General features: G+C 41.1%; 7 protein-coding genes and 1 pseudogene across 13 annotated transcripts; 6 read left to right on the top strand and 2 right to left on the bottom strand.

The window, feature by feature from the left end:
• Positions 1 to 3,198: 3,198 nt before the first annotated feature.
• On the top strand, positions 3,199 to 12,445 carry LOC146974752 (lathosterol oxidase-like). 3 transcript variants are annotated; one of them, XM_085798369.1, is made up of 5 exons: positions 3,199 to 3,221; positions 9,179 to 9,396; positions 9,958 to 10,090; positions 10,189 to 10,289; positions 10,944 to 12,445. In XM_085798369.1, exons 1-5 carry the CDS (start codon positions 3,206 to 3,208, stop codon positions 11,406 to 11,408), a joined length of 933 nt encoding a protein of 310 aa, XP_085654495.1. In that variant the 5' UTR covers positions 3,199 to 3,205; the 3' UTR covers positions 11,409 to 12,445. The 3 variants fall into 3 exon arrangements, with proteins under 3 accessions (XP_085654495.1, XP_085654496.1, XP_085654497.1); XM_085798370.1 differs by lacking the exon at positions 3,199 to 3,221 and adding an exon at positions 8,206 to 8,298 and having other exon boundaries at positions 10,944 to 12,442; XM_085798371.1 differs by lacking the exon at positions 3,199 to 3,221 and adding an exon at positions 8,281 to 8,303.
• Positions 12,446 to 12,871: 426 nt separating this feature from the next.
• On the bottom strand, positions 12,872 to 26,813 carry plekhb1 (pleckstrin homology domain containing B1). The gene is made up of 6 exons (XM_085798368.1): positions 26,584 to 26,813; positions 16,217 to 16,369; positions 16,008 to 16,110; positions 15,885 to 15,924; positions 15,707 to 15,797; positions 12,872 to 13,393 (listed from the first exon to the last, which is right to left on the bottom strand). Exons 1-6 carry the CDS (start codon positions 26,621 to 26,623, stop codon positions 13,260 to 13,262), a joined length of 561 nt encoding a protein of 186 aa, XP_085654494.1. The 5' UTR covers positions 26,624 to 26,813; the 3' UTR covers positions 12,872 to 13,259.
• Positions 17,158 to 18,069, top strand: LOC146974751 (uncharacterized). The gene has a single exon (XM_085798883.1). It carries the CDS (start codon positions 17,161 to 17,163, stop codon positions 18,067 to 18,069), a length of 909 nt encoding a protein of 302 aa, XP_085655009.1. The 5' UTR covers positions 17,158 to 17,160.
• On the top strand, positions 24,573 to 25,217 carry LOC146974750 (uncharacterized). Its single transcript, XM_085798882.1, has one exon. It carries the CDS (start codon positions 24,573 to 24,575, stop codon positions 25,215 to 25,217), a length of 645 nt encoding a protein of 214 aa, XP_085655008.1.
• A 3,430-nt stretch (positions 26,814 to 30,243) lies between the features above and the next one.
• Positions 30,244 to 33,539, bottom strand: LOC146974748 (serine/threonine-protein kinase pim-1-like; annotated as a pseudogene).
• Positions 33,540 to 34,999: 1,460 nt separating this feature from the next.
• LOC146974747 (tubulin-specific chaperone cofactor E-like protein) lies at positions 35,000 to 50,232 on the top strand. Of its 4 annotated transcripts, none has more exons than XM_085798366.1 (9): positions 35,000 to 35,091; positions 36,231 to 36,292; positions 38,691 to 38,851; positions 39,087 to 39,226; positions 41,436 to 41,617; positions 42,316 to 42,572; positions 42,659 to 42,785; positions 42,929 to 43,045; positions 47,183 to 50,232. In XM_085798366.1, the coding sequence occupies exons 3-9, from the start codon at positions 38,713 to 38,715 to the stop codon at positions 47,526 to 47,528; spliced, it is 1,308 nt and encodes a 435-aa protein (XP_085654492.1). In that variant the 5' UTR covers positions 35,000 to 35,091; positions 36,231 to 36,292; positions 38,691 to 38,712; the 3' UTR covers positions 47,529 to 50,232. The 4 variants fall into 4 exon arrangements, with proteins under 4 accessions (XP_085654492.1, XP_085654490.1, XP_085654493.1 ...); XM_085798364.1 differs by having other exon boundaries at positions 39,072 to 39,226; XM_085798367.1 differs by having other exon boundaries at positions 35,026 to 35,091; positions 38,703 to 38,851.
• Positions 50,233 to 58,558: 8,326 nt separating this feature from the next.
• On the top strand, positions 58,559 to 82,150 carry tecta (tectorin alpha). Its single transcript, XM_085798362.1, has 23 exons — positions 58,559 to 58,947; positions 59,049 to 59,188; positions 59,271 to 59,558; positions 60,280 to 60,417; positions 60,545 to 60,710; positions 60,856 to 61,268; positions 61,494 to 62,064; positions 62,405 to 63,015; positions 63,365 to 63,935; positions 64,949 to 65,577; positions 66,501 to 67,158; positions 67,907 to 68,106; positions 68,639 to 69,019; positions 71,917 to 72,203; positions 73,354 to 73,634; positions 73,872 to 73,982; positions 74,644 to 74,846; positions 77,543 to 77,706; positions 77,816 to 78,064; positions 78,396 to 78,558; positions 78,651 to 78,735; positions 78,897 to 79,016; positions 81,321 to 82,150. Exons 1-23 carry the CDS (start codon positions 58,884 to 58,886, stop codon positions 81,422 to 81,424), a joined length of 6,597 nt encoding a protein of 2,198 aa, XP_085654488.1. The 5' UTR covers positions 58,559 to 58,883; the 3' UTR covers positions 81,425 to 82,150.
• Positions 82,151 to 95,255: 13,105 nt separating this feature from the next.
• LOC146974745 (ubiquitin carboxyl-terminal hydrolase 2-like) lies at positions 95,256 to 104,419 on the top strand. Of its 2 annotated transcripts, none has more exons than XM_085798361.1 (12): positions 95,256 to 95,615; positions 99,957 to 100,004; positions 100,112 to 100,235; positions 101,208 to 101,319; positions 101,409 to 101,519; positions 101,683 to 101,747; positions 101,852 to 101,955; positions 102,082 to 102,162; positions 102,253 to 102,331; positions 102,876 to 102,983; positions 103,076 to 103,196; positions 103,545 to 104,419. In XM_085798361.1, exons 1-12 carry the CDS (start codon positions 95,457 to 95,459, stop codon positions 103,648 to 103,650), a joined length of 1,218 nt encoding a protein of 405 aa, XP_085654487.1. In that variant the 5' UTR covers positions 95,256 to 95,456; the 3' UTR covers positions 103,651 to 104,419. The 2 variants fall into 2 exon arrangements, with proteins under 2 accessions (XP_085654487.1, XP_085654486.1); XM_085798360.1 differs by having other exon boundaries at positions 99,954 to 100,004.
• The last annotated feature ends 12,894 nt before the right edge of the window (positions 104,420 to 117,313 follow it).

Genomic DNA, 117,313 nt, shown 5'->3' with positions numbered 1-117,313 from the left:
GTACTGGTCTCGACAAAGCTTTACAGTATAAATTCAGCAACAAACTTAATTTCTTTCCACATTGAGACCTCTATCAATGGGCTCTATGCACAGCTCCACCACTTCCTGGATTTAAGGCAGGTCCTTCATTTCCTGTCTTACATTATTGGACAAACTGATTAATCCAGGTGTGTCTGACCATTGTGACTACTCAGACACACCTGGATTAATCAGTGTGTCCAATAATGTAAGACAGGAAATGAAGGACCTGCCTTAAATCCAGGAAGTGGTGGAGCTGTGCATAGAGCCCATTGAAAGGGCACCAGTTATCATGACTTTTCTGAGGCCAGCCCAGGAAGCTTGTCATCCAAAAGCGACACAATGAGCTTCCAAGCACTCGTAGCAATACATTGCAGGGGCTGAATAAACTATTCTTGTTAAAGAGACAAATACGTTTTCTCTGACTTGCTGCTACTGTAGCAGGTAGAGCTGATGGTCTACTAGTCAGGTTTTGGTCACCTGACAAAACCTTCAGCCACCACCGCGTTTAAGGACAAAGGGTTGTGATATGGGTATTGAGCAGCGCTGTGTCTTCAGGTCGGGGTCATTCCTATGTTCCCACAGCCCTATGTTCCCACAGCCTTATGTTCCCACATTTCTAACTTTTGTTGTCACTAAAAATTAGGCACTATGTTCCCACAGCCCTTTGGTCCCACCATTGGTTGAGTTTAGGCAATGAAGAAAAGAGTTGGTTAAGTTTAGTAAAAAGACCAGGTAGAGGCTAGACAGGCCAGATAGATAGATAGATATAGGTAGAGAGAGTCCAGTGGGAACATAGGGCCTAATTTTGAGAAAAATCTTAGAACTGTGGGAACATAAGGCTGTGGGAACATAGGGCTGTGGGAACATAAGGCTGTGGGAACATAGGCATGGACCCGCTGAATTCACAAAACCACTTAGGCTACTGACATTTTTTTAACTGTTATGTTGAACAACACAGTACAGTAATTTAGAGTTAACATTTCAGTCCATAACACACACACGGCCTAAATTACATTTAGAAATGCAACATAAGGGAAGCAACCAATAGAAAAGCCAAACAAAGTAAATTGTATTTAAACTATGTAGAAAACATTTTTTTAAAAATGCCTCAAATGACTCATATCACAAGCTGAGAGGATTCCTCATGTCACATACATGCTTTTTTCATCTACATACCACCCAGTAGTTGCTTGTTGTTTCATTTCGGAGACAGCTGTGATCCAGAAGGCAGATGTTGTCCATTAAAGGCATTGAATTACTGTTTTGAGTACACTTGGAGTGACTACTTAATTTAATTACTCTTTGGTTGTTTGCCATTTGGATGCATTTAGAATATGATTGTTAAAAATAAAGAAGAGGGAAAGAGAGAGAGAGAGAGAGATGTCAATCACTCAGGTCAGGCAGTGGTGCCTGAAGTGTGTGGAGAAAATCTGCTCAGAATTGGTGTACAGTGTGGATTGGGACACAGCTAATGAGTTTGCAGCCTCACCAGCAGCTTTGTTAGGCTGCTCTTAGGCACAGCAAGTGGTGCTTTGAGCTAAATTCTTAAAAAAAAAAAAAAAAAAGGAAACCTAAAGGATTATAACTTTACTGCCCTAGTCCTAGTTTTCAAATTGAATGCAGATAATAAAAGAAAGTGTGAGAATTACTTTAGCGGACCTTAATCTTTGATAACATACCGACCTTGTGTCAGCTGAGACCACAAAAGGTGGTTTTTATTTTCTATGAAAGCATTGTTCTTTCCGGTACCATTTAAATTTCTATTTGAAAGCAAATCTGAAAAGCAATAAAATCCTGAGGTCTGAAGCACCTTTCTTGACAAAAGGAAGGGAGAGAAAAAACAGGTTTTTATTGCCTTTTTTAAATTTATTTATTACCTTGGATTGAAAATAATAGCCAGCATGTTTTGGCCGCGTTCTGGCCTTCAACACTGGGGGAACACTAAACCAAGTGAACAAAGCATTTCAAAAGCGTGAGAGAACCACCTCCAAAAAGGCATTTTCTTTTGCCCCTCTGTGAGGAAGAATTACATCAGACTGTACCTGTCAGGATGAGCAGGATCTACAAACAGACGGCTTCAAAGGGATGGAGGTGCCACCTGTGTCATGAATGAACTTTAATCATCAGAGTGGAATGGGTGGAGCATGTTGTGCCCAGAAGGCAATTTGCATTTTAATATGGTTTAAGTTGTTTGATTTAGCAGTGTGTGGATGTTTTTGACCGGCCAAATCTCATCACTGCAAATAATGGCTCACCGAGGAGCTCACTAACTAAAGGCAGTGTAGAAAATATTCAACAATACTGATGAGGGTCAGATGAATTGTGGGGGACCATGAAAAGAGGCCTTTTCTGAATAATTACTCTTGTTGTGAAACCTTTTCTTGTTTCCTTGCATGACACTGCAATACAGGAAACCTGAAACCATTCACTGTTTCTGAAAAGGGAACAAGGCAATGTCCATCTTGATCGTCAGTCACCTAGCAACAGTGATCGTACAACTTGAACTGCTTGAATACCAAGCATATTGTGCTCTTGACTTCTCATGTTGAAAACACAAGCACACAAGTTTCATTTGAAGGCAGCATTATTCATGTAGGGAGCATGTTACACCAGTAATATAGTTTGTTATTGCTGCCTGTAAGAAAATGAACAGTCTCACTCTTTTCTTTATTGAAGGATGAATGCCAATTTATCTCTTTCTTAATTGTCATGAATAGTTACCTTGTTGAATTTATTCATTTTTGTAGCTGTAGATGTGTTGGAGTAAAAGTATTCTTGCTTGTAATTGAAAGACATTTCTTTTTCATCATTCAGTATCTTTCTGTGTAACTACTGGTGTTGCTCTGTTCACAGTGGGTCAGGTCGGGATTCTTGAAAGGAGGCAGGAAGATGAGATGTGAAGTCAAAAGTAAGTCCAAGCTTTTGTCATTGTGTCAAGTGTTTTGAGTCCCAGAGAGGTGAATCTTGAGAGCTGTAGTTGGTGTAGTAGATTTTAGAGAAATAAAGTGTTCCTAAAGTTTGTATTTATTACTTTATTTGAATTAACTTTTGTAACATTTAAATTAAAGCTGTGTGAAGTAAAGTCACAATTCTAACTGGGGTTGCTTTTTCCATTTCCACATTTCCTTATCTCACTAGTTTGCTGTTCTCAAGCACCACTGGGTATTGAATCAACATTCAACAGATGGACAGAGGGGGCTGTGAGTAGAAGTAGAAATTACATATTTTGCTTTTTCTTTTTCTTTTCTTTTTTTTTTGTTCTGTTGTGTTCAATCGTTTAGTGCCACTTTTTATGTGGGCTTAGTTCATGTTTTTTTCTAAGCTATGCACCACGTTTGTTACAGTGCCTTTCGACTATCCTCAGTTCTCAGCCCTCAGGTTGATACATGGGCACAGTTTTGGTCTCAGTATTTGGAGGGACACAACAAAACCACCTTTAATGCTATTAAATGACAGGTTTACTACCAACATATCACTTACTGTGCATTTGAACACAAACTTTAGACAAGATGCAAACAATTGAAACTGTGTAAACTTCCAGAAATGACTTACTGGAAGGATAAGAGAAATCAGTTGTGCAGTTCCCTTATTAACCTTGATGTCACATTTAAAACCACCATAACCAGCTACAAGCTCCATTGCATCCCCACCCTTTCACCTTGTCTTGGAAACACAGCCTTAAAGAGGGCACATCAGATCCATCAACATCACTCCAAATTTAGCGCAGACATGTCAGAAACATGTTTATAGTACAACAAACATTTTTGGTCTCCATGATTTAGATCTTGCTACTGAAGTGAGGGCGTGGCCAGTTTTAGTAAGTCGCTGCTAAAGTGCCAATAGAGGAGCAGCCTACTCTGAGCTTCAAAACCACTCTTCAGATGGTATAACGGAGGTCCTGGTCTATAATCAAGACTCTTTACAGGCTGAGTTTGTTAATGCAGCTTAAAGGGACAACGAGGAGTTTTGGACAAGCGAAGCGTTTTCACACTACATTTATGAGCCTCTGCGCGTACCGTAGAATTATTCGACCGGCGCAAGACGGACTCATGTTTTCATTCATCAAGAATTAAAGTCAGAGGTTCAAAGAGGTTCACATACCGTCGTAGTTCCGACGTTATTCCGGCGTTATTCTCATGAGCGTCCGCAAAACCGAAAGTAAGGAAACGCTGGTCAGCTCGCCCAGCATCTCCACCATTAATTAAAATAACAAAATAACGATAGAGACAAAACGATATATTTATCGAAAATGGAGCCATTAACAAGTGTGGGTAGCGTAGATTCATCCACATTAACGTGAGACTTTTTTATAACCAATTAGAAACTCCTCGTTGTCCCTTTAACACAGCTCTGAATTAGAGTTATTTGCTATCATACAGTGATAGCCTACCTGAACTTTGCGCATGTGGCAGAAAGTGGGGGTGCAGTTCGTGCTTTTGTCACATTAATCCATTCATAGCGGAGGGAAATTATGTTTGCAGTATTCATACAACATAATCTGCATTTCAGAATTAATTCTCATTTCATGAAATTTTATGAGACTGTGTTATTTATGAGCAGATGCAGCCCCAGCCCCAAACAGACTAAACAGCAGCAGCTGTGGCCTGCACCATTCAAATCCAAAGAGGAGGTGAAGTGGTTTTCATGGCTGGTTGGACAGTTTATATGCAGGTTACTCAGATCCAGCCGATCCTTTGACCGGGATGACCAAGATCCTCCCCAATTTCATCAATGAATACTGGATTGTGTATCATCTTGTTAACAAGTCTTGCCATTTTTGTCAATGAAATGAGAGCTCTGTGTGTGTGGCTGAATCTAAGACTCTGTTGGAGAGAAAGTGTGGCTCTATGTGTCAATATGAAGTATGTGGACAGGTGTGCACATCCAACACTATCATTATATAAGCTTTGATGTTATGTTAGTAAACTGGCCGTCAGTTCAGTTTGCTGTCATGAAAAAAAGAGAAACAGAGAGTTCATATTCTTCATTCTTAGTCACGTCAACTCTGTGACAAGATAATCAAATATGTGACGGTTTAAAAAGTTGAACAGTCACTGTGTGTCTGCAGTGGCCGCGAGTTTCTCCAGTTTTTGATTACATTTCCCAAAGTGACACATCCACCGCCGTTGCCTACTGAGGAGATGATGAGCAGCAGGTTATCTGGGGCTCAGCGTGGGGGTTGCCTCTCTACAGATATATCCTGATTGGTTTGTGTGTGTCGGCACACGGAGGGTGGTGCCTTCCCAACCTCCAAGGTAGCTCCAGCTCTATTAGTCAAGCTTGCACAAACAAATTTTCTGTAAGAAAAAAAAAACTGTTTCCCTATTTGTATCTACAGGATACTTAACTTTTGCATCCAGCATGTGAATAGAACCATGTTCTCAATATTGTAATCAGCCCAAACAGGCAACTCCTACTGACAGACAAATGCATGTTATTACATACGGTTTCATCATTGGCTATTCTGCTTCAAATGTCTCTTTTAAAATGCATGAAGGTGGATTGCACTGGGTTTGGAATAACACAGTGGTTTCCATTTGTTTGTTTTTTTGCATCATACAATAGATTTCTCTTGTTTTACGACTTAATTTGCAAGGATAAAATTTCATAGCGAAGTCATTTTCTTACTTTTATGTCACTTTTTAACTCGACACATTAAGAAACCGAATGCTAGACATATGCTTGAACAGAGTGAGCCGTCTTTATGATGTGATTTACGATAAGGCAGCCTATCAGATTTGTATCAGTAAACACAAAGTGTAGCCATCTGCTGTCCTCCCAGCATCGTGAGCAGAGCGGCGGAGGAGAGAGTGATGCTAAAAGGGCAGCAACTGTGCTGTATGTCATACTAATAATGGAGGGAAATCTACAGTGAGCTAACATGTCTCAAAGTACTGTATGTGTAGGGGCAGCTGACTTCGACACCAGAGCTTGCAGCTGGCCACGAAACAGCTGACAATAAACTCAACCTTTAGCGCAGCAACTTGGGGAAAATGGCCACGATTTATCATAATACAACGTTATGGAGGATGTGCTGAACTCTTCGGTGACCCTAAACGGCTTTTCTGCTCTGTGCTATGAGTGTCTATTTTTGAAGAAGCTTTGGATACTGTGACTTCAGAAAACATGAGTCTGTGACAATACTGCATAATACTCTGAGACAGAACTAAAATGGCAGCCACTAAAAATCCACCATCCTTTGTGGACCATGTAAACTCTCAAACTCTACTCAGGCTGTCACAGAGGAGACAGATGATGGTGGTGTAATGTTTGCAGCAGCGCCAACTAATCTGGATTCTCTTTCATGTTACTGTGGTGGCAGTACAATTTTCAAAGGTGGATATCTCCAAACCTCTGCACATTAAACCAAAGGTATCCACATGGCTTGACATGATGTCAACGATGATTGTAATTTGGCTTAATTGACCTCTTAAATATCGTAAATAAAGACATATTGGAAGATGATCAACATCAGCGGGATAGTTTTCAGCCTTTGCAGGTGACGTACATACTGTGATCTCCTTCTATCCTGTAATAAACGATGAGCATAAATCTGCCCCAATGTCTAAAGGTGCTTTTTTTTTTTTTTTTTTGAAAAATTGGGAATAATTGCTAAGATGACGGTGGCTCCTGACATTCCCCAATCTCTTAACCATTGCACATCTTTTCAAAGTGAATGAAAAATCATTGCTTTTTATTGTTTTTTAACAGGGCTTAAAGTTCATCTAGGTGCTACTTGTGGCAATTTAGGTTTTACGGCTGGAAAAGAAGATTCATTTAAAATGTTTGGCAGTCCCTGGTGGTAATATAAACATCATAATGAAAATTGATCAGAAACAAAATTGGCAATGGCTTCTATTTAAAAGTATGGAATAAAAACGATCAAAAAAAAAACAGAATGAAAAAGAAAAACAGGAGCCTTTTTTTCTTTAACAATAAGTAAATCGCCTCCTATAGAAAAGTCAGCTTATTTAAAAGTTTGTTCATTTAGTGGCTTAAGAAATGCAGTACCGAGCGCAGAGCGTATATACCTTCTAAATAATGAGAAAAACCAATGAATATCCTTATAATGGAGCTGAGCTAAAGTTACATGGTTCATCCCAGTTATACTGTGCGGAGGTTTATCACCCTTCCTCAGCTGTAGGCCTAGTATTTCTTTGGCATTATATGAACTTATACTGTGTCTAATATTAAATTCATTTTTGTCATACCCAGTGGTACCACTATATTTTCCCTATATAACTACAGTGCCTATAGTCAGGCTGAGGCGACTCTCTCTTACCCTGGAGTAATACCGACCCCTTGTGGCCGGGTGGCAGTTTTACAGCAGAATGGATTCCGTTTGCCACCTGTGCCATTTAAAACGAATCAATAAAATATTTTATTCTGATCGCACAGTTTGAAATTAGATATCCCCCTGAGATCAGCAGTATACTGACAGGAAGAACAATGTGTGCTTTAAAGCACTGTGATGATCAAAAAGAAAAAGTGGTTTATGGTCCACAGTTATAACTGTAAAGATCTGATGTTACAGCCAGATGCAATTAACAGTTCTGCTGTTTGACAAATTTCATTCAAAAATCTTGCAATTTAAATTACTTTTTTAGTTATAAAATACACAACTAACATGACTCATTTTAAGGATTCTGTCCAGACAAGTTTGCGTTTGATTATAAAGAGCTGATTGATTTCATTCACACAAAGCTATTTTATGAGTAGCTAATAATGTAGAAGCAGGGCAGGAAGTCTCTATTTTTTAAAAAGAAAAAATATTGATTGATATATTAGAGAATAATGCCGAATTGAAGAGTGGCTTCTAAAGCCTAATGTGATATATCAAGCTTTTCTTAACCTTGCCCTAGTATGTTTTAAAGTCTGATATCATTTCAAATGTGCTAGTTCTTAAACGAGGTTTGGTGCTGTGAGTGTGATGGTAGGCTATGGAGCGGTACTTGGTCGGTTGGTTCCGGTGCAGATGTGCAGCGTTAGGCAGTGGGACATTTGCGTAACAGTCTTAAGGCAGACTGACTCCTTTTCCTTTTCCAGATGTTGCCGGACCTTTAAGTGCAATAGCGTTGTTGCTGTAACACCATGATCAGATACAACAATTGGCCAATCGGGGATCAAAACAAACCTGCCGTGATGAGGAACTGCGCGCTCATTGGATGCCGTTTTCATGATGTAATGGGCAACCCGTCACCGATTGGTTGCTCGTCCACCTTTAGTTTAGCACTCATCCCTCCGCTGTTGTTCCGGAATACGAGCAACCTACACAAGGTACAGTACCTACTGTTTCCAAGTATTTACCCAACTTTATATGAACAATATGTCAGTGCAGCTCGTATATTCACTTATTTTACCCAGTTACGCTGCTTTTAGTGTCAGAGTATTTATCTTGATGTGCAGTTTGCTCACGTAACGGTCAGATCAGGTTGTTGCATAAATATCTGACATCTGTTCTTTTGTTTTCATGGACTTTAATCTAATTGCAGCTTTTACAAAATCTCCAGATTCACCTCATATTCTTTGGGCAACTATAAAACTATAAATTTGTGAATTTGCTATTCTCAAATCCCCACTGTTATTCATATTTGCAGTAATATGTGAATACTTTAAGTGTGAACCTTTATGACATATCTATTCTGGTTTGAATTTATCATTATGTGTATTATTTGCTTTGGGATTACTCATTATTCATAAAGTGGCAGATAAATTCTGTTAACTGTAGTGGTAATAGTTTTAGGTCATCTGTCAACAGCCATCAGCTTAAAGGGGGAATTGATGCTTTAAGACCACTAATGAAAAAACTGATGGCAATGACAGATGGTGGAAAAACTAAAAGGCATCTCTAACCTGGTTTATGAGTACGTAATCAATCATTTATAACACAGCTGTTGTCATATTTAATAAGAAGCCTAGTCATTTGCTGTAAACAGTGAACACAATAGATTTATAACCCAATGTAAATGTATTGAAATATGAAGACATTTTGAGCCATCAGCAGCAGGTGGAGTTTTAATTGCTTATTTGATCATATATTTTATATTCTTCAATCATGAATTATTCGTCAATAGTTGTACATTTGATTTTTATGGTGTGTTTAAACCATTTAATGATTGTTTACACATTTTTGTAACTGCTGTCATGTACTTTACAGATTTAACCATGGATCTTGTGCTAAACGTTGCCGACTACTACGTCCTCACCCCGTACGTCTACCCTGCATCGTGGCCTGAGGACTGGGCCCTGCGGCAGATTCTCAGCCTGCTGGTGGTCACAAACCTGGGAGCCGCGGCCCTGTACCTGGGCCTGGGGGCCATCAGCTACTACTTCATCTTCGACCACACTCTGATGAAACACCCACACTTCTTAGAGGTATAAAGCCTCTATCTCATCTATGATTCATGCAGCGATAAACCCAGCGTTGGCACCGCTGAACGCCATGCATCTGAACTTTGTGTCTCCCAGGGGTGGATGAATTTATAGGATTACTTGAGAAGCATTATAGTGCATATTTGGCTCTCGGAGAGTTCTACTTGCATCTCTTGACTGTTTTTGATCTCTAGATTTGATGAATCGCACAAAAGGGGCAATCTTTCACATGGTTTTATAGACAGTCTAAAAATGACCTGAATGGTGCTGAGGCCTCGTTGTTAATGATTTAACAATTTTGAATATTCAAAATTTGTAATTGAATGAAAGATTTTTAGCGATTTCTTTAAGGGACTAAAAGACAAGAGCAAAGACTTCAGCAGATCAGATGCCGACATTACAGATGAATGTAGTCTCCAAATAAATAACAGTCAAGTACAATGTCCACACAAATATCAAGATTGAACTTTGAGATTTAATAGTGTTGATACTAAGGGTGTGAATTTTACCTTTTTATATCATCTGCCTGTGTTAATGTATTTCCTGTTTCATTTTGACTATTAGAATCAGGTTCAGAGAGAGATCAAATATGCGATGACCTCTCTTCCCTGGATCAGTATCCCCACCGTGGCTTTGTTTTTCGCTGAAGTTCGAGGTTACAGCAAACTGTACGACAACGTCACTGACTCTCCGCTGGGTGAGTTGAAGACCCCTTCTGCTCCGTAATCCTCAATGTTTCCAGTGCATTTGTCGTCAGCAGGGTTCTTGGTGGTGATGTGGTCTGTGGTTTTTCAGGTTGGCCTGGGCTCTTCCTGAGTATGATGTCCTTCCTGTTCTTCACTGACATGTGTATCTACTGGATTCATCGCTTCCTGCATCATAAGCTTATCTATAAGGTGAGAAGAATTTCATCTTAACTAACTTTGGTTTTACTTATTCAGGTTTAACAAACTCATATCTGAAATACAACATGTACTGTATCAATTCTAGTCTCCACTATTTAGCCCTTATGTTTTCATGACATTGGTTTTACCCTTTCTGGCCCAGTTCTTGTATGCTTACAAATAATTATGTCTGCAGAATCAACCATTTGAAAGTATTTCTCATTTTCTCATTTTATCTTGAAATCTAAGTCCTTAAGTCCACATATAAATTAGCGACTGTGCCATATAGCCTGTGATATTTACGATTCAGAGTTAAATTACAGAGAAGCACAGCCAGTCCATTTCTTGTACCAGCACCAATTACCTTGCATGTACTGTGTTACCTCTTATCTCCAGTGTTTACACAGTTTTCAGTTTAGCTCTCTTATGTGGGTTTTTGATTGCTCACGATATGAAATACAAAGGACCTGATTGAAAATACAAGATAATGTGAAAAACAAACAAATGTTGCGACACAACTCTGGCTCTCTGCTCTGACAAGAACGAAACCACATACACCTAGTGTATTTGTCATGGTCGCTGCTTGCCATTTAAAATCAGATTGTTGTGTCGTTTTAGATGAATCATGGTTAAACATCTCTGATCTCTTTGCTTTCTGATCCTCAGCTCTTTCACAAACCTCACCACTTATGGAAGATCCCCAGTCCTTTTGCTAGCCACGCCTTTCACCCAGTTGACGGCTTCATGCAGGGGCTGCCGTACCACATCTACCCCTTCCTTTTCCCACTCCACAAGGTGCTCTACTTGGCCCTCTACGTGTTCGTCAACATCTGGACCATCTCTATCCACGACGGCGACTACCGCGTCCCCGGGGGCTTGATCAGCGTCATCAATGGCTCCGCTCACCACACCGACCACCACCTCTTCTTCGACTACAACTACGGCCAATACTTCACACTGTGGGACCGCCTGGGAGGCTCCTACAGACACCCGTCGGCTCTGATGGGGAAAGGTCCCCACGATTTGATCCGCAAACTTCAAGCAGAGGGAAAGTTGGGAGATGACAAAGTGAAGGCTAAAGGTCACGTGAACGGACATGCGCAGAGAGGAGTCGCATGTAAGGAGGAGTAACGGCAGGGGAAATCACAGCAATCACTTTTTTTGTAAAGACAACATGCTGCACCCATACTCAGCTGGAAAACAAGGGGGATTCATCAGAGTGAGTTGGACTTGCCAAATGAGATTTTGACTTCTAATGGACATGGTGCATGTAAGACGGCTGCATCTGGACTGACATCATCAGACACAGGCTTTGGGAGGCAAACTTTTGAAAACAGGCAAGGATAGATTCTCATGGAGAGCCAGAGTCATCGACTTTGTTTTCGAATCAAAGGAAATGATAAAATGACTTTTACGAAACCACAAAAGAGTTTAGCATAGAAATATTTTAATACATCAGACTTGAGCATGGAAACACTGGAGATTCATGACGCAACAGGAGTTTGACTTCATGATTGAGGTTCAACTTCAAGCTGTAACTCAAGACTCAACATGAATTTCAGGGAACACTGTGCATTTCCCATTCTGACTAGTGGTTCATCCTAAATTGTACTCTGTCATGTGACTGACCCCACTCTAACCCTAATCATGAATCATCTTTAAAGCAAGCCTCCTGCATCAGCTACTGTAGCTCACTGCACAAAGATTTACTTGCCGAGTAGCCTGCTGACTAATACCCAGGTGGAAAAATATTGGATTTTCCCTTTTTAAGGCTAAATTCTTATTATATTCTTATATACGACACTAGACAGGGTTGATAATGTTGATATATTTTGTTTTCAAGTTTTCATGTCAGTTACTGTCCTTCCAGTGTTAGCAAGTGCACGGTTACACACTGGAGGAACCTGGATGCTAACAATGTAAGATGATACGATTTTGATTGCACATAACATACACATACAGTTCATGTCTTCTCTCTGTCTGTTGAGGTGATTGCATCATAGTTTGTATGAGAATAAACCAATATTCCCCCTTTTATTGTGTCGACAAACTGAGTAGAAATGTGTTTGTTTCTTTTTTGACATTTTGGTAAGAAACAAAAATATGATTAATAAATACAAAAAATGCAATTTATTCCAACATTTTTCCTCTTGGTGGTCAAAAAAATTTCACCCGACATGCAGTTTGCTCAGTTGTTGAGAGATAAATTGAGATAAATCTTTGAAGCTCATTAATTTTGATTCAAATTATTTTGATAATTTCACAACACACACATTGCCTCAAATCGTATAACTAATTTAGTTTGTCAGCCTAATGTAATCGGACCAAACAATCTCGACTCAAGCTTTTTCCTGAGCTTTCAAACATGTCAGTCTTCCTCCACCGATAATTTGTTTTTATCAAGCCCACATGTCCTCTAACGTGCTATGAATGAAATCTCAATACCTCATTTCCATATGAGCTTGATACTGTAGCTCTGGAAAATGATAGTAAGTGTATCTTGAGTTCAGATTCCTTTGATGAAACTAAAAAAATACATATCAAAATGCACATTTATGGCTAATTGTATGCAACCAAACATGCAGCACGTACAACCATCATCCTTAATTATCTTTTAATACATTGATTTATTTTCTTCTAAAAGCTTCACACTTTGTTAAGCTCGTAAGATTAAGATTGTACGATTCAAGCAGCAGATAAAAGAACATTGAGATACAAAATTGACTTCCTGTTTTGCAAAGGTTCATGAGTAGAGAACATGATTACACAGCGTCGTCTTCAGGATAATATTCATATGCGAAAGTGCACACGAGAAAAGAAAACAAAAACGTAAGCAGCTGTTTGTTACAGCAGCTATGATCTGAAAACAGATCATATAAAAGATGAAGTAAAAGCCTCTCTACAGATGCTGACGACAGGCTGTCGGTCCGTGGGGACAGGCGGGCCTCGTGCTGTGTTGTCGTGTCAGAAACAGAGATCTTCTCAGCAGAAAAAGAAGGGCATCCAGAAGAAGGATCGCATGGCTGCTCCAGCTGCTAGGCCTGCCAGTATTCCCAGCGCTAGGTCCGCTGCCACGTCATCATACGGGTCCCTCTGAACAATCATTTGGTGGGTGCCTTGGAGAAAAGACGTGAAAGAAGACTCTTTTAATGTTGAGTTGCTGGCTGAACCAGAGGAGAGAGTTCTGGCACTATATGGATGGAGTCTGAAGATGTGACAATCCCGACAACACCTTGTAGTACAAAGAACAGTCAGGGCTACATGTGTTGCCTTGTGTCCTTCCTAAGGGTAATTAATCAAGTCGTTGGCCAATCCATGTTTTGAAATCACAGAGGGCAGAGAACAAAAGCTTGTTTGGCTCCTGCTATAAACAGTCTGAACCTTTGAGTCTGACATCAACTACAAGTGATTGATTGGTCCTGTTCACAAAAAGGATCCTGTATCATAAAGACGCTTTAATTCATTTGTTATTTCAGCAGATGCTGCACTTGAATTATCCATATTCCAAATTAAATTTGGAAAAAATTTTCAGCACTTTAGTATTGGATGGCTTTTGGATTTCAGTGCAGTATGTGTGCATGACGTTACTGTATATCAAATTAAAGGCAGCTGGATGCATGTAAAATGCACAGAAAGTTAAAGGAACCACTGAACCAGGGGGTTGACTTTTACTTTACTTTACTAAACTAAACTACTAAAGACGGACCTGGCACTTCCTAAAGTTTTTGCAGTTGAGCTAAATAAATACTTGTGCACACATTTATACCCAGTTAAATCCTTAGATGAGATCTCTGGGACACTGCCTCGTATGAAGTTGTGAATTCAGGAGCTTTTAGCCAGATACAGTAAATCAAACATGAAATATGTAGGGTGGAAGTTTGGACCCGCACATACAGAAATGCTTTCTTCTGTCAATTTGCACACATCACACATTTGCAGGTTTTGCAGAGCAGACGTCTCTGCCTGGTTCCTGCATCATGTGGACCAATGTGCATCACACCATGTAATACTTATACACAATATTGCTGTAATTATTATTAGTATTGTGGTATGGGATAGTTAGTGCACCGCCTGTGGCACAAATGAAACACTCCAACAATTACGGTGAATTAGGCTATGAGTCCAGAGCAGGCGCCTGCAGGTACAACTAGGAGAAGGAAACTTAATGAGCATCAGACAACCCTTCGGTGCTTTTTAAACAGGCATAAAAGGAGTAATTCACTGGATTTTCTCGTTCTACAGTACAGGCTGGCTGTATAAAAACCCATGGAGTGTGTTATTCTTTAGCAAATTCAATGTTTTGTTAGATTAACATGATATGCCTTCATGGTTGATCATTGTGTCTTTCGTTTTTGCACTTCTCAGATGAAATCCTCTAAAACCACAGAGAGAGATATTTGTTGTTCTCAGGTTGTCTGTTATTGTTCACAAGCCTCTTATAATGGAAGTGCTGCCATTAGACAAACATAGAAAACCTGCAGTAAATTCTCATTTGAATGACTAAAGTGCAGCACTCACCACCAGAGCTGGAGGAAGGACTTTAGTAGCCATGATTTCTCGTATTTTATTTGTTCAGTTAACTGAAGCTTTGTTTACATTTTCTCTGACATGAAGCTTTAAATGCTGCTTTCAAGTCCTCCACTCCCAATAATTAGATTCTGTGGGAAAATAGCTATCAGACTTTGTCTATTTATTTCTTATTGTCCCAGAGGTAGTCAAAATTAAATATGTTGAGTCCACAAATAATAGAATTGGCTTGAAATATTCATGATGTGTTTGACTGTAACTCCTCAGATGATTGAAACCTACATACACTACTAAGTACATTTATTCAAGCATTGTACTTGTGAATAATTTTGAGGGACTTGTTCTGTACTTTTGCATTTTTATTTAATGTTTCTTTATGCTCCCACTAACACTCCACTTATCTGACAGCTTAAGTTACTAGTTACTTTAAAGATTAAGAATTTACACAGGGGATGATATAACAAAGTTTTAAAATACAGCACATTGCTAAAGGTCACAAAAGTGGTTGACAACTTTTTTTTTTCACCTTTAATCGATAGTATATTCAAGAGAAAGACAGGAAATGGGAGGCAGAGAGAGGGGGGACATGCAGCAAAGGGCCACCTGAATCGGGATTCGATACAGTGCTGGCTGCAGCGAGGACTATAGCCTCTGTATAGCCTTTGCATATGGCAAATTTCCACCAACTGAGCTAAACAACGCCCCTGGCAACCTTTTATCCCGCAGAAAGAAATCCAACAATACTTTAGTGTCTTTGGCCTTGCTTTATACTACTCCTACCTACTGGTTTTAATTATTAAAGCAATAATCATAATAAGTAAAGGCAAAACAACAGACAGACAGTTCATGTTGAGGACTCGCACACAGCCTACTGTGTTTTCTGGGTATCTGTGGTAACATACCTGGTCCTGCTCCAGGTGTGATGTAGACAGTGCGGTAGTTGTTGAGGGGGATGGCCTGGTAGGAGTCATCATATGGGTCATAAGTGAATACCTAAAAACACAGAAAAAGCAGCATTTTTAGCACGGGAGTGAAAACAGGATCATGTTTCTGTCATAACCACGAACACGGCTCACTCACCGGGTTCCTTCTGGTCTCCATCAGGGTCAGTTTCCATGCTCTGTAAAAATGAGATAAAAAGGAATGAAGGAGCGATTGTAAAGGAGGAGGCTGGACAGAGGAGAGTGTGTTGAGAGCACTTACATAGATTCATCCTCATTGTTGGCACACAGGTTGACTGTTGAGCCGTCCTTGAGCTGGACCACGATGAGATTCTCCCTGGGATTACTCTCTGGAGGAGTCACATCTGCAGCCAAGTTAAGAGAGCATCTTGTCAGTCTCTATAACAGGCATTGCATTAGGTTCGGTACTTTAGTGTATTTGGCACTACAATCATGGTCTGTAACCAGTACCTCCACACTCCAGACCAGATCGCACATCTACACATCTGATCTTGAGGCTGACGCGGTGCTCCAGCTCCCGTCTGCTGTCAGTCTTGTAGAAACAAAGGCTCCCATCAATCCAAAGGTCGCACCAATTTAACTTCCAGCGCTTTAGGATAGAAGCTGTAAGACAAGTCACAGTGTTACATTGTTGTTTGTCTTTCAGGAGCATGTTAAGTAAGTGTGTAGGGTAAGAAAATATCTTAGATTGGCGTTTGAGTAATTGCCGAGTCAGTGGTATGATCAATTAACCCATAGGAAGAGCAGGTACTGCACATGACCCCAGGAGAGGATTAACAATTATGTCCCTGTGTTGTTTAACACAAACAAAATCCACCTGATCATAATCACTCAATGTTCTTTAGTACAGTGCAGCCTATACATTATGTAAGGTTTATGTCAGGTTTGTGTTGTGCTGTTTTTTCTTGTCAAATTGAACCTTGTGAAATAGAATTACATATAAAGTTATACGTGTAAAACACATGTTTTATATTTAAAGCGTTATGGACATTTCTATAGGCCCATCTTCCAAACATCATAAGGAAACCACATGAAGATCAGGGAAGTCAGTGTATTGGGTATTTACTGTATTCTGCAATATTCAAATCATCTTGGCAACAGCACATTTTAGTCCATGCCAATAACTCAATTGGGTTAAATTTTGTTTTACATTTTGTAGTTTTCAGCTGATCATTGATAAAAAGAGAGTTCTGTCCGACCTGTCAATCATCTTGGGATTAGCCTTTGCAGGCTATTTACATTTGAAACATGAGATTCTGAATGTAAACACAAACAGGGGGAAAAATTAGAAGAGAACATTTCAAACAGCACTGACACTCCTGTTCAGTGTTCACAGTGTGACTTTTACAGACCAGTGTGACTGTTACAGACGAACCACCCCTACTGCCCAAATCATGGAAGAACAACAAAACTGGATGTTCCAACTTTCCCAGGAGTTGGAGTGGACCAAACAGGAGCTGGCCAAGCAGAAGTCTCTTAAGAAAATGTTCATCAACAGAGAGAAGGAGACGAGAAGAACACTGGAGAAGCTCCAGAAGTACAGCAACACAGAAACCCTAAGCACGGCAAAGATCGCCACCCAGGTTCAGAATAACATCAAGCAGAAGAAAAAAAAACTACTGCAAAAAGACTATGAGGAGCTACAGGTGGCGTATCTTCTGAGCCAGGAGAAGTTCACAGCTGAGCTCCAGAAGGAGAAGACGACCAACGCTGCCCTCCAAGAAAAACTGGAGAAACTCAGGACTTCACACAGAGAAATCAGCCTGAGGTATGAAGATGAAATACTCACTATTAGGCAGCAGGCTGACAACCTTCAGCGTGAGCTCGAGAAAGAAGTGACGGCTCGTGCTGACAGGGTGTCAGAGGACCACATGGTGGAGAGAAACCTGAGGGCAGAGATGGTCGTCCTCTGTCGAAAGATGGCAGAGATCAGCCCCACAGAGCCGGCTCTGCAAAGAGACACTCAGATAATGACTCAACTCAGTGTTCAGCTCTCACTCAACTGTGAGTTCACAGCGGAGCTGGAGGATGAGGAGGGACAGAGGAACCAGCCTTCCCAAGAGACCACCAGCCCAGAGAGCCAGGAGGAGAAGCCTGGGGTTCAGCCCAGCAAAGAACTAGAGGAACCAGAGGAGCCGCTCCTTCTTCCTGATCCTCAACCCAACGCTGTGGCAACTGGGGTGTCGACAGAGATCCTGAACACCAAACCAAACAAGTCAGTCTGGAAAAGAGCCTGCCACTTTCTGGGGCTAAGTGAACCACAGACGAGGATTAACACCAGGGATGAAGACTTATCCAACTAAGAAATCTTTTCTTTGCTTTTTCTTAATTTTAATCTCTTCAGTTATTTAATTGGATGGAGTAATAAACACCACAACAAATAACGTTCTAAAGATGTGTTTCCTGTATATATTAGGCTACTGCATTACTTGTAATTGTCAGGTCAAGACCTTTGTCAACTGTAGGACCTTCTCCCCCTTTCAGTGTCGGGCTCAGATATAGATATGCAGCTGTTCTTACTTGAGACATTTTATATCTCATTTCATTTCAGTTTGAATATAAATTGTGTGCTGTTTTTTTAAAGATAGCATTTTAAACTGAGAGACAGGTTTGTAATAACACCTGATGGTAACTTAGCAACAGGTTTGAATTGAGCATATCCTAATGGTGCGTTCCAGGCAGAACCCGTAAGTCACGACTTCCAGTCACCAGTTACGAGTTTGTAGCGTTCCAGGCAAGTTACGAGTTACTAACTGGGAACTGGGAGTAGATCGATCTAGTACGAGTTCACAGGTGGGAAGTTACGAGTTTGACTGTGCGTTCTAACGGGTAACCATAGGAACAGGTCGGAAAAACACGAGTTACGGGTTGCCTGGAACGCACCATAACTTTCATGACTGACATGCAAATGTAAAGGCAAAGCAAGTTTATTTAGCCCATTTTTACAAACAGTTTGTCTCAGAAGGCTTTAAATAGTATCATATCTCTGCCCTCTCATCCTCACATCAACTTTTCTTTTTGAAAAATAAATTGTATGAGTGTGTGGAGGGGTCCTAATCCCAGACAAAGAACAGACCGATTGAAAGTAAACTGATAAGATGAAATGGATTCATACAATAGCCTACCAATGTTAGCTCATCACAGCCGATATCTGGCCTAAATAGGAAATTGCAATAAAGGAATCCTAATGGTCTGTTTGATCTAGTTATTCATTAATTGATTTTAAAAGAATGAATCAGCAGCCAATGTATTGTAAATGAGAGTTTTTAAAATCCTCATATATTGTTATCAGTCAGTCAGTGGTTCCGTAAGATTAATGCCCCGTCCCATTTCTCCCCCTTAAAACTTCCACTTGGTTTAACCTGTAAGAAGAGTAGGTAGGCCACTGTACATGACCCCAGGAAAGGATTAACATTATGTCCCTGTGCATCCCTGTCCATCTGACCTGATCATAACATGGCCACAGAGATGGACTGTATGTTCTTTATTACAGTGGAACCTGTACATTACAGTATGTAAAGTTTGTGTTGTGTTTTTATTTTGTTAAATTGAGCCTTGTCATAATATTGTATATTAAGGTAAAATACATTGTTCTTTTTTTTAATACTTTATTGCAAGGTTTCTCACCTTCACAAACATAGTCATAATCATTTCATTTCAATTAATTGTACCTTGCATTTTTTTTTCAAGTATATATTCCAAAGTAAATAACAAACAATAAAATAAACAAACAATAAGATAAACAAACATATATCCAAACTGATGCTTCCCAAATGAGGATCTCAAAAATAGAAAACAAACAAACAAAAAAAGATAAATCAGTAAGTTAATAATAATATAGTAGAATAAACTAACATCAACTAATGAAAAAATAAGCGGTGGTGCATGTGTGCGTGTTCATGTGTCTGTGTGTGTGTATGCATGTGAGCATCAGTGTTGGGGTGGGGACCATTTAGTTCATCTCCTTAATTTGATTGAATATTTCCACTGTTTTTATCAGCCTTTCTTTACAGTATAACTTATTCCAAATATGTATTTGTTCCCTATTTATAAAAGTTAATCTTTCCATCTCTAGACATTGTTCCGTTGTTGCTACCCATGCTCTTAATTTTGGTGTATTTGATTGTTTCCATGCTTTGGTCACCTGCTTCATGGCAGTTACTCTTAATATATTGAAAAAATAAATGTCCTTTGCTCTTATCTTTCCTTTTAAATAAATACCTAACCAATGATGTACCTGCAAAGGCTCTTTAAGCTCAAAAATGTACGTTAGGCTTTCCTTAACTCCTTCCCAGTATGTTGTTAATACTGGGCATGTAAAAAACATATGCATATAATTCGCCTCCTGTTCTCCACATCTTCGCCAACATCCATTATCTAATCCGGGGAAACATTTCTTGAGATTTGCAGGTGTGATAAAGAATCTCATACACACTTTCCATGAAAACTCCCTCCAGTATTTGGATTGTGAGATTCTGAAATTTTCACCTAATATTCTTCTCCACTCTTCTGTTGTTATGTTAATTTTCAAATCCTTTTCCCACTTCTCTTTTATGTTACTCTCTACCTTGTTATACTTTTGCAAAATCTTATAAATTTTTGACAAATTTCCTTTATTTGAATTCCTATTTTGCGTCATATATTTAATCAGTTCATGCTCTGATGTCCCCTCATCTAGAAATCTACTCACGTAGCTTCTGACCTGCAGGTACTTAAAGAAGTGTTTCGATTCTAATTCATATTTGCTAGATATAATATATGAATTTATTGTGTAGTTTGTAATTAACTGTGAATATTTTATCAGTCCCTTTTTAGCCCAACCTTCCAAAATTTTATCAGTTCTATTAGGGATAAAGTCTGGGTCCTCTGCCATTTCTCTAACTAATACACATTCATTATCCATTTTTAATGTTTTACAAACCCGTTTCCAATTAGCCAATGTGTTGTCAATGCAGTAGTTCTGCCCTGTATAATTTTTCCATTGCGTTCTTCCAATAAAGGGCAATGACCCAATAGATACTCTTGCCATTTCTTTTTCTATATTAATCCATTTGGTTTCTGTTTCCCTTTCTGTCCATTTCATTATTGTGAGAACCCTGTAAATTTGGGAGCCCTAACCCACCTTCCTCTTTTGGTTGGCATAAAGTCTTAAATTTAATTCTCTGCTTTTTGTTGTTCTAGATAAAATTTGAAATAATTCTGTTACAGTTTTTAAAGTATTTCTCTGGTACTACAATAGGCAGTGTTTGAAACAGAAATAAAAATTGCGGAAGAACCATCATTTTAATCGTTTCTACTCTGTTAAGGAAACTATGTGGCATTAATCCCCATCTACTCAAATCTTGCCTTATTTTAGTAATCAACGCACAGTGGTTGTTCTCATACAATTCCTCTAAGTGTTTACTAATATTAATCCCTAAGTATTTTACCTTCTTATTCTCCCATTTAAAGCTATAGCGCTCTTTCAATGCCTGGCTAGGTTGTCTCCCTATTATTAAGGATTCACATTTACTCCTATTTAGTGTGTACCCAGAGACTTTACCATATTCAGCAATTATTTTCATTAATTCATGTATTGATTCCTCTGGGGATGTCAAGTATACAATAATATCATCGGCATAAAGTGCCAGCTTGTGCGTTTCTTTTCCAATCTGTATTCCTTTTATCTCAGTATTCTGTCTCGCTGCGGCTGCTAATATTTCGATATATATAGCAAAGATAAGGGGGGAGAGAGGATCTCCCTGCCTAGTACCTCTTTGTATTCGAATTCTTCTTGACAAAGTGCCATTAGTTTTAATTCTTGAGGTTGGGTTACTATATATTGCTTGTATCCATGAACAAAATTTATTATCTACCCCCAAACTATCTAGCATCTCAAACATAAAGGGCCAGCTCACTAAATCAAACGCCTTTTGAGCATCTAATGTTAATAATACCACGTCAATATTTTATTTTGAGCATAATCGATTAAATTAATTGTTCTCCTAATATTGTCTGCCAAATACCTTCCAGGAATGAATCCACATTGATCTGCATTAATAACATCAGTAATTATCGTCTTTAATCTTTTTGCTAATATTCCTGATATTATTTTATGGTCAGTGTTTAGCAATGATATAGGCCGATATGATGAGCATTTTGTAGCGTCCTTCCCCTCTTTTGGAATTAATGTTAAAATTGAAGATTACCATGTTTGAGCCCATTTTCCTGTTTCTAACGCATAATTATATGCTTTCTTAAGTAATGGCGCTATTTGTATTTTAAATTTTTTATAAAACTCATTCGTGAATCCATCATCACCCGGTGATTTTCCTCTTTTCAATCCTTGTATTTGTTGATTAATTTCTTCTATAGTGATTGCTTTAGTCAAATCCCTATTTTTTTCCTGGGGTACCTTTGATAACTGAAGCTCCTTTAAAAAAAATTTTATCTGAGTATTATCGATTTTAAATTCATCTTTGTACAGGGTTTCGTAATATTTGGCAAATTCCTCTGCTATTTCTTCTTTATCTGTTATTATTTCACCTTGTTCTGCTTTTAATTTTGTAATATAAGCTTTTTTTATTTGACTTTTAAGTTTATAGGCCAGGATCTTCATAGAGTTTGGTCCTCCATCATAAGTTTCCTGTTGTGTGAATCTCATTAATCTATCAATCTCAAATATCCGCAGATTATCTAAATCAGTCCGTTTTTCCTTTAATTTCTTCCAGTCCTCATCACTTTTTGTCTCCCTGTGTCTATCCTCTAATTGTTTTATTTGTTCTGAAAGTCGTTTTTGCTGTGCTTCTCTATTTCTTTTTTTTGCCGATGCGTATGCAATGATATGTCCCCTTATAACTGCTTTAGCTCCTTCCCATATAATTGGGTCTATTTCTTCAGTGTCATTTATTTTTACGTATTCAGTTATTATATTTTGCATTCTTTCTACAAAACTTCTGTCTTGCAGGAGAGAGTTGTTTAATCTCCAAATTGATGTTCTTTTTGTATTTTTTAGTTTAACTGTAAGTGAGACTGCAGCATGGTCTGCTATATTTATGGAGCTAATTGTACAGTTTTGAACCAGTGATACATCTTTTTTAAACATAAAAAAGTAGTCTAGTCTGTTGTAAACCGAATGTCTTCCTGAATAAAACGTAAATTCTTTCCTGTACGGATGGAGTGTTCTCCAGTGTCCACTAGGCCTATCTCTATACATGTTTTCGTTAGAATACTTGCCTTTTTCTCTGCTCTATGTTTATTAGCATTAGATGTATCTAATTTTGGGTTTAATACCAAATTGAAATCCCCCCCTATTATAACAGTCCCCTTACATTTTGTGGTCATTAACTCTATTAATTCTAGCATGAAATCTGGTCCTATCTGGTGGGTAATAAACATTAAGAAATTATATTTCCATGCTGTCTATTTTTCCAACTGCTAACACAAATCTCCCCTCTTTGTCTTTAATACACCTTTCTTTCTCAAAACCTATTTTGGACTTAATAATTGTCGCCACTCCTCTACTGGCAGAAGTATATGTGCTATAGTATATCTGACTATTAAATTCTTTCTTTAACTTTTCATGCTCCTGTCTCCTCAAGTGTGTTTCTTGCAGGAATATTACATCTGCTTTATCTCTCTCCATCTGGAGTAAAATCTAATTCCTTTTTGCTGCATTGTTCAGTCCATTAGCATTCAATGATATTATCTTCAAATCACTCATTTAACAGGTGACAAAAGCATGGGTCTATCTGGCCCCTCCCCCTTGTTGGTAAACATGAGATTATCAGTGATGGAGTCGTGAAAAGAGAAAAAAAAAAAAGAGAGAAAAAAAAAATACAAAAACAAATCAAAACATAATCTCTAAAAAATGTCAGTTCCGGAAAATAAATGTATTATATAAAATACATTGTTCTTGTGTATGTAGTTACAGATATTTCTATATTTAATTTCTGTTTTCAAACAAAAATACAGTTGAAGATCAGGGAAGTCAATGTATAATTACGTTTTGTCCAGCTGATCTTTGTAAAAACAAAACAAAAAAAGCAGTGCTTGTCGCTACCCGATCTGCGACGCTACCGGATCCGTGACAAAACTGGTCTGCGCATGCGCAGACCAGCCGCCATCTTGGACAGCTGCCTACGGCAACTCCACTTGGACAAACTTCATTTGGGCACTGCCCGATTTGCGTACATGCTTTAAGTTCTGTGAAATTAAAATACGGTACTGTGAAAATGATTAAAAAAATAAAATAAAATAAAATAAAAACCGCGTAGGTCCGTCATAAGACAGCCGCGGCAGACTCGTTTATTCAGTGAGTGTTGTGGTAGTTGTAATTGTTTGTGGTTGTCATGGTGATGAGGCCGGCGAGAAAAGAGGACAGTAAACATTAAAAGTCTGTGTTCCTGTTTTCTGAGCATCAAGATCCAGACCACCACAACCAACCCTCAATTTACATTACTAATAAAGTATTTAAAAAAATAAATAAAAAGATAAACCGTCTGTGGCGACGCACATAGGGCAGTGATCCTAAGTCAATTCGACTAAGTTTGTCCAAGTGGAGTTGCCGTACGTGGCTGTCACGGATCCGGTAGCGTCGCGGATCGGGTAGCGACAGTGCTCATCTTCAAGAGAATGATTCCATTGTGACATCATAATAGTATCAGTCAGATATAGAAGTGTGAGGAAGAGAACATTTCACTCTACAACAGAAACAGCATAGACATAGCGTCCAGTCAACGTTCACAGCGTGACTTTACAATCAAGTCTTTGACAAAACCTTCAACCTCAACCAATGGCAACTTGCAGCTTAAACGCACAAAATGGGATGACCACCTGCCTCCCCACTGATGAGGGCCAGGCACAAAAGATGGTGACCATGGAGCCTCGACATGAAATCTTTAACCTCAATGTCTCCTTGGGGAAGAAGAGAGCCAACTGTGAAGAACAGCAAAACCGGATGTTGCAACTTTCCCAGGAGTTGGAGTGGACCAAACAGGAGCTGGCCCGGCAGAAGTCTCTTAAGGAAATGTTCATTATCAGAGAGATGGAGACAAGAAGAAAACTGAAGAGGTTCCAGAATAACAGCGACGCAGAAACCCTAAGCACGGCAAAGATCGCCATCCAGATTCAGAATAACATCAAGCAGAAGAAGAAAAAACTCCTGCATAAGGACTATGAGGAGTTGAAAGTGGCGTGGCTTAAGAGCCAGGAGAAGTTCACAACTGAACTCCAGAAGGAGAAGACGACCAACGCTGCCCTCCAAGAAGAACTGGAGAAACTCAGGACTTCACACAGAGAAATCAGCCTGAGGTATGAAGCTGAAATCCTCACTATCAGGCAGCAGGCTGACAACCTTCAGCGAGAGCTTGACAAAGAAGTGACGGCTCGTGCTGACAGGGTGTCAGAGGACCACATGGTGGAGAGAGACCTGAGGGCAGAGATGGTAACTCAACCCAGTGTTCAGCTCTAACTCAACCACAAGTAAACCACAGAGCTGGAGGCTGAGGGACCAGCTTCCCCAAGAGACCACCAGCCCAGAAAGCCAGGACGAGAAGCACCTACTGAAACCACTTAACCTTTTTCATCTCTTTTTTCTCTTGTTGTTTCCTGTCATTCTTTTAATTTCTTGGTTTTTTTTTTGTTATTTTCTTCTTCAAGCGAATGTATAATAAACAGAAAGAAGAGACGTGTTTCCTGTATGCAACATGCTGCAAGCACTTATTTTATCGATTGATGTTGTTGTGTGCAGTGTTTTTCCAGCACTTACATACCAACTGCCTAACCATGATAAGCCACTTTAAGACATGACCAAGGACAATAAATAGGATTATAAATTACAAAGAGTTTCATAACAGGTGAACTTGTCACTCTCCAGAAAATGCTCCAGTAGACCTGTTTAAAATGCAGCCTGTGTTCATACTGAATGATGAACTTCAGGTGATGTTTTTAACGTATAATGTACAGTACCGGTATGTGTGGGAAATTCAAATCACATACAACAGCACACACAATCAAAACAGCACTGATCAAAAGTGAACTGATGAGATGAAATGGATTTATACAGATGTTAGCCCATCACAGCCGATATTTGGCCTAAATAAATAATAAGAAATCCCATTTCTCCCCCTAATAAGAGATTGCCATAAAGGAACCCTAATAGTATGTTTGATCTAGTTATTCATTTATTGTTTTTAAAAGAATAAATCAGCAGCCAATATAGTGTATATATTTTTAAGACCATTAAATGATTGATTGCAGCCTCAAACATTTATTTTCCATTTCATCTGTGAAATTTATAATCTTAATAATTTAGTGGTTAAACCTATGACCAGAAGATCAACATATTTCTACTCTACTGAGTTTATATATTGAAATTTAAAGTATAAGTTCCTTTTCAAAGAGAAAGAGAGATACACATAATTTATTATTGATCTATTAGCTCATCAGAGGTATCATCTGATTGCAAAGAGAGAAGCTGTGCTTTCATATTTTCAATATTTGAACCGTAGCTACTGTTGAGATCAGAGTAAATTTTTCTCTTTTTAGTCAAATTACTAAATTTGTTTTTGGTCTTAGCTTAAAAATAAAGTATCTGCTCGGCTGTTTGCACTGTAATAAACGCCATGTTTTGTATCAGTTCATATTGAAGTTCATACAGATAAATGTCCTCAGCAAGTTGTCAGAACCAGAGAACCTGTTATGTGCCAAAATATTATTTTGTCTAACATCTTACTCAGTTAGTTTTTAGTTTGTATTTAATTAAAATAATTATTATGGGTGAAATAAATAAGTTCTTCCCTCCTTGATGTCTGTGAAAACAACCCGTGTCCACTCACTCTGTCTCCACAGCCAGCCTGACCTCAGGAGGAGTGCCATTTTTAGCCGCAGCAGTTATGATGACGATGGTGGTGATGCTGATGATGATTGTAATCCAGTATGAGCGGAATGAGGAATTGAGATTTTAGTGTTTACAAGTCTAAATGATCCAGCATGTGGTTTTTGGCCTCTTCTGCCTCGGTTTATATTCCCTCCGTCCACGGGCAGTGAGGTAGATTATTCTTTCCTGGCCGGGACAGAGTGTGACTCACAGGATCATGGAGGATTAGTGAGTGTGGCCACGCCCTCTCATCTCCTCTCATCTTCCTCCTTCTTTCTAGAATGACTCTTTCTTCCTCTCCCTCACACCATGAGTCATACCTTGTTTATATAGTTGAATCCTCTTTATGCTCACAAACTAAACTCACGTGAGCTCTGTGCCATTCATTTCTGTGCACATCTCTAGCGTGCTTTTACAAATTAATCCCGGCACTGAAATAACAACATGGGGATTAGCCTGATTGTTACAGTCCCCAGGTCAGTTATGAGAGTCTTCCCAGGATTTCTGGGATATGCTGATGACATAATTTCCTTAGCCTGTAAAGAAAATGCTGGACTCTCCTGTGTCACCTGAGTCACTTGACTGTGTTCTCTTACATTTCTGGTCATTCTCCTCACCCGGTCTAAAAGCCTCTTTTGTTTTCCTCCATGAAGCCAGAGGGCAGTGGGGCTGTTTTATTGTGGTAAATATATCAGACAAGTGTAACAGCTTGGCCACCTACTGTGTATCTGTAGCTCCTCCAGGAGAGATTGCTTTTGTTTTTGGGAATCACAGAGTTTGTTCTTGTGGTTTAAACACCTGGACCAGCGCCTACTGCTGCAGTCATCTCCTTTCAGTGACTAGTGGTAGTTGTCTGCATATACCTACCAACATTTAAGTTTCAAAACAGACATTTTTCCAGAGGTGAAAGCATTTAATTTTATTTAATTTTATTCAGGTCGAGGTTGAGAGTAAATAAATAAATAATATTTATATCATACATATTAAATAAAGGAATAAGTTTAATTTGATTTCTTTAATCAAATACATCACATGGCAGTTAATATGTATTATTAGTTGACCATAAAATTTGTTAATTGAACAACAAGTAATTAATTCTGTTTTCAAATGTCCTGCCAGAGAGCAGCTGCACAAACTTGAATTGGGTGCAGGTTGCCAAGTTGTGGTAACAGATGGGTTGAAATTGTATGTACAAATATGTGTGGATTGTGTGCCCAGCTTGTGTTTTATACACAATCTGCCACCTTGGATAAGATCAGACATATTGTCCATACCAAGACCATGGGTCTGTGCATGATGATTATTTATGATGGAGGCTGAGAGCCATGCAAATTACTGGGGTTTCCCAGGAGAAACAACAAATCGGGAGGATGTCTGGAGATTACCTTGGAATACAAGAGACTCCTGGGGTGTTGGCACATATGTGTTTGTGATCTGCATCCATCATCTTCCTCCAGAGTCCTTCAAACAGACGGCTGTAGAAAGCATTTAATTTGACATAATACAATCGTATCAAACCTCATGGGCATGTTGGGCATCGGCCAAAACTGACAGATTCACATTTAATATTTACATATGTTCTGCTTTACCCCATTCATTTGCTGCAGTGTGCATAGCATGATGTAGTATAAGACACTGGTGTTATCAATTACTGCATGTAATTCTAAGGAAGCTATTTTGCAACGAAGCCTATATAATGTAATAATGTGCATTGTTTTACTGCAGTGTATTAGGGGAGACCGGGGACAGTTGCAACACTTTTTGCATTTGGCTCTCTTACTCAGAGACGGTTTGGATTAGACAAACTAAATTTTTATACAATAAACTTACATTTGTCTGTTAATAGTCAACACAATTAAAAGATGATTACAGAATCCACATTCTTCACAATTTGCATTTGAGTGTAAGGAGTCAGATGTTGCAACTGACCCCGGGCCCGGGGACAGTTGCAACATGTTACAAATACAATATATTTCATGTCTAGTAAAAGGATTATTATCAAAAATGTAAGTTCTATAGTGTTATTTATTCATCAGCTTTGATCAGATGGCAATTACAGTATAGATTTGTCTAGATTAGGAGGCCTTATTGTATGTGCAGATGTCAAATATTCAAATTGAAAAAAAAAGACTTTCAGTGACATAGGATGACAATTTGTGAGGGAATAACTTTTATATTGCCATTGTCATTTTTTTCTCTCATCACTTTGATATTAGCAATACAACAGTAAAAAAAAAAAAAAAAAAAGTCAAAATACTGTTTTGTGGTCTGTTTAACTGTCCCCGTCCGGTCAGCCATGATGATTGATACATGCTAATCATATCATCTTAAAGTTAAAGGGATAGTAGCATTTTTTTAAAGTGGGGTTGTATGATCTACAAATAACCCCTAAGTACTTTAATTGTAGTAGAAGACTCTCTGCACTCCTCCCGTTAGCAACGCCAGCCCATAGCCCTGCCCAGAGATTTACAACATACTACATTGCTGTGAATGGACCCAAAGAAACGGCCTATTTTCACGGCCTAAAAGAGGTTTTACGTGAAAAGAAATACACAGTTGTTCGCTATAATATAATTTTTTCCAGCCCTTCAAAGTGCAGGAAAAACGCAGTTTTTATTTGGACCTAACCAACTGCTGATCAGCGGCCGGTAACCCTGGGCGGAGGGATACGTGAGTTGGTTAGGTCCAAATAAAAACTGTGTTTTTCCTGCACTTTGAAGGGCTGGAAAAAATTATATTATAGCGAACAATGGAACTGTGTATTTTTTTTCACGTAAAACCTCTTTTAGGCCGCAAAAATAGGCCATTTCTTTGGGTCCATTCACAACAATGTATGTTGTAAATCTCTGGGCAGGGCTATGGGCTGGCGTTGCTAACGGGAGGAGTGTAGAGAGTCTGCTACTGCAATTAAAGTACTTTTGTAGATCATACAACCCCACTTTAAAAAAAATGCTACTATCCCTTTAACATATAACTCCTTTAAACCATATAAGTTTGAGCAGAATCACAAAAAGAGTGACAACAGTTTTAACAAAAGCAAAGCTCAAGAAAAAAATACTTTCATACCTCAAAACTAACAACTAAGCACGTGCAGTGTGAGTATCATCACTCTAGCTTGTTCCTGATTGGAGAAAAATTACATGTTGCAACCATCCCCTGTTGCTACTGTCCCCGGTCTCCCCTACCATTATGTTTAACAAAGTTTGATTAAAGACAGAAAACAACCAGTAGCTTTATATCATATTAATGATCAAACGTTTATTAAGCATGTAAATATGGCTATACACATATACACAATAGCCCCCCCAATTAACTTATTTTTTTTGTATGTGGCTTCTTAAAGCAACTCTCGTGGCTCTTCCAGGAATCACATGCAGGAAAATGTTAGTAAAGTTCAGGCTATTTCAACTGCTTGTTATTAGTTCGACAGTTGGTTAAATTAAACAGGCTTTGTTTGCTGTTTGAAATATGAGAGAGACACATGATCATTTTCCTTTAAAAAAGAAAAAAGGATCTACTGTTTTTAATGTGCTGCCTCAGGAGAGACAGTTCAGTTACTGTTAGGTAAACTCGGTTTTGGATTGTGATGTTAACCCGGTGGTCGAGATGAGCAGCTGTATTATTGGAGCCATGGGTGGTGCTGTAGCTGCTCCAGAGTGGGACGCAGCTTTGGGACTTTAGACACACATAACCTCGACAACTGCTGACAATCTGGACAGAGAACAAGAGCCAGGCTGTCATCCTGTAGCAAGTTGACAGGTTGTAGGCTACATAAGGTTGTAGCTTATCTTGAGGTTCAGATATTTTCCCCAAGAAAAAAAATTGAACTTGAACAGTGTCCCTGAACTGTGCAAATGACTTTTGGCACAGCTAAAAGGTAAAAAAATAAAAAATAAAAAAACTTCTTTAAACAGATGGGATTCTAATTGAGTCTGCTGAAACAATATATGAATACACATGATAGATCATGTGTAACTCAAACTGAGTGTGTGTGCATTGCTTACCAGCTCACTGTTGATGGAGAGTTTGTTGCAGAGGAACCTCAGGGTGTCAAATGATGGGTGTCCTTTCAGCATCCCATAGAGCACCACTCCCAGCTGCCACACGGTGGTAGGACGAGCCTTATTTTGCCTATGCATGAACCACTCAGGAGGGCCGTACTGAGGGGTCTAGGTCAAAGACAGACACAGACAGCTTTTCTCCATGTTCAACACTTTCAACCAGAGATCATTAACTCAGCTGAACATTGCACCTGAGGAGAGGCGATAATGTCCTCTCGATTATACGAACACATGGGACATCAGATCCTGTTTGTACTATTATGTTGTCATGGTGACGCTCATGGCTGCTTCAGCTGCCACATCACGATCTGACTCAGGAAAAGAGAAGTGATAGAGGGATATCAGATCCACAGCATAAAGGCACCATTACCATAAGATGCTGTACACCCACAAAAACCCATTCTGTGACATATACAGTATGTCCCTATATCAACAGTGATGTTGCCATAGGCCTCTGCAGTACTTCACATATGGGGATGATCATGATTATCATATCTTCTGGATCTATGAAGCTATAAATGTATTATATATGAATTATCATAATAAAATAAGCCTAGTGTTAAGTACATTTTAAAATTCTTTTGCCAAGGAGTCGGATGGATTATCAATGTGCAGATTAAAATCACCAGATATAATGATAAAATCGTAAGTGGCATGAATTATAGATAAAAATTCACTGATAAAAGCAGCATCATGCTTTGGTGGTCTGTAGACAGTGATGCACAGAGTACTGTACTGACTGACGTCCACACAGGGGTCTCTTCAGAACCAGGATCAACTCCTGGTCAAGATGGTACCAGTCCAGGAGGGACATTGCTGCAGAGCCCCCTGCTAACTGTGGTCCCCCTGTTGACTTTAATGTAAGAACCACTTCTATAGGGACTTACCTCCCCATTTACTATGAAGGCACATGGACAAGTGAGACAATCATGAGTGTCCTGAACAGGCTGATCAGTAAAATTCATTATAGGAAGGACAGTAAGGTTAGTGATTGAGTTAAATGGAAAAACAAGGCCTTGGGGAATGTGTTTGATAGCCACCTTCAAGATAGAGACACAAATAATTTTCTGTGTGTGCAAGTCTTACAGGTAACTCGTCTGATATCTGAAAGCCAACAAAAAACTGAACCAAAACTTCCCTGTCCAAGTAGCTCCAGCTCCTCATATTTGGTGTCAGAATCAACAGTGTCTGTGATTAGGCTAGTCTTACTTCCTGAGATAATCCTAATTTCAAGCCAGCCTTGAGTAATGCTCTGAATTAGACATGCAAAGGCTACTGTTGCCCTTGACACAGCCTTAGCCCTGTTTTCACATTATGAACTCACTGATGCTGTTTCCTGATGGTGTGACATTGCTATGAAGGGTGCATGTGATAAGGCTGGCCAGAGTGAAGGGTTGTGGGAGGCAGACTCATGAAGCAGGGTTCAAGTATCAAAAATATATACTTATTTTTACAAAAAGTGCCACCAAAAATGCACAGTGAACCAAAACAACAAAAAGATATTTACAAAAAGTATCAAAGAAATAACAGTTAACTCAGCTTAACTGAAAAGAACTCAACTCAACTCTAAAGTGAAACAAACACTGCACTGCACTCTCCTGCACACCTGATGTCCTCTCTCTCTGACACCACACACTCAACTGATTTCCCCTGCATGCTGGGAGTCCAAGACAGCAGTCCACCTGGACTCAACCAAGCAGCAGGGATGACTCCTATTTCCTGCAACAGGTAAGCATACATAGCTAGGCACTATTAATCTTCACTTCATCACACAATGGGACTTAATATAATCTTCTCTCTCTCACACACATACACACACATCTGTGCTCCAAAGATATCAAAACCATAAACATTTTACACTCACACACATACATCCCCCATAGATGGTTTACCTGATGACCTCACTAATGATGTCATCCAGGATATAAAAGCAGGAAGTACTGAACCTTTCCTCCTTTTGCCACTGAACCACATGGTGAGTATGAAACCAAAACCAGCAAAACAATGTATCTGTAAAAGTTACTTAATTGCACATAAACTGAATCAAACCAATAAACTTATATTTAACTTAACATTACTTGTCCGTGTTTGATTTATCTGGACATGTTGATGTAAATGACCTGTAGTACTTAAATATATAATGCAAACTCAAACCAAACCCAGGATTGAACAAAGATGGAATAAACAAATTACACAAGCATGTTAACTCAAATAGAAATGAAATATAATGAAATGTAAAGGGATAAATGGTGTGGCCTCACCCACTTTGTCACAGATCTTCTCCCACTTTTAGGTGAATGGTCCTTGAAGCTGTGACTGATGTCCTTTGAGTGACAGAGTGCAGGGCTATTTGACCTTTAACCTTCTTTGGCTGCTGGTCTCCCCAGGCTCCTCACTGTCACAGCTGCCTTTTCTCTTGCTCCTCTTTTTCCTGGCCCCATCCTGGGAGACTCTGCTTTTGCAGAGCTGTCACCGACTGTGGAGTAAAGTGCAGATAGTTAGTAACCATGAAAGTTTAAAATGGCTTCTGTTCAGTCAGAGATCCCCGATCATAAAAAAACAGGCCTCTTCACAGAGGATATTTTGACATGTTACAACAGGAAATTCACCTCGTAAATAATTGAAATTAGAATTAATAATGGCTGAAATGAACTAAATTAAGAAGTACAAGCTCTGCTGTATGTGTGCTTTCTTTTGGACTACATTTCTAAGGAAGGAACTAAGTAACACCTGGCGACACATCAAGTTTGACCTGATAACAGTGAATCATAGCAGGTTTTTGTCAGCGCTTACCCAGGTGTTTCACAGAGGCTGAGGAAAGAACAGCATTTAACCCACTTGACATGGAGGCCATTGCAATAATATGCAATTGTGTTAGTATGAGGGAACATCAGGGAAACAGGGCGATGTGTGACATAGGCCTACCTGTTCTAAATATACTGAGGGGATAATCAATCTGAATGATGATAAAATTATTACACTATTACACAAGCAACTGTTGCTACTGTAGGCTACTGAGTGCAATTTCAAGGCACTGGTGAGCAAAATTTCAGGCTAGGTTACATTTCACTACATTATAATCTACTTATTGCTTTTACCCAGGGGGCAAAGCAAAAAAACGGACACGGAGCGTTGTAAAAGGTTTGACACCAGAAATGATATGTAGGAACTTCAAGGAGTAAAACCTGGGTGGACAACCCGGTCAACTAGCTGCTGGAAAGCTACATGAGATGTAAATGCAAATATTTAGGTAGCCTACTACAATGGCATTTATAGTCATACAACTATAAAAATTTGGCAGAGAGTATTGACACATAGGGGGAGGCATGTAAAAAATGGGGTTTGTTGCAACTCGATTTTAAGATATCACCCTCAACATCCCAAAAAAGACCAAAACTGTTCGCCTGACAAATTCTCATGAAAATTATTATTTTTCAGCACTTTATGGAGAATATCTATGCTTAACATGTATATAGAAAATTTCCTTAATTCATAAGCTTCCATTTGAGTCCAAGATAGCCTTTCTATCTCAAAAGCCCCACTTGCTGTGGCCAACGGTCTTCTCTATCTATCTGTTCACTTTGGGGAGACCAGAAATAGAATGTTTTCTGATCATGTCAGTTAACATGTAGTTTTTCACAATAGGTGTTGCATTGTTTGGAGACAGCCTGTAGCTTTCCAGTAGCTAGTAGAAAGGCTATCTTGGACTCAAATGGAAGCTTATGAATGTTGAGTTACACCACGTTTATTTGAACCATAACATATACGTTACTGCCACCTGGTGGCATCATACGGTATGTCTCTCCTGCTCCATTAAAACTACATACAGCCTACACTACAGCATCTAGCTACTTCTCATCGCTTTTCATATCTTCCAACTTAAAGAAAAACATTGGACAAGTAAAATAGATCGATTAAAATCACTTTCAGACAAACATTATTTTGATCAAATGATTAATTGTTATCCCGCCTCTCCCCATCTCACTATAACTGGTTGCATGAAAGGCACAAAGTTCTCCTGCTGAATGGCCTGCTCATTTGTCTACTGTAGCCTATTTAAGTAGTTTACTGGAACATTTTCATTAAGACATTAATAATTATCAACAGTGAAAGCCAAAAAGGTTTCCTGCTTCATCATAAAATTCATCATTATTATGTCGGAAATCACCCTATATTTATGTGCCATTTTTCAAAATAAGTAAAACGTATTTGAATTGCTTCATTTTCAGAGTCCCCATTAGAAAAAAAACAAAACAAAACGTAATGTACAGTAAGCAAACGAAAGGAGGAAAAAAAAACAGACATTTAAATTACGTCAGTTCCGGTCGAGTAGGCGTGTCTTAAACTGTCAACTAACCCAAGAACAACAAAAACAAACACAGCACCAACGGGGGTTCCGGGGAATGGTGAGTGCAACTGTTTCAAAATATACACTATCAGTCACAAAAAAAACACCAATAACAGATGAATGTGGTGGTAAAGGGAGGTCACGACGATGACTCGGCTTCAGCAGCCACCAAGTGTTATTACCATTACCTCTGTGTGAAGGTAAAGTTAGCAACACCGCTGCACAACCTGCCTTTTCTGTACGTTGCACCCGTCGAGGTTAACGGACCGTCGCCTGCTTTTCTGCCTGTGGCTGTGATATGAATAATTTTCTCTCTCTGCTGCTGTCACTATGTCGAGGCCCAGCTTGTTGTTTTTCTACACTGTCTCCTGCACGGAGACAGTGCCTCGGTCCAGGCCTCGGTCTTGAACAGCCCCTCAAACGTGCCGTGCTCGGTCGGTGAAAGAATGTGTGGCCGAGCCCCGTTGAAAAACCGGTTTGTTTAAAACGGTTTTGCTCGTTACCAAATGTTTACAACAGATATAGTGAGAACTTTTGAGCTTTTCTGAATCAATTAAGGCGAAGCTTGAATACGGCATTACTAATTACTATTGCTAGTCGTTATTTTGTGGAAAAAGTGTAACTCTTTAAACCAATTTGTCATGTGGTGGAAGGCGACCGAGGGGGGCAGTAGAGAGCAGTTGTAAACACAAAAACTTAGCCTACAGTATTTATAAAATTATTTGTCACAAATTGAATAAAGGTTCAAACATTTCCCATGAAAATGTAGCTACATCACTTAGAAACCGAGGCTGATCACTGATGATGTAGCCAAATGACTGTCAGTGGTAACAAAGGTAATGCAATATGGGCAGGTTTTTAAATGGACTGACATGTGTTTATCAGGCTTCTCTGAAAGTTGGGCTGGACTGAACCCCACCTACCATATCGTGAGTTGTTTACTCTGCTTTATCAGGACCCCAGCTGTCACTGTACCTTTGCTTTGTCAGCCACACGTTTCTGTACCTTTGATGTGGGGTCGAGGCTGTCTTCCTGTGCAGTTTTTCCACAATTCATATTCACAGCGGTGTCAAAGACGTTTCACATTTACATCCTGCATGTACATGAATATTTCACTGGCTCTCAAATTCAGTTTATCTTGTTTTTGTGCTCTTCTGCTTCATCATCAAAGTTCTCATCAACATTTTCTCTCACCAGGGGAGGAGGCATGTGATGTGATGTGTTGCTGAAAACATCCTTTGGTCTCTGCTACATCAGAGGTAAGAAACAGCCGTGATCTGTGTAATGAGAAACTATCTATGACAGAAACATCAGGCAGAGTCCGGACATAACGCTCAGTCTCTTGGCAAACACACAACCTCAGGTGGGCTGATTTTAAGATGATCAGACCCAGTTGTCTGAAACTGATAGGACTGATCGGAGTTGTGAGTCCAGGGCACGGTTAGTGTGTGTCTGTGTGTGTGAACAGTATGTTCTGAGGTAATCCCAAAATCTCAATTTTATTGTGCATTATTAATACACTAATGTTGTCACATTAGTGTATTAAAGCAGGAAAATGAGTGACAGAAAGGTTTACTTACAGTTAGAATGAGTAAACTGTAGTCTGGGGCTTTTATGGGCCATAAAAAGTCAGTGTGCACACCAAAAGTAGTTAAAGTTAAATTCTATCAAAATTATAGTCAGATTTTCTCTGTTTGGGTATGTTCCTGCAGAATTTGATATTTACCAATCAATAATAATTTGCTTAAAGCAGAAGTAAGTGATATATTTGTGTTAATATAAGTTTTAAATAGTTATATCTTCCGACAGCAATCACTTACATAGAGTGTTTGGACCGAAACACGGGTCTGTCAGTCACTCTGCTCTGAGCCGAGGAGAAAACATTTCTCGTATCCTACAGTTTTTATCCAATGAGGAGAGAGAACGGCATGCAGGGCTGTGTGTGCAGCCAAGGCACGCCGTGAATGTGGTGACGTAGGGACGAGGACTGTTATGGTGCGTTCAAGGCAACTCGTAACTCGTGTTTTTCCGACCTGTGAAGTCGTCCCAATTCGATCTGGTACGAGTTCACGGGTCGGAAGTTACGAGTGGCCGCTATAGTGACTTTCACAGGTAAAACAGGTCGGAAAAACACGAGTGGGTTGCCTGAAACGCTACAAAGTCGTTGTGACTTGAAGCTGTAATTTACGGTTCCAAAAGCCTGCCTCGAACGCAGCATTACCCAAAACGACCGGATCGCTTACTTCTGCTTTAACTGTTAAATATGAAAACACAGAAAAATGCACATTACAGCTTCCCAGTGTCCAAATCATCTTACAATGGTAGAATAGATAGGATATAGAAGACCAGCTTATCAAGAACTAGGAAAAGTTAATTTTTGCTATGTTTTCCCATGAGATTGATTGATTAGTGAAATTGCTCCTGATTCATTTTGCAGTCACTTTGTCGAGTAATTGTTTCAGCTCTTGAGAAAATGACTTTCAGTAGGAACAGGTGGCTTAGCTTCACCAGGAAGTGCATTATTAGTGTCAGCTGTGCACCTGCTCTTGTCAATGCTGCTTTGCCTCTCACGTTTCTGCTGCTGTGACTGGTTACACTGTGGTGATGATGATGATGATGATGATGATGGGGTATTTTTAGATGCTTTTATCCAACACATGGAGAGAAAAGAACCAAATACAGAAGAAAACTTACAGGGCCCAGTGAAATGGTTTGAAGTGGATGATTGTAGCTGATTGACAGGGGGCAAGCGTGTACAGACAAACCCCCACTTAAACACAATCTGCATCCCTATATCTGTGAACAGCTGTGAACAGGCTAATTTTACCTCAGGTGTTAAACAAACACCACTGCTATTACTCCTACTGTTATATTATTGGGGCATGCTATTGCTAATGTAATCACTTTCAGTGGTATTACCAATCAATCTCTACTGGGAATACAGGGTTTATATTCCTTATCTGGGTTGACTTTATTCTTTATCAGGGAATGTTTTTGAACAGACAACCTAGGCACTTTAGAAAATGTATGTAGAGCTGTCTAATTAATTAGCTTTGAATGAAGAAATATTTGTAGCTATATGGGAAGTGCCATGGAGGGTAGAAGTAACAGATAAGATTCAGCTGTATTCGGTTTTATTTATTTGTCACAAAATACCTCGAAAAGACTATGATTTAATGGTTCATTGACAGAAGCCTAAGACAAATACATTCTGTCATGTTGTTTTGATCAGTACATCCTCTCACCTTACTGTCACAAAACACCTTTATCTTGATGTTGTTTAAATAACCTGTAATGTTATTTGATATTGAGCTGCGGCACTGTATTAGATAGCATGTCTCTTCAACTCCATGAGCACATCAACTGTAGTTTATTTTGGACTTGATCTCACGTGTCACTATAAATACTCACTGGAGTAACATGGCCACCGCTAAAAATAGTCCTCTAGAAGTACATTACTTCCTGCTAGAGGTATGTGTACTAGAAACTACAGTGTCACACTGTTTCATATGTATACATTTACAAATATGCTTTGAGGGATAAATTCACAGACAAAATGTTAAACTGAGCAACGCATAACTGATCCAGACCAAGGCCTGGGCCTGGTGTAACTGTGATAGTGACTGTACTGGGTGACTGTGCCCTTTCCATTCTCAGAAACCTGCTCAGGGTTGGAACCATGGAGTCTTCTTCTGATGAAGAGGAGGTGCGCACCTTCGTCCAGGTCATCAGTGAGAAGTACAACCCCGAGAATTTCCCCTATGGCCAAGGTGTGGGAATAGTGATCCTGCCCAGCCCTCCGGGATCCCCTGTGAAGGGTGAGAGATGATGCAGAAGAAGTAGAAGTAGAAGAAGTAGCCTTCAATAACACTTAATGTGAAGCCTCTTTGAGTGCCTTAGAAAAGCAAATATACAAATACAAATACAAATCTACAGTAATGTATTGTTATTATCATCATACATCATCATATTATTATGTCTTTGAATAAATCAGAACATTAGATCTCCTGAATGTTTTACAATCTGATCTGACATCAGTTCCCCTGTTTGCAGATCGCCTGTTTCTGCCTAGTGTGTTGGTTCTGAATTACTGTGGAATCAGTAAAGCTGGTGACAAGTCCGACATCGCAACTTTCTGCGCCCATGTGGTGGAGTTGGACCTGTCTTACAATCAGCTTAATGACTGGGGAGAGGTGGGTATCCTTCATAGATATGGAAATCAAGAAGATTGGAGTTTGACTTGTGTATAATGCTTCTTAAAAGCAGAGGTAGGCTTTAGACAGAAATTATCTTTTTCATTTGTCTGCCCTGGCCTGTCCTGTCCTGGCTCTTAACTCCAACTTTTATTTGAGTGGTTACTGTAAGTTTCTAATAACATAATTCAATACTCAGTAGTATTTCATTATCAGTTGATATCAGATGCACTGTGTCTTGTGACTCTCTTTTGTTAATGGGAGAGACAAATAAGCCCATGTGATGTGTAACTGCCAAAAAAGTAGGGCAGTAATAAATCTGTGCAAGGAGGCGTGTTAGTTGTACTATGAGGGATGCTGACTAGTTAAGTGTGTGGTATCTTTAGCTGCTGCGGCTAGATTTCAGTAATGAAGAAGAAGAAGAAAAATACTTAATTCATCCCCTGGAGGGAAATTCAAATTGTCCAGCAGCTTACATAACCTAAAATGATATGATAAATGTGTATAGCCTAACAAATGGCATTATGCATTTTGATGGCAGCAGGAATGAATGATTTCCTGAATCTTTCTGTTCTGCAGGTCAGGGAGATGAGCCTGTTCCTGTGGCTGCTCCTCTGACCTGTCAAGTCAAGTCAAGTCAAGTCAGCATTTATTTGTATAGCACGTTTAAAACGACAGCAGTCGACCAAAGTGCTGCACATAGGAGGGTAGACAGTTAGATAAAACAACAATAATAAGTTAGTGCAGCAGCAACAATAATAAGTTAGTAACATCAGTAGCAGCTAATACAATAGATGTAAAACAAAGTACGACAAAGTAAACAGTGCAGGTAATCATGAGGCAGATAAAAAGATAAAAGGGAGAGAAAAACCCACGGGGTAAACATAAAATCAGGCTGAATGATACGCCAGGTGGAAAAGGTCAGAGTCTTGTGTAGACTAGAGGGTGTTGGGGGTCACCCAGGGTGGCCTTCAGCTTACACCCCATCCTCCACTTAACCACAGCCTCCACCAGCTCCGCTCCCTCCCCCATCACAGAGCTACATTTCTTGATGAGCTTGTCTAGTCTGTTCCTGTCCCTTACCCTGATGTTGTTACCCCAGCAGACAATAGCAAAGAATGTAACACTTGCAATGATGGACTGATAAAACATACGCAGCATTACATTACAGATGTCAAAGGACCTGAGTCTTCTCAAAAAGAAGAGCCTGCTTTGTGTCTTTTTGTACAAGGTAGTTTTATGACTGAACCCACTCCATGTCCACCCCATCCACAGTCACAGGCCGTAAGGATCTCTTGGACCTGCCAAAGTCAATAATCATTTCTTTGGTCTTTGAAGTATTAATAAGCAACAAGTTGTTGTTGCACCGGTCCGTGAACACCCCCACCAGGTCCCTGTATTCATCTTCCTGTCCCTTCTTCACACATGCCACGATGGCCGTAACGTCAGAGTACTTCTGAACATGGCAAGATTCAGATTTAGATGTAAAATCCGCAGTGAACAGTGTGAAGAGGTAAGGTGAAAGCACACAGTACCCTGTGGTACTCCCACGCTGCTCACCACTGTGTCTGATTTGAAGTTCCCCAGCCTCACATACTGTGGCCGCTCTGTAAAATAGTTATAGGCCCACAAGATGATGGTTGGATGGATCTACACCCATCTTCTCCAGCTTGCCTCTCAGAATTCTGGGTTACATTGTGTTGAAGGCACTGGAGAAGTCAAGAAACAGCAGTCTCACATATCGCCCAGGCTCATAATGGGACTGTCGCTGAGGCTGGTATTGTGCTTCAAAGAAAATTGACTAATGGCGCTCTGATCCATTGAAGTGCCTGAGTAACTAATGCCTGTGAATCAGCATGCACAGTATCAGTGCCTGGGAAATGGATCAGAGCCAGTAATAATGTTATTAATTTCACATTTGACATGCCTAAATGTGCAGTCTGCAGTGAAAAAGGCTTGGATAATGAATGATGCTGAACAGGTGTTAATAATAATGTAATTTGGAAAGCCCAGGTGACGGTGTGACAGTGAGACAGCATGCGTAATACCAGGAGTTTGACACTGAATTATCATTATTGCATTATCTACTTCATCCTTTACTCTTGTGATTTCACTACAGTACAACTGTGCTAGGATGCAGTTCATACACTTCATGTTTTTACAGATGTTTCTTTTGTGTTCTGTATTTTCTATTAACATGGGTTGCCAGATCTGCACAATTGTGTCCAATATCCCCCACCTGGACTTCCTCAACCTGAGCATGAACCCTTTGAACGGCGTGGAGCTGGAGCCCAGCATGGCTGACATTTTCTCCAGGGTCCGACGACTCGTCCTGATTAACACACACGTCAGCTGGGACACCGTGCACACGCTCACACAGCATACACCGGAGTAAGTGACGAAACGTGGTCTAGTTCACTGTAAGCATGGAAAGGCCACCATACGGTGCAAATGTGTTTGTATGTTCTGTGCCTTTTTTTCTTTTTTTTTTACCACTGTGACCATGCCAAAGATGATAATATATACACTGCCTGGAGGCAACGGAAAAAGTAGGACACTGTCAACAGCAATCTGCAAAATATGTTTTGATGCTAGGAGCAGATTAGCCTCAGTTAGGTTATGTGTCTTAAAAAGAATGAAGACTATGTGTCAATCCACAGCTGAAAATAGTTTCAAGCAAATGCACAGTGTAGCTGGATACATTTACTAGACACCACAGTTTCCAGTTGATTTAGGAGATTATTCAAACATTTTTCATAAAAACAGAATAAACACTATAAATTTGCAGGATGTGTTAGAGATTAACATTTCATAGTCAAGGCAAATGATCTCAGAGATGAGGTGGGATCATCAGAGGATATCAAGAAATGAACTTGCACCCTGTTTGTTTTGATGTTTTTATTGGATTTGTTTCCCGTTAATAGTATGACCTTCATCAACCATAAATACAGAGGGCTTAATGTATAGAGCCAGGGGAAAAAAATGTAAACTGAAAATGCAGATTTGGTCCCATAGATGGTCCCATAGGTTTTGTTGTACCTACTGAACATTTCTCAAACTTGAACAATTCACTGTACCTCACAATCCAGGCTGGAGGAGCTCTTCCTGTGCCTGAACGGCTACAAGACTGTGTCCGAGTCCAAGGCGCCCTGTCCGTCGCTACGCCTGCTGCAGATCACAGACAACCAGCTGCAGCAGTGGACAGAGGTGAGGAAGTTTGGTGAGATGTACCCGTGTCTGAGCACCCTCGTGCTGGCAAATAACAGCGTGGACTCGGTGGGGGACACTCAGGAAACGCTGCCGCGCCTCTTCCCCAACCTGCGCAGCATCAATCTCAACAACTCAGGTCAGAGAGAGATACTGAAGTGCTCAGTTCACATGTTAAGTGCATGGTGAAAACAAATATTCACTGTGTGATGTTTTGTCATTCAGGGCTTAGTAAATGGGAGGACATTCAACGGCTGAATTTCTTCCCCAAGCTGGAGGAAGTCAAAGCGATGGGGATACCTTTACTGCAGCCTTACACCACACATGAGAGACGTAGCCTCCTTCTAGCACAGTGAGTCTGAACCTTAACACATGAACATCAATTCCCCATTGCCATATACACATGAGAAAGTTTGCTACCCTATTTAGTGTCTAATCATCATCACTCTCAGATATAAATATGCATAATGTTTGGGCCGCTGCTCCTGCCTGCAGGCTGCCATCTGTGGTGGTGCTGAATGGAGGCGCAGTGTCAGATGGAGAGAGAGAGGATGCTGAGAGGTTCTTCATTAGGTACTACCAGGACCGCCCAGAACAGGAGCCTCCTGAGAGGTACTCACACAAACATTTCTCACTTTACACCTAATTTTAAAGGAGGGTGTGTTCAGTGATGGATCATAAGCTTTTAATTCATTATAAATGCTCAGAGGGTACTTATTTACAGTCTAAGCTACGCAATCTGTGCTCATACGTACTAATATTGATTTCATATCTATTTGTTTCATTTCGTGTGTTAAGGCCTTACATCCTTACATTTTTTTTTGACACTAGTACAGTAAGTGATACTTAACCATAAATAGAAAGTGTCTCCTCCATGTAGCAGAGCAGAACTACATCACAGGACAGTGGAGTCTCGACACATGACAAAAGAGCTGGTTGACAAGACAGTGGTGGAGCAAAAATCAAAAGCACCTTTTTGGCAATATTTTGGATTTAAACCCAAAGCCAAAAGGGAACCTGATAAGAGAATAAGGGAATAGGTAAGCTGTCTGATGTCACCGTGGATTTGGAATCTAACAGTACTTCTCAACTGGGACAGTTGTCAGATTTGTAGGAACTGGGGTTTGATTGATCACTGAAAGTAAAGCCTGGTGAGTTGATGATGATTTTTATTAATAAAATTGTTTAATCTTTAAATTTAAAATCCTTTTTTTTTTTTAGTTTTTTTCCTGTCTAGTGCAAAAAAAAAGAAAAAGCCGAGAAAAGCAGAAACTCATCACATCAGAGAATATGTTTGTCATCTTCACCTGACCAAACAGTTGAAAGAGTCAGCTATCAAGATGGATGTCAGTTAATTGTCTGTCACGTCAGTTAATGGACTAATAGCACTAAAACTCACTGTTTTTCATCAATATTTCTTGTATCACAATTGTTTCAGTGTCTCAGACCCATAAATACTGCTGTGAGGCTCCATGAACCTGAATTGGGAAGAATGTACACCACCAAGTGTTAACACTTGCTTACATTGAAATGGCTCAGGTCTCTGTGAACACCTGTGCAGTTGTAACAATAGCAACAACCAGCACTTTGTCCTCAGCGCCTTGACAGTACGTGATATAATTTTCGGAAAGCGCCGCCCTCCTCTGGGGGCTCGACAGCGGTCAAAAAATTGCCCACGCTCTTCGGCGACTGCGTTCCACTTAACCTGCACAGAATGTTGGGGAGGGATTTGTGAAGGAAGGTGTAGTCCCTGAGTGGGGGAAACTAACCTTTGGGAGACAATGCCACCAGTCTCTCCGTGCTCAATGAGTCCTTTGTGCCGGGAATTCTCTGATTGGAAAAGTGATACATGAAGGAGCAGGTTGATTTTTTTCGTTTCTATTTTTTTTAAATATATTCCGTCTGAAAATTGTAAACTGAGAGATTGATTTGTTGTCTGATGTAACATAGAGCGGGACTATGATGGAGACAAAGTTGTCTTTTGCATGCTTCACTGCGAGTATCCACACAAAGGCCTTTGGACATGTTCATCATATTAAATGAACGTTCAACCCCACATTTAGACTTCCTGCTGGTAAATGCTGTGCTCACTGTCTTGGTTCAGAGCCAGATTCTCAGTGTAGGTCCAAGGTTAGGGGATTGCCATGAGTGCATGTGTGAGGGGTGTCGGACACGCTCGGTAAGCAGTGAACACACCACTATCCGCTTTCCCTTCAGATTGGGCTGTGGCCCTGCTAGCCTGAGAGATCAGAGCACTGCGGGGTAGGTCACAGCCTCTCAGGTGAACACATATGACTCTAGCTCTGAGTCAACAGTTCAAAACATAAAACCTATATCAGACTGAGGCAGGCTGATACACCACAATGAACACAACTGTACGGAATCCGGGAAAAGGAGATAGCAGTTGTGGGAACAGGAAACAGAAACATAAAGAATGAAATGTGTTTGCTGGACAGGAAGGATTAGTTGCAAGAAAAGGGAGAAAGAGAAGGACCGGTTTGAAAAAAGAAATTTGAGAGTCGTGTTTCCAGTGGTCTAAGTAGAGAGGGACTGAAAAGGGGACTAGGAACTGGAACTGGGGATATTAAGAGGGGAAATCAGCATTTTAACTTTTTAATCAGGTCGTCTTTCAACTGGAGATCTGGAGAAATGAGACGAGGTGGAAGTATGACTGAGTCAGCTAAGATCTGAGCTGGATAGCCTCTGAGTTTAGCTCCAATTCATGTTGTTTTTGCTGCTACTTTACTGTCCATTATCGAAGAATGCTGGAAAAGACAACTTGGAATGCTGGCTTGTTATCACCTGCAGCATTATTTGCCCCCATTATACCATGCTTACCACCTTTTAAATGAAGCCTTTTAGCTAAATGGCTTTTCCTAGAATGGCACTTTGTGCATGGTGGCTCTAGAGGAGAATTCCCAGGGTGGACCACAAGTTTTGGCCAGAAACCCCAGGCCAGGGGACCGGCTTTGTGGAGGAGGTTTGGGGAGGGAAGGGAAATTGCTTTGATTGGCCCAGCTGTTACAGTACCTTTGAAAGCGCTGGTCTTTTCTCCTGGATTTTATTTAATCGTTCCTGGGTCCTTATCTCAAACACGCATTCCCTTGAGGTGGCTGAGAGCTTTCTCACGGCGAGCCAGAGGCAGAGGCAGTGTTTCTCTGCCTCTGAAGCACACACAAGGAACATTTCCATCCACCTGTTTGAGCACCAATTTTTTATTTACTCACAAAAAAAATGAGTTTGCAGAAAACGTTTGCAGAAAAACCTGAAATGTCACCAAAAAATGTTTTTGTTTTCATTGAATTTGGCAAATCCAAAATGGAATATGCAGCAAAGGCAAATAGAAACAGATTTTTCAAATAGACCTCAACATTGTTTGTGCCTTTTCTATGGTAGGTAAAACAAATCATGCTTCCTTTCACTGTTCAATGCACCATGTCCATCACAAAGAGTGAAATAAGAAAGAATAAGTGAATAACCACAACGTCCATGGGTTAATCTTGACAGGTCTGTGTTGTATGTTGCCTCTTTATTGCCAAAAACTGAGTCGCATGGATCAAAAGAGAGGATGCTATCTATAATATATGTCAAGTTCTTTATATATATATATATATATATTTAGGCTTTTTGCCTTTATTCGATAGCACACAGTAGAGATAGACAGGAAAGGGGGAGGCAGAGAGGGGGAATGACATGCAGGAAAGGTCTGCCCGACGCTGGATTCGAACAGAGGCCGTCTGCGGTGAGGACTGTAGCCTCTACATGGGGCGGCCACTTTACCCACTGCGCCACGCACCGCCCCATGTCAAGTCCTTTTTGAGATATCCAGAGAAGGAAAGTAATGGAAACGGCCTCAAGTTAAATATGTTTGGGGCTGAAATTTCAAAGAATAGGTCAACATTTTGGAAAACAATTCAATTTTTTTCAGTTCTACTGTAAAACTACCCGTAATAACTCATACTGTTTAATGACATTTCTCCAATGTCTCTAGCTACAGTATAGATTTATAGATGTATGCATTTAATGGCACAACCAAATGTACCAAAGGCAAAGAAATCAGAACACAACCCCCCAAAAAACCAATGGCTGGATTCATTTGTCCATCTTGACCCATACAGATATAGGTAACACTTTTGTGAGCTGTAACATGTCTTACAAGGACTCCAGTTGTTTTTGCCAAACTCTAAAATGATTCTGTTGCTCCACAGGGCCAGGTTGACCTGGCTGGCACCCACCTTAAGTTAGCATTCATTCCCCTGTTTATCCTAAAAACATATCTCAAATACTTCAACCAGACCATTGTGTTGTTTTCACTTAGTTACCACTGACACAAACACAGAAATTCCACCACAAAATCTCCCTTCGAGGCCAAAAGTGTTGTGTGCAACATGTGCATGGTGGGTTACCTGGTGGCTTCTAGATATTACATTTTGTAAAGAGCCGAGTTATCTGATTCCAATCTTCTTCCTGTCTTCATGCTACTGTAAGCGAGGCTATTTGCCTCTCAGCCTTATCAGAGATTGACATTAGTCTTCTCCTTACACTTTAGGAAAGAAAGCAAATAAGAGTATTTCCTAAAATGTTGAACTGTCCCTTCAAAATTTTAGAAAAATTGTTGTGGAAATATAATTACAACTTTTTTTTATAATTGTTTTACATCTTCGTAGTTTCTCAGCATCTAATAGCCCATTAGTTTTAACAAGACAAGTAGCAAATGCCTTCAGTGATCTGACCTGTGCTTTCTCCCAGGTACCACATCCTCGTCTCCAAGTATGGTCACCTGGCACCACTGGCCGAGGTGGATCTGACCCCACGCGGCACCATGGTGGATGTTCGCTGGGGGGATAGGGTGGAGGCAGTCAGCCTCCGCCTGGAGCAGACAGTGGGTGACCTGAAGAAACAGCTGAGAGCTCTGCTCCAGCTGCCCACCAACGGGATCAGGCTTTTCTACATCAACCGGGAGATGTGCTCTGTCTTGGGACCTGAGGAGCTGAAGTGTGGCTGCCGGGCCCTCCACTCCTACAGGATCCGAGATGGGGATGAAATTCTAGTAGTGCCCAAAGTCAAAAGCCGCTGCAGCTCCTCAGATCTATGAGTGTGGCTTTAAATAAATAGGACCTAATGAGTTTTAGATAATGGACACTTACTGGATACTAATGACTTGAGCCTTTTTTAAGATTAAAAAGGGTGATATTTTTCAGCCTTGAATGTAAACATAGTTGCTGTCCACCGTATTGAACAAATTTCTACAATAGTATATTTGCACAGACTCCAACATCCAGAAAGTTTGTGACTTAAGCCCAAGTCACAAATTTCTACACTTCAAGTGGCTCTAGCTAAGAAAATAATTTACATCTCAGTTAAGAAAAACGTTATGCAAATCCAGATTTTTTCTAAAAGAAAAAAACAGCTGCCATTGTTAGAATTAGACGCACAAATTGCACATTACTGTCTAAAACTAAAACCACTTTATAATTGGTGTTAATCTGAATTGGATTGAAGGGAAATCTGTATGGCTTTGAGGGATGGATCACTCTAAACCAAACTACTCATTTTAAGGCAACACAGTGGCAGGCAATGAATCTTAATGACTGCAGCCAATCTAAATCCACTAATGATTGACTAATAGTATAACAAAGAATTTGTGTAACCTACAGCTCATGATTATGATCATGGTCATGAGAGACTCCAAGTTTCTAACCTTTACTCAAAGAAAATAAGTTTATTGACGAGAATCATCAATTCACTTCCTGACCTGTCTGCATCATGTGACTCTGGTTAAATGTCCTGGGATAACCTCCGAGCTGATGCACAAATGCAGTGTGTTTGGGATAACATAGAGCGTTGGGTATGGCGCCCTGGCAGACGAGACAAGCCCGAGACAAGCCTGAGGTGAGCTTGGGTCTGGGACGGAGAAAAGAAAGGAGCGGTGATGCTCAAGTTACTGCAAGTCTTCTGGCTGTCCAGTTCATGAATGGAGCAGCTCTCTGTCCCTGCAGAAGCAGCTGAGAAACGTTGAGGCCCGGTCTGTACGGAAACCACACACCAGTCGCTGTGTCATGCACACTGCTGGTTAGAATGGGTTCACCCAACAGGTTCAAGCCCCTCACCCACCACTCACCTCAAATCTGTCCTTTACATCCGTCTCACAAACCTGACACTTCTGGAGTCTTTTCATTCACAGGATGTGAGGTTGTGAACTTTAACATTGCCTTACATTTTCAAAACGGGGCAAAATACAATATAAAGTATTTAACCAAAGGTAGTATGCTCTTCTCAGAAAGGCATCAGCCCCCCAATAAGAATACAATCTAAGATAAAGTACAAAAAAACAACTCCTGGAGCTGAGCTGAACGTTTTCTTTAGCAACCCCTGTGCAAGCTGCAGAACATTGGTACTGGTCTTCTTTCAGATGTAGATAAATATGAGACTCAGATTTTGATACCGGCAGAGAGAGGATGAGGTTGTCTCTCAACACTGTTGGTACTTTGTCATATTCTTTGCTCTTTCCACCACATGCTGTATAAACTAATTACCTTCCCATTTTGAATTGCTAAAACAATTTCCCTCTGAGAATAGCCAGCAAACATTCTCCTTTCTTTTTTTTCTTTTTTAAGTATTGATCGTCCTGGTAGATACATGATATTAAAAAAATGATGCTTACTGCTGTTGTGTTCAATGTAAATGCTGTAGCTGCTCAGCAAGCAGAGAATGGTGGAAACTAAAGCTCGTGGCCATGGCAGCATGCGTAGTGGTGCCGTTTGCATTTTAGTGAACCTGCACAAACATAGGGAGAACTTGCAAACTCCATTCACAAGCAAGTCTACTAGCAAGAACTAGCCATGATCTGCCAGCCCAGTGCTGAAACATGCCTATGGTAGCCTCTCGTATAAAGCTACAGGGCAAGATACTGCCAATATTAACAAACCCTGAGCTGGGTGTTACAAGAAGGTGGTACAGCCTCGGCCTCAGTGCAGCTCAGGCTCAACAGAGGCTCTAAATGACATTTCAGCTGTTGGTGTCACAGGAGAATCACAACTCCAACATCAACTGCTTTTGTTTGTGAAAAGAGTCTTTGGGACTTAAAATGCAAAAGGGGTTTATTGTTCTTAAAATGTTTATCTTGAACACTTTTATACCAACTTTACCTTCAAATGAAGCAAACGATGTTTAGCCTTGTGTTAACAAAATCATGTGAAAATGTGCTGAGGTGCCGTCAGCCTGTGGCAGCCTTGCTGTGCTGTCCTGATCGCGCCTCTGATACAGACCTTTTGTGTAGTAGATGACTGGAGATCTCTTTTGTTTATTCTGTCTTGACTCATTTATAGTATACTATTATTATGACAGAGTTGGTGGATACTTGGGAAGTAATGGGATGAGCGTTTGTTTCTGGATCGCTGTGTTGGTTTGCATGTTCTGGTATTTTGTGATGTGTTTGGTATAAAAATGTGTGTGAGATCTATCATTTCAGGGAATCAGCGTTTATGGGCATTTGTAATTTTGACATCTTTAAAATATCAATGTTCCCGTCACCCACACCCTCTTATCCTTCAGTAAAACCAAATACAAAGATTATTAATAATTAAAAAAAGACTATAAGATAGTTGCTAATCTGTAATGCAGTTTACCTTGTGATATGGTGTTTAATTTATGCCACATTTGCTCTCTGTAGTTTCTTGTGTGTATCTTGACATTTGTTTTCTTTCTTAAGATCATAGTTTAATGCCATTTCCACACCTGTACTATATAATGGTGCTTTCACTTCACTTAAAGAAATAAATTATAATTATTCCACTTTATTACAGTGTGAGTTTTTCATAGTTCAGGTCCACAAATTGAGTCTGCAGTTGAAGCCGCAACACTCAACATGAAGCAATTAATTTCACATTTGATGTATGTGGAATTCAAGTTAATGATGCAAACAAATAAAAACTAAAGGAAATGCTGAAAGATACTGTGACAGTAACCATCTCCCCCTGCCAACCACCATGCATCATGAACATGGCACCCTCACCCGATGCCATGGAGAACACAGCCACTGGTTTGTATGTATTCATTTTGTAATGACATCCGTCTGGTCATTTGCATATTTGGAGAATGAGACAGATGATAACTTTACAGCCATTGTTTAAGAATGTAAAAATATTAAACCCATAAATTAGTTTATCCCACTAGTATTATCAGTTTAGCATACTTCCAGCCTTAACCATTATGTCCAACCTGTCACATTAAGCAGGGGTGATAATATTTTCACACATTAGGCCATGAGTAATTACATTACCATTAGCTGAGTTTTATCCCTTTTTGATCACATATTTGCTCTTATTTGCATGGCTAGCCGTTAACATTGCTTGTTCAACAGGCCATGCGTTTTCATAATTGCTGGGATTCTGTGCTATTTTCCTGGCTTTAGCTGAGGACAGCACATGTAATCTTCACAAATTCACATAAGCCCGCGTTTATCTCTTTGTGTAACACTGTAGAAAACAGTGTGCCGTTTCATTATGAAATAAAGCCTTTGCCACTGACCAGGTTTTAATTAAATTCAAAGATGCATAGGCTACTACACTTGAGCAAAAAGGCAGGTAGGCTATATAAATAGTAGGCTACATCAAGGAAATAATGTAAGAAACGGGACAACAGACAAAGCATTTCTCTGCGAAAATACCCGACGTCAATCATGTCTGCCCACGAAGCTGATTGGTCACGTGAAAAGCCCGCCATTTTCCGTTTAAATACGCATGACGCAATAGTAGGCTACGTGTTGAGGCCGTCGAATCTCTCTTCAGCGCTGTGTAGGTCTACAGGCCTGCGTCAAGATAAAGTCATGGTTCTCCTAATAATTAACTGCTCTGAGGTTAGTCCAAGAGTTTACTTTGTTTTAAGAGATAATCAATCAATCAATCAATCAATTTGTTTATTTCGGGCATGTCAATTTAAATCATCATCATCACACTTCATCTTCGTTCAAATAATACAATACACATGGCCGAAAGGGAAAGCGGGAGAAGTAAAAGCTTATCTAGTCCCGCCCCCATTACCCATAGAATAAGAATATTTGTCATACATACATATCTTTTTGTTTTTTCTTCTTTTCTTCTTTTTTTTTTTACATTTTGATGATACTGTGTTTGCCGAGATTCGAGCTTGTAAAAATTGTAAACAGTGGTTTGACTAAAAATGCTTCAAAACATGAAGACCATCTTGTCAGTTGAAAGGGTCCTGAAAGGGACATTGTGTAACTTCTCCTGTTATCTATTCACGAAAATCGATTATTTCGTTCAAAAGTATGTTTATCAATCAGTAATTACCCCATCAAGTTCCGGTAAGCTCTCAATTAGCCGTTCATATCATTCATATAGCGGGCAAGCTCGGTGGTGGCTGACATGTCATGTCACTATGTTTTTACGCTCAGTGGCAGCGTGACCGTAGGAAGCGGAGCTGTCGGCTCAGGTCGAGGTGCCTATTGAAATTTAATAAAGTAAAAAAATTTTTTTTCCAGTGTATTGTACCATGTGGTGTAGTTTGACAAGCACTGGAAAGTACTGATAGTTTTGTTTGTGTATTTTTTTTTCTTTCTTTCTTATAGTTGGGATTCCAGAATCCACCTCAGGCCAGTACCACACCTTATGGTCCTACACAGCCAGCAATAAATGGTAAGTCATGCACATAGCTACTCCCTTTTTCTACATAGAAATTGTGCTTGTGTAGATGACATTGTTTCAGTCAGAGACAACAGAAAATATGAACAAATGGCATTATGTTTGCCGTATTATGACGTGATGAGCTAACACAAAGTGTTTTTGCAGGGAACTACACTGTAAGTGCTGAAAACAACTGTGTAACTTTGAAGTTCCAAGTTGAAGTTAGGCTATTTTTACAACTAAAATAAATTCTTCTTGTAACCCCAGTATGACAAACTGTGCAGACAGTTTTTATTATTCAGTGCTCTAAGTCAGAAAACCTATATTTGCCTATCTGACTTGGTTGGGAGAGGGGCAATGTGGCAGATCTACAAGGTGGTAATACTAGTTTTAACTTTTGATTACTACTTATTCTGTTTTGTACCACAGGGAGTCCTCCTTTGACACCTGGACATTTCATGATTGCAGTGGACAAGACCACTGTGACTGGCAATGTACTGCTGTTTGCATCATACTACTGGCTAAGCATCAGTTATCCACCACAACTGGCAGCACTCTGGAATTCTTGCAGAGACACAACTTGTGCCCAGATTGAAAGGTAAGGAATGAAGTGGAGTACTCTGTGACAAAATCCCTCATGTTACAGGCAGAAAGTACACGTGACTGGCATACCACGCTTGCAGATTTTTCTCTCTTTCTGGCAGCTGTGTTTCATTCAAGCTGCAAAAAGTCCATTCCATACGTGTCAGGCGGTGTTGTGTTTCTGGGACATTCCCTCCCATTTCCCCCTCCTCCTCTTCTAACAGCATGGCTTTAATCCTCTGTGCGATACCTGTAGGTATCTAGATGCCACCCACCACAAACGACCACCACCACTCAACACCTCATTGCCAGCAAAGCCCACTTCTCAGGGTTTGAAAGCCAAGAAGCTGTAACACCATCATTCAGTCATAATAATACTCTGAATCACTTTTTTATGGATTGTAAGCAGCAGCTCTACATACACTGAAGTTCACAAGTAAAGTACGAGTTGTTATACTTTGGTTACTTCTCTAAACAAATTTCTTCTCAAAGTTAGTCTCTTTGGGGTTTCATTGAGGTTACCCAATATCCAAGTATAAAATGGACTGAAATGCATTTCAATACATACTGTCCTCAGAAGATCAGTCCTCAAGACTTAGGTGATCTTTGGCTTTTAATCCAGCTCTACAGGTCAGCCTTAAGGCAACTGATGCCTTTGGTGTTTCCCTTTCATTTTTGAGCTAACACCTCCAACAGGTTGGCATTTTTTGGTTCAGAATGAAATATTTCATCAGATATCGCCACTTAACTCTGTCAGTGAGCTTGGAGATGCTCACCATTGGGAGGATGGACTGATGGTAGAAGATTTATGCAGATGTATTGTATCGATCGCACCTTGCAACTTGTTGAGTAAAGAGGACCTGGCTGTGCAGTTGGTACTCTGATCTGCCCCATTGCATTATGAAGTGGGACCTAGGGCAGGGGGCCTGAACAGGGCCTTTTGTGTGCTAAGGTGAAGGAGTCGTTGGGGCAAGCAGGTTTGGGTTACTGGAAGGAGGTTCACCATTGTCAATGGAAAGGAAGGAGAGGAGGGCAGGGCAGAGCCAACCGCTGGGCATAAGGGTTGAAATAGAGTGGCCCGATCCACGGATTAGGTGACTGCCAAAGAGCTCAACAGGTATCCAGTCCAGGACCTTCTTTGTGAAGGTCAGGCTTGATGGATTCTCCAGAACTTGTGATGCTGGATACTTTGACCCTGTTCCCACACAGTACCACCCTGCTGTGTAGAAACCTTTGATCCATTTTCTCAGTTTCTTGATTGCAATTTCCAAAAAGTGACTGGGGTGGCTTTGCATTCACTGGGGCTCCTCCATGTTAAACCTTTTGGACATAAGATGATCACAAGGTCTCAGGACCTTCCCAGCAGCTGTTGCCTACTCTTATCACTTGACTGGGCAATTCTACCATCAAAAGTGAAGTTCTCACTATGTGTTTAAACCCCCGAAGCACTTCTTGATACACTGTGGGATTTAGCTAACAATCCCTTGGAAGTAGACAGAATGGTAAGACATTTAACTGACAAACTAATTGGATCTTAATTTATCAAATCCATCAAACATTTTGTAACATCAAAGGTTACAAATTTTTCATTAAAACGATTAATTAAAAAAAAAATAATAATAATACATCCACAGAACGTCTAGAGGGGTGCAGAATTAAAGTATTAATTTTACTGAAAAAAAAGTATAGTGTAGAAATAATTGTTTTATAAATTTTGTCGGGTCCGAAATATGTAAATATTTACATTGGCAATGTCGACAGGAAATTATCTCTGCACCAACAGCATTAGTATTTTGATTTGAGCTACTAGCCACTCCCTATAGTCATACCTTTGTGAACCCTTTCTGTGAAAAGTGCTATAGAACTTACTTATTTACCTGGCAACCAGCGAGAGCAGGCAAGTGTGAGTGCGACAGCTATTGGCCGGGAGGAATTAAAGTTGTAGCTAACACCTTTTTAAGTACAAAATCGGGAAAAAAGTGCATTATTGTACACCAAGTGTCATAACAAATATAAAGCCTACCTGTACAGATGCATGGTTATTCTCTACTGGTTCTTTTCTACAAACCTCTTATCTTAGTTACATTGGTTATATTGGTGGTTGACCACCCACATTCAGAGAAAAAAAAAGGATTGTTGTCGTTACCCATTATGTTTTATTTTCCTATTGAATTGTCCTGATGAATGGGAGAGTAAGGATGCAAGTGTGAGAAATCAGGTGTATCAACTCTTCCCCACATCTCCATCCTCAGCATTTCCCAAAACACACACAGCCCCTAGATCAGGAAGACCCCCTCCCACCCCAGCCCAGTAGGTCATCCGTAACTGTTGAATTTTTTGTCCGTCTTTGTGTGACACTCTTCTTAAGAGTATGTGACCATTTACACAACAAGGCGTGGGATGTATAAAAGATGCCTCTACAGAGAGCCTCGATGCTGCTTAATGGGAGCTCGGGCCCTGCCCTCAGTCCTGGAGCCTTTCACACATCTTGCTCCCTGCCTCTCCAATTACTTCCACTGTCCTACTGCAACAAAGACCTAACTGACTGCCCTCTCCTTCCCAGACCCTATCAGCACGGATCCACCTGAGATTTCCCCATGCTATCTCTCCAGCATCTATGGAAATGAAGTGTCTTGTGTAACCCTGTAAATGAGGCTGTACCTAATTAAAAAAGGAGGTACACAGAGTATCCAAAGTGACTCATGTTAATTCTGTAACTCTACCTACCACAGAGCTTGAAAAGCAAGGCTTCAGACTGTGTGTGTGTTTTTGGTTTTTGTCCATAAATGCCCAGGAGTGAGACTGTACTACTTTGGCGAGTTTGTGTGCTCAGGTGCCCTGAGCCTTAAATGTACTGAGTGAACTCTAGTAAAGTCTATTCTACAAGAGAGGCTGAATCCAAAGTCAGCATTGAGGTGGACTTCATTTTACACCAGCCATGATACAAACAATTTGATTGGGGGAGAAAAATGCATTGTCCATTTTGAGAGATATTAACACCAATTTTTTAATGCCTCAGATGCTGAGTCTAACATTGATAAGTCTGTTATTCAAACCTATTTGTTCCAAAAGCAGATAAAAAGTGCACACAGTGCTTTCTACCAAATTTCACTAAAGACATTTTACCATCTTTTGGCTCATTGCAGGTGTAAATGACAGATCCTGCCCCAAAAGCTTGACATTGATCTCTTGTGAGAGCCTCTCTTTGTACAAAACATTCCTCTTCTCCTGTATTTAAAATATGTCTGAAAGCAGCATTTCCCCTTTTGGTGTTTTTTGTCCACTTTCCTCCATCATTTCCAAATCTCTGACCTTCTCTCTCTCTTTACATATTGCTCTGTTTCTACTCCCTCGCTTCCCCAGATTCCTATGCTGTCCCTCCCCTCAACTACCCTATCCTCCTCACCCACCCCCTTTCCCCAAACACTGATCTCAGATTAAGTTGAACACTATCCCAGGTAAAGTTTGCACCTGTTTCTAGGGGCAAAAGCTCCTTTCCACAGCTACAACAGGAGCTTTTCAAATTACACACTTTTCTAAGGACAACGTTACTTTAAACAGCCAACACAAACCTGTGGATTGTTGTTGCTACTACTGACAATCCTGTGGAGCTGGAATTGGACACGAAGAGTTCTTCTATCCGGACATCCAACTCCTCCACAGACCCTCTTCTCCCCCTCTTCTCTTTTCATCACCTCAGCTGCTATCACCTCTACTGCCTCCTTTTACTCCCTCCATCACCACCACCACTCTGTGGATGGTCCTCAGCTGGATGGGACTGTGCTGTGAGGAGGTTGCCAGGTTAGACTAGTGTGGTGCTAGATGTCCGTCTTCTGAAGGCAGGTGAGTATCAAATCCCCTTCTCTACATAATTTCATGATTTAACAGTGTTTCAACAAGGAACCCGGGCCTTTTTCTCATCAGATACATTATCTTACAATTTCATAATGTTCCAAACATGAACTTTTCCTACATGTCAGTTATGTCACACAATTTATTACCGTTTGGATAGCATCTCTAAATGGCATCGTCTAAATGGCAATGTTACTATTATTATTATTAATCATTGTTAGTGATCCTGTCGTTGCACACAGGAATGCCTAACACAGACCCTTAACGTTGAAATGAATATGTCTGTTTCAACTCAAGGTGAAAGTGTAAATGTGAGTAATACGCAGGTAAATTAAAAAGAGCTAGATATTAAGGGTGAGAATTTTTCACAACCTGATGTATTCTGTATATCACAAGAAAAATTTTCTATTTCTTTCCTTTATCTTGGACATCTAACATTTTTCTTTTGACCCTTGGTGTTTGTTCCAAGCCCATGGTTGTGATTTTTCTACTCTTTCTACTAATATTAGAATTTAGTCAGACACTGACAGGTCATTGACATTTATTTGCTTTTAATGTTCATGTTAATTATAGTATTTTCACCACAGTAAAATTCTAAATCCATCTACACAACTGAATATCGTTCTGATGTCAGCTGGTTTTCAGAGTCTGAGTTGTTCACCTCAGAGATAAACATGTCAAAGTCTACTGCATCTTTTAGTTTCTATGGGGCTTTATCTTAATTGCCCCGCTAAAAGGCACCAAGTTAATGCCCGTCAGATAAGATGGTGAGTTACAAGAGTCAAAAGAGCAATTGTGTTAATCTCTCAGTTGACAGTGTATGATGAGAGGCTGATGACATTACAGCAGACCTCTCTCAGCAGTGCCCACTAACCTTGGCACACCTGAACACAATTTACCAACAAGCTGAAAAGAATTTACACATCAATAGAAATTAGAGATTAGAAGGAAGAATCCAATTGACCTCACATACCTTGTGCATCAGTACTGGCAGTCTTGGCTGTGTATACATAGACTCAGTCAGAAATCAAACCAAAGTCCAGATTGAAAAAAAAAATCGAACAAAGATGGCAGCACCACTGTAGTATTTTTAAATAACACTTAATTGGCCAGTTCAAGTGTACAAGATCAGCCACACTTAGATGTAACCACACACCTGTGGTCTGACAAAATAGTTGAAACTCAAGAGTCCACTTACTAACGTTTTCAGGGTTTTAACTGGCAACTTGAGGTCAACAGATACACCTGTTATTCTCACTTTAATGTGTATATAGTATTATGTTCTGGAAGATCCAAACATGAATGCAGGAGAAGCCAAAACAAATAAACCTTAATTTTGCCCACAGCCAAATCAACATTACAGTTGATTATAGATTTTGACCCAGTAACTGAAGTTAGTTTCAAAAGTATTTATATATCATCTATAAATCACTCAGGTACAGGTACGCTCAGTGGTGAATTTTAAAAGGCTTGCTGAAGTTCACATGTTATTTCTGGGACGCCCAGAAAAAAACAGCTGGTAGGTAGCAGGAGGCCAGATGGTCACCCCTCATCACATCTCTAAAGTGTCAGAATATATTTTTTATTCATTATTTTGTTGACAAACTAATACATACTTGAAACATTGAGGTTCATTTTTTCACCTAAAAATCATCTGACTAAATTTGGTTAAGTCTGAAACGACACAGTAAAAGGTGACAGTTCAGATTGAGAAAGGCAGAATGTCAGTATCAAGGTTAAGTTTTATGTCCTGTGTGAAGTTTCATTGTATTTCATCAAACAATGAAGATTAGTGCCATATGGTGACTGTAAAACTTGGCTGTACATTCTACTTTGCCGATGGGAATCTTGCCAAACCAGGCACTGAACAGCCCCAAAGGGCCACTGCAAGGACCTTGGCAATTCAAACCTGCTCACTTAAAGCCATTAGTGCCCCAGTGTTTATGCTCCTCTCTCTTCAGCCAACAAGGCATGGATGGTTCCCAAACAGAAGTGGTAATGAGGTCCTAAGCAGCCTCGCTGCTGCAGACACAGAGACCCAGTTTGATCACCTGCGGGGAACGAAGGCACAGAGAGGCCTGTAGTTCACTGTTGCCGGGGTCACATGGGACTGTAAGGCAAATGTGATCCTGACACATTGTTCTGGCATGCATAATGGGGCCTTTTCAGGGCTCCTCAGGGGAGACCTGGGAGCCTGATCTTAAAGAAGTAAGGAGACGTTGCTTTGATGGCTCTCCATCCTCTCCGTTTTTGCTAACTTTGTTTATGAGTAATTGTAAAATGACTCAAATCTGCCCACGTTTCCACGAATTTAAGACAGATAAAGTAATGTTAGTGTAATACGATGTCTAATCTCACTCTGTTTTCTTAGAATGGTCAGGCCAGGCTGTCCAGTCATTCTGCTCCACCTGTTCAGCATCTTTGCACAGACAGGAGGTACGATGATATCATTCAGTATCACAACTTTTTTTCAACTTTTAGGTGTCGAAAAAAGTCAAATTTTTTAATGAGCTTTTATGTTTTATTCTCATTTTTAGCAAGTGCTCAGGATATTCTGTATCCATATGGACCCGGCCATAGGGATCTAGAGACCCCCAAGATGGATGATGGGAGTTCTCCGGAAATTACTTTGCTCATTCCCTTTGTTTTCTTCAATGTCCCCTACCGTTCCATCTACGTAAGCCTTGAACATGCTCTTACTATTTGACAGAAAGCTATGCTCCATCAGTCTGTGATAAGTGTCTTCTTTCTGTCCACAGGTCAACAACAATGGGGTGATCTCCTTCAATGTCCAGGTCAGCCAGTTCACACCAGAAGCTTTTCCCCTGAGTGACAGCAGGTCGTTCATCGCTCCACTCTGGGCAGATGTGCACAATGGCATCCGTGGAGACGTCTACTACAGGGAGTCGACTGAGCAAGAAATACTGGAAAGGGCGACACAAGATGTCCGGAAGTACTTCAAAAATATGCCCGCCTTCACCGCCGCCTGGGTCTTTATCGCAACATGGCACCAAGTCACCTTCTATGGAGGAAGCCAGACAACCCCGGTAAAGTCACATCAAATCATATCAAGTTCTCATACCTTCAAAAATGTTTTCAGTGTTAATTTCGAAACAAAATCAGTTTTAGCTCTATGTTGTATGGAGATAGTTCCAATGTGTTCAACCTCTCTGAACAGAAAACTGCTGTCATCTCAATCAACTCAAATCAAGATCACCTTATTTCATTTGCAAAGAGCATGCAGGTACAGACATTCACATAACAACGACAGCCTCAACAACACATCACATGGCAGTAGCCACATAAACACACGTGTCATGTACATGGCGGTGCAGTTGTTAGCACTGTTGCCTCTCAGCAAGAACATTCCGGGTTTGATTCCCAGGCTTGAGGCCTTTCCTGGTGGAGTTTCCATGTTCTCCCATTTCCTGCGTAGGTTCACTTGGGGTTCTCCAGCTTCCTTCCACAGTCCAAAGACATGTGCATAAGGTTGATTAGCGACTTGAAATTACCCGTATAGGTGAATGTCTCTATGTGACGGCCCTACGATCAACTGGAAACCTGTCCAGGGTGTACTTGTGGCAGCTGGCTCCAGCTTCCGAACGACCTTGCATGGACAAACCATATAGATGATGGGTGGACAACATAATATATTAAATGTTGAGAGAATTGGTCTTCTTCATAGTATTTCTCTCTTTTGTTAAAGTTCTATGGATGGACTTCTTTCCTCTTTGTAACATCATTTTAATCCTCTTGTTTGGTTACCAGGTGAACACATTCCAAACTGTATTAATCTCAGATGGCGTAACGTCGTTAAGTATGTTCAACTATGGAGAAATCACATGGAGCACGGGCACAGCCAGTGGTGGAGATCCATTGACAGGACTGGGTGGGACAACAGCTCAGGTATTCTCACAGTGGCCACAAGATCATTTCATTAATGATGATGATGATAATAATAATGATGGTAATAATTAATGGTATTTTGATAAATATTCAACCTCACATTCCTCACACCGTTCCCCATTTTCAGTCAGGTTTTAATGGTGGAGACATTGGTCACTTCTTCAACCTGCCAGGATCACGGTCAAACGATGTAGTGAACATTGAGCAGTCGACCAACGTGAATATTCCCGGGCGCTGGTTCTTCCGCGTAGACACTGAACTGATAGATCCAGCCAACGGCTGCAGTTACAATGGTAAGTTCTAACGTCATACACAGATGAGGATGTCTATAAAGGTTAATCATAGCACCTACAGCGTCTTCAGCTCAGCAAACACAAGAATGGTCTATGAAAATCTGGAATAAAAAACCCCCCTCTGTTTTTCCCGCATGCTCTTCAGGGCGTTATTACAGACGAGGGGAAATCTTCTGGTTGTCTGACCAGTGCTCCCAGAGATGCCGCTGCCTTGATATTGACAACGATGTTCAGTGTCAAGAGGCCCCATGTGGGCAGCTGGAGACCTGCGAGCAGCAGGAAGGGGCCTTTTACTGCCAGCCCACCCGCACCAGCACATGTGTGGTGTTCGGCGACCCTCATTACCACACCTTCGACGGCTTCCTCTACCACTTCCAGGGCACCTGCTCCTACCTGCTGGCTCGGCCTTGCTGGGAGGTGGCAGGGCTGCCCTACTTCAGTGTGGAGGCCAAGAATGAGAACCGTGGCGTCGCCTCAGTGTCTTGGCTCAGGGATGTCACAGTGGACGTGTACGGTCACCGAATCCTGTTACCCAAAGGCAGTTTAGGAGCAGTCCAGGTGAGACCCCTTAATGTCTCACACAGTGTTTGCATCTTGGCTAACCCTCTTGGAAGAGTTGATTACTCATTACCTTGTCGATGCTTCTTCCTTGATATATTTTGTAATATCTGACTATAAGCTGATGATCAAAAACATGTTTCAAGTGAGAGTATTTTAAACTTGCCTAGCTATGAACGGCATCCTTTGTTCTATTTCTGAATTTCCCTCTGTCCCTGTCTCTAGGTGGATGGCTTGATGAAGACCTTACCTGTGCAACTCCAGCTTGGTGCTGTCCGGGTGTATCAGTCCGGTGTTGCCATTGCCCTAGAAACCGACTTTGGACTGTTGGTAACCTATGACGGCCAACACTATGCATCCATCTCCCTACCCAGCTCCTACTTCAACAACACTTGTGGCCTTTGTGGCAACTATAACGACGACCCTGCCGATGATCCGGTACTACCTGACGGCTCTCTAGCAGAAAGTGTGGTGGAGCTGGGGGGCAGCTGGAGAGCAGAGGACACAGACTGGCGCTGCACTGACGGCTGTGCCCAGAACTGCAGTGTGTGTGACCCGCTCACCGAAGCCTTCTACTTCCGCTCAGACTACTGTGGGCTCATCAACAAAACTGATGGACCTTTCAGGGACTGTAGAGCTGTGGTGGACCCCACAGCCTTTGTGTATAGCTGTGTATATGACATGTGCGCAAACAGGGATAACATCACCACACTCTGCCAGGCCATCCAGGCCTACGCTCTGGCCTGTCAGGCCCTGGGCGTCACCATACGACCCTGGAGATCTCGCACCTTCTGTGGTGAGACTCTGTTTGATAGCACAACTCTTCATCTTAAGCCCTATTCGCACGGGATTAGTTTTACCTCTGGTCATTTGTAAATTCCCCCCCCCACGTCTGTGTTTCTTGCGGTGCATTCACACGGGTCTTTGGTGAAATATAGTAGGTAATTTGCGGGGGAATTTTTACTTTACAAATTACTGACATGGCGCATTCGCACGGGATTAAGATCACAGACGTCCTCCGCAATTATTACAAATTACCAGAGGTCCCCAGGTAATACTAATCCCGTGCGAATAGGGCTTTACATTTGTTTGTTTGTGCCGTCTTACATAATTTCTTCTCTCCTATTGGCTCTCAGCTTTGTCGTGTCCAGGGTCCAGCCATTACCAAGTGTGCACCAGTGCCTGTCCTGCCTCCTGCTCGGACCTCACGGCTCCCTTGTATTGCGCCCACCCTTGCACCGAGGGCTGCCAGTGTGACCCGGGCTATGTCCTCAGTGGCAGCCGCTGTGTACAGCGTGAAGACTGTGGCTGCGAGCATAACGGCCTCTATTACCCCCTCAATGACACTTTCTGGGCAGGCACCAGTGGTGAAGAAGGTGAATGCACCCTCCGCTGCTCCTGCGGGCCTGCCGGGGAAGTATCCTGCTTCAACGAGTCCTGTAAGGAAGGAGAGGTGTGTGTGGCGGAGGTGGGCCTGCTGGGTTGCTACCCTCGGAGGGAGGGAGTGTGTTCAGTCACCCAGAACTCGGTCACATCCTCCTTTGACGGCACCTTCCTGCTGTTCCCAGATGACAGCTCTTACTACCTGCTGAAGCTGTGCGGTGCAGTGCCGGCTAATGCCTCCTTGGTGGAGGTGAAGATAGGCAGACGGCTGGTCAACAAAGGCCCTGATTGGAAAAGACCTGTGGTAGTTAGGGTGGCTAACCTGGAAGCTCAGGTGGGAGGGACAGATTTTGACACAGTGAAGGTTAGTATACTGTTTGTTTGGTAACACATTACTTGAATAGGTATTCATAAGATTGACATAACACTGTCATAACCATGACATAACTGCTGTCATAAACATCAATGAATACTTATGACAGCTGTCGTTAAGTGTCATTCAGTAAGTTATGTCACTTTTAATGCAAAGGTGACATTGTTTGAGATGTTTTTGTTCTGACAACTTAAAGACAATTTAAACTGTCATGGTTATGACAGTGTTATGTCAATCTTATGAATACCTATTCAAGTAAAGTGTTACCGTTTGTTTTTTTTGTTTTTGTTTTTTCAGATGCTAAATGTCTATGGCTATCACTTATTTATTTGTGTTCCAGGTGAATGGTGAGCAGGTGGGGCTTCCGTACGTCCATCCAATGGAGACGATGATGATCTACAAAGCACCAGGCAACACCACAGTGGTAGAGTCCCGTGGGCTGCTTCGTGTCCACTACGCACGGCAGGGATTCCTCAACATCTCCCTCTCCACCCTCTTCTACAATGTCACTTGTGGTCTGTGTGGTGTCTTCAATCGCAATGCCACTGATGACCTCCGCCTCCCTAATGGACGCCATGCGGACTCAACTGAACAGTTTACAGAGGGCTGGCGTGCCATCGCCGACGACCTCACCTGCAACGGTGACTGTGATGACCTGTATCGCATGTGCACAGACCTGCGTCTCTACCAGAGTCCGTGGATGTGCGGCAACATCAACGACCCAGGGAATAGTTCATTTCTGGCGTGCCACGCTGTGGTCAACCCTTCGCCGTTCTTCAGGAACTGCTTGTATAACATGTGTGTAAAGGAGGGGAACCATTCAGCCCTGTGCTCTTCGCTTCAGGCTTATGCCAGTGCCTGTCAGGATGCTCAAGTTGGACTGGCTTCCTGGAGGAGTGCCACCAACTGCCGTGAGTAGATACAGCTGTACTTTAAAGGAACAGGCTTAAACACTCATCCTGAAGAAAAATGTCCTAACAAATCCAAATCATGTATATCTGTATAAACATGTTTAATATCATCTATCAATACAGCTTTTACTTGGTATAGGATATGTTTTACCCTTCAATTTGAGAACAGGATTTTTTTTTTAATTCCCTCTGCAGCTTTGTTTCTTTTTTTGAAGCAAAATAATGTTAAAATGTGTAAATATCTTGCTTGCATGTTAGCATTAGATCCCTGATTTCTGTTAATCCCTAATTAAGATTTGCAGACCTTCCCACAGCAGCCATATTGGGTTGGAATACCAGCAAAAACGTTGAACCAATGATATTAATGATAGCTCCAATTATGCAATATTGCATAATTGCAGTTAATTATGTTATTATGTAGACCTGAGGTGAACAGATTAAATTATCTGTGTAAAGATCCACTAAGATTCTACTGTACTTTGATTTCACCACTGGTCATAGTAATGAATTGATATTTAACTCTTTCGGTAAAAGGTGTATTCCATCAAAACCACACCATAGGGCTTGAAAAAACCATTCTGAAGATTAGATTGGATTTACAACAGTTAATCAGATCCCCAGTGACAACACAGTTTGAAAATGTAGTGAAACTTCTCAAATCACAACCATAGCATCATCAACCTCACAACTCGCTCTTCATATGCAACAAAAAAATATTTTTCTACTTCTGTTTCATTAACAATGTTAACTTCTTATATTTGCACATAACAATATTTCAAAAGAAGACCTTGTTTGGTCTTACCTTATTAAATAGCAGCCAAGCTAAAACACAAAGTTATGTTTTGACAAAAACCACTGGATCTAGAGTTGTGAATAATGCTGCAGATTTATACTTTTGCCATAAACCAGCACCATTTTTCAAATCACTTTTTAGTCCTACAAGGACTGGATTGGATTATTCTACTAATATGAATTTGACCTTCTCTGTTTCTTCCTCCACTCTTCTGTCTCAGCTCTTCCCTGTCCTGAGAACAGTCATTTTGATGAGTGCACCGGCGCCTGCCCTCTGACCTGTGCCAACTTGGATGAACCTGAAGAGCCATGTCCTCTGCCATGCCAAGAGGGGTGTCAATGTGAGGAGGGCTTCGCACTGCGGGACGGTCTGTGTGTGGCACGCAGTGACTGTGGCTGCATGAGCCACGGGCGCCAGCTGGCCACTAATCAGACTTTCTGGACCGACTGGGAATGCCAGGAGCGCTGCTACTGCAACGGCTCTGACAACAGTGTATACTGTCAGCTCGCACCTTGTCACCTTGAGGAGTACTGCCAGGAGAGTGACGGCCTGTATTTCTGCCAGCCGCGCACCGAGGCCCTGTGTGTGGCCGCTGGTTATGGACATTTTCTCCCATTTGGTGATGTACCATTTGAGCTTCAGAGCTCTTGCACTCTAAGGATGGCCACCACCAATTGTGGCAGAGAGCAAGGGGACCAAGCAGCAATCACTGGATTGTTTCCTCAATTCAAACTGGCAGCTCGTAATGAGGAGAGAGACACAGGCCAGGCGATTTGGGTGAGGGGCTTTGTACTGGAGGTCTACAATTATGAGATTGAAGTTTCTCGAACCTACAAAAACACTGTTACGGTAAGCACACAAAGTCCTACAATTTTTTTTTTATTCTGTTGGGGTTACCTGGATAGAGGGATGAGGCATTGGCACTGAAAGAACCCACTGAATTTTGGTGCCAGTTCAGGTTCCCTACTTTTCCATAAGATACTGTATGCCATTTTTTACCCTTTTCAAAGTCTCAGGAAACAACATTTGGCTCTTGATGTAGACATTTTGTCATATTTATTATGTTTAGATCTATGAGTTTGTACAGATCCAGATAATGAACTGAATCTGACAGGATTATTTGACCTTGGCAGAGGTTTTTTCAGTGAATATTTATGATTTAACTTTTTGCATGACCTGTGAAGGTTGAATTTATTTATTTTTATGTGAGGACATGTTATTTCTAATCAAGCCGATTGAATAACCAGTCAGAGGGTAAATTCCTCTTTGATTGGCTTAAGGTGGATCTAATTTCAATGGGCATCTTTTATCGGGCTGGATTTGGCTCAGACAAAACCCCGACCCTGAGCGACATTTGGACTGGGTTCACAAACTGCCTAAAAGATCTGAGTGAGAACAGTAATGACACACATAACCCAACACACTCCCTCTCTCTCTCTCTCTCTCTCTCTCCCTCACACACACACACACACACACACACACACACACACACACACTCACACTCACACTCACACACACTTTTTTTCCCCATACTTTATGTTTCTGTGTTTTCCCCAGCTTTCATTTCAATTATATGAGAAACACACAGGAGCTCTTTATTTTGTCATCCAGTGGTACCTGGGTTTCCCCACATACTTTGAAAATATGCAGGTCATTTGGATTAGAAACTCTACACTGGTACTTAAACACTTAACATAGGAATATGTGTCAGCTGAAGGGAGGTAAATCCTGTTCAAACTAAAGCCCGTTTCTTTGAATCTCTCCTCACTCAGGTCAATAAGGAGCGTTTGTACCTTCCTCTGAAGCTGGGCCCAGGAAAGGTCAACATCTTCACCTTGGGCATGCAGCTCATTCTGGAGACAGACTTTGGCTTGAAGGTGGCCTTTGACTGGAACACTCTCCTCCTGTTGACTTTGCCCCGCGACCTCTACAACACCTCCTGCGGCCTGTGCCAAGGCATGCCCTTATCTCCACCCACCCTTACCACCACTGACTGGGGCATGGCCTGGGCAGAGAGGGACACCTTCTGCCAGGTGGGTTGTGGAGACTCCTGCCCGCGCTGTGGCCTGGGAGAGAAAAGCGTGCAAAACGACGCCCCTCTCACTGTGGCTGATGCCAACTTGAACATGGGGGCGGACGACATGGCCAACAATGTAAACACAGGCATACGTTTCCACATCGGGGACGGGCTGTATGTGTTTGTGGAGCCCGAGGCGGTGAGGCTGTGCGGGCTAATTGTGGATAGAGGAGGTGTGTTTGCACGCTGTCACAGCAAGGTGGCACCAGCCTTCTTTTATCAAAGCTGTCTGCAGGACACCTGTTTGGACCAGGGAGCTCAGGATACAATCTGCAACTGGCTGCAGATCTATGCCAGCACCTGTCAGACCCAGGGAGTATCTGTCACTGGCTGGAGGAGTGACACACCATGTGGTGAGTCTGGGCTCACCTTGATTATCTCTGCAGTGGTCTCCCCTTGTATTGCTATGAATGTTATTTATTTACCCATGCAGATAGTTTCATCATCTCTATCTCTGAGATTCCTACATCCACTACACTGGAATACAGTGGAAGTGAACAGAGTGTGTTAGTGGTTCTCACACTGCTGCAAAACTTAAAAATGTCCTTAATTGGTGTGAATAACCCACAGAACACACTGTCATTGACATTTTAATAGGAGCTGTTTCTTCAGATCATGGTACCATTAAAAGTTTTTGGAGATATGAATTTCTTTAAATTAGATTTTTCAATGTAATAAAAAACAAATTTGGTTGACCTGTATTTTACTAAGTTTGAAGCATCTGAACACTGAATGAATATATAAATCACTGAAATTCCATAATTCTATTAACACATCTAAAATGTGAAATTATATAAATAGCAATCACAGTTTATTGTGATATTTAGTCTTTGTGCTAAGCTATGCTAATGAAGTTGTATGTCCATTGATATGAGACTTGCATTATTTTCAACCTGTTGTTTCTCACAGTGTTGAGCTCTTTGAAACGGCTGTTGTGGAGTCACATGAGTTCTCCATGTGGACAAATGAGCCTCCCTCAAATATTGTCCACAAATATTTCCCTTTGAAAAATCAACACTTATTAACACTGTAACATTTCCTGTGTGTACACTGGTCGGTACAATGATTAGCTAATATCTTTGCCAACCTGCCTGCTCCCAGTCCAGAGCTGTCCACCTAACAGCCATTACTCCAGTTGCATGTCGGTTTGCCCGCCTCAGTGCGCCCCAGCCCGGGGCCAGAGGGACTGCAGCCAGGACTGTGTGGAGGGCTGCCAGTGTGACCAGGGCTACGTGCTCAATGGCAAGAGCTGCATCCTGCCTCAGAACTGTGGCTGCTATACGGATGGCAAATACTATGAGGTCAGTGTTACATCCAGCACCATATGTCTGTTTAATTAATCCCTTCCTTAGCCAGTCAGTCACAGTACGTAATGGCGGTGACACCAACAACACTCAATCAGGCTGGTTTTACAAACTATCCTCACCTTTAACACATGTGAGCTTCATTTTCTTCCAGTTTAATGTCAGATGCATTATGCATAATCAGACCGTGAAACATCCCGTGAAGAGGAGTAATGGTGTGTGGAGGGGAAAAAAGTCTGAATCATGTTCATGTAAATATTTGCTTTGGATAGGGCTGCAACTACTAATTATTTCCATGATAGATGTCTGTCTGTTTTATTTCTTTCAAATTTTTACGAGACAATTCATTAATTAGACATTTGAAAATAATGGAAAATATCATCATTTCAAAGTCCAATGTGATGTGAATAATAGTTCCCTCACTAAGAGCTCTAACCCTCTATAAACATTCATGCCACAGTTACAGTTTTTTTTTAAAACAATGTTTCATTGACTGCTTCTTTTTAATGGACTAACTTCTTTATTTCAGCCCAAACAGCTGTTTTGGAACGGTGACTGTACCAAACGCTGCCAGTGCATCGGACGCAACCTGATCCAATGCGACCCGAGGCGCTGCAAGGCGGAGGAAGAGTGCACCCTGCGCTACGGAGTGCGGGGCTGCTTCGCACGCCGCTCGCAGCACTGCGTGGCGTCAGGCGGTGGAGTCTTCAGAACATTCGACGGGGCGTCGCTGCGGCTTCCGGCCTCCTGCTCCTTCGTCCTGTCTACCAACTGTCACAAGCTGCCGGACCTCTCCTTCCAGCTCATTGCCAACTTCGATAAATGGAGCACGCCCAACCTCACCACCATCTCTCATGTCTACCTTTACATTAATGAGGAGAATATACTCATCTCTGGCAGCACTATCAAGGTGAGAGAAGTATTAAAGGGATAGTTCAACATTTTGGCAAATTGGCCCATTGCCATAATTGCTATAGTCATAGCAGTAGGTTCGTTACCTTTAATTGTATGTGTAAGCTATTTTTAGTACAGCAGAGCGCAGCAGCTGGCTGCTCAGAGCTACGCTATGGAGGCTAAGGGAATTTCTTGGTTTCCCTCATTAAACACAAAATCCCAAAACTCCACAGCGCTTTTGTAGACAAGTTGTGAGCTGCACAACCACCACGCTATGAGATAATGACGGAACGATACGAAACGGAGCCGTTTTCGAGGTAAATTCATACAAAACCGCTGATGCGCGTTGCGTTCAGGGACAGTTTTTCAGCAAGCAGTCTCCGTATTTACCCTGTATTTACCTCGAAAACGGCTCCGTTTCGTATCGTTCCGTCATTATCTCATAGCGTGGTGGTTGTGCAGGTCACAACTTGTCTACAAAAGCGCTGTGGAGTTTTGGGATGTTGAATTTGATGAGTTTAATGAGGGAAACCAAGAAATTCCCTTAGCCTCCATAGCGTAGCTCTGAGCAGCCAGCTGCTGCGCTCCGCCGTACTGAAAATAGCTTACACCTACAATTCAAGGTAATGAACCTACTGCTATGACTATAGCGATTATGGCAATGGGCCAATTTGCCAAAATGTTGAACTATCCCTTTAAACCATGTGAATTACTGATTATAGTTTTTCAGTCAAATATTGGAAATTACTGATTAACCATTATTATGCTCTTAGATTTAAAGTTAAACCCCTAAAATGACTTCCTGTCAAAACTTTAAAGCTGCATTTATCAATAGTCAATATTAATGATTCATCACTGAGCTACATGTGATTGAAAGGTTTTGCTTATGTTGAACTATCACCCAACATGACATCAGGTCAATCAAAAGAGACTTCATTCTGATTTAACAAGTAAACTTTTATTGCCCTGAGAAAAACAAGAGTTGGAAAGTGAGAGATGTGAGTCTTTGGCAATTAGATGCCATTGTGGTCTCACCATATATGAAAAGCGGATGAGAAGCACAGTTCAATGAGCTTCACCTGGATATGTACAGTAGACATGAAGTAAATGTGGGGGCACAGCAGCACAGATGACAGCAGGAGAGAGGAGAACAGATTTTAAAGTTTGACTGGCTCAATATGACTGGCTGGTTGAGATCACGACGAGATCTGACTGGTAACCGAAAACACCTGAAGTTGACTGATTATAAGAGATGAATGAGAGAGAATTTGCTTCATTTCTATAGAGCCTTGTAGCATCTCTCAGCTCATTGTCTTTTAGTTTTATCACCTGCTGCTTTAAAGCAGATATCAGTGGAATGTTTTTGTTAATATAAGTCCTAAATAGTCCTATTTTCCGTCAGCAATCACTTACATGAAGTATTTCAGCCTAAACACGAGTCTCTCCGTCACTCTGCTCTGCTGTAACCCGAGGAGAAAATTTTCCTTGTGGGATACAAGTGTTATCCAATGAGGGGAGAGAACGGCATGAAGGGCTGTGTGTGCAGCCAAGGGATGCGCGTGAATGTGGTGACGTAGCACGAGGACCAATTGATGCCTGACAAGGGCGGGGGCTGCTAACTCATGGTGCGTTCAAGGAAACTCGTACTTTGTGTTTTTCCTTCCTGTGAAGTCATACCAGTTCGATCTGGTACGAGTTCACGGGTCGGAAGTTACGAGTGGCCGTTATAGGGAACTTTCACAGGCAACAGGACGGTAAAAACACGAGCTACGGGTTACCTGGAACGCTACCAAGTCGTAGTTGTGACTTGAAGCTGTAACTTACGGTTTCAAAAGCCTGCCTTGAACACAGCATTAGCCGAAACGGCCGTGCCGCTGTTATCTGCTTTAATGCTGTGATTTATCCTCACAGCTCTCATCAGCCAGCAGAAAAAGTTCCCATAAATCAAGTCTATCTTGTCAGCACCAAGTGGAAGAGAGACAAAGAAACCAACCACAGCATTTAACAGATAATGGGATATTGTATTACTTCCTTCTTTCCAACATTGCCCATCTTCGTTTAATAGAACTATTATCTCTATTAGGAGATTTTTTTTTGTATATATTACCATCTTATTTTCCTCTGGCTTTGTGCCGCCTGTGGTCAAAGACGTCTTTATCAAACTTCTCCTTGAGAAACTAAACAAACAGATCCAGTTCAAATCTCCCTTTTCTTACTTGAAAGAGTGCTTGAAGTCCAATTTACCAATTACCCTTGCACTAATAGTCTGTTGGATATCCTTCAGTTCTGGCTTTAGGCCACATCGTTCTACTGAGAGTCCACTCACAGAGGTAATCAGCAGGTCATTAACTACCTCTAACTGTGGCTCCCAGTGAGTCTTAATCCTCCTCGATCTAACTGAGCCATTGACTAAAAGATTTTTCTAAATTTCCTTAAGAACCATGTCGGAATCAGTACAAGTGCCTTTAAGTGACTCAGGTCATATTCACCAAAGCACAGAGTAATTACGGTTTCCATATCAGATTGTCACAATCTTAGCTTGAAGCAGTCTCCTTTCTTCTCTCTTACATGCTGCCACTCAGTGATATCTTTAGAGTGTATGAAAACAATTTATACAATCCCTAATCCCAAATGTTTTCTATCAATGATTTGACAAGGAAGTAATCTTTCCCTCAGACACAAAGAAATATTATCACTTTTTATTTGTCCCTGCATATTTACTGTTCACAAAAAAGAGAGAATATAAATAAAGAGAGAATATATTTAAAGCAAAATTCTCAATCTGTATAACACTAATTCTGTTCTCATTTTACTGACAGTCAAACTTTAGGTGAGAGCGTCAAGTCTAATTTTAATGATGTGTTAATGGAAATGAATTAATCTAAGTTGCGACTGTGTCCTGTCTGTTCCCAGGTCAATGGCACACCAGTATCTGTGCCATTTCTAACTGGGCTCATGACGCGTCTGTCCTCATCCGAGGGCTTCATCGTCATCGACACACCCCAGGACATCCAGGTTCGGTACAACCGCTTTAACACGCTGAGCATCACCATGGGCCAGAGGCTGCAGAATAAGGTGTGTGGGCTCTGTGGGAATTACAACGGAGACCCCAGTGACGACTACATCACCTCCAGAGGCAAGCCGGCTGTCAGCGCCCTGGAGCTGGCCCAGAGCTGGAAGACCAACGGTATGCAGAACAGGTGGGTGAGGCCCGGCACAGGCACTGTCTACTCAACCTGTTCTTGTGAAACCTTTTGCAGACTGAAAATTTGATCTAACAAATATACAGAGACATTACCCAACTAATCAGCTGTCTTTCTAGCCTCTTTTATCTCATTTACTGTACCTTATCCATTTGGTTCTCTAGTGTCTCCTCAACAATGTCTACAGCAGTTGAGGGTGTAACTAAAAATGCTCTGATATTCACTTCCTGGCCTGTACAAAAGGGTTAATTTTTACAGTTGGCTGGTGAAAGTGAAACATCCAGGAACCTAAGAGGATTATTCCACCTGCAGAAACCAAAACAGAACCAAGATGAGCCTGAACATCTTTTAAATTCTCTCTGAAAGAATGCTAAAGTTACATCTGATTGATACATGGTCTGTTGAAGAAAAGAAGTAGAAGTAAAGGGAAAGTTTGTGGATGACTTTAGATACACTCAGGTTCACTGGCTTCTTTTTCTAAGGGACATGACCAGTAGCTCAGAGAGCACCCTCTGCAGGTACCCACTGATTTAACACCTCATGTTGTTTATACAATTCATCCCCCACATTCACTAACCCAACACTTAAAAGCCACATACACAGACTGTATTGGAACAGACTATTCACTGGAGTAGTACTCACGTTGTTTCTGACAATGTGAGTCCATAAATACTACACTAGGTCACCATATTTTGCAGATAGAAAAAATTATTAAAGGGACAATGAGGAAAAATTCCGCGACAATAAAAAAGTCTCATATTAATGTGGATGAATCTACGTTACCCACACTTGTTAATGGGCCCATTTTCGATAAATATATCATTTTGTCTATCGTTATTTTGTTATTATTAGTGGTGGCAGAAATGCTGGTCGAGCCGACCAGCGTTTCTTTACTTTCGGTTTTGCGGCAAGTCATGAGAATAACGTTTATGGTCGGAACTACGACGGCATGTGATCGTCTTCGAACCTCTGACTTTAATTCTTGATGAATGAAAACATGAGTCCGTCTTGCGCCGGTCAAAGAATTTCACGGTGCGCGCGGAGGCTCATAAATGTAGTGTGAAAACGCTTTGCTTTTCCAAAACTCCTCGTTGTCCCTTTAACTGTCTATCCGTCTGTCTGTTAACTATCTGTCTTTCCTCTCTAGTTGCGATGAGACCCAGTACGTGGCTCTGGCCCAGTCTTGTGACAACACGGCTGTGCTGACGCTTCAGGGTGAGGACGCCTGTCAGAAGCTGACCCAGCTGAAGGGCTTCTTCCAGCCCTGCCACGGCCTCCTGGACCCCCGGCCCTTCTACCAGTCCTGCTACCTGGACGGCTGCTACAATCACCGCAAGGCTCAGGTCTGTGGCTCCCTGGCAGCCTACGCCGAGGCCTGCCGCTCCCTGGGCACCCTCACCACCAAATGGATCACCCAGGAGAACTGCTGTAAGGGCACCGCGAGACACTGGCCACGTCGTTTAAAACAAATACAGATTTTTGATTCTTGCACACTCACACTCAGTATTTTCATTTGAACTCTTCCCAAGACCCACTACAACAAAAGTGAAACCAGAAATTTCACACTGTTCTTTTTCTCACCTGATCGGTCAGAAAACTGTACATCCATGTTTAACAGAGCCGTGTGTGTGTGACAGTTAACATTGTGTGTGGACCTGTCTTTAGCAGAATGGATCTACGACCCCTGTGCAGGAGAGATCTGCACAAACTTCACCTGTGAGCTGGAGAACGGAGGAGACCTGTGTGGCTGTCCAGAACTACCCACCAGCACTGGAGGTGAGGGCTTCACAGGACGGCACCAAGATGTCCTCCACATCTAGCTCTAATTCCTTTAAGCCTTATCAAGTAGTGTCATGCTGTTAATAAATAAATATTATCAAAATACTCTTTAACATTAAGCAACAAGACGATAGTTGTAAATACTATTGATGTGTTATAATCATACATCAATTTGTATTCATTTTTTAATATACACATTTTTGGGTTATTGAAGACATTGTACAGAGATCTGTGATAAACATATTTTCCTTTTTCGAAAAAATGTAATAATCAGTACTATTTTATTGTTGTTTACTATCTTATAAACAAGCCAATGCTCATATCAGTGATAAGCTGAAATTGACTGATTGTATCAGCCATGTTTTACTTGGCTCCGTTGTTAGAAACGACAAAGTAAAGTTTAAAAAGGGGCAGCAATATGATTCTGAGACCATAGAAAGTCAACTCATTTAAACTCTGGAAATGGCTACTCTGAATGAAACAATTTAACATGCTGGTTATCGCAGTGGTAGTAGATAAATGGTAGAATGGAGTTGAGGGGGAAAAAACTTTGTGTTCACTAACTTTTACTAAGCATTTTTGTTTTTATTTTTTTATTATCATCATTGAACTTCCTGTGCACTTACAGTGGAGTAAATGTGATGTTTACCTGTGGCAGGTGATGATGACATCATACAGGCCGAGGTGACCTGTAAGCACGCGCAGATGGAGGTCTCCATTTCCAAGTGTAAGCTCTTCCAGCTGGGCTTCGAACGAGAGGACGTCAGGATCAACGACGAGCACTGCGCCGGCATCGAGGGAGAGGACTTCATCTCCTTCCACATCAACAACACCAAGGGACACTGCGGCTCCATTGTACAGGTGAGTGAACTGACATTACTTCATGGTCTTTCTTCAGGAGTACAAATAGTTTGCAAATAAGTTGTGGTCTCCATGGGGTTTTTTTGTCTGTAGTTTTTGTTTTGCAAGAGACATGGTAAGGCAAGGCATCTTTATTTACGTATAGCGCATTTCATACCAAGGCAACTCAAGACAAAACATTTAAAAAGAACAGCATAAAACAGCATAAAAACAAACATTTTTTTTTAATAAAAAAAAATTGTAAACATTAAACAGAGTTAAAAGCACGAGCAAAGGAAAATTAAAAAAAAGTAGAAGAAAAGAAAATAGATAAAGTTTAAAGTTCTTAAAAATAGCTCAGCCATAAGCACATGGAAAGAGAAACATTTTTAACCTGGATTTAAAAGTGCTCACAGTTGTGTGCAGCATAACAGCTAAATGCTGCTTCACCATGTCTGGTTTGAACTCTGAGCTCCACTATTTGACCTGAGTCAGTAGATCTCTCTACTAGAGCTCTACTGGGTTTAGATTCTACTAACATGTCATTCATGTATTCTGGACCTAAACCATTCAGTGATTTGTAGACCAGTAGCAGAACTTTAAAATCTATTCTGTAGCTGACTGGGAGCCAATGTAAAGTTTTAAGAACTGGGGTGATGTGATCTGATCTCTTTGTTCTGGTTAAAACTCGAGCTGCAGCTGTTTGATACTTTTTGGGGGAGTCCAGTCAGAAGACCGTTACAGTAGTCGACTCGAGATTGATTCATTGAATTCATTGAAGATCAAAGCATGAACCAGCTTCTCCTGATCAGTTTGGGACATAAAACCCTTAATTCTGGATATCTTCTTAAGTTGAAAAAAAAAAGTTGTTCAAAGGCTGATTTGGTGACTGATTTGATATGGTGTTGACCTTCATCAGCACGCCAAGGTTTCAGACTTGGGGCCCTAGTTTGGTGGCGCAGCGCAGGTGGCACAAGGTAGCGCAGCCGGTGTAATGCAAGTTTCGACCAGCGCAGCCTAGCGCAAAGTTAGATTGGCAGATTTGTAGATCGCGCTGCGCTGAGATAGGTGTGGCCGCGCAGCAGGGGGAGGCGTCACAGATTCAGCTTGGCGCAGTGGAAGTTTCGTGCGAAAATGTCCCGCCGAGGGTGCGCTGAAAGCTCGCCACCTCAAACCAGGTCTACTCTCAGCGCAGGGCGGAGCGCAGCAGGTGCAGTGGAAGTTTGGCTGACTGACCTGCAGTGCACACACGTCACCAAGACCTCACAGGCAGGTTTCCACAGTTCCAGGCACATTTCAATGCAATAAATATCCACAATAACCACTATTTAATGCAACTAATGGAATCAACACGTGAATTTATATCTATATAGATTGTCCCGTCACATCTGACGTCAGATCGGCACGCGTAATGGAAACCCCACCTGAATTAACACAGCAGGGACGAACTGGCACTGAAAAGCAGCTGTGGATGTCCCAAGAGCAGGACTGAGGGTGGAGGATGACTGCATCATGTTGCTGCCGTGTTGAGATACGCACTGTGCCGTTGTGATGATCCACTTTATTTATTTATTTACTTATTAATTTATTAGGGCGAGCGACCGCCTCGTCACGCAGCCGTAATGAAAAACAAAACACAAATCATCATCTCTCTTAGCCCACCACAACAGCCTCGGTATCAGATAGTCAGTATATAGCATACTACAGTATACTCAGCATCTCTATCACAGAAAAAAAAGAGAGACGGAGAGAGAGAGAGAGAGAGAGAGAGAGAGAGAGAGAGCGAGCGTCCTTTACGCTGATTCCATCCCTGTTACCATGGTGTTTGTTTATGTTGTGATTAGTGTACACCTCTCATCTTTCTTACACAGGGTTTGAATAAATGTGAGTTTCTTTATTAGTTTATTAGTTGTTGTTTTTTACACTGGGCAGCGGTTCTCAGTGTATCAGATCAAACCTGATTAAGGATATTAGTAAACTCATTATTCAGCCACTCTGAGCTCGGACCTCCGGACCAAAACAGCTGTTTCCTCCTGGGAGAGGTTCGGCCTCTGGCGTCGCTGTCTCCTCCGTCCATGTCAAAGTATAAAATGACAAACTTGCAGTGCGCATCGCCCGCGGCGCAGTTAAAGGTGAGGAGAGGAGCTCATTTGATTGGTGAAGATCCGAATCGGCTGTGTTAATCCCACTTCACGCCTTTCTCTCCTCCTCCTGTCTCCCTCCCGCCCTGTCTCCTCCCTCTTTGCCGTTGGCGCCGGTAGGAGGGACAAGGGGAGGGCCTACGCTGGCCCACATCGGACTGCGCTGCCCACCAAACTTGCAAAATGGACCTGGACACACCTCGTTGGCGTGGCGTGGCGAAGCTGCGCTGCGCTTAGACTTCGCTCGGTCTAGGAAACTAAGGCCCAATGTCTTTAGTTTCTAGAGACAGTGACTCAAGATGTTTACTGACAGCAGAGTTTTAGTGGGCTGTTTCCCTAGCTAGGCTAACTGGGCCCTGTCTCTAGCCGCAGATTTAATGGACAGAAATGAGTTTGAAACGGATCGTGTCTTTTCAGGAGGAGAGAGAATCAGTTTATTTCCTGAACTTGTCAGGTCAGCCATGTAAATGATCTAAAATGAAATGAAAACAGGTTAGTGATGTGTGGACTGTCCATTCTTCTTGCTTCTGTTTTTTGTTGCTGAATGTTCTCAATGTCCCTTGATCCCTGTGACAGTCGAACGGTACACACATCATGTACAAAAACACAGTCTGGATAGAGAGCGTGAACAACACAGGGAACGTCATCACCAGAGACCGCACCATCAACGTGGAGTTTTCCTGCGCCTACGAGCTGGACCTGAAGATCTCACTGGAGACCGTCCTCAGACCGATGCTCAGGTCAGACAGAGCGCAGGAATAATACGTTTAGCTCTGATTAAACTAAATGTCACGACGACACAGTCGGCTGCTTTACTCATCCTCCCTTTCCCTCCCCCCTGTGCTCCAGTGTGATAAACCTCACCTTACCGACCCAGGAGGGGAACTTCATCACTAAGATGGCTCTGTACAAGAACTCCTCGTACCGGCATCCGTACAGGGAGGGCGAGGTGGTGCTCAGCACACGGGACATCCTCTTCGTGGGCGTCTTTGTGGAAGGGGCAGATGAAAATCAGCTCATCCTCATAGTGAACATGTGCTGGGCCACGCCGTCCCGCTACAGCAGCGACCGACTCCGCTACATCATCATAGAGAGAGGGTGGGCACTCAAACACACACACATAATCCACAAATAGGGGCCTAAAACTAACATCACACACACTCTGATTCTTTTTTATGTTATGTTTAATTTGTATCATTGTGTGAGAATATCAGAAAATTGAGTCCTCCTCATGAAAATATTTTAAATTGTTGGACAATATTGAGATTTGACTTCAGCTTTCTAGTTATTTGATAAGAATTTAGGAAAGTTTGATGATTCAAGTGGCTGCTGAATAAATATGTGCTGCTAAAAAACACCACACAGAGGAAAACCTGAACTCAACACAGTTTATTCCTTTGATGTCTGGCTGATGTCTGGCTCTCACCAGGTGTCCAAACATCAAGGACAACACCATTGGCATGGCTGAGAACGGCGTATCTCTCACCTGCCGCTTCCACGTCACCGTCTTCAAGTTCATTGGGGATTATGACGAGGTCCACCTCCACTGCGATGTTACCCTGTGTGACTCGGAAACAAACGCCTGTAAAGTGGTGAGACATACGAGGAAAAAAGAACCATTTAGAAAGTGGCAATGAAACAAATGTCGGCTGCGTTAATGTTTGTGTGTGTGCTGTACATGCAGAACTGTCCACACAAAAGAAGGATGTACTCGGAGGACAGCGACCATAAAGAGCACATACTGTCCGTGGGGCCTATAAGAAGGAGAGGTAAGTATTTTCTCACCATGAGTCCATGTGTAAAACATTTTCTCCCCCTGGATGATTAATCCCAGAAAGTCCAACAAGGATTCAAAGAGCAGGAATGATGCTGCTGATATTTTCCAGCTCTTTTTGTCAGCTTTCTTGACTCTCGTGTCATGTCCTCTCAGAATCAGACTGGTGTGAGGATAACAATGGCGGCTGTGAGCAGATCTGCTCTAGTAAGGGAACTGGGCCAGTCTGCAGCTGTGTGACTGGGATGCTGCAACGAGACGGGAAAAGCTGCCGGAGTAAGAAGCAAACACACACATGCACAGACAATAAAGGATAAAAATTTCTAACTTCCGCTTTACTCAATCATACTATATCATACTCATAATGATGAGTAAATATTAGCAACAAATTAGTTTTGTTTCCCATAAACCAGTTTTGTTTCCCATAAACCAGGTTTAAATAATTATGCCCAAAAGTTGCCATTGTGTTAGTGTGTGGTAGTGTGGTAACACAAACAGTCTTCACAGTTTACAGTAAATATACTGCGTGTACATCTGAATCTAGTTACATTGAATAAAACTAATAAATCATTAAACCATAAGCTGACAGTGGAAGTAGTATTTTTATCATTTGCTGTCTTATGTAATGTAAACAAATTAGATGAACTAAAAGTGCCACAAACCGAGAAATATAATTTTCTTAAAAGACAGTCAATATGAAGGGCATTAATGTAGTATGTTTATGATAATAATAGCGCAAATAGAGTTGAATTACCCAACTTAAATTTCTGTAAAATGTTACCTCACTTGATGTTGGTGCATCTTATTTTCTACCTCTAAGCTTCAAAGTTCACTTTAATGTATCTTAGCATTTAAAATGCAGAGTTAAAATTCACATTCACACTGGCCTTGAACCCCAAGATGCCACGATGACAAGCAGAGCTGCAACAAACTGCTTTAATGTGTCAACACTCATATGTATTTTCCATTCTCAGTGTGCAAACATCACCATTCTACCTTTCAACCTGCTTATGCAACACACCTGGTTTGGAGATTTCTCCCACATGTTTATTGATGAAATGGCAACACAAGTTGGATATTTGATCCGTAACAGAGACGTTAAGAACCTGCGTCACACTCGCTGCAGAGCTAACCTAACACTACCTTGATGGAGATAAGAAACAAATGGTAAACAAGATTTGTGGTCTGACTCATTTACTCAAGCACTTTCTATTGCCATTGTGTGCAGGGCGTTGTGTGCAGGATGTTTGTCAGCTACAGTGTTGTTCAGTTTGGGTTTGGTTGCATTATGGAGAGATCTACTTAAACCCTGTAATCAGGAGGGTGTGAGTGAGAAAGTGACACTGCCAGAGTCCAGTTTAAGGTAAACACTGAGGCCCATATTCAGCACTGGGAACAGTTATGAGCACACCATTCCCAATGAGTGAGGGGAGGATGCTAAAGTATGGTAGTAATTACCCTGTTGCATTGCATCATTGTCATGCATAGGAAAGTAAATATTATTATTTTTGCCATAGGCGTAAAGGCATTTAACAAACAGACTGGTCTATTCACACAGACTGCCTTCAGTCATGGATCAGGAGACTGTGTCGCCTGCAAATCAATGAGCAGGGCAAAGAGTTCCCAGAGCAGAGCAGATAAGAGTCTAAAGCTTAGCTGCAAAGATGAGGGAAAAAATAAAGTTTGAAAGTGGAATAATGAGAATCTAGAATAGTATTATAGGTGAAACACAATGACAAACTTAAAGGGATAGTTCAACGGAACGTTACGAGACAGAGTTGTTTTCGAGGCAAATGCAGAGACTGCTTGCCGAAAAACTGCCCCGGCAGGAAAGTGCATTAGCTGTTTTGCATGAATTTACCACGAAAATAACTCTGTCTCAGAACGTTCCGTTTGTTGGATTGTGTATTTGATGAGTTTGATGACGGAAACCAAGAAATCCCATTAGCCTCTGTAGTGTAGCTCTAAGCCGCTTGCGGCTCTGCTACGCTGTTCTAAAAATAGCTTGCACCGACAATTAAAGGTAACGAACCTACTGCTAAAACTAGAGATTATGGCAATGGGCCAATTTTCCAAAATTTTGAACTATCCCTTTAAGGTGAGTGATCTCTTCAGGAGGCCGAGCACGTCGTCCTGCACACATGAAGTCTGGGGTTTATTATTGTAATTTTATTAAACTTTGTTGAAGCCACAAAAACAAACTGTGTTGAAAGAATATAATTTACTGGTAGAGAATTTATCACAAAAAACTATTCTAACAATTAATAATGCATTATTTTACTAAGTTTTCACATATGTACAAGTCATTGGAAAAGGCAGGCTGTCTTTAAGTTACTCTTTACAATTGTAGTTTGTTGTTATTATTAGGTATTATTGTTGCGACACCACGTTATTTAAATCAATAAAAAATGTCATAGAGAAGCCGAAAAATGTGTATTAAAAAATAAGACTTTACAGTCCTGTGGAAAGTGGAACAAAAATAGTATCCAGGCAATTTAATGAATAAAAAAGCAGTATAAATGTGTATTTATTCAATTTGAAGTAGCGTCGTCTACAGTTGATGATGTCTTCTTTTCCCAGCCGTGAGCTCCAGCTGTCACGTTACACCTGTGGTTCCTGTGCTGATTGTCAGCGCCCTGATCTCCATGCTGCTGCCTCGCACTCACACTCCTCTCTCTTCCTAACACCCCACGAGCAAAGGAAGGACACAGACGAAAACAAATCAAACACATAAAAAGACTTGAAGATGCACAGTGTATCAGCAGTGATTAGCCGCGTAGATCAGCCAGTGTGCACATGTAGACAGAAAACATACAGTACCTGTGTCTCTAAACATGTGGACAGTCAGTCCTCCCCTCCACTTCACAATGTGGTATTCTCCAGCTCCTTCTATCATTCCCCTACACCAGGGACGCCAAAACAACTTGTCAGTCACTTAAAGCCACCAAATGTAGATTTTGTTTGAGGGATTATAACAGTAACAGATTTATCTGATGGTTTGTGCCACAGTGTCTGAATGACGCCAAAGAAAATGTTCTAATCCTACACAAAGTGGATTTTTATGTATATTTAATGCAAGACAACTAAAACCATGTGGTTATTGTCAAACAGTGAAAAAGTCAATGGCAGGTAAGAAAACAGATGTGAGCAGTGGTGTGAAAGACAGATACTACTTACCAACCGCCACCTGCTTTACATTCCTTACATTATCTTCTACATTGGAACTGAACATTACTACTAAATGTACAGAACAGAAGCATGATGAGTGTAATTTCAAAGAGACACAGCGGCATTGTCTGGATAATAACATGTACATCTACACATGGTATTAATTCTCATTATCATGACTGAGCCGGCATTGTGATTGGTTCTCTATGCAAACATTACTAATTGGGTGCAGCAGCTACAGAGCGCCTGTCAGGTGAGGGGTCCTCCTCGTGAGGCCCTGCACGCTCCTCGTGAGGAGCTGCCATCATGCACGAGGCGATTGTCACGTGACGGCGACATCACTTGCAGACTCGTGGACTTGATGGGTACATTCCTGGGACGTCTTCAGGTCTCGAGGGCTGTTTAAGCCAGGAATAAATCAAGTTCATGAGAGGCATCAAGGCGACTTTCTAAAAACTTCCAGACAGTTTATCTGTCTTATACTCTGACCTAAGCAGCTAGAGTTAATTACTCATTTCATCAATTAGTTGATTGAGAGAAAAAATTAATCAGGAACTGGGCTGATAACTCTGTAGACATTTTAGAAATGTTAAGGTGTCATGTTTGGCTTCAGAACACTGGTCTCTCACACCTTTATAACTAGTGAAATCAAATTGATTCTTCAAAGAAACGATCAGCAATCAACAATAGAAATTTAGTTTGTTTGTTTCGTCTAAAATCTAATTTAGGCTTCAAAATGTCTAATATCATGTGATAAGACCTATTAATTGATTGGATTATAGCATTACTTTTATAAAGTACATCCAGTTTGAGAACAACTCATTTAATGGTTGATTGATGCCTGTTAAAAACAAGTCTCACCAGGTCTTAAGCCTTAAGAAAACAGAAACATTACAGTGGCCCTGAAAGCTCAACGCCCAACCACTTCAAACACATGCAGAAAGACAAGGTGCTTTGTGGAAACGAGGCTCTGAAACTGATGGCCTGAATGTGTCTTAATTTTTCTTTTGCTGAAAGGCTCACTTGTTGCAAGTTAGTTGACCTTTTACATATTATAGTTTGGTATGTGCAATGTGCAGTACATAATCTAAAATGTGGCCAAACATACAAATGTCATTGACACCTGGTCGAGATCCAATCACAATGCAATCCCAACCACTTCCAAATATGGTCGGTCTAGTTTGATAGTATTTCCGTTACAATGCATTCGGTGTGTATTTGCATGTCCTTATCCAGACAGATTATTACCATGTGTACATGTCCTCTAAATGTCCTACTGTAATAGAGTCTGAGACACCTATTAGACAGTAGTACTACTACTGGCTACCTGAAACCTCATTTATTTACTTCCTACTCGACCTCCAGATCAATGACTGTACTGTAAGTAGTGTTAACCAAAACTCCTGTGACAGGATATTTTATTCTACAAACACTGACATCCCACATCCAAACATGTACCGCCCATTGTCTTATGCCAAAGTGGAGTTTATAAATGAGTATTTATCTCTGAGGAGAGCACCTTGTAAAATGAAGTCTCTATATTTTAAAGTCAGATTTTAGTGTCACAGGATGTGTTGTGGCTGTAAAGTGATGCAGTCTGTTGTGCCATTAAAATATTTCATTTCTGTCTTCATCAGTTATAGTCTTCTCATATCACCACACGTAGTTTCTAACGCACACTGACTCTTGGCTGATTCTGAACGTCAGTTGGCTGAGGAGGATGGACATGTGAGGATGTGATACTGTCATACTATCAACAGAGAAAGTATTGGATTGTGTACGGACGGTCCCCAGACAATGGCTCTCAATTTGGCACCTTATGTGATATATGTCAATGTGTCGCTTGATAACTTGTGTGGAAACCTTCAGTGTTCCTTACTGAAGCCAGTTGAGATTCTCAGTTTTGGTTAAGTCAAATATAGGTATTAGTCGTGTTTTGCTACCTTCTATGTACAAATGTACAGTCCTTGTCAGTTTGGTGGTTTATGTCTGACTGTTTTTAATAATCAGTATCTTTTTTGTGTGAACATGACCAAAAGATGTTTTATCTTCTGAGAGCAGCATCACCCTACTATGAATAAATGAAGTTCTCAAAGTCAATGTGAGTTGAGATCATTTGATGCACTATATGAAGTAGCCATGTACATTCCCGGCTACAAGTCAGGGCTCACTCAAAATCATAGACTGTTAGCTCAAAATGCAATGTCTTGTATTGGTCATGAAATGTACAACTAGGGCTGTTCGATTAATCGATTTAAAATCGTAATCGTGGGGCGGTGCGTGGCGCAGTGGGTAGAGCGGCCGCCCCATGTAGAGGCTACAGTCCTCGCCGCAGGCGTCCCCGGTTTGAATCCCGCGTCGGGCAGACCTTTCCTGCGTGTCATTCCCCCTCTCTCTGTCTCCCCATTTCCTGTCTATCTCTACTGTCATCACTATCAAATAAAGGCAAAAAAGCCGAAAAATATACTTTAAAATCGTAATCGCGATTATTTGGAATCGTAAAAATCGATTTTTTGAAATCGTAAAAATCGATTTTTTACTCTAACTAGGGTAATTACGGTAAGCCCCCGTTCATGAATCTGGGCTGCACTGAATTATGGTAATGACTGCTGCCTCCTTCCTCCCATCACGCTCTCCCACTGCTCTCCCCACACACTGTAAACAAGCGTGTCGGCATTTTGCTAAGACCAGCAAGGATTTTGTTGCCAAAAAGACCAACGGCCCTTTTCCACTACACAGTTACAGCTCTCACGGTCCATTAGGTCCATTTAAAAAGACACAAACAGCACACAAAATAGTTTGTCATTTAACAAAAAAATCGTAATCGTAATCGGAAATCAATTTTTCAGAGAAGAAAATCAAGATTTTATTTTTGGGCAAAATCGAACAGCCCTATGTACAACAAATAGATAATTAAAGATAAATGTGACTGGCACTAGCGTTACTAATGTATGATAACGACTTTCTTTAAGGGGAGAGACCCTGGACCAATGACTAATTTACAGCAAACACTCCCCACTCAGATTAATGCCTATGGCAAGGACAAGCAGAGGCTCTTAAACTTATGTACAAAAATAATAAGTTTATTTCAACAATAAGCAATAAGATTAATACGTTTGTATAGGATAAAGCAACTGGTACCTAGAGTTGGACACACACATAACCAGGTGAATACCACTATGCATTTAATGGTTCAAAGGCACTGCGCGCTTCAAACGCACTGCTATTAAAAGACTACATTGGAAGTAAAGACTGTGCTATCAGCTAGCTAACATTAGTGAGCTACATATACAGTCTATGGTAATAATCCACTTGTTTGGAGATTAAATGACATGAAGCCAACAGATGCCCAAGGTTTAGAAATCATTCAGTCCACTTTACAGGTTTTTAAATTTGAGACCCAAGAACAAATCAAGGCAGTATGTAAGTATAAGTATAATGTTTCAACATCCCTGAACTGCTGTTTGTACCTGATTTTTTTTTTTTAATTTCCATTAATAAGAGTTAGACCTTCCTTCTTAATTCAGATTTACCTAATTCGAACCCTGGTTGAGATTTGAAATGGTAAAACTAAAGGAATAAAAACAGGATTTTGAACAGTGAGTGGAGATGTCACATCCATCCCCAGTGGAAGTTACGTCCTTGACACATGCACAGCATAATAAGAGGTAACTTATGTAGAAGGCACACTTAAAGTGACTGCACGGCAACACTCCACTCACACAAACAGTGTTAGCCACATGGATACGAATCAGTTTATAGGCCCTCCAACAGCATTATTGTCCTTATATCTAATCACAAATGGTAATTCCATCTCTAATATATTATACATTATGAAACCTCTTCTGTTTCACTTTATTGCTTTAGTTCCACTGTTGTCTGAACACACACACATATACACAAAATAGAAGTGGCTGCAAATGGCAGGTTGACATAGTAAACAATCAGTGTGAACCCTCTTATTGATAAGACCATGCAGAAGTAAGGTCAGTCATCTACTTTGGGAATTGCATGTTTAAATGAACGGAATAACATTCAGTAGCTGATTTTAGTTACAGTACATCTAAGTATTGTTCTACTACAAAAGTAAAAGCAACAATCCAGTTAAAAATATTTCAGCCCATTCAGTCTTATTCTGTCACATGTAGGTCAGTCAGGACTCTGATTACTTAACAGGCCTTCAGTTATGTTGACATGCTGGTATTGAAAACACTGCTCAAGTACACGGCTGCCTCTTGTCCTCATTTCCCACCCTTTGTGGTGAATGTTGAACCTGTTGGGTATCTATGGTTACATAAGTTTGTAGGTGTGTGTACTGTATTTATGGGTGTGTTTGCAAGTATTTGTGTGTGTGTCAGACTCTTTTCATTTGTCAGATTGTCATCCATAATTACACATCTAAATCTGTGTTGCACTGTAATTGTTGTATTATTGCGTTGCATTTTTCTGTTTCCTTTCTTTTCCTTACATATATTGCTGGACACAATTACATCTTCTGGAAAAAGAAAAAAATCAAAGGCAGTATTTTTCCAAGTGAGGCATCATATTTGTCTGCCTCTCAGAGTCAGATAATAGAAATATTTAATGTGAGTGGCTGGCTGCATTAGGTTTTCGATGGATTGTACACCCGAGGAATTTAAATTCACAGAGAAAATATTTTGTTGCTGTCCCATGTTACATCCCTATTCATCCAGAACTACCAGTATCAAATATAAACCACTTCCGAAGTTTTTGTCATAGTTGATGTGTGACAAGATTTCCTTGAAGAGTTCTTGAGATTTCATGCTCATGAGACGGATTATTTTTTTAGGCCACTGTGACCTTCACCGCTGACCTCTTACGCACCAAAAGCTTATCAGTTTGTCTTTGAGTTGAAGTGAGTGTTTTTGCCACATTCGAATGTTCTTCTAAGGAGTAACAGAGATATAGCATTTATAATAATTGGACAGACAGCCAACCTGAAAATGATTCATGTTTTAACATTCATTATGCCCCTGATTGTGACTGATGCCAACACACAGTCATAATAAATGTTAAAAAAAAAAAAAAAAAATTAACAGAGTGATAAAGTCCTCAAGGTGAAGAAAGAACAATAATCCAACCATTCTGCATCTGTGAAGCATTTGTTCTTTTACAGCCAATTACAACCAATAAAACACCAACTCTATTATAGTTCAATTCAGTTTTATTAGTGCTTAAACATAGCAGACACTATCACAAGGCATGTTGGGTCAGGATAAAACCTTCTCACAACTAATACAATACAAGATTATTTCTAAGTTATTTACTCAGGTTTTACTGAAATCAAACTCAAGAGGGTCAAAGATCCAGTTTTTATGATTAAACTAATTCACAAAAACAACTAAACATCTATAACTATTTAATAAGCTTGTAGAATAAATTTAAGTTTGACTCTCACAGGAAGTTATAGATCAATCAGTTCATGTTTAACAGAGATTTGTTTTGACCTTCTGTAAGTTGGTACATATTGATATTGATATTACTGACGTTTAAACATTTGGCTGCGGTCTGATGTTTTTATGTACTCATCTTCAAAAATGAATCCCCAGATACATAAAATGACTATGAATTTTATTGGAGCGTTTGTATGCAGACAGTCTTTTGTGGTCAGCTGAAACTGAATACTAATCAGTTCTATAGGACATTATTGAATATTTTCCAAAGCAGGCCTCTCATAATAAAACTGCAACAATGCAACAAATTTGGCTTTGATCAGCCGAACCACATGTAAAAGTAGTTTTCATTCTTCTGTTACATGTTATGTAATGTTGCTATTGAATCATGCATGACTCAGTCCTCTGCATAAAGGCAGCAGAGTGGTGACTCCCTGTAAACTTTAGGTAACTACTGTGTTTATAGAAAAGAAGGTTTGCTCAAACATGAGCACTGCTGAAGGTATTCCCTCCGTGACGTGCATTTGTGTGGGATGTGGGCCTCGCCTGGGGGTGGAGGGGCCGAGTGGAGGTGCTTGTTTGCATGAGTTTGAATGAAGGGATCGGCTCTGCTGTCGTGGGAGGAGAGTGTTTGAAGTTGTAATTAAAGCAATTACTTTTGAGAGGGCTTTCACTGTGATTTTATCTCACACCAGGAGCAGTAGAATCCTGAAACCTGTATATCTGAGATAATTCATTTTTATTGCACGCATGTTCTCTCTCTTCTCTGTCTTACATAACTGAGAATGCTCAGGTGATTATTAACGATCGTTCCAACACACGGTGTACTGTCCATGGCTGTTAATCCATTAAGTCTATAAATTACCAGTGTGTAAATGTCCATTTGGCCCAAGAGTTTATACCAAATAGAAACAAAAGGCCACTGGGGTCAAAATGGCTTCCTCACACTTTGGACTCTCGTATTGTAACATAATGTTGGCATTCTGAGTGTCAGGGTGGATCTGGTTATTAATTTTACTTTCAAGACCCCTTTAGTTCAACTGGTTCTGTGTTTTTGGAGCATTTTTCAGATTATTTTTATTACATAAATTTTAATTTTGTGTTGTTGTTTTTTTTTCCTTTACTTGTCACGAATGCAGGAAATGTTGGAAAAGTTCAGATGAATAATGTGCAAATATCAGCATTGATCTGTGTATAACTTTAGGTACTGGAGGCAGAGTGGGTTGTTTACTAGTCAGGAAGGCTGGTGGTTTGATCCCCAGCTCCTCTTGTCTTTATCTTTGTCATTTGGCAAAATACTGGACCTCGAAAAATAGAAAAGTACTGAGTAGATAGACAAGGCACTGTATGTGTCAGTAGCTTGTGAAGTGCTTGTGAGTGGTTGACAAGAGCTCTTAAAAAAACAGACTCATTAGTGTGAGTTTAAAAATCTCATTGGTTTATCCTGTGGCGACACTGAATATCCAAAGCAAATATTTCTGAACTGGCGAAGTTGTGTTTTAGCCACACTGGCAGATAGAAGTGGGTTTGAGGAACATTATCTCACAGATTATCTCCTCTCGCCTCCCTGAGTGCTGTCACAGGTCACTCCTTAGCAACTTCTCCCTGACATAAACCTGGAAGCGTCTGTCCCTGTTGAACCTGCAGCGACAATGAGCCGCGACTGGAATGTGACAGAGTCATCAGTTTGCATTCTTCTTCTGTGAATGTGAATTACTGCTCCTGCTGGGTTTACCTGGATACCAGTAGCCTACTGTTTGAGGCGTTCCCCCGTTCACATACTGCGTGTACATTAATTGTTTCCATGGTGTGGTTGTTTGTTATGAATGGAATTACATTTCCTCGTTAGTTACTGGACAATACAGTTTCATTTTTAGCACAGTTACAGCTGAAATTCATCAGTTTGTTCTTCACCATTGGGCTCTTAGGTTTTGTCAGAGTAAATGCCATATTGAGTGTCATAAAAACACAATAGCACAGACTTATACGCATAGTTAAAACCTGATTCCTCTGCTCAGTACGGTCTGATACGAGAGAGATCTGGACTTTGCTCAGTTATTTTAACATCCTCTCATTGCAGCCAAAAGACGAAAGCGAGTATAGAGGGGTCGAAGGACCTGTAAAGGTTTACGAGGCAGTAATCAGGCTTCTTATCAGGTCAGAGCTGGACCTGTTTCAAGTGAGATGTGCAGTATAAAGATTTAAGTCAAGGTCGACACGTCTCTCTGTGAGGGGCTGAAGTTTTGGATGGTGGAAAGGAGCTGATGAGAATTTTTATTTTCTGTCAGCACATGACATTCTTTCCACCTTTGGTTAAGCATCTGCATATTTGGTGTTAGATTATCTCTGACAACAACAGAGAAAGATGCCAAATGCTGATGGTTAAAAGTAGAACAGCTCACCGTATCTTCTACTGGACAGTGAAATGTGAATACTGTGGTACCTTCGTTTCTGCCCATTTCAGAGCCATTTCTGCAGAGATCAGTTCATTTTAAAAACACAACGACTATAGTCAGATGGTCTCTCAGCCAAAATGCTTCCTATGCTGTTTCTTCATTATCAGCACTGATATGCTGACTGAAGTGGTGACTAAACCCAAAGCTCTGCACTTGCTGCACCTGCGCCCTTGATACTAAATCATACAGCATATAGCTCTATTCATAAGGTCTTATTGTTGTCTGGCTGTTAAATTGTTAAGCAAAAAGATTATTACATAATGCATCTATTCAGTTTCCAGCTCTCTAAACCAGTACCAGCTCGATCTCCTGTGAAAACAAACGCTGCACGCTTTGGCTTACAAGAAGGATAACAAAATAAATGGCCTCTGTAAACTGCAGTGGGTGATTGCAGAGAAGAAACTGAACATTAAAGCAGAAGTAAGCGGAATATTTGTGTTAATATAAGTCTTAAATAGTTCTATCTTCCGACAGCAATCACTTATGTAGAGTGTTTGGTCTGAAACACGGGTCTGTCAGTCACTCTGCTCTGCTGTAAGCCGAGGAGAAAACTTTCCTTGTATCCTACAACCTTTATCCAATGAGGAGAGAGAACGGCATAAAGGGGCGGTCCTCTCTGTGTGTGCAGCCAAGGGATGCGCGTGAATGTGGTGACGTAGGGACGAGGGCGGGGACCGCTAACTCCATCGGCTGACAGGAAGTTAGCCAAAACCACCGGATCGTTTACTTCTGCTTTAAAGCAGAAGCTGCAAGAAGTAAGCGATCCGGTCGTTTTGGCTAATGCTGCGTTCCAGGCAGGCTTTTGAAACCGTAAATTACAGCTTCAAGTCACAATTTACGACTTTGTAGCGTTCCAGGCAACCCACTCGTGTTTTTCCGACCTGTTTTACTTGTGAAAGTCACTATAACGGCCACTCGTAACTTCCGACCAGCTTCCGACCCGTGAACTCGTACCAGATCGAACTGGTCCTACGACTTCACAGGTCGGAAAAACACGAGTTACGAGTTTCCTTGAACGCACCATAACAGTCCTCGTCCCTACGTCACCACATTCACGGCGTCCCTTGGCTGCACACACAGCCCTGCATGCCGTTCTCTCTCCTCATTGGATAAAAACTGTAGGATACGATAAATGTTTTCTCTTCGGCTCAGAGCAGAGCAGAGGGACTGGGAGACCCGTGTTTCAGTCCAAACACTCTATGTAAGTGATTGCTGTCGGAAGATATAACTATTTAAAACTTATATTAACACAAATATATCACTTACTTCTGCTTTAAGTTTCTTCATTGCCTGTTCGGTCTAGTGAATTTACACAGCCATCCAGAAATTGTCGTTCTTTCCCGATATCACAGTCTGTGTATCAATGGTTTGGAATGAGCATCAAAATTTACTTAAAGGTGTTCAGAAATGGCCGTTTGTCCTGTTTGTCGCGCCTCCTTCTACGAGTTTCCACGAGTTTACCCGAGTAAGGAAAACAAATTTGATTGGTCGTTATCGAGTGGGCGGGATATTCAATGTTTGGGGCGAGACCGAACTCGGTGTGTGTGTGTCTCTCAGACGTTTGATTGACGGATGATGGATCCAATATCAGTGGCTGATGAATCGTGAGCAGCGTGACGCATAATTTGTGTGCCTGCATTATCCAATGCGGAAAAAAACTACCGCACTTTCATCTCGGATTTACTCGAAAATAGAATTTTGCACAAAGTTTGGGCTACATCGTCTGATAGATGAGTTACACTACTTTTATGACCCAGAGTGGAATCAAATTCATTTTTCTTATCTATATACACCTTTAAAATACCAAATACTCAGGAAGAATATTTCCTTTTATTTTTGTTATTTTCATTGTAGCAATGTGAAAACACTGCTTTAATGTTGCAGCTGTAAAAGTGAGGTTACTTTTAGTGTCTTATGCTGCTGGGTATCTTAATTCTGAATAATAATCCATATTAACCCTAACCCTTAATAAAGGTAGTGTAACAAAAGGTACAATATTTCTCTCAAAGATGAGAAGAGAAGACTGTGGCATAAAGGTGAATGTACTTCATTCCATGTCAATGTCTTCACCTGAGTAGGCTACAGTTGTTTTATACAGTATGACAAATGAATGAGTCAGAGACGACTTTATTCTGTCCAACAGTGCTAAAAGACCTTTAACTCAGGTCCTGTACAATCTGAAAACCTGGATTAACATCAGGTGACCTGTAAACTCATGCATCTTCTTTAACTCTGCAGTTGAGCTGAGAAACAAGTGTAACTATCCAAATCCATAACTGTAAAATCGAATAGTTCAATAATGCAAGTCCAGCATATTTATTTGGCATGTGTTACTAATTGTTGTTCTGGCTAAGTTATTCTCAATAAAAGAAAAATAAGAGAGAAATTCTCATAAAATGAGTTAACGATTAAACCAGTGTCTCCTAACCATTTGGCTTGTGGCCACTTACAATGTCTGCTCCTCTGTGCTGGCCCCAAATACTAGGCTACTCATGACTTCTGATGACATCCTGGTTTGCTGGCAAGTAGGGTTTTTAAATTGGCTTTTGGATTTCTGCAGAAAAAAAGAAATATGAATAGTAACTACACCTTTTGTTCAGCACAGCAATTCAATATCCAATCCAAAGTAAAAAGCTAATGTTAGGCTATTAACTGATGTAGCCATTTTTAAGGCTGATGATCAGCGGGTCAAATATGGCCGGAATTCTCCTTTAAGTTCAAAATAGCTTGACTGAACCTTAATAGTAGCAAAGTAGACTAGCTCCACTCCAGCTTCAAAATGTTACAGAATAGTACATCAGTATCAATCATTTTTTGTATGTTTTTTACATAGTGGTGTTCATACATAATGTACGGTATACCTATATGCAAAACCTACTTTCATTTAAATTCTGAATTTGTATTTTCATAGTTTCTTTCAATTCATCGTCTGATAGATGAGTTATTACACTAATTGTATGACCCACAGTGGAATCAAATCCATTTTTCTTATCTATATACACCTTTAAAATACCAAATACTCAGGAAGAATATTTCCTTTGATTTTTGTTATTTTCATTGTGGCAATGTGCAAACACTGCTTTAATGTTGCAGCTGTGAGGTTACTTTTAACAGTTTCTTATGCTGCTGGGTATCTTAATTCTGAATAATAATCCATATTAACCCTAACCCTTAATAAAGGTAGTGTAACAAAAGGTACAATATTTCTCTCAAAGATGAGAAGAGAAGACTGTGGCATAAAGGTGAATGTACTTCATTCCATGTCAGTGTCTTCACCTGAGTAGGCTACAGTTGTTTTATACAGTATGACAAATGAATGAGTCAGAGACGACTTTATTCTGTCCAACAGTGCTAAAAGACCTTTAACTCAGGTCCTGTACAATCTGAAAACCTGGATTAACATCAGGTGACCTGTAAACTCATGCATCTTCTTTAACTCTGAAGTGTAACCATCCAAATCCATAACTGTAAAATCTAATAGTTCAATAATGCAAGTCCAGCATATTTATTTGGCATAGCCTAATATAATTGCTGTTCTGGTTCTCAATAAAAAAAAATTAAGAAAGAAGATCTCATAAAATTAGTTAAAGCAGAAGTAAGTGGTCCGGTCGTTTTCGCTAATGCTGCGTTCCAGTCAGGCTTTTGAAATCGTAAATTACAGCTTCAAGTCACAACTTACGACTTTGTAGCGTTTCAGGCAACCCAATCGTGTTTTTCCGACCTGTTTTACCGGTGAAAGTCACTATAACGGCCACTCGTAACTTCCGACCGGTGAACTCGTACCAGATCGACCTGGTACCACTTCACAGGTCGGAAAAATACGAGTTTCCTTGAAGGCACCATAACAGTCCTCGTCCCTACGTCACCACATTCACGGCGTCCCTTGGCTGCACACACAGCCCTGCATGCCGTTCTCTCTCCTCATTGGATAAAAACTGTAGGATACGATAAATGTTTTCTCTTCGGCTCAGAGCAGAGCAGAGGGACTGGGAGACCCGTGTTTCAGTCCAAACACTCTATGTAAGTGATTGCTGTCGGAAGATATAACTATTTAAGACTTATATTAACACAAATATATCACTTACTTCTGCTTTAATGATTAAACCAGTGTCTCCAAACCATTTGGCTTGTGGCCACTTACAGTGTCTGCTCCTTTGTGCTGGCCCCGAATACTAGGCTACTCATGACTTAGTTCTATTAGCATTGTCCTGGTTTGCTGGCAGGGTTTTTACATGGGCTTTTGGATTTCCGCAGAAAAAAAGAAATATGAATAGTAGCTACACCTTTTGTTCGGCACAGTAATTCAATATCCAATCCAAAGTAAAAAGCTAATGTTAGGTTATTAACTGATGTTACCATTGTAAGGCTGATGATCAGGGGGTCAAATATGGCCGGAATTCTCCTTTAAGTTCAAAATAGCTTGGCCGAACCCTATAATAGTAGCAAAATGTTACAGAATAGTAGGCTACATCAGTATCAATCATTTTTTGTTTGTCTTTTAGGCTACATAGTGGTGTGTTCTGTAGCTACCTACATGCAAAACCTACTTTCATTTAGGTTGTTAAAGGGATAGTTCACCCTAGAATGATATTTCGCTCATTATCTACTCACCCTCATGTTGACTAAGGGCTGGAAGAAGTTTCAGATTCCTCCGTGGCTTCTCTGAGTTACAGGGGGTCTCGGCATAGCAGTGCATGTCCATATAACGGTTGCAAAGGGACACCGGAGCTCTTCGTAAAAAAACACACACAAAAAAACATCCAAATACCTCCATGCTGCTCGTATGTAATGTCCGTCTTGTGCTGAAGCCCCAAATTGCGTAATTGTCCCGAAAAAAATTAAATAAGTCTATATTTTAAGCTTGTTTGTAGCGGAAGCTTCTCGAAGCTCCTCTTCCTGGTCCGTCCAAATCTCGCGTGATTCGCAGTAACCGCACTGACGCATGCTGACGCCGGCGCAAATCACGCGAGATTTGGACGGACCAGGAAGAGGAGCTTCGAGAAGCTTCCGCTACAAACAAGCTTAAAATATAGACTTATTTAATTTTTTTCGGGACAATTACGCAATTTGGGGCTTCAGCACAAGACGGACATTACATACGAGCAGCATGGAGGTATTTGGATGTTTTTTTGTGTGTGTTTTTTTACGAAGAGCTCCGGTGTCCCTTTGCAACCGTTATATGGACATGCACTGCTATGCCGAGACTCCCTGTAACTCAGAGAAGCCACGGAGGAATCTGAAACTTCTTCCAGCCCTTAGTCAACATGAGGGTGAGTAGATAATGAGCGAAATATCATTCTAGGGTGAACTATCCCTTTAAGGCTATTTTCATAGTTTCTTTCAATGCACCAAGCAGTGCTATGACGGTTTTAATGTTTCCAACAGCACGTAAAGGCAGCACCGGTCGTCTCGGGGGTGGGAGTGGGCGTTAACGTCACACAGTAAAAACTCCGACACACGCCGCCGCTGTGTTAGTTAGTGTTCACCACAGCGAGGTTGTGCACAGGTGCCCGACGTCACACACCGACACACCGACACACTGCAGGACAGGACGACCACAGACCACCGACCAGACTCACCGCCGCTTCGTTGCACTTGGTGAGCGACTTGAGCGGGATTTCACCGTGTCTGGCCGCATAGCTGGACAGTCCAACAGCAGCAACAACAACAACAACACCATGCCGTCTCTGCGTCACTCCTACACGGTGACGGTGCTGGAGGAGCCTCCGGCCGCTTTACCCTTGGACAGACACGACTCGCGGCGGAAGAGCCCTTCTTCCCTGTCCCGGTCCGTGCTGGTGTCCACGTTCATGGGTCTGATCATCAACCAGGCCAAGGTGAGTCCAGTCCCGCAGCACTGCCTCTTTATTCCCTTGTTATTCACACAACTTTTATAAATCTGGTCCTCGGAGACTTTTAAAGTTGTTATGCACTTGTCAGAAAAGGGGTGCAACAACTCTAAAGATCAAATTATTCATGATTTAACTGTGATGTTTATAAGTAGGCTATGAACAGTAAGTTTTGTCCTAACTATAACATGAATCTACATGATTGGAGGGTTTGGATATTTTACATCACAATGTATTAGAAAACTCGATATATTTCACTTAGATCTATAATAAATCTGTGTATTTGTTGATATGTTTCTGCACTGACAGTTTGCTGGTTGTTCATGCCAGTGTTATGAACACCCATACAGCTGACAATGACATCAAATTCCACGCAAATATAGCATAACTGTAAACGATGATTCATGTCCACAGAGATATCACGGTGATAGGCTACTGCAGGAGAGAGGGGGGGAAATAGAGTCCATTAAATGCAGCATAATGCATGCACACAGTCTGTGAATGAAACCAGAGGAAGAAATAGTAAAAATAAATCTGACCATGATATTTAACGTTGCAGTGACATAAGAAGGAGGGGGCTCCTTTGTGGTGACCTTTAGGTTCTTATCAGTGCACAGGGACAGGGCTGGAGCCAGGGCTGTGTTTGTGTGGGGAGATGGTGTTAGGTTTAAGAAAAGCAGAAGCCTGTATCAGAGCAACAATTAGTGTGTGGCATTTGTTGCGTAATGGGAAGGAGCTCTGCTGATAAGGAATGTGTCCAGACTGTCACCTGTCTTATCATCCGCCCCGGTACATTTTGTTCGCTCCAAGCTCTCAGCCCACAGCCTGCACATTCAGAACGAGTGCATGTGGGTTTGAGGTGTTTACGGAAGCGTGGTGGTGTGTGCAGCCTGAGGTCACCGTCTACACTTGATGTCCTTGTGTGGTTGGTTGGTCGGCTTCCCACAGATGATCTGCGCTCTCTCTCGGTGGTCTGCATGCCGCTTGTGTTTGCACAGCACAGATATTTATAGCACCAACTTATCTTGGTGTAACTGAGGAGGTTTGTCAATGTAGTTGTCAGTGCTTATGTAACCAGACGTCAGGTGTATCAGCACACCACTTTGCTCCAAACTGAAATATCTCCTCTGTGGTGAGTGTGGTGCAGAGACATTCGTGGTCCCCAGAGGATTAATGCCATTGGCTCTGCAACAAACAACGTAACAACATCAGTTCAAGAAAAAGTTACACTGAAATGCTCATTACAGTTTCCCAAAAGCCCAACGTGTCTTCTGATTGGTTGTTTGGTCCAACCAATCGTCCTCCATCCAACAGATGATGAGTTTATTGTCACTACAAGACTGAAAAAAGAGACAAATCTTCACACTGAAGATGCTGTAGACAGGAAATAGCATTATCATAAAGAATGATTGCAGATTAGTTTTCTTCATTATAATGATAAACTGAAATGGAACTGTTAAAAGTAACTCCACAACCTAGTTCTAAGAAGGTTTTAAAGATGTTTTTATTTTTATTTCATGTTTTCCTCTTTTAGGACAGTAGCAGAAAAGTTCCTCTACTTCAGTGTGGTGTGTTGGACCTTCCCCCAGCATTGCTGTTAATGTAGCAGGAGTTTTTTTTCTCCTTGTGTTTATACTGTATCCATGGGAGTGGCATAGCTGGCTCCATGTGTTGCTTCTTTCGTCACATAACACGGCCTTGACCAGGCATGCAAAGCTGGGTAAGGACATCACGTTCTCCAGCTCCCTGTCTCTCTCTGAACTCATGCCAGTGGACCGGCGTTGTTCACAACACACATTTACCAGATTCACGCACCACTTCCTCCCTTTTCTTGGACGGGTCTTTCAAATTACAAGCCGCCTGCCGAGCGAGTGCCGAAGGGGGCCCGCTGTGGTCAGTACTCACCGGAGCAGTGCGGCAGATTGGGACTCGCACCATATGGTCACCTTCAAATGCTGCAGGGAAAAGAAGGGGAAGATAATTGTAGCCAAGCAGGCAAGGAAACAGACTGTGGACTGTTTATAGCTTATATTGTCACAGATCTATTTTCAGGACTGAAAAGCTTTTGGAACAACATGATAAACAACACGAGGCACCAAACCTCTCCTCTGAGAAGTGTCGATAAGGATAACAGCAAGTTAGGATTTACTAATCTCTTCATATTTACTTAAAACAGCAAATTGCTCTGTTCTCCACTTATCTCCAGTTCTAACAACTGTAGATAGAACAGAAGTGCTGCTGATGTATTGTACTGTAGTGCACTGGGTAATACAATGGAAAACTCCAACTCTTTAACGCCGGTATGTCCAGTGATTCACAGGGAGCTGCTGTTGTGTTTGCACATATGTGTAGCGGTGCCCTCATTTACACTTCCGTCAGTGCATCGCTGGCCTGACGCTTGGGCGTCAGCAGAGGCGTCGGTGCATGACCGCGCTGACTCGCTCCGAGTCATCATGTTACACAGTTACTATGTTCCCTCATTCAGAAGGAGCTGCAGGTCGCAGGTCAAGATGGCATTCAGGCGGCGGCCAGAAGTGTATGGGTGGTGCAGGAAATGTCAAGTATGTTCACCACAGTTTTATAACCTCTGTGTTCAAGGACAAGCGTAATTAGGTCAGTTATACTTAAATGAAGTTTGACCTCAAATGAAAGCTTATGCAATAAAATGCATGGAGAGGTCAATCCAGGTTGGCTTGGCTGACGACCAAGCATTAAAGGAGGATTGTGTTGGCGGCGGTAGGAAGATTCACTCTGCAGCAGCTTGTCAGACTCAACCTGAACACAACCGACTGTTTCTGCCACCGTTCAGATCTGAAGCTATATCTTTGGGTTACATCCACAAATGTATGTCTTAACACAGTCTGAGAAGAAAACAGTACATTTTTTAACACAAAAACCAGGTTTGAAAAACTTAACCTGAAACTAGGCTTTTGTTGAAAAATGTCAGAATTTAATTGCAGGATTTAATCATCCATGACTGGTTTGATTTACTGACTTGACATTTATGGATTAACTTTCTGACGACAAGATTTCATCCCATTTGAAAGCAGCTCCTGATTGTGGAGTTGAAAGCAGCCTAAATTTGGTTTGAAAGTGGAGAAACGTCTCAGTCACAGCAGGGTATGACTGACCATGTTCCATCCTGAAGTAGTCCCTAGTCCCTACTATACATTTCACCCAGTGTCTGGATGTCTTAAAGGGTGTTGAGTCCGGTTCATCCAGGACACAGACCTGATACAGATACAGTTCATATGTGCCATAATGGCCTGTGTGTTTCCAGTCTGACAATAAAAGTCATGGGAGGGAGACGCTGGCTGCTCGTGATTGCTCCCAGATTTCATGGTGATACAAACATCAAGTGTCTAAAATCTAAAAGTTAAATCATCCATTGTTTCAGATTGTTGCACCAGTCTGATTAACACCACGCACGCCACCAGTGGCACCAGATAAAACCAGAACCAAAGAAGTTGATCCGTGAACTCGTGCAATGATTGGTGAAACAGACACCACGTCCACCGACCTCTCCTGATTCTCAGTAAAGCCCCCCCCCCCTCCTCATCGTCTGTCAGATGCTGGTGTTGAGGGCAGGAAGCATGTGGAACAGCAGTTGATCACCAGAGCTCAGTGCTGTGTCCACGCTGCAGACAGTGTGACCGTCGTATGAATTGAATTAATTTTTTGCAGTCCCTTCGTGGGGGGGGGGGGGAGTTCACGCTGGAGGAATGTAAAAGAGATGCTGTCACTGTCACTGTCACACCGAGGCCTCGTGCAAGCTTGATCTGACATTCGGATATGACTGTCAGCGTGACGCTAACACACGCTCAGCCCATGTGATAATGAAGGACCACACCTCTGGCTCCCCGGGGCCTTATCAGCAGCACATATGTTGTGACTCAAACATACAAGTTGAAATGAGGACTTTCACTTTGACTCAATCTCGGTTGGACCCACATCGGTCGACACGTTTTCAGAACCAATTGAGATTTTCCTTTTTTCGATTCACCAACCTGTTTGTGCTCATTTGACGATCGATAAACAAATTCGGTTGGATTTGGTTTTTTTACAAAGTGGCAAACTCGTCTTAAAAAGTCAGTGAAAAAGTTACATCAGCACAATGAGTTTGAGGTTTGTAGTCTGCTCACACACGCCCTCCTCAACCCTCCAGAACTTTTTATGGTCGACTAAATTCATTATGCTGTTTTATTCGCTGTCTAGCTGCCTGTCAAGTGTCTCTCATCCTGCGCCGTCTAAGACCTTTCTGTTAAACTTGTCATTCCCACCGGAAAACTCTGGAGTTAAAGCAAATCTCTCCTCTTTGTCTTTCAGCAGAACAAGAGCCCCCAAGGCCTGGTGGGACTGAGGAACCTGGGCAACACGGTGAGTGTTTGTAACGTCACCGTGCACCTTGACCCCCTGACGTCACCGCCTGACTCTTCATCTTCTGATTAATTCTTGTGTTTTATGTTGTGTTTTGTGGTTTCCAGTGCTTCATGAACTCCATCCTTCAGTGTCTGAGCAACACTCCAGAGCTGAGAGATTACTGCCTGAGGAACGTCCACCGCACAGACCTCAACAACAACTGCCGGACCAACGCGGCTCTCATGGAAGGTAGGACGAGACTCTGAGCTCTCACGCCACATCTTATCAGCGACAGCGAGGAACATGAGTCACTTTATGGCTGAGCAAGAGTAGGTCAAGTTATTTTTAATTATATGTAATTTGTACTCATCAGACCCAAATCATTCAGCTGTTATCAGTAAAGCCACCCAACTGCAGACGTCACATCATACTCCTACAGCTACTATTAGTCAACATATAAAAAGCCTGAATTTCTTCTACTGCAACCTTTAATTGCAGTTTAGTTTTTTAGTTTTTTTCTTAATTTATGTAACAACTTAATCTTCACTTAGTAGCTGTTCAAGAGCTTTCAACATCATCTCATGGTCTTCATCAGGCTTGGGTGTTGTCACATGACTCCCATTTACTGATGAAGATCATGAGATAGTAAGTGGGCGTTGAGTTGAGCATATTTAATCACACATATAACATCGCCTAGGCAACCAGCTGGTGCATTTTCTGTTTTCTATTGCTCTTCGTCTTTTCAAACTGTAGCTTTTTGTTTTAGACACTTTCTGTTTTTTGGTTGTGTTGTTATTTTATTTGCACAAACACCTTGTAACAGAAATATACTGTATAAAAAAAGTTTATTATTATTATAAGGTCAAAAGTAACACATTACAGTTGGTAAGGTGGATATTTTTTATCATGATTTTTGGTACTTAACAATAAAAATCCAACTGCAACAAATGACCTTGGCTTCATATGTATCAGGGTTAAAATATAATCTTTATTTTCTTTTAAATAAATTGTACCATTTCTAGAAATTTCTTTAAACGTTGCTGAATTTTTACTAAAAAGCAGTATAAATTAGTTTGGAGAGGAACTCATCGGTATCATCATAAAGGGTTAAAGTTAAGTTAGGGTGCCAGTTATCCTGTGAAGGATGTTCTTGCAGATGTGTGAACCACAGAAACATGGTGTTTCATGCTTGTGGTGTCCTCTCTTCACCTCCTGTCTCAGAGTTTGCAAAGCTGACTCAGAGCCTGTGGACGTCTGTGAACAACGAGGCCATCAGCCCCTCGGACTTCAGGAACCAGATCCAGAGATACGCTCCCAAATTCGTCGGCTGCAAGTAAGTCTCCCCTCGGCCTGCCTGTTAAGTTGTTTCATTTTCATGTGGTTGGGAAATAAGTAAGTAATTCTCCCTGTGTTTCTGTGCAGTCAGCAGGACGCCCAGGAGTTTCTGCGCTCCTTATTGGACGGTCTTCACACTGAAGTGAACAGGGTGACGGTCCGCCCCAAGGTGTCAGTCGAGGACTTTGACCACCTCTCGTAAGTCATCACGCCAGCCACCTTCCACCTTCACCCTCAATATGTCACTCATAATATCCCGTGTCTGCTGCAGGGCAGGCAGTGGTGCAGTTTAATGGCTGTTTCTGAACTTTAGATTCCTCTCCAGTTATGTGAAATAATGTGATATGACGTCTGTTCACAGGGATGATGAGAAAGGCAGGAGGATGTGGAATATGTACTTGCAGAGAGAGGACAGCAAAGTCGTGGGTAAGTCTTTTTTGGGGGGCTGCAGCTGCATCATAACCTTAAAACCACTGCTGAATTTGGATCCATATTAAATGCAATCCTCCATCTTTTACTTCTGTCTTTAGATCTATTCGTCGGTCAACTGAAAAGCTCTCTGACCTGCACCGCCTGTGGCTTCCGCTCCACCATGTTTGATCCATTCTGGGACCTATCGATACCTATTGCACAGGTCAGCACACACACAGACTTATCAAAGGTTTTCCACTTTCCAATATTTTATAAAATAGTATCGGATGGGCTATTGAGTCTTATAGTTTTGCTTCTTCTTGACTTGACACACTTTGCATTTCCACAGAAGAACTCAGGAGAAGTGACTCTCAAAGACTGTCTGAAACTCTTCACAAAAGAGGACGTGCTGGATGGAGACGAGCGGCCGGTGAGAAGCCACGCCACACTCCTTTGTGACAATAATGTATAGGCCGTAGAGCTGCAGCGTCTCACTGCCTCTCTGTTTACTCTCCCTCAGACATGCAACAGATGCAAAGCCAGAAGGAAATGCACTAAAAGATTCAGCATCCAGAAGTTCCCTCAGATCCTCGTGCTTCGTATCCTTTTCCCCACATCTCAACACCATTTAAGACTTAAGAGTATTCATATGCATTTGAATTATTATCAAACACTCATTTACACTATAATCTTATTATGCATTAATTTGTTATGTATTCAGCAAATTAAAGCTTGGACAAACCCTTTACTGAGTGTCTCCCAGGAGGTGGAGACCAAAAATAGAGCTAAAACAAGACTAGACATGTAACACAGAATAAAAACACTGAAAATGAATCTTAATGTTGCTACTTGTCAAATGTATTATTCATGTCTAATCTGTTGATCCTGATAACTTTATTTGTCTTGTTGGCATGTTCTGCTGCCACCCAGGGGCTGAAAAATCGATGAACAATCAAACAATTATTGAGAACGTGTCAGTGCATCATATTTCATGTGCTCATCGTGTTCACCTGTTACATAACTCAGCCAAGAGATGCTGCAGAGACGTGAGATAATCCTGTGTGTTGTCTTCAAATTGCCCTTGAAGTACAACAGTGTTATTCTGAAGAGGTTTCTGTTCCTTGACTCGGTTTCCCCACTCAGACCTGAAGCGTTTCTCAGACTCTAACAACCGAGCCAGCAAACTCTCCACTTACGTCAACTTCCCACTCAAAGAGCTGGACCTGCGGGAGTTTGCCTCAGAGAGCAGCGGTAAGTGTCTGCAGAGGACGACATGTACTTTCCAAGGTCAGCGGGATTTGATGAGCGTTGACTGACGGTGATGTCTCTTTGTCCCTTTACAGAGCGTGCTGTGTACAACCTGTACGCTGTGTCCAACCACAGTGGAAATGCTTTGGGAGGCCATTACACGGCGTACTGCAGGAACCCTGCACTGGGAGAGTGGTACAGCTACAATGACTCCAGGTATCTAGTTACATCCACTCAACTGTCATCGTATTACCTCATACGTTATCTTATGAGATTGGCAGTAAAGCTGTGCAGTATAATTATATTGTACAGCGTGTACCTGCTGTCATGACATTGGCCTCTTTCTAAAAGGTGTGTCAGCATGATGGTTATTAAATGTGCAGGTTGGGTGTGTGGCTGTGCATGTGTGTACCTGTCTGTGCGTGTCAGTCTCTGGGAGTGGGACGGTTCTGCAGCAATTTTTAATCAAATAAATATGTAAATAGTAATTAAAAAAAAGGTACCAAGGAGCATTTGTTTTGTTGTTGTGTTATAACTACGGTGTGTGTTGTGTGTTCTCTGCAGGGTGAGCCCAATGTCCTCCAGCCAGGTTCGCAGCAGCAACGCCTACGTCCTCTTCTACGAGCTGGCCGCCTCCCCACACAGCAAATATCAGACATGTCGGCTTTAGATGCTGTAAAAGAGAGAGGAGCGGTGCTAAAAGCTGGGCCTGAGAGAAAAATGGAGCGAGACAGCGCCTGTTAGGAGAGAGCTCCACCTAGTGGAGACTTTTCTGCCATGACAGACTGGATATACGAAGCACAGAGACAGGTTGCTGAGGAAAACAAACACACCCTTTAACCTCCATCTCATGCGTTTTTTGAGAGACAGAAGGTGAATGTGAAACCACGTTGCACTTCAGGGTTTCAGACTGAGCTCTTCAGCTGGTTGGAGCTGAAGTGACTCTGGAAAAACAGAAGAAAATCAGCTCCAGATTGTGAAAAATAATGTTTTCCAGTTTATTTTCACTTCAAAATAAGACATTTTACAGCCGATCATGAACATATTCTGTTCATTAAGCGGATTTTCTTTTTTTTACACTTTAAACATGGACTATTAACCTTAAGGACATGGTTGTGGGTGGACATTGCAGTGACAGAACGTCCCACACACTGAATGCAAGATCTAATTTATTCTATTTAATATGATGTCAGTAATTTAAAGTGTGCACTGCATATGTCATTTAACAAAGGCTGGTAGGTTTCCTCTGGAACAGTCAAAAACACGAATGAAGAGGGGACGTTTTATGTCAAAGCACATTTTATTTTTGTATAGTATTTATGGGCAGCGCAGTGAATGTAACTGTACTGTGGGAAAAACCTGAACGCACCAAAGCAGCTGTGTAAATATGCATCAGTGATACTTCTACCAGGAATAAAGTTGCTGAGTTTAAAATTAAAGCCTGTGCCGAGTCTTCACATGGTCAAAGTTCAATGTTGCCTTGTACCGCATGATGTCTTTCCTCTTGTTTTACCTTTATTTATTCAATAGAAGCTGGGGTTCACAAGTGCTGCATTAATAATAAAGACATTATATGTTTTATCCGTTGCATGCCATCTAATCATGTGACATACACATCCCAACAAAAATGCTTCTAATTCATAACTGAATGCATGATGATTTGCCATAGACTCTCACTAATCTAATTCAACCAGCAATAACTGATTCTTTTTGCCACTTGGAGCTAGAGGTTCAATCTGAAAACATAACATCCGACATGTATAACCTTACAAAGTCACTGTCTGTGACAGACATGTTAGCAAACGATTACCTTTTTATACTTGTAGCAGACAAGGGCCTTCAAAGTCATGTGTCTGTCCTCCTGACACTTTATATAGCTTGATTCTCCTTTGAGCTCATTTTTTATTCTACAACTCTACACCAGCCTTCAGAGGAGAGTATCTGATGTTTATTTGCCTAATATTAGAGATTGTTTCAGCACGTCGCTCACTTTGTATGACATTTGGTGCTGGGCAGGTAGAGTACAATGGGTACATGAGATAATTTTTTGGCTGTGAAAATTAGGATTTTGAGGATAGATAGATAGATAGATAGATAGATAGATAGATAGATAGATAGATAGATAGATAGATAGATAGATAGATAGATAGATAGATAGATAGATAGATAGATAGAAAGAATACTTCTGGGGTAAATGAGCAGATTGTGGTCAGACTGAATTTATGTCAGAAGCACCTCTGACCCACATAAAACAAGGCCATCTGCAAGAGGTGCTTGTTTCACCTTGCACCACTAGAGGGAGCCATGTGCCCTGGTGATCAGGGGGTTGAGCGTATTGGTGTGTGAAGGGAGGCTCTACACTCAAACTCACGTCATGTTCAATCGTCACACCTGATTTACTATCTGATATTCAACAAACATAATAAAATCAACACATGATCTGCACTCACAGGTGTACACAGCTCACATGTTGACAGCTCACATGTAGCTATTTTCTCTCTTTTGTCTTAAAGTCAATTCTTACCCACACGCCACTGAGCTCGTTGCCATGCCATCTGAGGGAAAAGAAATGACCATGTGTGTGAGTGTGTGTGATAGGGTTTCTGGGGCTGAGACAGATGATCTGTCTGTGACTCGGCCAGATTGTGAGGAGAAAAGATAAAGTTATCGGAGCGGAGGCGGAGTGTTGTTGCAGCTGTAACACTAACTGAGACTCTCCCACAGGGATAGTTCAGATGTCACTCAGTCTGTGGGATCAAAGACATGGTAGCAAAACATACAAGGTTGTGAGAGTGAGGGGTTTTCAGATTGATTGATTGATTGACTGAGTGCAGAACTGTTTGGACCTGGTTTAAAATTCCTGTGGCACGGTTCTTAGCACAGTGCCATCAATTCAGACTTAAACTATCCAGGCTTAGGTCTACTCAAAGTTAACTGGATAATAAATCTAAAGGTTTTTCAGGTTCACCCTTAGCTCCAGTGACCTCAGAACTCTCTGTGGCACTCACATTAGCTGGTCACATAGTGTTAAAGAAACCTCAGGGGAAAAAATGAAAACATTATCTTTAGCCACGCAGCCAGGGGTGGCAACATTATAGTCTGTTGGTTCAACACATTTACAGTAAGTCCAGACTGAAATGTCTTATAGTTATGTATGTAGAGGAATGTCATACCAGAAGACTGTTCTTGCCAATAATGCAGAGAGTTTCTATTTAAAAATTAAATAAGACCTTTGTCTTATTCAGAGATCTGATATTTCAACGAGGGAGATATGGACATATGGACATCGATTCAGTGATGGAATATTTACAAAAATCAAGCAATAGATGTAAGTTTGATTTGGCAAGGGTGAATATATAACTAACACAGTTAAAAGTCATGATGCTATCAAATTATGTATGAAAAAGTTAAAATACTAGAATAATAGAACTGATTACTTATATAATAATTTTATATACATACAAATACATAATGTGTGTCTTTATTCATAATTGCAAACACACAGAGATAGGACACTCCCCTCCCCCAACATGCACACATAAGTACACATATGCACACACTCCCTCTGGCTCCCATGCACACCATATGGGCTGATCACACAGCTCAGGGTATTAACAGTAATTTGCCTGCATGGGAGCAGTGCTGTTTTCAGTGTTCTTACTGAGCACTCCCAATGTTGACACTTCCATGGCTAATGACCATACCATAAAACCACGATGGTCTTCTGTGGGCTAAAGTCCATGGATCCATGCTGAGTGAGCTCTAAGGGTTGATGTTCAGCCCCAGACACGGTAGGAGTGTAACCCATTACAGTAGTAACCTCTCATTAAATTATCATTTTGTCTTTTAGTGATAACAAATTATGTTTTTTGTCAAAAGTTATTTTTTTATTGTCACAGAGCAATCACCGATACCACCTTTAGATTAGGAGTGATTTTTTATTTTTTTATTTTTTTTTTACCAGTAACAGACAAAGGATCGTCTCCAATTAGGCTATTAATTACAAAAATGCTTCCATTACAGTTAAGTCCAAAATCTTTCTTTTTTTTAGTTTTTTTAGTGGCTTTTTTAATTGATAGGACAGTAGCCTATAGAGACAGATGGGAAAGGTGGAGGCAGAGAGAGGGGAAATGACATGCAGCAAAGGGCACACAGGGGGATTCAAACCGAGGCCGGCTGCAGCAAGGACTAGCCTCTGTATATGGGGCAACTGCTCAACCCACTGAGCTATATACCCCCCCCCCACAACAGATTCTTTATTGCAACTTCACCTTTCCTGCTGTAAATGATTAATATGCTGACATACTGTAGGAGACCCCAGCCTCAATCTTTAATATATTGAATATCACACGTTAAATCTTACCAGTCCCCTAATAAATTAACACAATGTGTTGACAATTAACTCATCATCAAATACAAGATGTAGCCTATGCTTAGCAACTAAATGTCTCACTCCAATGCTTGTTACTGTATGCTCCACCATTGGAGTATTTTAGCGTCTTTTAACTGACTATTTTGATTTTGGTGTTTCTACTAGCAGCTCACAGAAATTTTGAGCAACTAAACTTAATTTTTATTAAACACTAATTAGTAACTGAACTTAGAAGAATATGATTTTAGCAAACTAAGTGAAACTTAGCTAGAGCTTATCTAGAACTCAGGTAGTTGTTAGGCTACATTTTCTAGCATTTAATCAGGGCAAGTTGTATTTTTTAATTTTAATTCGTTTTTTGTTCAAACATGTTAATTTTAGAGATGCTGGCCGGCAGGATTTGTTTTCACTGGATAAATCAGTTATTAAGCTTAGATGCTAAGATAAGATGAACTAAGCTCACTGGCTACTAGCTGTTGGACAAATGTGACTGGTATTGATCTTTTTATCTAACTCACTGTAATAAACTAACCAAACCAAACTACTCTTTTGAAATAATTCAGAACAATTTGACTTGATACATGATTTCTTTGGATGCTAAGACTTAGCAGCTACACCATGCAAGTTTTCTTTATGGCTTCCTTCCGTTGCCTTTCTTTTTCTTTTTCTTTTTCTTTTTCTTTACAGATTAGGCCTACAGATGTGGCTGCTAGCTAGCCAGATGTGGGAACAAAACATGTTTAGGCGTTTTCCTCATTTATGCTACGATTCCCTGCACCAGGCCAAAACTAAGACATTTCTCAAAGAAGACCTAAAAACAAATCTGATGTTGTTCCCTCCTAACTCAAGAGTCAGTAAGGCATCAAAGCACTATAGACATAGTGACTATAATCTTTTGCTCAGAAAAGTATTACATCACACTAAGGCTTTACAATTTCAGAGGTCAATAGTCTGTGGTTTTCAGTAGCTTTACACTCTTTGAGTTTACCAGGTGGATATGTTATCAGTTTGAGGAGATAACAATATCAGATTGCACTTCAATTAACTAAAGTTAGACTTTGACTTATTAGTGCTGCTTATTTGGTTTTTAGACAAAAGTGTTCTCAAGAATGAATTTTCACATTGAGTATTTACCAATGGGCTATTGGATGGAAGGACTGAGCTGAGACCAGTTTGTCTAAAATAACATGGAAAGTTTTTTTTTTCTAATCACGCAATCTCATGTCTTTGTCATGTTGTACATGTACACATTAACCTTATTGCACTCATAAAATGGACAAACAACTTAGACTTGCCAGGAAGTAGGCTATTCTACTTATATAATCGACACCTGGACTTTAATCAGAGATCATTGTTGATTGTCTTGTTTTAAAGATGTAACAGAAATCACAGAAGTCAATTAAGGGAAAAAGTTTTTTTTATTAAATGTACAAAGTAATTTCAAAGCATTTTCTCTATACAATAAAGACCCGGTGTTTAAACGTTAAGACAGGCAAAGTGGCACACAGGTCTAATGACAATCCCGCTCATTATTAAATACATTCCACCACACTAAGGAAATACAAAAGACCAGATAAGTCAACTTACTTCAATTCCCTGAATGTTATTTTTTTTATCAACAAAAGATAAAGGTCTAACATGCAACCAGAAGTAAATAAGCAAAGCAGTCAAATTAATATTTTATGTCTTCCTCCTTGCCCATTACGTACATCATCATAGTTCATTTACACACATTGGGCCTCTCAGACAAGATATACAAAGTTATTGAGTTCAGTAGTGAATCCATTAGAATTTAGGATGGTAAATGTTTAGCTCAGGATCCCTAACCATGTAAATTATTGTTTGGCAAGAACTGGTCTCAGAGCCTCCCAGTGTACCTCAGTGCACCATAGACACCACCACCTGAAAAGAGACAGATGACTTTAAGTTTTCATTGTTGTACATGCAAATGTGAAGCAGTCACAGTATGGACTGTTAGTTCATTTATTGTTGATATAACTTTAGTTTCCCATGCTACTCTTCATTCTTAGCAGCCGATGTTTGCAACATTCAAAAAATGCCTTTTTAATTTTACGTAATGTAAAATTTATGTAAGTGTGAATGTGCAACATTCTCAAAAACATGGTTTCAATTTTGAATGTTTTTATTGGCAATTTGACAGCAACTTCCATAGATGGGCAGCTGATTCATATGAAAAGGTATAAGAATAAAATGTATGCAATGTGAAGGGCCAAATCAAGGTTATGTCAAAACAAGAGTTCAAATAACGGATAATGGTAAAGAAATGTTTTTGCATATTTTAATCTTTTTGTGCTTGCAAGTTTGATTTGACTTGATTTTTGATGTTTCTACCCTTCCTCCTCAGCTAGTCCTGCTATCACACCAGTTACTGTGCATCTCTTGACAGGCTGATTTCATTAGAGAGATTTGCAGTGGTTCAGATGCTCAAGAATCAAGGAGCCCTCACTGTACTCACCAATTGCAGCTACTCCAGCTAAAGAGCCGATGGTAATACCAGCTATGGCACCAGGTGACATCCCTTCTGTAACTACCACAGGTAGGGTTGTTTGGTCAGCTGTGGCGGGTGTATCAGGTGTGGGGGGTGTAGCTGTGTTGGCCGGTGGTGTACTACCTGGGTCGGGTGTACTACCTGGGGCGGGTGTACTACCTGGGGCGGGTGTACTACCTGGGGCGGGTGTACTACCTGGGGCGGGTGTACTACCTGGGGCGGGTGTACTAGCTGGGACGGGTGTACTAGCTGGGGCGGGTGTACTAGCTGGGACGGGTGTACTAGCTGGGGCGGGTGTACTAGCTGGGACGGGTGTACTAGCTGGGACGGGTGTACTAGCTGGGGGTTCCGGAGTGCTGTTTGAACCAGCTGTGGTGGAGACAGAAAGGGTTGAAGAAGAGTCATTAAAATGCTGCACATGAATATCTGCTTAACAATATTGACATCTACATTAAAGGTAGGGTTGGAGATCCTATTCTGGAGCTTTTTTTCTTTTTTTTTTACAAAATTGTTTAAAATCCTCCTACTCCGATTGCAACCAATTAATTAATTGCTTTTTCACAAAAATGAGTCAGTCACCAGGGATAATCCTGTAAAAACACCATCCAATCATCGTGAATGCAACGTTAAAGTCAATTGGATCATGATGTGTCAATAAAGCTGCTGTCTGTCTCCCTCCCTCCCTCCTCTTCGCATACCGCTCTTCGTTCACTAAACGCGTGCGTAATCAGAGTCTTCAACAAGTTACGACCGCACAAAAGACAACAACAGTAAACCAGTGTACCGCACTCCAGTCTGGTAGGTGGTAATCTACAACTAAACTCGATGCTGGATGGTTCATTATGATTTTAGGTGTTGGTGGAAAGTTAGCGATGCTGCTCAGTGACCAGCCGAGTCACTTACATTGGGATTACATTGGGTCTTAACCTTGATGTGAACCAACACTGAACAAGCATTGTGTATTCCTGTGCTCTGGAGGCGTGGCTTCAGAGGGAAGTCTGAGGAAAGGGGCTTGGACTTTTGACCTGTGTATTTTCAAAATGTGGTCTGCTGGAACCGTTTTTCCAGGATCTCCAACCCTACTTTTAAATGACATGCCGTGTTTTGATAATGGGGTAATGCCAAAGATAATAAAGCTAATCTTTGACCCAGGAGCTCCACTAAAGAAGCCTGGCTAACCCTTTTAACAAACACTATCATAATTTATTTATCTGGTTCAGTTGAGATATGAGGCCAAGTTGTAAAGTAATACATTTCATTCTCACAATAAACAGCTGTCATTGTACAGACATGCAACCAAATGTACTGTGTATGATTTTTTTCAAAATTACATTCTTCCAATATTTTAATTATTTTTCTCCACCATAAAACAATTAAATGTTGTGATTTGTCAGGTGCCAAATGGATCAAATAATCATCAAACCAAGTGCAACTGTTAGAGCGTAACAATTTTGGGTATAAGGCTGGGTTGGGGATGGGCCTTGCCATTTCCAAAGAATGCTTTGATGAAAAATTTATGGTCAGGTTTCAACCTATAAATTGATAAAATTCCAACAGTAAACCAGGAAGTTCAACGTCATAACTTTAAAACTGAGTTAAACATTGTCCCGTGCCCCATCAAACTCTACACATTCCTTTTCCATTTCCTCTCCTCGGTTGAACTCACTCTTGTGCTCCTTAATTAAATAATTTATAAAAATGTCAATTTGTTGCTCTAATGGTTAATTAACACTTTAGTAATGCTTTGTATAATAAGCATTAGCATTGTGATTGAACAGTTTGACCACTTACCATCTAATCTATACCACAATGTATTAATACCCATTCGTAATGATAATTAATTAACAACATTGGAACATTTGTGTTAAGACAACACGAGAAACCCATGAACATTTATTAAAGGGATAGTTCAACATTTTGGCAAATTGGCCCATTGGAATACTCCCTAGGTTCGTTACCTGTGATTGTCGGTGCAAGCTATTTTTAGAATCGCAGAGCAAAGCCGCGAGCTGCTCAAAGCTATGCTACGGAGGCTAATGGGATTTCTTGGTTTCCCTAATCAAGCTCATCAAATAGACAATCCCACAACTCCAAAACGCTCTGGTGGAGTTGCGACCTGCACATTCACCACACCATGAGATAATAACGGAACGTTACGAGACAGAGTTGCTTTCGAGGCAAATGCAGAATGCTTGCTGAAAAACTGGCCCCGACAGGAACGTGCATCAGTGGTTTTGCATGAATTTACCTAGAAAGCAACTCCGTCTCGTAATGTTCCAATTTGCCAAAATGTTGAACTATCCCTTTAATAGACTCCCAGCATTCACATCTGAATTAGTATAGTATAGTGTAGTATAGCCTTTATTGTCATTGCAAAAAGACAAAATGTAACGAAATTTGCAGTGTCACAAACAAAGAATCAGGAAACAGAGGGTTGACCTACAGTAGCAACAATTGTGTTTTTAAATAATGGTTAGTATATATTTAATAACTTATTTATAAACATGTTACAGCTTTCTTAAGGGATGGATATCATGTTTTTACCTGTGCCAAGAAGGCAAAGAGTCAGTATGATGAGATTGACTTTCATTGTCCCAGAAATTCGTGTCAGCGCCACAAAAACAGGAAATAAATCGATGTTTGGAGGCAATGCTGCAAGACATAAGTACAAACAGAGACAGGCAACATGTAATATTCTTCTGGTTCATCTCACATTGGCAGGCAATGTCTGCACACCACATTCATTATACCCACCTCTTCAAATTTAGTAGTAAACCCCCCCTAAACTGATTGATGCTATTTTGAAAACTAATGCAAATGTATCACTGTTCCTGTCAAATAAAAGAAACAACTAACATAACTCACATAAAACTTTTGGACTCCAGTCTATGATAAATATAAATTCATAATAATTAAAACAGGATGTATTTATGTCTAACCCTAAACTCATAATAAGATTTTCAGGCAATGATTTATCTGTAATGTTTTACACAGAAGTACAAATGTATTCGACACTATGGCAAGAAAACATTTGAGAAAAGCTCCATCACTCACCTGAGAGGATGTCAGTGATGACTTGATCTGAAAGACTGAAGGATATTCTCTGATGCCTGCTTTTATTATGCTATCACACCCCATCATCTCGAGCCCTCCCATCTGATGTGTGTCTGTGTGTGCGTAAGGTGACACATCACCTCGTTTCAGTCAGAAAGACAATGCAGATATTGATTTTATGGGTTTATTAAGACAGGGCTATATTTGTTTTTTTATGGCTGTATATTGAGTAGACATTGGTCAGTACATTTCCTCTCTCTTTCCTGCTTAAACGCAAGTAAAGGTGAGAACGTGGGAGGACAAACCAGTAGTAGCAGCTTGGTGTATCATCCATGAATTGATGGAAGACAGTCCTTGTGAGAAAAGTCAGTACAAAAACCATTGTTTCTTTTAACAGTGACAACACTCTTGCCTTAACCTTAACCAAATCATTCTGTGCCTATAAACCAAACTAAACCCCAACCACAAGACCAGAAGACTGTCCACTCCACCAAGGGCAGCCACAAAATCCAAAAAATGCTAAAGTTTGCTTATGAATAAGAAAGTAATGCTGAGTAAGAATGAAAGTAATCCTGAGAATTAGGTTATAGAACCACTTACTGGATGGATTGATCTCTTCTTCCAGTTGTTAGCACTGTTTCGTGTAGTTTGAGTTCATCTAGCCAGCTTGTAAAGACTGATGTGACAGCCTGGACACAGCCCGGAAAAGTGAAAATGATAACTGTGTAGGCTATGTGCCTACCTTGCTCTGTTTGGTGAGCTGTCCAGCCGTAGTTGAAAACACACAGTAACCATGGCACAGCGGCATGTCATTTACATGGATACAATGTGAAAGACACTCAGATGCCAATTTTGCCACAGGACTACCCTTTAACAAGAATAACAACAAAAACACCCCCTGCAGCCCAGAAGCTGACTCCACTGATGGCAAATGTAAAAACAACAGTGTTTGGTTGCAATGTGGTATTGGTATTGGTTGTGAATTAGTGAGATGACTATATATATATATATATATATATATATAAACACACGTCAGTGTAAGTGATGAACAGGTGAAGACCCAGGATGGGTGGTAGGATCGTAGGATCTAGACCACACCTTCAAGCCCTATAAAAGTAATGAGGTCAGTTTACTGGAAGAAGAAACTGAGCTTTGGCTGACGTAGGTATAATAAACCTTAAAGTAGCACAGAGTGGTAGTCTACCGTGTTTCTTTGTCTTTTTTTCTTAATCCTATACTGGAAAGTTAAATGAAAACTGCATGAAACAGTGTTTCTTCTTCAAGTTGTAGTTTAGTGGCAGCTGAAGTGGTCAGTGCAAGAACATTTACATGTTTGATGACCTAAAGTCATACCTTTATGATTTGGTAACACTTTAGGGTCCCTTAATAAATGTTAGTTAGTACGTAAGCATTAATGAACTGTTTACAGATATACAGTATTAACAATCATTGTTATGGATTATAGGTTTAGGAAACACATTAATTAATGTAGCCTATTAGTAAGCAGTTAATTAATGTTTACTACTCAAAGTTAGTTAAGAAATTATTAAGTAATAATAAAAGTTGAATAATGTAATTAGTTATCATTATGTATGCATTACTCAGCATTAATTAACACATTAGTTTATATATTAATGCTTAATAATGTACTAACTAACGTTAATTAAGGGACCCTATAAGCTTTTAAGAAAATCAGACTTATCGGTATCTATAGCATTGTGGCACTTTTCTTTAATGAATGAAATTTGTTTATTTCGGTCATACTACACTGTTACGCCCCAGAACTTTGTTGGCCTGGAGGGGCATAACAATGGACCCAAACAATGACCCAAACACAACACAACGGCACTAAATTAACTAAAAGAGATTTAATACAAAAACACAAAAGTGATACAAAAAATTATCACAAACTAAAACAAACAAAAGCCAAGATGGGATGGGAAGGGTTTTCCATGGAGTTTTTCCTCAGTCGATATGAGGGTCTAAGGACAGAGGATGTTGTTACGATGCCATGTAAAGCCCTTTGAGACAAACAGTTTGTAAAAACGGGCTATACAAATAAAATTGCCTTGCCTTGCCTTGCCTTGCCATGGGAGGCAGGCAAGCCCAACAGTCCCCCACACTGCCCCCCTCTTTCTGGTGCCAGCTGCAGGGTTTTTAAGCTGGCCAGCCCAGGTGAGCCTCGTTGTCCTGATTGGGACCTGGGTGGAGCTGTGGGGGAGAAGTAGCCTCGTAAACCAGCCGCTCCCGGAAATGCAATTCATTTCATTTCTGAGGGAGAGTCTGGCCTCATCCCCGTTGTAAGCGTTTGGGGTGGGCGGGAGCTGGGCGGGAGTAGTAGCGTTGACAGACAACCCCATTCAGCCAATCAGCAAGTTGGTGTAGTGACGGGGCTTTGCACCAGTCGGTCCCTGATTAGCCAACGTGCTGTGTCAATCACAGTGGCGACGCTGATTGGCTCGGCCTTCTGAGGGTTTCAGGCCAAACGCTTACAACGGGGATGAGGCCAGACTCTCTCTCAGAAATGAAATGAATTGCATTTCCAGGAGAGGCTGGTTTACGAGGCTAGGGGAAGAGGGAGAGAGAAGACAGACACATGCACAAGGCCGAACCCCTATCGGCCGTAACACCCCCCCTTAAGACAATGAATAAATAACATGTTACATCAAAACACCATACCATTTATTCATTGCAATATCTTAAACAAAAGGACTACTGAACCTGGCCTCAACTCAAAACACCAACAATACATTAAGCAAAAGTAAACCCTGGGACTGCTGTCAGGACACAAAGGGTCAAAGTGGATCCAACAAGATCAAAATACAAAAAGGCCAACCAATACACTGCCACTCGATGAAAAAGAGTGTAGTCACACAAGTGGGTGCCACTCCCACCAGATAACAAAATAGCTACCACCATGACTCCGAAACAACGGTTAATTCACTTACAACATTGCGATGACTCGAGGGCAGCCACAACCTAGCAAACAATAACACACACGTGACCCAACCGAAAGTGGACTGCAACAGCACAAAACACAAACACAAAAGTAGAGTAGAGAATAGAGTAGAGAATACTTTATTCATCCCGAGGAGGGAAATTCATATTAGTGTAGTAGCTCACACGACAATGACACAAAAAAGAAAGAAAGATGGAGCAGGGTCGCCGGATGGAGCAGGGCCGGCGGATGGAGCAGGAACCGCCGGGTGGAGCAGGAACCGCCGGGTGGAGCAGGAACCGCCGGGTGGAGCAGTAACCGCCGGGAACCGCCGGGAACCGCCGGATGGAGCAGGAACCGCCGGGTGGAGCAGGGCCGCCGGGTGGAGCAGGGCCGATGGTGAAGAGGCAGCTGGGTGGATCAGGATCATTGGTGGAGGGGCCAAATCATTTTGCTTATCTGCCCCACTACTATATTCCTCCATCTTGCAGCAAGGAGAGAGGAGCCGTCCACCACCGCTGCTTTCCTGGTCAGTCAAGGTGCTATGAAGTGGATGATCCAGGCCGTCCAGAATTGCCTCCTCCTTCTTCAGTGCTCTAGTGCCTCAGGATGTTTAGTCTGAATCCTAGCAACAACTTCATGGAGAACTTCAGATGGAACTTAAGCAGTTGCCATTAGGTGGGATGTACACAAGTGTTGTTATGATTCGAAAAAATAAAATAAATGTCTACTTTCTGAGTCTACACCAATATCTCCAGCTCTTCATCACTCTTGTTGGGCAGAGAGTTGATATTTCCAATGATGACTGACCTCAGAAAGGACTGATAGGACATCTCCACCTCCAAGCCTTTAACTTTGCACCAGCAGCAGCACAACAACCACCACAAAAGCACCTCTTCAGATCATCTGAGGACAGGATGGTGGTGTCCTCCAGATCTGTCCATTTTCAATGAAAGAAGCTCATCTCTGAAGAATCTCTTCTCCCCAGAGAAGCATCCATCAGTAGATAACAAAAAACACAACAAAAATAAAGCAAATGTTGAGTAAAAACTCAAAAACTCAGAGCTACCAGACTTTGCTGCTCCCAGTTGAAGCGCATGTTCCGGAAAGAAAAGAAAGAAAGAGGTCACACAGTAGCCACTGCTACACAAAATGTTGCCAACTTACACCTAAGCTGCAACCGAATGACCCAACGAACGTACTGTGTAGGTACCACACAAAAAAGTCACACACCAAAAGTTACTATTTCACACAGAATCCAGACGAAACAAGAAGTAGAGTCAACCCACAAGAGATTGTGATTACGCTGCTGTGCAACTCTGCTGAAGAGTGACGTTGTGGAGAGGCACCCTGTGATATGGTTAACTATCTAGTCTTCAGTGGCTTCCCGGGAGGCTTCTTTAAACGTTGAACTCTGCAAGTGAACAATGGACCAAGGCAAGGTCCACTGCCACACAGAA

The sequence above is a fragment of the Trachurus japonicus genome, chromosome 14 (genome assembly GCF_045865225.1).
Source record: "Trachurus japonicus isolate A0001 chromosome 14, Traja_1.0".
NCBI classification, from domain to species: Eukaryota; Metazoa; Chordata; class Actinopteri; order Carangiformes; family Carangidae; genus Trachurus; species Trachurus japonicus.
Note: the sequence above shows the minus strand (reverse complement) of the source record. Positions and strands in the feature narration are given on the sequence as shown.

What these genes read in the sequence shown, in the direction of transcription:
- LOC146974752 (XM_085798369.1), top strand. An exon ending in AACACCCACACTTCTTAGAG is followed by an intron (nt 9,397 to 9,957) that starts GTATAAAGCCTC and finishes TTTGACTATTAG; the next exon opens with AATCAGGTTCAGAGAGAGAT. An exon ending in ATCATAAGCTTATCTATAAG is followed by an intron (nt 10,290 to 10,943) that starts GTGAGAAGAATT and finishes TCTGATCCTCAG; the next exon opens with CTCTTTCACAAACCTCACCA.
- LOC146974751 (XM_085798883.1), top strand. Translation starts at nt 17,161, where the DNA reads ATGGAAGAACAACAAAACTGGATGTTCCAACTTTCCCAGGAGTTGGAG.
- LOC146974750 (XM_085798882.1), top strand. Translation starts at nt 24,573, where the DNA reads ATGACCACCTGCCTCCCCACTGATGAGGGCCAGGCACAAAAGATGGTG.
- plekhb1 (XM_085798368.1), bottom strand. Translation starts at nt 26,623, where the DNA reads ATGGCACTCCTCCTGAGGTCAGGCTGGCTGTGGAGACAGA. An exon ending in ATCTGGTCTGGAGTGTGGAG is followed by an intron (nt 16,111 to 16,216) that starts GTACTGGTTACA and finishes ACTTGGCTGCAG; the next exon opens with ATGTGACTCCTCCAGAGAGT. An exon ending in AACAATGAGGATGAATCTAT is followed by an intron (nt 15,925 to 16,007) that starts GTAAGTGCTCTC and finishes TCATTTTTACAG; the next exon opens with AGCATGGAAACTGACCCTGA.
- LOC146974747 (XM_085798364.1), top strand. Translation starts at nt 38,713, where the DNA reads ATGGAGTCTTCTTCTGATGAAGAGGAGGTGCGCACCTTCGTCCAGGTC. An exon ending in TCCGGGATCCCCTGTGAAGG is followed by an intron (nt 38,852 to 39,071) that starts GTGAGAGATGAT and finishes ATCTGACATCAG; the next exon opens with TTCCCCTGTTTGCAGATCGC. An exon ending in CGTAGCCTCCTTCTAGCACA is followed by an intron (nt 42,786 to 42,928) that starts GTGAGTCTGAAC and finishes TCCTGCCTGCAG; the next exon opens with GCTGCCATCTGTGGTGGTGC.
- tecta (XM_085798362.1), top strand. Translation starts at nt 58,884, where the DNA reads ATGGTCAGGCCAGGCTGTCCAGTCATTCTGCTCCACCTGTTCAGCATC. An exon ending in GAGGAAGCCAGACAACCCCG is followed by an intron (nt 59,559 to 60,279) that starts GTAAAGTCACAT and finishes TTTGGTTACCAG; the next exon opens with GTGAACACATTCCAAACTGT. An exon ending in GCAGTTTAGGAGCAGTCCAG is followed by an intron (nt 61,269 to 61,493) that starts GTGAGACCCCTT and finishes CCCTGTCTCTAG; the next exon opens with GTGGATGGCTTGATGAAGAC.
- LOC146974745 (XM_085798360.1), top strand. Translation starts at nt 95,457, where the DNA reads ATGCCGTCTCTGCGTCACTCCTACACGGTGACGGTGCTGGAGGAGCCT. An exon ending in TGATCATCAACCAGGCCAAG is followed by an intron (nt 95,616 to 99,953) that starts GTGAGTCCAGTC and finishes TTTGTCTTTCAG; the next exon opens with CAGAACAAGAGCCCCCAAGG. An exon ending in GTTTGCCTCAGAGAGCAGCG is followed by an intron (nt 102,984 to 103,075) that starts GTAAGTGTCTGC and finishes GTCCCTTTACAG; the next exon opens with AGCGTGCTGTGTACAACCTG.